The sequence below is a fragment of the Panthera tigris genome, chromosome D1, assembly GCF_018350195.1.
Source record: "Panthera tigris isolate Pti1 chromosome D1, P.tigris_Pti1_mat1.1, whole genome shotgun sequence".
NCBI classification, from domain to species: Eukaryota; Metazoa; Chordata; class Mammalia; order Carnivora; family Felidae; genus Panthera; species Panthera tigris.
The window spans coordinates 107398425-107527156 of record NC_056669.1 but is presented as its reverse complement, the minus strand read 5'-3'; the positions used below and the strand labels follow the sequence as shown (position 1 = coordinate 107527156).

Genomic DNA, 128732 nt, shown 5'->3' with positions numbered 1-128732 from the left:
ATGAACTGACCACCCCCCCCAAAACTTCATCACTGTAACCCTTACTAAATCCTTCTGAGACCAGCTGCTGTCTATGAGAGGCAGGTGGTTATGCTGGCAACAGCCCTGGCTGGGGAACCAGGAGACCTGTCTAGGATTATATGACAATGGACCTCGGGTTGCCCTTGAGTGAGGGCTTTCTAAAGAGAGAAATGGTCCTGGGACCTGGGAACCCATGACAACGGTAGCACTATTTAAGATATTTTCGAGGGTGTTTTCTTTTGTTATCTTCTCTTGAGCAGAACTGCTCTGGAAATTTCCATCTAGAAGGAGTAGGAAATGACCCAGTAAAGTCATATTCTTCAAACATTCATTACCTTGTTCATTAAAAGTAATCAGCACCCATTAGGAAAGGTGCCCCCTTGCAAATGAAGGAGACTTGACGCCCCGGGCTTCTTGAGCCATTGGACTCCAAAACCCATTGCGTGCTTGAAGACAGCTGGAGAGGGTGTATCTGGAGGAGTGCAATGGCAGAAATGTTCTAGATCTGTGCTCTCCTATACAGTAGCCACATATGGCTACTAAGCACTTGGATTGTGGCTAGTGAAACCGAGGGACTGAATTTTGTTTTATTTATTTATTTTTAAAGTTTATTTATTTATTTGTTTTTATTTTTTAAATAATTAAAAAATGTTTTTTACCCTTTATTTATTTTTGAGACAGAGAGAGACAGAGCCTGAACGGGCGAGGGTCAGAGAGAGGGAGACACAGAATCTGAAACAGGCTCCAGGCTCTGAGCTGTCAGCACAGAGCCTGACGCGGGGCTCCAACTCACGGACTGCGAGATCACGACCCGAGCCGAAGTTGGACGCTTAACCGACTAAGCCACCCAGGTGCCCCTAAATAATGTTTTTAATGGTTATTTTTGAAAGAGAGAGAGGCATAGGGAGAGTGGGGGAGGGGCAGAGAGAGAGGGAGATAGAGAATCCCAAGCAGGCTCCATGCTGCCAGCGCAGAGCCCAACACGGGACTTGAACTCGTGAAACCGGGAGGTCATGACCTGAGTGGAAACCAAGAGTCAGCCGCTTAACTGACTGAGCCACCCAGGAGCCCCTCATCCTTTCCTGATTATGCTGTTAGGCTGTGTTGTAGAAACAACCCTAAGACAGGGTGATGACGGTACCGTGGCCCGTGTTATCCACCAAGAGGTCAGCAAGGACAGTGGCCCTTTTGAAATGGCAAAGTGGGGACCTCCACGAATCTCCCCCCTCACCGAAAAACAATGTGAGTACTTACAAGAAGATATCAAAATCACCTTTTTCAGGGGCGCCTGGGTGGCGCAGTCGGTTAAGCGTCCGGCTTCAGCCAGGTCACGATCTCACGGTCCGTGAGTTTGAGCCCCGCGTCGGGCTCTGGGCTGATGGCTCGGAGCCTGGAGCCTGTTTCCGATTCTGTGTCTCCCTCTCTCTCTGTGCCTCCCCCGTTCATGCTCTGTCTCTCTCTGTCCCAAAAATAAAATAAATGTTGAAAAAAAAAAAATTTAAAAATCACCTTTTTCAGAACTCTGAAAATTAATCACAATTAATCAGAGGCTTGCAAGAGAGGTTCAACAGATCAGTCATTTGGGAAATGCAAATCGAAACCACAGTGAGATGCCACGTTACACCCACTGGGTTGACTATAATCAAAAAAATAATAATAATAACAGGTATTGACAAGGACATGGAGAAATTCGAAGGCTCATCCATCACCCTGCCGGCGGGAATGTAAAACGGTGCCATCTCTGTGGAAAACAGCCTGGCGAGTCCTCACAAAGTTACCCTATGCCCCAATAGTTGCCCTAGCGGCCGTACAACCAAAGGAATTGAAAGCAGGTATTCAGACCAATACTTGTACACCAACGTTCATAGGAACCAACTCACAATAGCCCCAAAGTGGAAACAACGCAAATGACCCGAGAGTTGATGAATGGAGAAATAGGGTCGTAGATGTACACTATGGAGTATTATTTGGGCGTAAAAAAGGAATGAAGCACGGATAATGCTACAGTGTGGGCGACTCTTGAAAGCATGACGCGAAGTGCAGGAAGCCAGACGCAAAAGACCACATATTGTAAGGGTTAAAGTGTAGTGTAGGGCTAATGCTTAGCTTGAAAAATAACAGCTTTGTGTTGACATTGAAGGTTAAGAGATAACAGCCTTGCTTTACTCTTATAAATTACGCCTCATACTCTTGTAAATTAGGCTTCACCAATTAAGGAAACAAAAGTTCAAAGAAAAGAGCATCAGAGGCAGGGTCAAGGAGATCCACTGGTTGCAACTTAGAGGCAGAAAGTCTAAAGTAAACACCTCATTAGGCAACTGTTTCTAACTCATCTGGAAACTGTTTCTTTGTTCTATTCCCAGGTGATGATAAAACGATGTGATCGGTTATAAAAACTCTGTACCCCGGCTGTTCGAGGCCGCACTCTTATCAAGAGTGTTGGTCCCGATCGGTCGGCCTTGCCTCTCATTGTAATAAACTTTGTTGTGACTGTCACTGGTGCCCGTAGCATTCTGTTTCAGGAGTCGTGTGGATGCAACAATATTACATGATTTCCTTTACGTGAAATATCCGAAATGGGCAACTCTGTGGAGGCAGAGAGTAGACCTGTGAATGCCACGTGTTGGGGGGAAGGGAGGAAAGGAGAAGGACTGCTGATGGCTACTGAGCTTCTTTTTGGGGTGATGAATATGTTCTCCAATTACACAGCGGGGATGGTTGCACAAGGCTGTGAATATACCAAACTCCACAGAATTGTGAACGTTAGAAGGTTACATTTTATGGTATGTGCATTACATCTCAAAAAAGGTGTTAGGAAAAACAACCACATAAAGCTACCGATTAAAAAAAAACAACACTTTGTTGCATCCACACGACTCCTGAAACAGAATGCTACGGTCACCAGTGACAGTCACAACAAAGTTTATTGCAAGGAGAAGCAAGGCCGACCGATTGCGGCCCCGAAACAGCAGAGGTGCAGAGTTTTTAAAGCCGATCACATCGTTTTATCATTACCTGGGAACAGAACGGAGAAACAGTTCCCAGATGAGTTAGAAACAGTTCCCAGATGAATTAGAAACAGTTGCTGAATGAGGTGATTATTTTAGACTTTCTGCCGCTAAGTTGCAACCAGTGGATCTCCTTGACCCTGCCTCTGATGCTCTTTTCTTTGAGCGTTTGTTTCCTTCATTGGCGAAGCCTGATTTACAAGAGTAGGAAGCGTAATTTACAAGAGTAAAGCAAGGCTGTTATCTCTTGACCTTCAGTGTGGGAACAAAGCTGTTATTTTTCAAGCTACAATTAGCCCTACACTATAATTTAACCCTTACATTTCCCCCTTTTCTTGTCAGTGAATCGATCCCTTGATTCATCGTTAGGAACTAAGGGGACATAGTTGGACCTAATCATCATTATTTTTGTTTCACCAACTCGCCTCTTGACCTACTGTACTAACCAATTGATAATGCGCGGGCCGATAGTTAACCCGAGAAGTAACAACAGCAGTGGCCCAGCTACGGCGGTGAGCAGTGATGTGAGCCAGGGGGACCAAGAGAATAAACTCTGATACCAATTATCGCTGGCCTCCAAGGCACGTTCCCTGGTCCTAAGATTATCCCTGACCAAACTGAGAGTGTCTCGGATTACTCCGGAATTGTTGGCATGAAAACACACATTTCCCCGAGGGCCACGCAGAGGCCCCCTGCCTTCATGAAGAGTAGATCAAGTCCTCTTCTGTTTTGTAATACAACCTCGGCTAAAGAGTCTAGTTGGTGTTCCGGCCGAGAAATTGAAGTTTCCAAGTAGCCTAGGTCTCGGTCTACTTGCTCGCTTACAGTTTTGAAATTTTCATCCCCCACAATGAGTCTAGCAGCTCCAATAGCTGTGGATCCCACAATTCCCAGTCCCACGAGGACTGGAATAATATTCTTGGGACACTATGCACCAACCCTGTCCTTGGAGGTCTCCTGGGGTTAAAATTGGTTGTGAACCCCAAGGACACAATGACATGCTTGGATTTAGCAATTTGATGACATGCTTTTCTACGTCTTGTCTAACGCTGGCATTTGTAGCCATTCCCACAGAATATGGGGGGTTAGGGTTTAAACACAGCCAGCAACCTCGTACAATCTCGGTGTGAGATGAATTTAGCCAAGCACACATAGAATCTGCTACGTTTAGCCAATGCGTCTCAGGGGAGAATGGGTTCTGGATATGACCCGTAGTTGGTAATTCTGACTTTGTGGGGGCATCCGAGCGCAGGGTAGGTTGGGAAGGGACACTCGGAAAGAGCGGGGGCGGGGGGGGGTGTAAAATCATGTCCTTGTTTGGCTCTACCAGATCGGGTGGAGTTTTTTTTTTTAACCCGTTGTATAGTAAAGGAAATGCCTTTGTCAACCCTTGGAACGGACATCCTGAGACCCCCAAGCGTATCCAGTGTCCCAGGAAGAGGAAAAGGTACGGGAACTAGAAACCTTTTTTAAACATATTTTTGTTGGGTTGCCTTTTCCTTGGGTCTTACATTTGGGATCTGGAGTTCTAAGGAGGATGATTAAGGGGTCATGGCCCTGTCCCGCCAGCCAGGGAGCCAGCGTTTCATGACCCCATTTTGCACAATGGTATTGGCCTTTTCCTTCACATTCGACCTTTCTATTTGCAGGGCAACTGTATAACCCTGGTATGTCAGTCAATTTTTGTTCTTGATCCCTGTGTCCACATCCATACGTAACCATATAGGGGTTTTTGGGGGACCGGAGGAGCAAAGCCCCTTGGCTGTTTATAATTAGTAATTAAAGCCCCCCATCAAGTCGCATAAATCAAACAAAAAACAAGGCACAGTGGAAGAGGTATTAGATGCTATCACCTACCCTGTGACAGTGTCCCTGAGTTCCCATTGGTATGGCCAAAAAGATAGGGGATGCAATTCTGTACAGTCCCCCACACTTACCATTATACAAACCCAGACAATTATTATTATGCCCACATCAGTCTTAGCTTTAAAGGATCCTCTGGGTGCCTTCGGACCTTCCATTGTGTTCGTTATCTGGTTCCGTATCAGTCTGGGGTGTTCCCGCCTTCACGCGGTTTTTCTTGACCCGAGAGTGATGCATCCAGGTTCGGACACCGTCTATCTTCACGGCCGCGGGTGTAGTCAGGATCACGGTGTGCGGTCCTTTCCGGCGTGGCTCCGGGGTTTTAGGCTCGTGCCTCTTGACCCAGACTAAGTCTCCTGGTTGAAAGGGGTGGGGAAGAACAGGAGGATGAGCGAAGGCTTCTCTCAAGGCCCTGGTTATTTCCTTCTGTACATGTTGCAGGGCCATGAGCGAAGCCAGCAAATGGTCCCGTTCCAACTGTTCCATTACGTCGTCTCCTAGCCTCGGCAGGATAGGTGGAGGTCTGCCCAATAAAATTTCATAAGGGGAAAATCCCTTGACAAATGGAGTAAAACACGCTCGCAAAAGGGCAAAAGGCAGGACATCGACCCAATTTTTTGCCCATCTCAAGGGACAATTTGGTTAAGGTCTCTTTTAGGGTCCGATTCATCCTTTCTACCTGACCCGAGCTCTGGGGTCTATATGCACAATGTAATTTCCAATCTACTCCCAATGCCCGGGCTAGACCCTGGGACACCTGCGCCGTGAAGGCCGGGCCATTGTCCGATCCTATGCTCAGAGGCAGCCCGAATCCAGGAATTATCTCATTTAAGAATTTCTTAACTGTCGCCTGAGCCGTTTCTGATTTAGTGACGAAAGGCTCGACCCACCCGGAGAAGGTGTCCACAAAAACAAGCAGGTGTTTGCATCCGTGTTCCCCTGGTTTAATTTCAGTAAAATCTACTTCCCAAAACCGGCCCGGCTCAGTTCCTCTATCTCTTTTAGCTTCCAAAAGCTTCTTATTTGCACCCTGGTTTACTTGGGCGCAACTTACACATCTTTCAACCACCTCTTCAATCTCTTTTCCCAGCCCTTGCGCCCTGAACTTTTTCCGCACTAATCCCGCCATCCTCGTTTTCCCCAGATGAGTCCCTTGGTGAAGCTGACCCACCATGCGCCGCCCGAGTGCCGCGGGTAGGAGTATCTTACCTTCAGGATCCTGAAACCACTTTTGTCCCGGCATCTTACTTCCCCGCTTTCTGGAAACCCACTCCAGATCTTTAGGAGTGCAACCGGGCTCGATCGGTAGCCCCAAGGCACTTTCACTTTTAGTTAGGGCAGCTTCTCGGGCTGCTGCATCAGCCAGGCGGTTTCCGACTGCCTCTAGGGAGTCGCCTTTTTGATGTCCCCGGCAGTGAATGATCGCCAGTGTTGCAGGTTCCCAGATGGCCGCCAGAAGGTCTAAAATTTTAGCTTTGTTTTTGACGGCCTTGCCTTCCATCATGAGGAGGCTGCGCTCTTGATAAATGGATCCGTGCACATGGGCGGGGGCAAATGCATAGCGGCGGTCCGTATAAATATTAAGTGCCTTGTTTCTTTCGAGTTTTAGGGCTTTCGTTAGCGCGATGAGCTCTGCGCGCTGGGCTGAAGTTCCGGGGGGGGGGGGGGAAGGGTCTGTTGCCATAGAACCTCGCGGTCTGTCATCGCTGCAGCGCGGGCACGCCTTTGCCCTTGAAACACAAAACCACTGCCGCCTGAAAACATGCTGATATCAGGGTCCTGTTGATATCAGGGTCCTGTAAGGGAACGTCCGTAAGATCGGAGCGGAGGGACGAGATCGTCGCCAAGGTTTCTGGGCAAGAGTGCAGAGGGGGACCTTGTCCTTCGGGCAGCAAAGTGGCTGGGTTTAAGGCCGCGGGGGCACAAAGACGTATTTGGGGCCGGTCGAGTAGCAATGCCTGATATTGGGTAATCCGAGCATTTGACAGCTATCGCTCTGGGGGAGCCCGCAGTAAAGCCTCCGCTTCATGGGGCCCCGTGACAGACAATGCCTGCCCCAAGGTTAGTTTGTCGGCGGCTTTAACTGGGAGCGCGGTGGCGGCAATTTGTCGAATGCGTGGGGGCCACCCGGAAGCAACTGGGTCCAGCCGTTTGGATAAATAGGCCACCGGTTGGTGCCAAGTTCCCAGGTGCTGAGTCAGAACTCCCTTGACTACCCACCCCCCCTTTTTTGGCTACAAACAAATGGAATGGCTTGGTGGGATCTGGCAGGGCCCAGGCCGGTGGGGTCGTGAGAGCATCTCGTAAGGCCTGGAAGGCTTTAGTTTGAGTCTCCCCCCATGTGAAGGACTCCGGAGACCCCTTGAGAGCGGCACACAAAGGGGCTGCCTGTTCAGCAAAGCCAGGTATCCATAGTCTGCAGTGGCCTGCCGCCCCAAGGAACTCGCGGACTTGTTTGCGAGTTCTAGGCTGAGGAATATCGAGTACAGCCCGAATTCTTTGTTCACCGAGATAGCGCTTACCTTGCTTAAGGTTGTGTCACCTAAATAGGTCACCGCGGCACGACAGATCTGCGCTCTTCTGGCTGACACTCGGTACCCCAGTTTTTGCAGAAGACTCAAGAGTCCTTTGGTGGCACTCAGGCATCCTAAATGAGAGGGGGCCGCCGACAAGATCTCATCAACATATTGCAATAGAGTTACCTGCGGTTGGAGATTCGAAATGGCTCTAAATCCTGGTGCAGGGCCTCATTAAAAAGAGTAGGAGAATTTTTAAATCCCTGGGGGAGTCGCGGCCAGGTGAGCTGTCCGGCTTTTCCCTCTTCAGGATCAGTCCATCCAAATGCAAACAGTGGCTGGCTTTGTGGGGCCAGCGGGATGGCAAAAAAGGCATCTTTTAAGTCCAGAACTGTATATAATACACCTGAGAAGGGGGAAGCAAACTAAGGAGAGTATGAGGGTTGGGTACAGTGGGATGAACGTCCATTACCCTGGCGTTTACTGCTCTTAGGTCCTGAACTGGCCGGAAATCGGATGAGTGAGGCTTCCGGACAGGGAGAAGCGGAGTGTTCCGTGGCGACTTGCATGGGATCAAAATGCCAGAGTCGCGCAAACACATGATGTGAACGGCGATTCCCCGCCTAGCCTCCCGGGACGTGGGATATTAGTCTTACCCGAAGCGCGGATGCCTTAAGTTCCACTATTATCGGAGCTTGATGAATCGCCAGCCCCGGTGGATTGGTCTCAGCTCATACCTGGGGGAAGCCCGCCTGGAGGCTTTTAAGGAGGGGATCGAATGCATGGACACTTTCATTAGGCACCGGAGTGAGCAGGTCCTCTTCCCCAAATGGCACAGTCACCATTACGGTTGTTGGGCCATCCTGGCCGACTTTATTCATTTATTTTTTTTTATTTTTATTTTTTGACATTTATTTATTTTTGAGACAGAGAGAGACAGAGCATGAACGGGGGAGGGTCAGAGAGAGGGAGACACAGAATCCGAAACGGGCCCCAGGCTCTGAGCTTTCAGCACAGAGCCCGACGCGGGGCTCGAACTCACGGACCGAGAGATCATGACCTGAGCCTAAGTCGGCGCTCAACCGACCGAGCCACCCAGGCGCCCCCCTGGCCGACTTTAATATGCATACCCCCCTTTAGTGAATTTCAAAGAAGCCGTTAGTTAATGTAGTAGGTCTCTACCTAGTAATCCAGGGCAGGGGCATTCAGGCATGATTAGGAAAGAATGTGTGACAGTTTTACGGCCGAAATCTACTTGTCGTTCAGTGGTCCGTTTACAAGTCTGGGACCCAGTCGCTCCTTGCACCAGGGTTGCTCCTCGCCTGGTGGGGCCAGGATCTTGTTTTAGAACTGAAAAGGCTGCCCCAATGTCCACCAAGAAAGTCTTAGTCTGGCCCCCTATATTAACAGTAACCAAAGGCTCAGAAGGGGCCACCGAGCCGTGGTCCCGTCAGTCGGAATCAACTTTCATTATCGACGCCTGGGGTGGCCGAGTTTTGCGTTGGGCTAAGTTGGGGCGATCCTTCTTCCAGTGTCCCTCTTGTTTGCAATATGCACATTGGTTTTTTCCTAGTGGCGCTCTAACCCTTTGTCTGTCTTTTTTCTTTTGCCCAGACCAGAATTCTTTGGGCGTTTGGGGTCCTCTTCCCTCGCGGGCATCCAGGATGGGCGTTACCACCCTAGTCAATTTTTGTGTCTGTCTTTCTTCCTGAGAATCCCTATTGTTAAAAACTTTTTGGGTTATTTCAACTAACTCAGATAATTTTTTTCCTTTCAACCCATCTAAGTTTTGTAACTTTTTCCGAATGTCTGGGGCTGCCTGTGAGACAAAGGCCAGATTTAATGCCCTTCTGTTTTCAGGTGCCTCAGGGCCTACAGGGGTAATGGTGCCATACGCCTCCATGAGCCTTTCTAAGAAGGCCGAGGGGCTTTCCTCGGTCCCCTGAATGACTTCTGTTACCTTAGACATGTTTGTGGGCCGGCGGGCGGCCGCTCGGAGACCTCCCAGTAGAGTCTGGCGAAATAGGGTCAATGATCGCCTACCGTGAGGAGTGTTTGGGTCCCACTTTTCAGGATGCGAGGAAGGAAAGACTTCCTCGACTACAGCGGGATCCTCGGTGGGTTGCCCGTTTGGCCCCATCACTAATTTCTGGGCCTCGTGATGGATCTTATCTCGCTCCTCAGTGGTGAAGAGAATTTGCAACAGCTGCTGGCAGTCAACCCAGGTTGGCTGATGGGTCACAAATAGAGTTTCAAGGAGAGAAATTAATGCTTGGGGTTTCTCTGAGAACGAGGGGTTTCGAAGCTTCCAATTGTAAAGGTCGCTAGTGGAGAAGGGTACATAAGTCATAAAGGGTCGGACATCACCCTGCAGGGGTGGCCTTGGACGAAGGGGTCGGGCAGTGGGAGGGGGATGGAAGGGAGTCCCTGACCAGGTGTGAGACGGGCTCAGGGGAGTGTCCCGACTCGGGCTTGCCTCCTGATCTGAAGCATCTTGACCCATATTCTTTGGGCGAGAACTATAGGGCGGCGGGTGGTGAGTTTCTTTTTCTTCCTCCGGTGCAGGTGATAGAGGGGGTGGCCGCTTAGTCCCGTCAAGATTCTTTTTCTGAGCTCCAAATGGGTGGCCTTTGAGCAGCAAAGCCTGTACTTTAGGGAGGCGAGGGGGAAGGGGAAGGAGAAGTTTTAACCAATCTGGAGGGTTTTCAATGAGGGTTCTCCACGCTCCAATGTATGGGATTTGGTCTTCGTGCCTAGAAAAGACAATATCATGAACCTTATATACCAAAGTAAGGTCAAAGTTCCCCTGTGGAGGCCATTCGACCTGAAAGCTGGTCCATTCCACCTCGCAGAGAGTTCGGAGGACTGGCTTCTTAACGTGGAGGCCAAAAACTGAGGCAGCTCTTTTATAGTCCTGGAAATGGGTTAGTATGAGACTCAGAGGGGTGGGGGTACTCTGATTTTGACCCATGACAAAGATAGGCAGAACTGACAAGGACGCACAGACAGTCAACAGGAAGAAGACAAGACACGAAGAAAACACATGTTCGAGATCTCAAGGCCAGTAGGCCGTGGCAGCCACCTGAAAATAGGATCCTTCTGGACAAAAACCAAACCAAATGGGGTCCACCGGCGTCCCGGTAGGATCCCTGACTCTGGGTCTATAGCCGCGTCCAGCAGACCCTCCTGAGTCATTCAAATGGCGCACTCCAAGAATTCCTTACCTCTCCCAATCCCAAGCCTCCTCCCAGGGGTCGGCGGAGCAGTCCGAGGAAAGGGCCCTGTTTCAGACCTTTAAATTTCCCGGCCAATGCACCGAATGTTGCATCCACACGACTCGTGAAACAGAATGCTACGGGCACCAGTGACAGTCACAACAAAGTTTATTGCAATGAGAGGCAAGGCCGACCGATCGGGACCAACACTCTTGATCAGAGTGTGGCCTCGAACAGCCGGGGTACAGAGTTTTTATGGCCGATCACATCGTTTTATCATCACCTGGGAACAGAACAGAGAAACAGTTCCCAGATGAGTTAGAAACAGTTGCCGAATGAGGTGTTTATTTTAGACTTTCTGCCGCTAAGTTGCAACCAGTGGATCTCCTTGACCTTGCCTCTGATGCTCTTTTCTTTCCACTTTTGTTTCCTTAGTTGGTGAAGCCTGATTTACAAGAGTAGGAAGCGTAATGTACAAGAGTGAAGCAAGACTGTTATCTCTTGACCTTCAGTGTCAGAACAAAGCTGTCATTTTTCAAGCTACGCGTTAGCCCTATACTACAATTTAACCCTTACAGTTGGACCAGGTGTGGGAAAGGAGATGAGGCAATCAGACACGTCTGAACGTCTTACACACTTAGAAAACTGTTTGGCAGAATCTGGGGCCGCTCTATGATCCTACACGCCCACCCCTGGGCATACACCCAGCACAAATGAGTGGCTGGGTCCACCCAAATACTTGTACAAGAATGTTCATGACCATGATGTTCATAATAGCCCCAACCTGGAGACAGCACAGATGTATTTCAGGAGGAGAATGGATATGTACACTGTGGCACATTCGTACAATGGAATGCTTTGCAGCACTGAGAAAGAACCAACTCCCAAAGCATATATCACCACGGATGACTCCTAAAAACCTGTAATGAGTGCAAAAAAATCCCAACACACGAAAGAGCGCAGACCGTGCGATTCCACTGGCGTGAAATTCAAACATAAGCAGAGCCAACTGATGATGATAGAGGTCTGAACGGCGGTTATAGCGGGGATCCAGTAATGACGTAGAGGGCTGCGAGGGAGACTGCTGGGGTCCCGGAAATCATCTGTATCTTGATCTGGTGTTTACGTGTGTAAAACTTACCCAGCTGCACACTTACATTTTGAGCATTTAATGGAGTTAAGTTATATCTTGATTAAAGTAAAACAAACCAACAACAAAAAAATCACCGGAAGGCTCAGCACTTGGCTCTGGCTTTGCCTCCCCTCAGAAACGATCGACGAGTCAACACTCTACTCGTACACCCACCCATCCAGGCAGGGCTCGGGCTCGGTGTCCGGACTCAAGGAGGAGTCACTGAGGTTTACGATCTGCCAGGGGGGCTCGGAGGACCTCAGGCATCGCTCAGGCTTCTGGTCCTTGTCCAGCGGGATGAAGACGCTCAGCCGGTCCCTGTCCCCTTTGAACTTTTGTTTCCTGAGTTGGTGAAGCCTGATTTACAAGAGTATGAAGCGTAATGTACAAGACTAAAGCAAGACTGTTATCTCTTGACCTTCAGTGTCAGAACAAAGCTGTTATTTTTCAAGCTACAGTGTCAACACAAAGCTGTCCCATCCGAGACAGGGGACCCATTGGTCCAGTTGGCTGGCCAGCGGGGATGCTCTGGGGTCATGGCTGTGAAGGTCTTCAGGAGGTTGTTACAGGAGGCCAGGATGGCAGGGAAGAGTATAAGCATGGTTCGGACAACTTGGAATTTCCCCATGTCCCCCAGCAGCGTGGAGAAGTTCCGGGAAACCCATCGCGTCTCTCTCCGCTGCAGGTGTTCACAGAACACACGCTCATGGCCTATTTTATACACTCTCTTTACTCCTTCTTCTAGTGGGTTCTCGGGGAAGAGCTTCCGGGCATTGGTCCAGCGCCATGATACAATCACATCGTATTTGCTCTCATTCAGGAAATAAGGTGTTTCTACATAAGAGTATTTCTTCAGGGAATAAACTTTTCATGTGACCATTTAAATGGAAGCCTTCCCGATAAGTCCCCTGAATCTTTTTTTTTTTTTAATGTTTATTCATTTTTGAGAGAAAGAGAGAGAGTGTGAACAGGGGAGGGGCAGAGAGAGAGGGAGACACAGACTCCGAAGCAGGCTTCAGGCTCCGAGCTGTCAGCACAGAGCCTGACGCGGGGCTCGAACTCATAAGCCGAGAGATCGTGACCTGAGCTGAAGTCAGACGCTTAACCGACTGAGCCACCCAGGCGCCCCTAAGTTCCCTGAATCTTAATTGTGTAAGTCAGTTGTCGATATCTATCAAAGACCTGCAGGACCCGTCACCCCTCCGGGCTCAGGGGTTTCATTTCCGCTGTGTGGGATGACAAAAAGTGACGAATTCTCTGAGACAGCCTTGGTTAAAGTGAGAGGTGAAACGGTAGGCCACGGTCAACCTTGCCCGGGAGACAGTGCCAGGCCAAGGTCAAGCCTGACTGATGTAGCTGCTACAGACACAACGAGCCCCGTTAGATGTAAGGGTGATTACTCACATAGACAGTGAGAAGGGGAATCCGTCGAAGGTGCCAGTTTCCTGGGGTCCCGGTCGCACGTACCAAAAAGGACGACCTCGAAACCGAAGGGGCCAATGGGCCGCAAGGTGAGTTGCGGGCTGCCTGACAGGCGAGAAGCCCGCGCCAGCCCCTGGCTGTTTTATATCCGGCAGCTCTCCTGAGGAGGCAGGTTGGAGGCTTTGGGCCACATCAGAGCATGAAAGTGACAAGCAAGTCTCATGGTGCCTCAGGGTCGGTAAGTGAGCGAATGACAGATGACCTCGTTGAGGCTCCCATAGTCCTCCCACCCTCTGGTGGCTCGGGGGACCACAGCTTCCTGCCCAGACTTGGAGGAGCTGTGGTTCAAGCCTCTGCCTGCATGGCCCGTGGGGACATGTGCAGTGTCACCAGGGCGCCATGGGGGAACACCTGCCCCTAAAACTCTGCCCCCGATCTTTCACCTGCAGCTAAGGCCGCCCCATCAGATACCGACATTAATCGTACGGATAGGGAGGGGCTTGAACTAAGTATTCTTTCAATGTTTAAAATTGTGATTTCAAAAAAATTGTGGTAAAATTGTTTTTTTAATTAAAAAAAATTTTTTTAGTGTTTATTTTTGAGAGAGAGACAGAGAGAGTGCGAACAGGGGAGAGGCAGAGAGCGGGTGGGGGAGACACAGAATCCGCAGCAGGCTCCAGGCTCTGAGCTGTCAGCATAGAGCCCAACCCGGGGCTTGAACCCACGCACCGCGAGATCATGACCGAAGCCGAAGTCGAATGCTTAACCAACGGAGCCAGCCAGCCGCCCCTTGTCTCTATGATTTTGACTGCTCTAAGCACCTCATATAAATGGAGTAATACAGGCTTATTTTTTATTTTATTGTGTCAGGCTTATTTCACTTAGCATAATGTCCTGTGGTTCGTCCATGCTGCAGCCCGTTCAGAATTTCCTTCCTTTTAAGGTTGACTAATATGCCATTGGATGCATATACCACATTTTGTTTATCCAGTCATCAACCAACGGACACGTGGTTTCCTTCCACGTTTTAGCTCTTCTGGATAATGCTGCCCATATCCAGCTCTTCTGGATAATGCTGCCGTGCACAGATGTACACGTATCTCTTGGATTTCCTGCGTTCAGTGCTTTGGGGGTACGTACCCCAAAGTGGAACTGTGGGATCATTAGGTAATTCTATTTTGGTTTTTCAGAGGAGCCGCCATGCCGGAAGCCAAGCTATCCAACCAGCCTGATGTCAGGGCCCAGGCAGGGAACGGATCGGCACCGCATGGTGGCCCACCGACAGTGAAGCTTCTTGTACTCCTGCTGTCATGTAATTTGGCCTTGGCGTTGGTCGGGGCGGCCCCCCTACCAGTGAAAGTACCTGGGGATTTGCCAGTTGGAGAATTGCCCACGACAGGCACCCCCCCGGGAAAAGAACCACTGGGGAAAGAAATAAGATGCCTCAGGGAAATTGTGCGGCCCTATATCCAGCCCTTGCCACCCCCTATAAAGACTCCTCTACCTAAAGGAAGGACGGGGCCCATATATTTCCCAGCCAAGGAGGGGGACAAACGGGTTCGAAATCCCCACTCCGGCAACAAAGGAATGTATCTATGGATACAAGTTACTCCAACCCCTAGGCCCCCTTGGCCCCCAGGAGGCATTCCAGATGATAACCGGACCTGGTGGGTTAAGGTACAGAATGGTTCATTAGTTCCTAAGTATACATTGTCTCTCTGGGAGCGTCTAAGGCGTGGGTTCCCAGGACCCTCTGGGCTCCCTCCCAGCACCCCAGACCAAAGCGAATACTTTTGTTCCTGGTACCGCCAATGGCACAAAGGAACAACTAAGAAGTCATGTCCTTGTAAACATTCCACTTGAGGTGTTGAGAGCTTGATGACCTTGAAAGGGCAGGAGGGAATGTTCTAAGAAAATAACTATGTTGTTCCTTTATGGGTGATCACACAAAGGAACTTTTTTAGAATCAGGCAATGCCGAGAAGCATAGAGAACGCCCGCTGCAAGGAATTTGCTAACAAATATAACGCCACGCCCGCCACAATAAGACGGCCAGTCTAACCCTCTGCTGTTGTCTGTGTCCGTCTGTCATTTTCGCCGACACCGTTCATCCTTCGGGAACCCCTGGACCTGCTGGGGCTGGACCTCGGCAAGTGGCGCCCGAACAGGGACCTGAAGGTAAGCAACTAAGAAATGTAAGCAATTGAGAGTATTCGGGACGGCTAGGACTCCCCCTGGGGTGCTGCAGACCCCCCTGCGGAAGATAAGCAGGTAAGCGAAGGGTGGACAGTTCAGAACAGAAGTTGAGAAGTCACGGGCCCTATTGAGTCTAAAGAGAGAAGACTCTTTATTGAAGTGCCATTGCGCATGCTAGGAAAAAGAAGAATTGAAGTCGCCAACAGCCGGTTGGCTAGATTCCTGCATTTTGTTCGGGAATGTTGTCCGTGGTTTCCTGAGGAAGGTACGGTAAATTTGCAGACATGGAATAGAGTGGGAGATCAGCTTAGAGAACATTATACTCTCCATGGACCAGAAAAGGTACCTGTCGATGCCTTTGCTCTTTTTTGGAATCTAACCAAAGATGCTTTAGAACCCCAACAAGAGGTGGGAAAACTTCCCCAGCGGGAGAATTTTTCTTTAGGGGAAGGCACTCCTTGGCTTTCTCCTGCTAAGTCTCGGGCGATGCTGGCTTCGGCCCCGCCTGATGACGATAAGCTTACACCCGAGGAGGAACAGAATTTGGAGGATGCTGCAGCCAAGTATCGTGATGAGGGAAGCCCTATAGGGGTTTGTGCAGCTCAGCTAAACAATAAAGAGCCTGCGAAGCCTTTTCGGGCTCCCCCTGGTCCTTTACACCGTGATAAATTGTTTAGACGTCTGCCAGCTCGTCCCCCTCCTCCAGTGACCTGGGCACAACAAAAGGCCCATGGATCCTCAGGTTTTTCAGCTGCGTTAAGACAGGCAGAACTTGCAGGGGATGTTGAGTTTGCTCACTGTTTTCCTGTCATGTATGGAGGAGAATTTGATGAGGCGGTCACTTGGGAACGTCTGCCATATAAAATACTCAAGGAACGAAAAGGCTGCACGTCAGGACTATGGTCCTGTTGCTCCCGATACGTTGACTCTTTCGGACACACTGCTTAACCGATGGATGACACCTTATGATTGGGTGCAAGTGGCCAAGGCCTGCTGGTCTGGTGGCAATCATCTACCGTGGAAGGCGGAATATGAAGAATTGGCCAAAAAGCGGGCTTCCATAAAAAGAAAGCCTAACGATGCTCCTATGACTATAGCAATGTTGTTAGGGAAAGGAGAATATGATACTGCCCGGAGTCAGATGTCATTTAGACAAGGATGTCCTTGCAGAAGTAAATTCCTGTGCAGTCAGTGTTCGGAAGTCCTTGCCGGTCACCACTGGAAAAGCAACAGCACTAGCAAGTGTTAGACAAAAGGCAGACGAGCCTTTTGAGGATTTTGTCTCTCGCCTCATGGTGGCAGCGAAGAGTCAACAGATGAGGACACAGCCAATACCTGCCTACCCTTCAAAAGGTTTTAAGCAATTGTGTAACACCTTCAACATTAAACATGCTACAGGAATTCCTTATAATCCTCAGGGACAAGCTATTGTAGAGAGAGCACATCAGAGCATCAGATTACCAAATTGCAAGAAGGAGAGCTCAAATATAGTTCCCCTCGTCATATTTTAAGTCATGCCATGTTTGTTATTAACGATCTCAATATGGATACTGCGGGCATGTCTGCCATGCAGCGTCACCGGAACCCTGATCTTGAGGCTCCTAAACCATTGGTACAATGGAAGGATCTTCTTACAGGAACGTGGAAAGGGCCTGATGTCTTATTGACCTGTGGGAGAGGATACGCTCGTGTTCTTCCACAGGATTCAGATCTACCTTTGTGGATTCCGGACAGACTCACCGGACTTGTCCCACCCACCGCCTCCTCTGCCTCGCCACTTGCTGACTCAAACAAGAGACGTCTTCCGGAGGAGAACCTAAGAGAACCCCTGACACATCCCATGAGAAAGCTTCGCCTTCAGGACAACTGGCAGCCGCTGAGACCGACACGGGCGACCCAGACGACTCGAGAAAGCAGTCCACGAACTTGGGGCCAACTGAAGAAGCTGCCCAAAGAAGCCGAAGGTGTGGTTCTCAACCAAGGAGTTCAGTGTCTGCTTCTACTCTCTTTGTTGCTATGCTTGCTATCTCGGCGTGTCAGGTAAACGGTGTTGAACCGGTTACTTCGTATTGGCCTTATTTACCTAACCCTCCTCCTTTTCAACCGGTAACTTGGGAAAATGAGGTTATCCCAGTTTACACGGACATTCCTCTTTGGATGGGGGGAACTCAGTCTCCTGTTCAATTGGGACAGGCCGTTAATACAAAGAACTTCTCCTTTTATGGAGTCTCAAGTTCTGTTCCTGTCTGCTTTCTTATCCCCAATTCTACGGAGGATGAGCCTCCCTCCATTGATGGTTGTGCTTCAACTTCTTATAAAGGGTTGTTGACAGGTTCTCCTAACGATGCAGAGGTAAACAAAAGGCTCCTATGGTCTCTAATCTTGCTTCTACCTGGAGACCCTTCTCCTAGAATGTCTACTCCTGAAGATCACTCTAAAGCCTTTCCTGTTTGTGCCACTTCTCCTCCAGAGAGGGATGATGCTACTGAGGAATGGGTCTTTGTGAGCCCCAAGCTAGGCTTCCCAAAGTGGAGGCACTGTGCTTATAAAAATGAGACTCATATTGCTATTCCTGGAACAAATTTGACCTTAACTGATAAAAGGTGTGCAGATCCTTCTGTAGATTATAGACTTTTCTTAGGATCAGCTCATGTTAGATACTCTTGGAAAAATGAATATATCCCCCGCCCCGTGGACAAAAAAGGCAGGGTATTTTCAATCTGGAATATGGCGTGCAATTGCTGTCGAAAACCGGTAACGCTGCCCAGGCCGGAAAATCAGGGCAAATATCAGGTACGAGCTTGCTTGCAACCTCCATAGGCATGTTTAACCTCAAGAGATTATAATTCCTCAAAGACCTCTAGGTATGCTAACAAATATCATGTATCCTGTACCCGCTGTAATCTTTCAAATTGTATCTCCCCCTTAACAAACGTAAAGACAACGATTGTTCGGCGACCCCCATATTGAATGCCTCCTGTCACTTTAAATACTACACAGCTTGGTATGGTTTGCAAACTTTGCACCACGTAACTGCACTTCTCGTTCGCGGTCATCGCTTTGTGGCTTCCCTTCTCGAAACGACAGCATTTATGACTTTCGCAACCGAGTGGAGGCTGCTTCCTCCTGGATTCAGTAGCTGCTGGCAGGCGTGGGATTAAGACTCTTTCTTCGTTAGTGGTCAAGTTGAGGGTGGCCGTGGACACCTGGGTGAAACTGGCCAGACGTCCTGTGCACAAGAGCTAGAGAAAGAGATTGGTGTCCCCGTCTGTGCCTTGACCTCCCGACTCGAAGCTGGTCCCTTCCTTCCACAGCCCTACGACCCCCATGCCTGGTCCCTGCGACGATCACATCCTTTTCCAGTCTTTACCCACACCATTTGCCCAGGCTGGTCCCCCGGGGGCTCAGCAGTTTCTTCTGTATGTCCCTTGTAGCATCCTAAGTCATCTCCCACCGCCTGCCTTGGGGGGCCACGCCAGGACACCTCGGGAGTCATCACCTTTTGTTCTCGGTCATTAGCATCAATATCAACACTACTGATTGCCCAAACCAGCGCCCATAGTGGCTGCAAAAGAAGTACCAGGTTCGAGTCCCCCACCCCCACCCGCTTTTTTGCTACTTGCAAATTCTAGTGACCTGGTTGTCCAGGGGTAGGCATGGGAAGGGAAAAAGAGAGGGTGACGGGTTAGTTATGTGGTCGGGCCTCTTAGAGCCAGTCTGGACCTCCTCACCCCTCCCTAGCTTCATAATCAAGCACTCTATTAAAGCTACGGAACTCTTTAGGGCTTGGAATTTTACGGAATTCTTTCCGTAAAATTCTTTACGGAATTTAGGGCTTGGATTGCCAGTGTGTGTGCTGAGCCCTGGACGTCCAGTTGACTTTTTCAGTTTCGCCTTTTAGGGGCTCCTGGGCGGCTCGGTTAGGCGCCCGACTCTTGATTTCGACCCAAGTCGTGATCCCACGGTTCGTGAGTTCGAGCCCCACATCAGGCTCTGTGCTGATATGATAGCAAGGAGCCTGCTTGGGATTCCCTCTCTCCCTGTATCTCTGCCCCTCCCCTTCTTGTGTGCACGTGTGTTCTCTCTCTCTCTCTCTCTCTCTCAAGATAAATACACATTTTTTAAAAATTAAAAAATATAAGGGTGGCTCAGTCGGTTGAGCATCCGACTTCAGCTCAGGTCACGGTCTCACGGCTTGTGGGTTCGAGCCCCACATCCGGCTGTGTGCTGACAGCTCGGAGCCTGGAGCCTGCTTCGGATTCTGGGTCTCCCTCTCTCTCTGCCCTCCCCAGCTCATGCTCTGTCTCTCTGTCTCTGTCTGTCTCTTCCTTTCAAAAATAAATAAACACTAAAAAACTTAAATAAATAAATAGATAAATAAAGTCTACCCTTTGGTGGCTCCTGCCATCCAGCAGCGGAGGCTGGATCAACCTGTAGATCCCATTCATGTTGCGTCTGGGTCACGGAGAGGGGGTCGTGGGCCTGGTGACATCTTCCTGTCCTCCCGCTGCCAGGCACCAGGCCACCCTGCCTGTGGGTCAGCGAAGATGTACGCAGGTGCATTGTGGGGGCTGCTTTCCGGGGTGAGCACCATTGCCCCCAAATCTGCCCAGTGAGCTGAGTTTCCTCTTCCACGTACAGTTCTCAGCAGCCGGGATACCACCAGCCCTTATCTCAGCTGACCTTTCTCGGTCTCGCCTGGTGCAGGCATTCCTTGATCTTCGGACCCTGGGCACCTCGGAGAGCCATCTCTCCGGAGCCACAGCGGGAGACGTCCAGAACGTTGTCAAGGGCTCCTAGAAACGAGTGCCCCAGCTGGTTAGTGCCTGGGGGAGTAAAAGATAAAAAAAAGTCTGGAGGCCGTCTGCCAGTCACCATGAAAATGATTCTAGGGGACAGCAGGCAGGGGGAGTTCTGTTGAAACAGTTCGCGCTCGTATCGTGATCAAGAGCTTGCCTTCCCTTAGTTTCCGGCCAGTATTTTTGGTGCGTGGTTTTATCCCGTAGACTGTGACCTATAACCTCAAGATTATCCTCGTTTTTCATCGGAAACTTCCTTGTCAGGATGTTTGTTGGAGACAATCAGGTTTGTTCACTTAGAGATATGTATACCCTTTGTCCTGACAAATCACATAACCTCATGGCAACTACTCCACTAACCAGGTATTCGGAGAGTATTGCCATAATAACCCTATCAACTAGGTTAAGTTGTGTGCGTTTTCTTGCTGGTTAGGAAAACTATGTCCAGATCAATGTTTCTCAACCCCAAATAATGACACGAGGGTCCCTGGGAGTGGGCCCTTCCTAGCACTGGTATTTTTCAAAAGTTTGCAAGTGATTCCAGGATTGGGAATCACTATTTTAAACTTTCTTCAAAAATAAAAGCTAAAGAATACCAGGAAACCAAGACTTAATAGCCAACCTAATTGCAGGTTTAGCCTCTCATACGAGTGGAATTTTAAACCAATCAATGTAGCACCTCCTGGTAACACTAGTGATTTCCTGGTAACACTACCCGCTGGATAGACCTCTGCCCTTCCCCGCCAAAAGGAAAGTGACTGAAATAATCATTTCTTTGGTCTGTGAATTCCATGCTGCTGCCCCCTTTTGCCTATAAAAAGCTTTTTAGTCGGTACAGCTCCTCAGAGCTCCTTTCTGTTTGCTAGGCGGGATGCTGCCCGCTTCATGAATCATGGAATACAGCCACTTAGATCTTCAAATTTACTCTTTCAACTTTGTTTGTTTTTTGTTTTTGTTTTTGTTTTTGTTTTTAACAAATTTGGCAGCAGGGATAGGATCCAAAGCCCAATTTTCGAGGGCATTTGGGGACCACGAGAAACATAGGTTGTGGCACCCTGAAGCTTTTGAGTTCTCTGTCTTTCTTGCTGTTTCTGAAGCCACGGGCAAGTGCCTCTCAGTTCTGAGCTCTGCTTCCTTTGCGTCCAGCTCCTGGTCTCACTGGCCTCTGCTACACGGCAGGTCAGCTTGAACCGGCAGACAACTCTGCCCAGAGCCCATCTGAGCTGGCAGGTGGTTCTGCCCAAGCCAAGCGTCTGGCCTCTTCCACTGCACTTCCCTGATTTTTGAGCGGACAACACCCACGTGGGAACCTTTAGTGGCAGTCCCCAGTCCCCACCTGTTGAGATCTGCTGGTTCAATTCTTTCCCCAGTCCAAAGTTCAAGGGCATTGGTGGTGGTGCCCACAGGTCATTCGCTTGGCTGGGGTCATTCGCTTGACATCTCTCGGTTACTGTTGGTTTGTCTTGTCCCATAGAGATAAAGGCTAGTTGCTAATGAGAAATCAAAAAAGTCCACAAAAATTGGTGGGCATTTAAAGCAATTAAGAGCTGGGGCGCCTGGGTGGCTCAGTCCTTTAAGCAACCGACTTCAGCTCAGATCGTGACCTCATGGCTCATGAGTTCGAGCCCCGTGTTGTGCTCTGTGCCGACAGCTCCGAGGCCGGAGCCTGTTTCAGATTCTGTGTCTCCCTCTCTCTCTGCCCCTCCCTTGCCTACACTGTGTCTCTCTCGCTCTCTCAAAAATAATAAACATTAAAAAAAAAATTTTTTTTTAAGTAAAGCATTTAAAAGCTGTTAGAACACCAGCCACCTAACCCAAAGAGTCTGTATTAGGGCACTTTGGTCATGGAACAGGTCAGATTGATATTAGATCACCTACCAACCTCAAGAAAACTGTGCAACAAGGTATGCTGTAAAACATCACACAATTCCCAACCCAGTAGCACATCCTTTTTGGGTGTTAGTTTGGCTCCAAGATACCCTAAGCCTTAGCTAAAAAAAAAAAAAAGTAATAATAATAAAATTGAATCTTTGAATTCCATAGAGTTGAGCGTACCCCCTTTCTGGCATTTTAATATCTAAGAACTGTGGTCCCTGAAACTTCAGACAGCTACACAACATTACAAAATCTTACTAAAAACAACCCGAGGTGGCTCAGGTGGTTAAGCACCTGACTCTTGATTTCGACTCAGGTCACGGTCTCACGGTTCGTGGGTTCAAGCCCCACGTTGGGCTCTGCGCTGACAATGGCGAGGCTGCTTGGGATTCTCTTTCTCCCTCACTCTCTGCCCCTCCCCTACTTGCGCGCGTGCTCTCTCTCTCTCAAAATAAGTACAGAAAAATAAAACAAAAATAAATAAATGAAAGCAACGTATGGTTAGACTATTCATTTAAAGAACACAACCGAGGGACGCCTGGGTGGCTCAGTTGGTTAAGCATCCGACTCTTGAGTTCCGTTCAGGTCACCGCCTCACGGGGGTGAGATCCCACCCTGTGTTGGGCTCCGAGCTGGATGTGTGGGTGTGGTGCCTGCTTCAGAGTCTGCCTCCCACTCTGTCCCTCCTTCGCTCTCTCTCTCTCCAAAAAAAATATATATATAAATAAATAAATAATAAAGAAAATAAAAAGTGCATTTGAAAGTAGAGGTTTTCAAATTAAACACAAAGAACGGGCATACCTATTTTAGGTGGCATGCAGGGGCCTCCAAAAGTTTTCAAAACTACAAAATAGCTTCATTGAAAGATTCATGGCAAAAAGCTAATGAAAGATCAAAGATATAAAAGGTACCTAAGACAAAAGACTGTACCAATCCTGCCTGAACTGCCTTTTCCACTATGGAGGGACTGTTAAACAGTTAACTTGTTAAAAACTGTTTATTTATTTTCGACAGAGAGAGAGAGAGCACAACCGGGGCAGGGGCAGAGAGAGAGAGAGAGGGAGACAGAGGATCCAAAGCAGGCTCTGCTCTGACATCATCGAGCCCGATGCGGGAGACCATGACTTGAGCGGAACCAAGAACCGGGAGACCATGACTTGAGCAGAAGTCAGCTGCCAACGGACTGAGCCACCCAGGTGCCCCTAATGTGTTTTTCATTTTTGAGAGACAGAGAGAGACAGAGCTCCGGCAGGGGAGGGGAAGTGAGAGGGGGAGACACAGAATCGGAAGCAGGCTCCAGGCTCTGAGCTGTCGGCACAGAGCCCGACGCGGGGCTTGAACCCGAGATCATGACCTGAGCCGAAGTCGGATTTAACGGACTGAGCCACCCAGGGGGTCCTCATGGTTAAAATTTTAGAGCGGAAGCTGTGAGGTCCCCGTTCGTGTCTGTCTGTTGTGTCTGTATGTTCACGTGTGTCTATATATGTGTGTGTTGTTAGATACGTGGTATTTTCTACCTCCAGATGGTGTTGCCAAAATAATTTTGTAAAAGAGCTCCCTTTAATTGGCTTAAAGAAAATTAAATGCTTATATAAGTGAAATTCTCAGAGATAGAATAGAAGCTTAATCCAGATAAAGTTCAGGCTCATGTGATGCGGGAAAATATTTGGTATTAAAGCCAGTTTTTAAGTCTGTTGATTTAATTAAGACAGGCATGTCTTTAGAGTTATCAGCATTCAATATGGTATTTTTATCCCACCTGGGCTTACTAAAAGCCCACTCAGTTCATATTATTGCTTACAAAATTCATCAGCAGGAAAGATATCTTGTGGTGATGGCTGACTTTGTCGAAGGTTAAATGTGTTCGTTATCTTGCCAATCTATAAAATGCTGGAGGAACATTTCACAATTGTTCGCTTCCTTTTCACTAGAAATTCAGATTTTTAAGGGTTAAAAGGGCTTTCCTTTACTTTTTTTTTAAAGTGTATTTCTTGAAGTAATCTCTACACCCAATGTGGGGCTCAAACTCATGACCCCAAGATCAAGAGTCGCATGCTCTCCCAACTGAGCCAGCCCAGCACCCCGGGCTTTCTTTACCTTTGATATTTTTTATCAAAACTATTTCCAGGGCGCCCGGGTGGCTCAGTCGTTAAGCATCTGACTTTGGCTCAGGTCATGATCTCATGGTTCGTGAGTTTGAGTCCCACATCGGGTGAACATGAGCCCCACTTGGGGTAGAAACATGAGCCCTGCTTCAGGTGAGCCCTACTTCTCTCTCTCTTTCCCTCTGCCCCTCCTGGGATATTCTCTCTCTCTCTCTCTCTCTCTCTCTCTCTCTCTCCCTCTGTCCTTCGCCACTAGCATCCTGTTTCTCAAAAACCAACCAACAAACAAAAACCCGAAAAAACACCTATTTCCTGTGTTTGCTGTCTTCATCTGGTCTTTGCCTACTTAGATCTAATACTCTCAACATTAGCAGAGCTAAGTTTTTCTTAAAATTACGTAACCATCTAGCTGTGGCTGTGATGTCTTTAATTGTCACTTTGCTTTAATAGATAATGGAGTAATGTTTCAGGTAACTGAGCACTGTTTCATAGTGACCCATGATCCCATTTGACCAAAGGTTAAAAACTTTTGGTATTTTTGACAAACTTCTCAAAACTCAAATTCTTTTTTGTTGTTTTTATTGATTTATTTTAAGAGAGAGAGGTAGGGAGAGAGAGGGAGACAGAGAATCCCAAGCAGGCTCCATGCTGTCAGTGCAGAGCCTGAAGAGGGGCTTGAACTCCCAAACTGTGAGATCATGACCTGAGCCGAAATCAAGAGTCAGACACTTAACCGATTGAGCCACTCAAGTGCCCCTCAAAAATCAAAAAAATTTTAAATGTTTATTTTTATTTATTTTTGAGAGAGAGAGAGAGACAGAGTGCGAGTGGGGGGAGGGGGGGACAGAGAGAGAGGAAGACACAGAATCCCAAGCAGGCTCCAGGCTCTGAGCTGTCAGCACAGAGCCCGACCCAGGACTCGAACTCAAGAACCGCGAGATCATGACCTGAGCTGAAGTCGGATGCTTAACCGACTGAGCCACCCAGGCGCCCCAAAAATCAAATTCTTAAATAAAGTCTGTTTGACCTTGAACTCACTTTGGGATTTTTCAGAGGTCCTTGGAACGTCTCAAAAGGTTTGTTCTCTCTTCATAAGAAGGGAGATGTGAAACTAATTAGGCTAATTGGATATGTTAAATTACATGGGAAACACTGTCAAATAAGATGTAATACTAATTCTCCAAGTTGTATTTTACAGGTCCATGTGGTAAGTGTCCCAGAAATTGTGTGAAACTCTTAAAGTGGTATGTCCTGGTATAATGTTAACATCATAACTCCAGTTATTATTTAAAATATTGAGGGGCGCCTGGGTGGCTCAGTCGGTTAAGTGGCCGACTTCAGCTCAGGTCATGATCTCATGGTCCGTGAGTTCGAGCCCTGCATCGGGCTCTGTGCTGACGGCTCAGAGCCTGCAGCCTGTTTCAGATTCTGTGTCTCCCTCCCTCTCTCTGACCCTCCCCCCATTCATGCTCTGTCTTTCTCTGTCTCAAAAATAAATAAACGTTAAAAAATAAAATAAAATAAAATAAAATATTGAGTGTCACAGAAATAGCCAAACTTTCTTGCCAATTCCATTTTCATGAACTCTCATCATATCTTTAAGAATGGATATTTAAACGTCTTTGTCACTTACAGAATTATTATATTACTCTGATGCTTTGATGAAAGTCTTCCCGCAAACTGCTTCCATTTCAAGGAAATTCACGGAAAGTGCTCCAGAATACAGGGTTTTTGGTTGTTGTCTTCTTTTAATCTTTAAGGTCATAAAACTGAACTGGGTAAGAACTTCCAGAACTAATGGAAACATTGGATTCCAGCAGAACAAGAATTCATAACATGGGAAAGAGTGAACTCATCAGGGATGATTATAGTTTTTAGGACTTTTTGTTTGAAACGTTGCTGGCTCCTTAACTTTTTGCCTTTCCAGATTTAAGAAAACTTTTTTCTCTTTTCTCTTATATGGCTTATAGCAGTTTGGTAAAGTATACCTTTGTAAACGAAGAGGAAACATTTTCTCTCCCTACCCGATCCCTCCAGAAACTCTTGGGTATTCTTGTCATGGCCATATAGTTATGTGCGTAAGTTCGATAAGACTCGGTTCTCTCCTTATAACAGGACACATTTAAAGACAGTGGCTATATTACCAAAACTTTGGAATATCATATTTGAGAGAGATATGTAAAACTCAGACGTGACGAGACAGCTTTAAGGAACTGCTTTAACCTTGGCTTTGCTTCCTGGCCTCAGGCTTTTAAGAGTTTAATCTGAGATTTCTTATAAAAATTTCCAGCAAAACAATCTTGAAAAGAGCTTATATAGGGGCGCCTGGTCTCTGCTATCCTGGGCTCGTGCTCTGTCTCTCTGTCTTGCTCTCTCTCAAAAATAAACATTAAAAAAAATAGCTGCCCAACAAAAATCCTTAGACTCTCTGGCCAAAGTTTGTTCTTGATGATAGGATAACCCTTTATGATCTTTTAGCTGAGCAAGGTGTCTGTGCTGTGGCCAGCCTGCTATACCTGCAGGGGTGTAGTTGAAACTCAATTACATAAACTCAGCTATACCCCATTATGTCCAATTACATAATTACACTGAGCAAGCTGCTAGGCTTAAAAAGGTGACTCCTTCCAAAGGGTCTTTGACTCATTTGATTTTGACTGGATTAGGTACTGGGGACCGTGGCTCTGAAGTGTGCTCCAGACTTTGGGAATTATCCGGTTTATAATGACCATAGGAATCTGCCTGGCATGTTGTATTCTCTCAAGAGGTTTAAATGCGTGTTGGCAACGGCTAACCATCAGGTAAATGATCCCCCCAAGACTGGAACATCAGAGAAGGAACAAAGACTAAAAAATTGTAAACCTGAAGTCATGACCTGTGAATACCAGAGAGGTTCAGCAAAAGAACCTTGCAAAAACCGTCATGACCTGTGACCTCTGTGTCACCCAGAGGATCAGTAAAGGCTGGAGAACTACAGAGTGGTAGCTGAAAATGGCACTCATGCCTAGAATTTTGATCACATCTCTCAGGCTGACAGTCTAATCAAAAGAGGGGAATCGTGGGGCGCTTGGGTGGCTCAGTTCTTAAGCATCTGACTTCGGCTCAGGCCACGATCTCACGGTTGGTGAGTTCAAGTCCCACATCAGGCGAGCTCAAACCCTGCTTTTCTCTCTCTAAAAAAAAAAATGGGGGCGGGGGGTGGGTAGGTGGGGAGAATCGTTAAAAAAAAAAAAAAAACAGGCCAAAATAGAGTCACTAAGCCTTACACCAACAAGCCAAGACTTAACCTAATTGCAGTTTTAGCCTTTCCCAGGATTGGAATTTTAAACCAATCAGTCTAGAATTTCCTGATCAACACTAGTGAGGTCATCTGCTTGATAGACCCCCCTGTCCTTCCCCCAAAGGAAGGTGGCCTTGCCTGAAATAATTTTTGGACGCTTAACTGATTGAGCCGCCTGGGGGCCTTGGCCGGTTAAGCGTCCGACTTCAGCCCAGATCGTGATCTCACCATTCGTGGGTTCGATCCCCACATTGGGCTCTGTGCTGACAGCTTAGAGCCTGGACCCTGCTTCAGATTCTGTGTCTCCCTCTCTCTCTCTGCCCCTCCCCTGCTCGTACTGTCTCTCAAAAATAAATAAATGTTAAAACAATTAAAAAAAATATGACCTAACTCTGTCTTCAAGGAGCCACTGAGTAAGTACGGAATGGATCCATTACAACACAGTAGGGAGAATGTGAGGAGAGAATCATGGGAGCCCAGAGGCAGGCAGGGGAGGTCAGGGAGTGCTGCCTGGAGGAGATGACTCCCAAGGTGAATCTTAAAGTATGATCAGGCACAGAAACTTTCCACCTTTCAAATTTACTGAGCTGTTGAGGGCTGTGGGTTGAGAAGAACTCAAACAGGAAAACCCACATAGAGGATCGTTGAATGAGAGGTTCACTCTATGGGAGGGACTGAGGAGTCGGTACCTCGAGGCTGATACCTTGGGACAGCTTTTTGGATTCTCATTCAAGCTCCCTCCCAAGGGCTAAGCTGCTGAAAGATGACCTTGGCAAAATGGCAGGTTGCAGTGGTTCCTGCCCACACTGTGATATTCTTACTTTTCCCCCCAGATTGTGCTTTTTCCTGGGCTTTAGGGGATGGGACACTGATCTCGTCGATTCCCTGGCCGCTCCAGGAAGAAGGGATTAGACAAGGAAATTTGCCCAAGACTACGAAATGAGCCAGGACTTGAATCCCTGGTGTAAATCTAATCTGAATTCCAGTGAAGGTCAAGGTCAGGGAGGCAGGCACAAGGTCAGAGGGATGCCGTCCCACACCAGGGATTTGTCTCTCTGCAAGACTTGTGGAGAAGCAAACCACATCCCATTTCTGCAAGGTGGTGCTGCGAGGAATGCAGCTGAGGGCTAGAGGTCTCTCCGTCTCCCAAGTCTGGTTTCACCGCTTATTCACCAACTGCTTATTAAGCACGTAAAGCACGTGCCACGTGCAAGTCCCACATTTGCTAGTTGAGAAGGTAAGTCACAGACACAGGGGAAGAGAGCTTTAATTGCATATGCGGCCAGAAAGAGGAAAGGCCCCATGAGTGGAGCAGAATGGGTTCTCAAGAACAAGCCGGGTGGGGCTGTTCCAGGGACAACCAGGGGTAGCAATGTCAGCCACCCTAACGCTGCCAAGACGGTGTTTTGAGGTGGGATAAGAATGAACAGAGGTCTTAAGGGGGCGGATTCAAGGACGGAAGGGAAAACAGTTCCTCCTTTGGTGCCTGGGCATATTTCTCTTGACTTTCTGCATGTTTGGGACGCCAGTTGGCTGCCGCTGGTCGGTTTTCTTCCAGTCGCCACAGCTCTGGTTTGTAGGCAGCTCTTTGGCACGGACTCGCCGGGCCACCACGGTCCTTGGCCAACCTCACCCCTGATCATTGTCAGGAAAAGCCCCAGCGGTGTCTAAACACCGAAGAAGGTGCGGCCAGCAAGCTCCAGGCTCTTGGCAGCTTAGATGGTTTCTTTGAGGGGAGAAGCTCCCAGCTGCTGGAGAGAAATTTCTTCCGTCTTCTCTTCTGCATCCTCCTTGCGAAGACCTTGTCGGACTCTGTTGAAATGAAAAGGCAAATGGAAAAATGAGACGGAGAGGCAGAAAAGAAGGGGTGAGAAGCAGACGGTGTGTGCGCAGCATTCATGGGTGTGTTTGTGCTACGTGCAAGGCATGCGTCGCTGCTGTCCCCAGGAAGGTGGGGGCCGCAGCAGCCCTCCCTCTAGTTCTCACGGGGCACCTCAGGGAAAGAGCGCAAGGTCAAAGAGTTTTCCAGTGAGGACGTGCCAAGGTCACCCAACTGGTGAATGGGGCACGAGGCTCAACGAACTTGCAGGTGCCGGGCTCGGCTCCCTGCGGACCAGGCGCTCCGGCAGAGACCCTGGGGGAGTGGGCACTACCAAGGTCCTTCTCCCCCAACCCAGGTAGAGAGTCAGCCATCCCTGGAAGCGGGGAGAAGAGTGAGGGGATGGGAGATGGCAGGGAGGTCACCAGGAAAGCCTCCAAGTCCGAGAGCTGTCCCTTGGGGCTTTCTGCTTGACCGGCTGCGGTTTTGCCCTTTTCTCTTTTATCCGTGTTTCTTTGAAAGGATCTGTGTCTGGGGCGCCTAGGTGGCTCCGTCGGTTACGTGTCCGACTTTGGTTCAGGTCATGATCTCACGGCTGGTGAGTTCGAGCCCCGTGTCTGGCTCTGGGCTGACAGCTGGGAGCCTGGAGCCCACTCTGGATTCTCTGTCTCCCTCTCTCTCTGCCCCTCCCCTGCTCATGCTTTCTCTCTCTCTCTCTTTCTCTCTCTCTGAAAAGAAATAAACATGAAAAAAAATGTTTCATCAGTGTTTTTATCCTTACCTTGTAACTCTTTTATTTCTAATCTCTTAGTTCAATCGTTTAAGCCATTTTTGTGTGTGATTATTGCTTCGATAATCACAAAGAAACACTTTTCTTCTCGCTTTGCTGTCCTCCATGTGTCTTTTCTGGACTTGAAGCCTTTCCTGACTCTGCCCCTTCGGTCCATCCAGCTTATCTGTTGTATCTGTTGTGTGCCTGCGGGGGCTGACGGACGGCCCTTATGTCCCGCCTGCCAGTTTCTCCCCAGTTCTGGCGATAGATTCCCCATCTCTTTCAAAGATAATTCCGAAAAACCCAGAGGCACACATTCTCCAGATCCAACTGCTACAATGGTTAGGCTTGCTCAATATCACTTTTAAAAGTCATCTTATGAGCAAGATGACCAGAGGCAGCCTGTTGTGTGACCCGAAGTCCATGGTCTTCTTTCTTTTTTTAATGTCTGAAATATAATATAGTCAGCGTTAAAAACATGCCGGGGTCAGCCATGCAACTGGTGTTCACCATGGAGGAGAGGGCGGCAGGAGGTCCCAGTTAACCAATGGCCTGGGCTTTGGCCTTGGTGGAGCGCCAGACCTCTTGCTGCAAGGCTGAGAGCCCATCCCCCATCCCTCCCCTCTCTAAGCTCCCAGTACCAGTGGGAGAAGCTCCATGGAAGGTCACTGATTGGATCCTTGGGACTTTGTCTAGGCCCTGCTGCCTCTCATCTGGGTCTTTCCAAGATCATGGCAGGCTTTAAGAAGCGTCAGACCCTTCCCTAGCTTCTAGGCCCCCAGAGGGGCTACCCTGTGTCTGGGAAACGACTTAACTGAAGGCTTATAAATGCTTTCCTTGTGTGCCTCTCCCCCTTAATTACCAAAGAAAACCTGCTCAATATAGACAACTTGAAGATAATTTTTATGTTGAAAAAATTTGTTTAAGTTTTATTTAAGTAGTCTCTGCACTCAACTTGGGGCTCAAACTCAGTCCCCCGAGACTGAGTCGCATGCTTTTCTGACTGAGCCAACCAGACACCTGGAGATAATTTTTAAAATGTAAACCAGCTAGGAAAAAAAATTAAACGTCACTCATACTTTGAGGCAACCACTGTCACCATTTTAACCTATTTCTTTCTCTCTTTTGAGCCCCTATTTTTTTGTTGTTGTTTTGTTTCTTTTTTGTTGTTTAGTTTTGTTTATTTATTTAAGTCATCTCCACACCCAGCATGGGGCTCAAACTCATGACCTTGAGATCAAGAGTCACATGCTCTACCAACTGGGCCAGCCAGGCACCCCTCGAGTCTCTATTTCCGGACATAATTAAAAAACTATCGGGGCACCTGGGTGGCGCAGTCGGTTAAGCGTCTGACTTGAGCCAGGTGACGATCTCGCGGTCCGTGAGTTCGAGCCCCGCGTCAGGCTCTGGGCTGATGGCTCGAAGCCTGGAGCCTGTTTCCGATTCTGTGTCTCCCTCTCTCTCTGCCCCTCCCCCGTTCATGCTCTGTCTCTCTCTGTCCCAAAAATAAATAAAAAACGTTGAAAAAAAAAAGAAACTATCATAATTATTTTAATATACTATTTAACCGTATATTGTAAATATTCCCATGCCCTCAAAAACTCTTCGCCAACATAACTTTTAATTATTGCACAATATATCATAATCTATTTAAATTGTTGGAGATCTGGAGAGTTGACATGTTTTTCCTGATACCTCAAGCATGGTGATGAATAGCCTTGTAAATAAACATTTATGTCACATACAATGGCCACATTTCAGCTTATTTCCTTAGGGCAGAATCCTGGAAATGTCATTGCTGCTTAGAAGAATATGAAAAATTTTCCATCTCGTGAACAGCAATGCCAAAGAAACTTCCAGAAAAGTTGCAGGACTTTCCTCCTTCCTGTCCCTACATCTTAATTGACTACTACTATGTTTCCTTTTTTTTTTTTTTTTTCCCTTATTGGGTATTTTAAAATGACCTCTCCCCTGTTTTAATTTGCATTTCTCTCATTATGACTGACCTCACTACCTCTCTTCTGTTTATTTTCGATCAGCATTTCCTTCTTTGTGAATGTGATAGTCTTACTTAAAAGGGTTTTTTGAACAGGGTTATTAGTCAACTGTTCCCTTGCTATGTCGCCCTAAAAATCTGGGGCATAAGTCCAACTGGGTCACAGAGGTTGACCCAACCCCACACCAGGCATTTAGGCCATTCTGAAGAAACACTATCTATCTAGTCTTGTGATTCATGAAGGATCTGGCAACTTAACATAGAAATAATTTATTTACAAATGGGTTTTCGTCAGCCTGTGAAGTGGAGGAAGTTCCCTTCCATCGTTACTCCGGGAACCAGCATTAGAAGGTATGTTACAGGGAATCCCTCTCAGCTTGCGGCCATCTTGGAGATGGGTAACTTGAACCTTGGACGAGCCATTTTCTTCTCTTAATCCTCGACACCCAAGGCCTGTGACCAGCACTCGTAATTAGTTGATGAGATTAGAAATTGAGGAAAACGAAATTGGCTGAGGAGTTCTTGAATTCTTATTGTCTCAAATATCAAAAACTCCGCTCGACTGACTCATGAGAGAGGCTATCTCTTGTCTCTGGTTCCCCAGCATCACTATTTCCTACCAAACCAGAACAAGCTGAGTCGTTTCTGTCTCATATTTGGTTGGAAGGGAATTGCCAAGAAGAGCTCCTTACAGGTTCCGGAAGAAGCCCATGGACCAGAACACTTGGGAACCTTGCAGGGACATACTGAATGTGGATCTAATTATAAGCCCCTCAGAGGTTCTAAAAATCTTAACTACAAGGAGTCCTACGGCTGACGGAACAGGTATCATTGTCTATGAATCTTCTCGGGGGAGATATTGCCCCCAGGGGGCAACAAGTGGTTCTTGGTACAGGGGAGGGGACAAAAAATCTGAGATATTACAATGGCTTGTGGTCTTCCAAAGGGTCACGGTTCGTGAATAGATACACAGTATATCTGTGGCATTAAAATGTTATTGGGAGGGAGGGGGTGTGATTAGGGAAAAAAATGTGTATGCAAAAAGGTCTCTGCAGTGGGGGTGGGGGTGATAATGTAGAAAGGTCTAAATTCCTAAACCCAAGGCCCCATTTAGGCTGAGATTTACTAATGCAAAGGAGACAGAAAGGGTTTTTAAAAATCAGATCACATCAATCCCTTCCTCCAAGTCCTGCGGTCGTTTCTCTACTGATTTAAAAGCCTAAATTCTCAGTCGTCTCTAGGGCTGCCCCTGCCCCTCTCCAGGCTGGCCTTTCAGGTTCATCACTCAGCTCCTCCCAGCTCTCTGGGACTTCAAGGGGCTTTCACTGGGTGTTCCCTTGTCCAGGAACACACGCCTGCCCTTCTCAGCCTGGCTCATTCCATCTCTCTCAAGTCTAGGGGCATCCCCAACCACTCAATTATTCTCTCTTTAAAAAAATTTTTTTTCTTTAACATTTATGTTATTTTTGAGACAGAGAGACAGAGTGTGAGTGGGGGAGGGGCAGAGAGAGGGGGAGACACAGAATCCGAAGCGGGCTCCAGGCTCTGAGCTGTCAGCACAGAGCCCGACGCGGCGCTTGAACCCACAAACTGATCGTGACCTGGGCCGAAATCGACACTTGACCGACTGAGCCACCACCCAGGCGCCCCTCGATTATTCTCTCTTAATTACATATTTATTTTTGTGTATTTGCTCTCTACGTGCCTCTCTTAACTCTGTAACCTCCAAGAGGTCAAGGATCACATCTTTTCTGTTCACTCTACACCGACACTGAGCACTGTGTCTGGCACACAGTAGGAACTCAGTGAATAATAATTTAATACATAGATCAGATGTCAAAAAGCCTAAATTACACACCAGCTCAAATCTTTGACCTCCAGAACTCTCCAAATCTCCCTGTGTCCTGCACTCTTCTTGGCTCACTTACGGCAGGGCTCCATCTGGACGTGCCCTTGCTTGGTGCCTACTCGAAAGCAGGCTTTGTTGCCCCAGATCTGGCTGTTTCCTCCTTAATAAGTCACAGGCTTCAATTTTGTGTGCAAAAGTTTATGTGAAATGCAAATAGACTTTGAGTGCAGCTAGTCTGCCTTTTGGCATGGTTACACTCGCTCAAGGGGAAGCATAGATGTGAGGATATGAGGTTGGAGGTCTATTGAGGAGAACAACAACCTGTGCCATCGAGAATATATGGAAACCTTTTTTCCCTTCCCCTCCTGAACAATTCAGTCTTCAAGCCATTATGGGGGAAGGGAGTTCAATATGAGAAGGCAGAAACTGGCGGTGGGGCGTGTCAGATTGAGGTTGGAGGTAATGGTGTGAGCTCATCGTTTTCAGTATGATCTCTGGATATGGAAAAACAGATACACAGGTGTGTGATCTATATGTATATTCATATATTCGCCGCTTCTGTTCCCTGAGAGGGCTTGAGAGTAGAAAACCCCCAGTAACGGTGAGCCCCTCTCACCTGGATCTTGGCTTCTAAATACGATTCTCTATTAAATGAACCAGGACGCTCAGAGAAATGGCCGCTCCCGGGACAGCCGCAGGGAAGCGATGAGCCTAGACTGTCTGGTTGTGCCAGAAAAGAGGGACGTGCTTAAAGAATTTTAAGGGAACACAGAAGTCAAAAGGGTCCTACTGGTCAAATTTGGAACAAATTGAGCAATCAAAATAATCAGGGTATAGGGGCCCCTGGCTGGCTCAGTCGGTTAAGCATCTGACTTCGGCTCAGGTCATGATCTCGCGGTTCGTGGGTTCGAGCCCCACGTTGGGTTCTGTGCTGATAGCTCAGAGACTGGAGCCTGCTTCAGATCCTGTCTCCCTCTCTCTCTGTCCGTTCCCCACCTCAGCTTTGTCTCTCTCTCTCTCTCAAAAATAAATAAATGTTAAAAAAAATAAAAAAGAAGTCCAGAGTCGGACACTTAACTGACTGAGCCACCCAGGCGCCCCGAGAACATCCTTGTTCTAAGGAAATACACACGCGAGGCTTTGGGAGAGATGTCTCAATGACTTTCTCTCCTGTGATTTGGACAAAAAGTTCCTTGTCTAGCACAGCAACATTTGTTGAGCTTAAGAGAGCTCCCTGCCTTTTTGGAGCTCACTTAGTTTTCCACACTCCTGGCAGGACCAGCTAGGTCAGATCCAGTCAGCAAATTGTTGTGGGAAAAATGGCCTTGTTATCAACTTTTATAAAAATTAAAATTATTTTTAGTAGATGGCCTCCATCATTTTTTAGTTGTTGGTTCATATCCATAACAACCTACGGTAGTTTTAGAATAAATGTTCCTGGCAGGATCAAAGGAAGCGGTGTTACCCCAGCTAGAATTTCATTTGGCATTGGTGGGATTTCTCTATAGCCAGGGAAAGCAAAATGTGATCTTAAACATGGCCGGGATCAGAACCATCGCAGTAACATCAGGGGAGGGCACTTCTCCGGCTGCATTTTCATGTACTTGGGTCCCTCAGGCAACATCTCGGAACACCTGCAAACAGGCTCTGGCTTGGGTTCCTGACGAATATTTGCCCAGCATCTGGGGCGTCTGGACCTATATCTGTAGTGTGGGTGGGAATTAAACAGGTAGTATGGGGAGGAACGTTCCAGACAGAGAGAACAGCCTCGGTGGCGTCAGGGGCCAGATCCTGGGAGCCTTGTAAGAGGTCAGATTTTTTTTTTTTTTTTAAGATTTCAGATTTTTAAAAAATGTTTTTATTATTTATTTCTGAGAGCGAGAGAGCTCTGGTGGGAGAGGAGCGGGGGTGGTGGGGGGTGGGGTGGGGACAGAGGATCCAAAGCGGGCTCCGTGCTAACAGCAGCCAGCCTGATATGGGGCTTGAACCCACAAAGCATGAGATCATGACCTGAGCCAAAGTCGGACCCTCAACCAACCGGGCCACCCAGGTACCCCGAGATTTCAGATTTTACCTTTAATGTAAAAAGGTGCCAGTGAAGGGTTCCAAGGAGGAATGGTGTGTTTCTTTACATGGCAAGCCTTTTGCACTAGTTGCTATATAAAGAATAAAGTGGAGGGGCACCTGGGTGGCTCAGTTGGTTAAGCGTCTGACTCTTGGTTTCGGCTCAGGTCATGATCTCACGGTTTCGTAGATTTGAGCCCCTCGTGGGGCCCTGCACTGACAGCACAGAGTCTGCTTGGGATTCTCTCTCTCTCTGTCTCTCTCTCTGTCTCTCTCTCCCTCTCTCTCTACCTTGCTCATGCTGTCTCTGTCTCTCTCAAAATAAGCTTAAAAAAAAAAAAAAAAGAATAAAGTGGAAGGGACAGGGGAGGCTATGAGGCTTGTATAGTTATCTAGACCAGGAGGGGGATGGTCACAGGGGTGACAGAGATGGACAGGTTCTAAAGACATTTTGGAGGCAGAATTGGCAGGACTTGCCAAAGCATATGTCCTTGTCCTTGATCTATGTGAGTCCAGCCCTAGGCCATGGCTCAGGTTAGATGTAGGATGCTCACGGGGGATTATTTTTATGTTTTTTTTTTATGTTTATTTATTTTTGAGAATGAGAGACACAGAGTGGGAGCGGGAGAAGGTCAGAGAGAGACGGAGACACAGAATCCGAAGCAGCCTCCAGGCTCTGAGCTGTCAGCACAGAGCCTGATGTGGGGCTCGAACTCACGGACCGCGAGATCATGACCCGAGCCGAAGTTGGAGGCTTAACCGACTGAGCCACCCAGGTGCCCCCACCCTGGCACTTTTAGAAACATTGCCAAAGACATTGTCACCTTACTCGGTGACCTCTCTAAGGAGATCATTAGAGACATTTCATCTGGTGCCAACTGTTGAGAAAAGTTTCACTTTCCCCAGAGAACTGGTATCACTTTTTCTCTCTGACAGTAGGACAAAAGTCATTAACGGGCTCTCCCTTTCTGTTGCCAGGAATCTCTGAGCCAAATTTGAAGGCCACCACGGCAGCCACACGGGCCTGTCTTTGTGTCAGGATGTGATACCTCCCCTCCCCACAAACTGCCATCCCTGCTTCTCTGCCCCGCTTTACTTCAGCTCACATTCCTGCTTTGCCTGGTCCACGGTTTATTCTGGGCTCTGTTTTGACACTGGTTGCCGGCTCTGTCCTTGTTGAACGCTAAGCCGAGATCCCAGACACAAGCGCAGGCGTGGCCTACGCGAGTCTCCCAGTACGGCCCCACTCGCCATGACATTGTAGCAGCCGCAGGAGGACACTCGTTGCCCCGGGTTGTGTCACGGGGGACCTGGGCCTGTCTGGCCACCCCCACCCCACTGTCCCCAGAGGCTCCTCACCTCCTCTCCATGGCCTCGATGGTCTCCACCAGGGGCGCGTTGCGGGTCTCAGCCAGGAAGCAGACAGCCAGGCCGGCCAGGATCGAGGTGGCCCCGAAGCCCAAGGGCGGCAGGACGGTGATGAACTCCCCAAGCGTGGTGACCAGGGGTGCAGTCAGACCCCCAAAGCGGGCACTGACCGAAGCAAAGCCCATCCCCATCTGCCTAGAAAGTGTGGACCGGTCAGTGGCCATGGCCCAGACCTCCCAGAGGGCTGGGAGTGCCAGGGCCTGGGTGCCAGGGGGCAGAGCAGAGAGGAGAGGGGGTCCTGCTTCAGCAAGCCCAGCAGGTGTCGACCTGGAGCTCCCGGGCCTTCCAGGTCGGGGCAGGCGCTGCTCGGCTTCTCCCCATGCACCCACCTGATCTCTGTGGGGTACAGCTCGCCCGTGAACAGGTACACACAGATGAAGGAACTGGCCAGGCAGCCTTTGCCGAGTGCCGCCTGGGCCATGCGCAAGGCCTGCATGTCTGTAGAGGGGGGAGGCAGAGCAGAGGGTCGGGGGTGCTCGGAGCTCCAGAAGGGATCAGGGAGGCAGAGGGGGTAGTGGAGGGAGCAGGGCGCTCAGGAGGGGCTGGGGCATGGAGAGGAGGCAGAGGGTGAGGCTTGGAGCCTGGAAAGGGGGGAGGGAGGCCGGGAAGGTGAGGGATGGCTCACCTTCTGGCACAAACATGTTTGCGATCACCATGAACCCCGCCAGGAGGAGGAAGGAAGCCACTGTGGCCCGGCGGCCCACGTAAATCATGGTGGTGGTGGCTACCAGCATGGCCGGGATGTCTATGACCCCAAACAGGACCTGGACCAGGTATATGCTGAGTCCAAACTTCTGCAGGTCTATGGCCAGCCCGTAGTAAGCCAGGGAGTTGGAGAACCTGGAAGAAGCAGCAGAATGGTCCTGCTCCAGCCCGGGGTTCACTGTTCTGGACCCGGGGGGACAGCACACGGGATGAAAGACACAGGACTCCTCTCTCGGGGGAATATCACCCGACTTCCCGTTCCCCGCCACCAAATCCAAGTCTCTGACTTGAGTCTTAGAGCCCTGGTCCCTCCCCCCGCTTGCCTGCCCAGCCACCTGCTCCCCCAAGCCCGTGGGTTCTGGAATGTGAGTGTTCTCCCCTGTCCCCTCCACCTCCAGCCCTCAGTGGCTGATCTGAGCTTCACGTCTAAGAGCTGGAGGGAGAAAACGAGAGCCTTCCAACAAGGCAAAGACTCCACGGGACCCCCACCGCGTCTCCCAGCGTTTACCGAGAAATCGGCACCTGAAGATGGGCTGCTTCTGGCAAGGGGGTTTACGGCCAATCTGACAGCAAAGGGGGGTAGAGTTCCCACACCCGGTGGGGGTGGGGGTGGGGGTGGGGGGGGGGTCTCCGCGGAAATTTACGACATCCCTGTGGCAGTGTCTCAAAGAGACATTTGTACATACACGTGCATAGCCGCGTTATTCACAACAGCCGAAAGGCAGAAGCAACCCAACTGTCCATCAACAGATGAGTTGAGACACAGCGAGTGGCGTATGAGGCCAATTACTCAGCCTTAAAAAGGCAGAAATTCTGGCACGCCCTGGGTGGCTGCTTCGGTGAAGCGTCTGACTCTTGCTTTCGGCTCAGGTCATGACCCCAGGGTCGTGGGATCGCGCCCCGCATCAGGCTCTTCACTGAACATGGAGCCTGCTTCAGATTCTCTCCCTTTCTCTCTCTCTCTCTCTCTCTCTCATCTCTCTCCCCGCCCCCCACTGTGCCTCTCTCCCCCACTTGTGCACTCTCTCTCTCACAAAAAATAAAAAGGGAGTAAATTCTGACACGTGCTCCGACATGGATGAAGCTTGAGGTGAAATTAACCAGTCACAAAAAGATAAATACTGTATGTTTCCGCTTCCCCGAGGTCCCCAAAGCAGACAAAAGTAGAGACAGCCTGAAGTAGAGACGGAAAGGAGAACGGCGGTTGCCAGGGGCCGGGTGGAGGGAGAATGAGCGCTTGTTTAATGGGTTAAAACAGAGTTTCAGTGTTGCAAGGTGAGGAGGGTTCTGGAACACAGCAATACTGAACTGCACACCCACAAACGGCCAAGATGCTAAATTTTGTTACGTGTATTTTACCACACTTACGAAAAGCGAAACAAAACGAGGTCCAGAGGAAGGGGGCTTGGGGTTGACGACCCTCATGAAGCCCTGTGGGTCGGCCTGGTTTTGCTGCCGACGGACCACATGCTGACCACATGGCCTCAGGAGCGTATGGGGAGGGGAGGTGGGAAAACAGAATCCGGCGGTGGGCTCTCCCCAAGCGGGCCTGGCATCTGCCCCCTTCCCCCGACAGAGAAACGCCTACCATCCCTCCCACCCACCCCAGCCACAGGAGTCAGGGGAGATGGAGAAAAAGCAAAGACGCTTCTGGAAAGGTGACACGGTAATTCTTGTTGGGAAGGTCTGAGGGAGTCCACGGGAAATCCGGGTCTGATTTCTCCTCCCAGGTGGAGCTGAGAGGCAAGGCCGCCAACATACTATTTTGAACACTCTGGAAAGCAAACAAACCCAGGATAAAACACCCTGTGGCTCTTAATACTGAGGGGAAGGCAGCGTGATGTAGGCTTTGTTTGCTATGCTTTATGATTTATTTATTTGTTTATTTATTTTTTTTAACGTTTATTCATTTTTGAGAGACAGAACAGAGCGTGAGCGGGGGAGGGACAGAGAGAGAGGGAGACAGAATCCAAAGCAGGCTCTGGGCTCTGAGCTGTCAGCACAGAGCCCGAAGCGGGGCTCGAACTCACTGACCACGAGATCATGACCTGAGCCGAAGTCGGACACTTAACCGACTGGGTCACCCAGGCGTCCCTGTTGGCTTTAGCGTAGATACTTTGACCTTGGGAAGACCAATTCTGCCTCATCAGTCTCCTTACCTGCCTGGACATCAGGGGCATTGCTCGGACCCCCTCTCGATGTCCTTCTGTCCCCACCCCGTCCTCCGCCGACCCTTCCCTTCTGGTGGGCTCCTTTTGCCTCGGCTTCCCGGACGCTGAGCCCTCATGCTCTCCTTCCCCCTCTGTCTGCTATTTCTCTGTCTTCTTCCCCCTTCCTCGTTCTCTCGGGTGTACACGTTCCTGCCTTTCTTGCTTCACACCATGGAAATAAATGTTCCACCACGTCCGGGCACACGGCCGTGAACAAGGTGGACGTGGCCTGCCCTCCTGGGACTTCCGGTCTGGTGGGGAGACAGGCATTCTGGGAAGGAAACCGCGCTCCTCTCCCCATCGTGGAAACAACTTTGTCACGTTATCCAAACACAACACAATTATCCTTCGTGTTTCCCTGCCTTGCCGTCTCCTGAGCGAACACTGGGGCTCCCTTCCTAGTAAGGCCTCCAGAGCCCCTGGCCTCCTTTCTGGCATGGTTTTGGCAGGAATGTGGGGCAACCTGGACCCCAAGGACAGCAGGGAAGGGCTCAGATGAGGACAAAGACTCTCATGGAAAAAGCCCTGGACTCTCACTTTCCACCCCTCTCCTCATCTCCCCTCCTCTGCCCAGGGGTCTGCTGCAAGGCCATACCCCTCCCCCATGGCATTTCGGAAAGGCTCTCGTATTTCAGGGAGGGGTCATGGATGGAGCCTGGCTGTCTAGCAGCTTTTTTTTTTTTTTTTTAAGTTTATTTATTTGGAGAGAGAGAGAGCAGGGGAGGGGCAGAGAGAGAGAGAGAATCCCAAGCAGGCTCCGCGCTGTCAGTGCAGAGCCCGATGCGGGGCGCGAACTCACACACTGTGAGATCACGATCTGAACTGAAATCAAGAGTCGGACGCATAACCGGCTGAGTCGCCCAGGAGCCCCGATCTAGCAGCTCAGTATCTCTGTCCCCCTCCAACCAAAACAGTTTGCTCTTTATCATGTGCCCTATTTTCATCTTGGGGTAAGAATGACTTTCCAAGGGTGGGGAAGACAAAGGTCTCATCCCTGCTCCCTTATGTGAAACCGGTCTAGAGTCCGACAACCCCAAATGATATTTTTCTCCTCGTGGCCCCTGCAACCACCACATCCTGTGTCATCAAAGATGGTGAACCTAGAAAACTCTTGACTGGGTCACATGAGGCTGTGACGTCAACAGGAAGAGGAGGGGCCCAAAACAAAGACAAAATTCGTACATGCCTCCTAGTCATCTTATCACTTAAGAAATGATGAGGGGTTGGGGCGCCTGGGTGGCTCAGTGGTTTGAGTGGCCGACTTCAGCTCAGGTCATGATCTCGCGGTCAGTGAGTTCGAGCCCCGCGTCGGGCTCTGTGCTGACAGCTCAGAGCCTGGAGCCTGTTTCGGATTCTGAGTCTCCCTCTCTCTGACCCTCCCCCGTTCATGCTCTGTCTCAAAAATAAATAAACGTAAAAAAAAAAAAAAAAAAAAAGAAATGATGAGGGGTTTAGGGGTTCTGTGGGAGGAACTGGGGGCAGAAACCAATTTATACACTTTCTCTTATCTCGTATCACGTAAGGTAACAGTCACAGTCTCCTGGGATTAGGACAGGGATCGATACTACTCATCAGTTAACTATATACAGAGAGAACATATGATTAAATAAATATAAATATATATTTGTATTCTGGGTAGAGTTTTTGTCGGATGTTGGTTTTTCTTTTTACATTTTGGAAAAAGTTTATATTCACAGAAACTTTGAAAAGTTAGATTAGACGCCTTTGGGGGGGGTCGTTATTCAGCCCCCCACAAATAGTATATTCATACAGTGGAATGTTACACAAGGAATATAACTAAGTTATATCCTGCAACCTGGAGGTGCCTCACAAACATGATCTTGAACAAGAGAAACTAGTTGCAAAAGAGTACACGCTGGGGGCGTCTGGGTGGCTCAGTCGGTTACGCATCTGACTTTGGCTCAGGTCATGATCTCACAGTTTGTGAGTTCGAGCCCCGCGTCGGGCTGTGCGCTGACAGCTCGGAGCCTGGAGCCTGCTTCGGATTCTGTGTCTCCCTCTCTCTGCCCCTCCCCTGCTCGTGCACACGCTCTCTCAAAGATAAAGAAATCAACATTAAAAGAGAGAGAGAGAGACCAAAAGAGACTCTTAACAATAGAGAACAAACTGAGGGTTGATGGAGGGAGGTGGGTGGGGGATGGGCTAGATGGGTGATGGGCATTAAGGAGGCCACTTGTTATGATGAGCACTGGGTATTGTATGTAAGTAATGAATCACCAAATTCTACCTCGGAAACCAATATTGCGCTGTATGTGAACTAACTAGAATTTAAGTAAAAATTCACAAAAAGTATTGCAAAGCTGCTATGTGCCATGAGCTGGATTCACACAACACTGTACAGATATTTACATATGTGATTAAGTTATTAAAAGTAAGCAGCACGGGTGCCTGGGTGGCTCAGTCGGTTAAGCATCTGACTTCAGCTCGGGTCACGATCTCACATTTAGTGGGTTCAAGCCTCGCGTCGGGCTCTGTGCTGACGGCTCGGAGCCTGGAGCCTGCTTCTGATTCTGTGTCTCCCTCTCTCTCTCTCTGCCCCCTCCCCCTCTCATGCTCTCTCTCTCTCTCTCGAAAGTAAATAAAACACCTTAAATTTTTTTTTTAAATTCTAATCTTCACAAGCAACTTATGTGGTAGGTACTTTTATGACATCAATGTTACATATGGGGAAACTGAGGCACAGAGAGGCTAAGTAACTCGCCCGAGATCACACAGACAGTAAGTGGCAAGAGTTGAGATTCTAATCCAAGCGATCGGGTTCCAAGTCCCGCCTCTTTTGTTTTTGTTTTATTTATTTATTTATTTTTTAAATTAAAAAAAATTTTTTTTAACATTTATTTATTTTTGAGACAGAGAGAGACAGAGCATGAATGGGGGAGGGGCAGAGAGAGAGGGAGACACAGAACCGGAAGCAGGCTCCAGGCTCCGGGCCATCAGCCCAGAGCCCGACGCGGGGCTCGAACTCACGGACCGTGAGATCGTGACCTGAGCTGAAGTCGGACACTTAACCGACTGAGCCACCCAGGCGCCCCTTGTTTTATTTTTTTAATCGAAGTACAGTTGAGTCCTGCCTCTTAACCAACACACTGTGCTGCCTGTATGTTTCTGAGCTGTTTGAAAAGAAAATATTTTTCTCAATGAGTACGCCGTACGTTTTATCTAGGAAAAAAGCCAGCGAAGAAAGAGAAATGCAAGTTAACAGAAAGCATTTACAACAGAAGTTTGTGAAAGTCTACCAGTTCCTCCCCACCCGCTGAAAACCGTCTGGGCGGCCCAGTCACTAGCTGTCCAAGTTCCTCCCTTTTAACAGAAATGGGCCTTAGCTTATTCTTCCCAGAGGGATCCAAGAGGGGACTTTCAACCCTGGAACTTTTTGGTTTCTTTGTTTTTTTGGTTTTTTAAGTAGGCTTCACACCCAGAGTGGAGCCCCACGTGGGACTTGAACTCACGACCCTGAGATCAAGACCTGAGATCAAGAGCTGGACGCTTAACTGACTGAGCCACCCAGGCACGCCCACCCTGGAATTTTTAATTTATGATGTTTCTTCCCAGTGGGAAGAAGACAGGAAAGTTGGAAGCTCGCAGGCCAGGGGAAAGCCTGGGTCAGCTGGGTGACCGCGGTAGGGCGTCCCTTCCCTGACTTGGGTTCCGAGGAGTTCTCTGGCTGCCCAGAGCCAGAACTGCCCCACGGGCAACACTGTTGGGGCAGAAGCCCTCTCAAGGTCCAGAGTGGTGGACCATTCCACATTTCCACTGCACAGCAGATACAGTTCCAGACTTAAATCAGAGAATAGAATCTACCTGAGCACTTAAACCCCAGCCAGGTGTGGGGTTATGTGTCCAAAAGTTTTGTTCTCTCTCTCATTCTCTCTTTTATTTTTAAACACTTATTTAGTTTTGGGAGAGCGCAAGCAGGGAAGGGGCAGAGAGAGGGGGACGGAGGATCCAAAGCGGGCTCTGTGCCGACAGGCTGACGGCAGCGAGCCTGATGCGGGGCTTGAACTCGTGAACCGCGAGATCGTGACCTGAGCTGAAGTCAGACGCTCAGCTGACTGAACCACCCAGGCACCCCCAAACGTTTAGTGCTCAAAAGGACCTTAGGGGTAGGTATCTAAGTAGAAAATTGCGGCACCAGGAGGCTGGCTGGCTTGTTCAAGGTCACCCAGGGAGTCTGTCTTCTATCACTGCCTGGCTGGTTCCCACTAAACCCGAGGGCTGGGTCTGCTCCAGAGAACAGGTCATTCATAGCCTGTGTTCCCTACTTCACAAATATCCCTATTTCACACTTACTATTATTCTGTCAAGTGAAATGACAATGGTCCCCTCCCATTTTTTAAATCAGCTCCTTATCTGAGGATTTGCCAGCTTCCAGTCTGTGCCAAGGGGAACGGATCGCTTTTGTATTTTTACCCATTAAAAGAAACTTTTTTTTAATGTTAATTCATTTTTGAGAGAGAGAGAGAGAGAGACAAAGCATGAGCAGGGGAGGGGAAGAGAGAAAGGGAGACACAGAGTCTGAGGCTGGCTCCAGGCTCTGAGCCGGCAGCACAGAGCCCAATGCGGGGCTTGAACTCGTCAACCGTGAGATCACGACCTGAGCCAAAGTCAGATGCTTAACCGACTGAGCCACCCAGGCGTCCCTGTATTTTTATCCCTTTTACATCTTCAGGCCCATCTACACAGCTGCTGTGAATTTCTTCCTGCTCACGTGGCAAACTCCACAGCCATTTTGTAAAATCCCCCTAAATGCCATTTCCTGCATGAAGCACTCAGCATCCCCAGCCAAGAGAACTGCCATAAGGACACTTGTCATACCTCATAGACATTACCGTTTCCCTGTCTGTCCCCTTCTGGACCCCCAAGTGTTTTTCTAGAGTGGGACACTTCCCAGAATCTCCTGGAGAGCCCCAAGGGCATATCAGGATGGGACAAGGTGCATTTGGGAAAAGCTGTGTGGGTGATTTCAACAGGTGGCCCTCCACCAAGGTGAGACCCACTGCCCAGATTTGGGGTCCCTAGGTCAGCCCAGATGTCTCATCTATGACCACATATCAGCGCCCAGCAGAGGGTCAGAGGACCCTAGAGAAAGAGTATGAAACAAGATTGAATTCACAAGGCTCACCTGCCTGTTACGTTAAGAGTATTTAAGAACAGACTTTGGAAGTGGGGATGAAAGGCATGTCCCGGCCTCAGGTCAAAGACTTGGGCTTGAGCACATCACCTACCAGACCACCATGAGACAGCACGTGATCTTTCGGATGGCCGGGGTTCGGAAGAGGTCCAAGACTGAGTTGGAAGGGCAGACGCTTGCTATTTCACTCTGGATGTAGGAGGTCACCACCTGGGCAAGGAAAGGTTGATCAGCAGAAGGGAAGGATCTGGGATCCTATCTTCCTGCCAGGAGTCCCTTCATCTGTGGAGAGGAAGGTCAAGGTTGAGTTCTCTGGCAAGATGGCTGTTTCTAGTCTCCTCTCTGTCCTGAGACCAACGGCCCTCGACAGATTGTGTCCCGAGCTTTAGAATGAAGCAGAGGCTCTCATGCGAGTTCCAAGACTCCTGAGCTGCCTGCTGCTTAGGCTGAAATAGCCACCTGTGGTTCAAGAGAGACCCTCATGCCTCACTTCTGGTAGAGGATCTGAGATTGGCTTGGCCAGTGGTCAGGGGTAGGGGTTTCACGTGGTTCTGCCACTCCCCACCGTGTGTTCTTAGGCAAATGACGTGATGCATTCAAACTTCAGTTTCCTTATCTGCTACAGTGACAATTAAATGAGATAATGGGGGCACCTGGGTGGCTCATTTGGTTGAGTGTCAGACTCTTGATCAGGTCACGGTCAAAGGAGGGTGGATCAAGCCTGCTTAAGATTCTCTCTCTCTCCCTCTGCCTCTTTCCCCCACTCGTGTGCTCTCTCTCTCTCTCAGATTAAATAAATAAATAAATAAACAAACAAATAAATAAATAAATAAAACTATGTACCTTACATGGTGCCTAACACGGGGCTCGATAAATGGTACTTAATTTATAATAACTGGTGACTGTCTTATAAATGGTAATTATCTTATGAGGGTATTTATAATACATGGTACTTTTATTATTGATTCTTTGATAATTTCACCTTATGATTTCTATGTTAATGTTTTCATTTTATTTTGTTATTGTATTTAAGTCTCAGCAAGGCGTCGATGGGAATGCGGTCCCCCCCCCCCCCCCGCCCCTCCATGGCATAGATGGATGGCCTGATCAACAAAGCAGTTAAATTATTTATCTCAGATCACACAGCCGTTCGATGGCGAACGTTTTGGCCAGACCGGAACTCATCCTACTCTGCTTATTCCGCCGCCTCTCCACCTGGATGGTGGACGAGTCCTGGGAAGCTACTAAATCCTGGTACATCTTGAGGCCGGCCACCAGCAAGATTAGAAATGGTTCCTACTCTGGGGCGCCTGGGTGGCGCAGTCGGTTAAGCGTCCGACTTCAGCCAGGTCACGATCTCGCGGTCCGTGAGTTCGAGCCCCGCGTCAGGCTCTGGACTGATGGCTCGGAGCCTGGAGCCTGTTTCCGATTCTGTGTCTCCCTCTCTCTCTGCCCCTCCCCCATTCATGCTCTGTCTCTCTCTGTCCCAAAAATAAATAAAAAAAAAAACGTTGAAAAAAAAAATTAAAAAAAAAAAAAAAAAGAAATGGTTCCTACTCTTCCTTGCACCCTTGCTGCCCACCTCTTTGGTCAGCCTTTCCCCTTCCTCCATTCTCCCATTCATAACAGCCACCTTCCGAAGGTTCTCCACAGCTAGCTGGGACTTGCCATGGAGCAGGAGCCATCGGGATGACTCTGGCAGCCACCTGTGACAAAAAGAAGGACGAAGAATGGCAGCGTTGAGCGGAACCCACTCTCCAGACCCAAGTACACCTTCGTTCCCCTTCCTTCGGACCCTGAAAGGTGACCTCTCCCGCTGCCTGCTGAATCCGGATGACTGGGACATGCCAGCTTGCCTTTTTCAGCGCGCACCAGACAGGGAATCCCTGAAGGGCATCTAGTAACTTCCACACATCCAGTTTTGAATCTGGTTGTGACGCTGGTGTGTAGCTTAAATGAGGCACGGGCCCTCCCTGGGCTGTGCCTCGGTTCCCCACTGGTTGTGAGTTGCAAAGGAACTGATGAGGCAAAACCGCTGTAATATTCTGGAGCCCCACGCTAGTGTAAGGGATTTTATTGGAGCTTCCCGATAAGCCACGGGCCGTACCTGTGAGCCCATGGCCTCCACAGGCATCGACCCTCTTTCGTGGGTCACTGCATACCCCAAACTTGTCATCCGCCCCACGCCCCACGCCCCTCTCTGTCAGGACATACCAAGAATAGAGGAAGAAGATGAGGAAAGGAACAGAGACAGCAAACTGTAGCCACCGCCAGGGGCGGATCACGTATGCCACTCCGGCCAGGATGAGCTGACCCAAGGTAAAGGAGTATCCCAGCAAGACCCCCGCCACGGTCCGGCCCCGGGTGGGCATCCACTCCACGACTGCAGAGAAAAGCAGGACAGGATCAGTGGGACTCATAGCCCACGGGGTTGTCTCATTCACCTGTGCCCTTTATAGGGACTCTGTGGACACCTGAAATTTTTCCCGAGATCTGCTGAGACACAGGGAGCATCAAAGAATCAGACATAACCAATAAAACCACAAGGATGTTAGGAAAAATCACGGCAGATTTTTTTTTTTTTTCAATCCTAGAGTCAGGAAAAGCTTTTCTAAGAAAGTCACAAAACCCAGAAGCAACCAAAGGGAAGATCAACAAAACTTGACTCTATAAACACAGGAACGTCTGAATATAAACAAACACAAACAAACACCATGAGCCAGGTCACAAGGTCAGCAAACACAAGCAAAGGAACAAAAAATTTGCAACTCAAATTACAGATAGAGGGTGAATTTCCCTAACATTGGACCGGTTCCTACAAATCAATAGGAAGAAAAGGCAAAACAAACGAACAAAAAACAGGCAAAAGATGTAGATGGTTGGTAGGAAAGGAAATAGAATGGCTCTTAATTACATGATTGTTTTGTAAACAGCAAAACTTGGGAACAACCTACAAGCCCATCTATGGGGGACTGGTTGAATCATGCACGCTCTTAGGAGGCAACCACAACAGATTAACGAGGACACGTCTTCCCCATGAGCAGCCAGCTCCTGTGTCCATCGTGTGTCCAGGCCATCAGCAAATCCTGTTGCTTCCACGGGCAGAATCTAGCAGAGCCCCTCCTGCTTCCTCCTGCTACCCCCTGGCCCAAGCCCGTCTGCAGCCTGCTGACCGGCACGGGAGCCCCGGAACTGGCCCCCACGGGGATCCTGGCAAATGCTAAGCCAGATCCTCTCCGCAGCTCGGGATCCTCGAGTGGCCCCCGTCTTGCTCAGAGTGAAAGCCAAAGTCTTGTAAATGGCCACAGGGCCTAAAGGTCTGCCCCCCAACTCCCTGACCTCATCCATCACCACTCCCCTGCCCCCTCCCCACCCCGTGCTCTGCTCCAGCCACAAGGACCCCCTCCTCTGGAGCCCACTAGAAACACACACCCCTGGGGGTCTTTGCCTGGAATGTCCTTCCCCCCAGATAGCGGCAGATGCCCTCCCTCCCTCCTGCAAGCTTTACTCAGTGACCCCTCTCAGTGAGGACTTTCCCTGGCCACTGCCCCCTCCCTCTGCCCCCCACCCCAAGCTTATTTCCTTTGCGGGCTTTAATTTTCTCCTGTAGCACTTATCACTTTCCAACATACTATATAATCTACTTATTTGTGTTACTATCTTTCTTCCTGCACAAGAGCACGGGCTCCACGGGAGCAGAGATCTGCCTTGTTCGTTGCTCTGTCTCTGGTGCTTAGAGGAGCATCAGGTACACGGCGGTGCATGGATGTGTGTGGGGAGGGGTGTGTGTATATGGGTGCATGTGTATGTAGGGGTGTGTGTGTGTCATAGAGGCGATTCTAGCATGAGATGGGCCATGCATGTCCATTCCTGCCTTCAGATCCCACGGGCTGTGGCTTGACACCCCATCCCGAAGGCTGAGGCGAGTGGGCTGGGATTTGCTGGGATCCTGAGTGAGCTCGTGCAACCTTCGATGTCCTGATTCAGGGAGGGGGGCTGTCAGGTGCGCCGGCCTGGCACCTCCCGGTTCTCCAGCCCCAAGATCTCCCCCACCCCTGAAACGAAAGATCCATTCCGTCTTTGGCAGCCGTCTGGATCCCTCAGAACCTCCCTGAGCCTGTCCCGGGAGCAAACTAAGTCATCAGCAAACGCAGGTGGCTAGCCTGCATCCACCGTGGGTTTCCTGCTGCCTGACAGTGCGCCAGGCCAGAGCCACCGGGAGCTGCCTGAAACCAGCCTGGAGTGAGGACGGACCCTGTTACTTCGGCCTGGGGCGGGGGTGCTGGGTGGACGTTCCCACTTGGCTTCCAGGGCACAAGGTCTCCACCATGGCGCTATGGAGTCACCACCTTTGCGGCCTGGGTGAACCCTGCCCCTTTTGGAGCCACATAAGCCCCACAGCCTTGGGGGCCACTGTATCTCACCTCCCTTCTGGGTCCCCGCCCTGAGCCCACAACGAGTCTGGCATACAGTAGGCGCTTACTAAGTGGTTATCGTTGACTTATTCACACAGGAAATAACTCAACCCTCTCAGCATACAGGTGGGCAAATCGAAACCCAGGGTCCACAGCTCACTGCTGACAGGGCCATGGTTGAGAGCCCAGGTCACCCAAGAACCCCAGGCTGGGGGTTCTGAGTGGAGGTTACCGGGTGACACTCCCAACACAACACAACAGGAAAGACTGCACTAATAGGGCGGCCATTCCCCCTTCCACGAGCCCCCCTCCCCGCCAGGCCCCTCCTCGGCCGGACTCACCCAGGGAGAGGGAGTTGAGGATGATGCCGGAGAAGGTCATGCCCATCAGGAACCGGAAGACACAGTAGGCACCGAAGGAACCGAAGTATGCCGTGGCGGCCCCCGAAACTGCCAGCTGCAGGTAGGACCAGACCAAGGGGCCCTTGCGGCCCAGCCTGAGCCAGGCGCCGGGCACGAGGTTAGGGTCGGAGGTGGCAGCAGCAGGGAGGGCAAGAGGAAGTGCCCCCCAGGCCCCTCCCTCATAACAGAACATCCGCTGGGCCCCAGGCCCTGGAGGCAGAGGTTGGTCAGGGAGGGAGAAGCGTGGTGTGGAAGAAAATTGAAGACGCAGGGATGTATTTCCTCTTTGGCCCCTTCACTCGAGGAGTATCTCTGCCCCCCCACCCCTCACCTCCTAATCTTCAGGCTTAGGGAAAGGCAGGGATTCTGCCAAGGTCCAGAGGCAGGCGCAGCAGGTGAGGAGAGGGTCCCCTGTGCGAACTTCTGGCTGGCTGGAGGCCTCACCCCGGAAGTCACGGGCCACTGGGAGCAGGACCCCCGGGTCAACTCTTCATGGAAACTGGTCATGTTGGGAAGGCCAGGGTGGGTTGGGGCCTTGTCACACCACAAAGGGGTCAAAGGTCAGGGTTCAGGGTAGCAGGGTTATCCCAGTCTGGTTCTGACACTGCCCCGTTTTTTCAGTGAGGGTCCAGGGCCAGAGTTTTCTAGCTGGGCTGGGAGGGCCGCAGGCTATCAAGGGGGCGGGCAACATTTCTTCTCCACACACCCCATGATACACTCACTCATTCAGTCATTCATTCTTTTTGTGGGGGAGGGGGAGAGAGAGAGGGCGGGGGGGGGGGAGGGGCAGAGTGAGAGGAAGACACAGACTCCCGAAGCAGGCTCCAGGCTCCGAGCCGTCAGCACAGAGCCCGACGCGGGGCTTGAACCCACAGACCGCGAGATCATGACCCGAGCTGAAGTCGGACGCTTAACCGACTGAGCCACGAACGCGCCCCGGGGAGGGGTCTCTCTAATGGAATACGCAGAGGCCTCGAAGTGAAGAAAAAGCCGGTCACAGAAGCATGCGTGGGGTGGGCCAGCATTTGTATAATGAAGGTGGGACAGAGCAGGTGCCCACGTGTCCATGTTGGCTTGGACTGCATAAAGTCATAAACCATCGCCGGTAGGATGCACAGAAACCAGGCTGCCCTCTAGAAATTACTGGACGGCGGGGCAGGAGTGGGAAAGGGACAGGTCCCTGCATGCTCTCTCCTACCTTCTGGAATTTTGAACCGTGTGAATGTGTTATGTATACACAAACAAGCCTCAATAAAGGAACGTTAGGGGCGCCTGGGTGGCTCAGTCGGTTAAGCATCCGACTTCAGCTCCAGCTCAAGGTCTCACAATTCGTGGGTTCAAGCCCCACGTCGGGCTCCGTGCTGACAGCTCGGAGCCTGGAGCCTGCTTCGGACTCTGTGTCTCTCTCTGCCCCTCCTCCACTCGTGCCCGGCCTCTCACTCAAAAATAAATAAACATTAAGAACTATTTTTTTTAAATTACAGAAAAAAGAAAAATTAACGAAGAGGCTCAGGTGGCTGGGACCCTCCTCCCTAAAGGCTCACCTGTCCGCGAGGCCACCAAACACGATGGCGCCCACCAGCACGCCGGCCATGTAGATGGACTGAGCGAGGTCGCGGAGGGGGCGGGCCTCACACACCAGATCCCACTGCAGGGGAGAGAGGGACGCTCCAGCCTCGGCCTCGGGCAGCAGCCCCCCACCCCGCCCCCGGCCCCCGCTGACCTCCACCACGATAGTGGACGGGAAAACGCTGCGGTCATAGACCCAGCCGTCCCTGCAGCCCTCTGTGGCCGCCCCGCGGACAGACGTGTTGGGGCTCAGGAGGGCCCACTGAGGCTCCTTGAAGCGCCGGCATGGCTCGGGGTCCCCCAGGCGGTCCAGGGGTACGACGGCCCTGAGCCAGGCCCCCGAGTCGTTGGTGGCGGCCGCAGTGTGGTTGGCGGGGCCTTGGCAATGGTGGCGAGGCACGGCAGCCGTGAAGTTCTGCAGGAAGTTGTGACAGGCCAGCAGGCTGCAGGGCAGCAGCAGCAGGCCCGTGTAGATGACCTGGAAGCGACCCACTCCGCCTAGGCGGTCCAGCAGGTCTGTGAAGGCCATGGCCGCGGGCCTGGCCTACGGCCCAGCCTGCCGGGGCCTTATGTAAAGGACGGGGCCCTGGGAGGTGGAGGAACAGGCCCGGGGTCAGGACCGCAGATGCCCCGTGTCTGGCAGGTCGGAGGGATCCAATTACACCTCACAGGAGGCCTCGAGTGTCCCCAGGTCTGCAGGCCCCCGCCCCCCGGCCCTTTGTCCTCATTTCTCTTAATCTCACTTCCCAGTTTGAAGACCAGGGGTCCCAGGGCGCCACCTCACAGCGCACTGCCCACCGCTCAGGTCTGCAGGCCCAGCCACCGGACCCCTGCCTTCGCCAGGAGGACCCCAGCAGTAAATGGGGCACCATCACCACGCTCCCCTTTATTCTGGAGGCCTTTGTGAGGCATCCTCAAGAACCCGATTCCAGCCTCGGCACATGGGATCCAGTCCCTGTCCCCCAACCCTCAAGAAGTCAGGGGCTGGCTGCACAGGAGAGCCTGAGGTGGGGGGCCGGGGGAGAAGTCCTTTACAAATGCTCATACAGGGCAGGGGCGCCTGCGTGGCTCAGTTGGTTAAGTGTCCAACTTCGGCTCAGGTCATGATCTCGTGGTTGGTGAGTTCGAGCCCCGCATCGGATTGAGCATCGAAGCACAGAGCCCGCTTCAGATCCTTTGTCCCCACCTCTCTCTGCCCCTCCCCAGCTCATGCTCTCTCTCTCTCTCAAAAATAAATACAAATTGAAAAAAGAAAAAAAGCATTGAAAATGCTCAAACAAGGCAGCCAAGGGGAAACCCTGATCTCCCTGCCTCCACCCCAGGCACTCAGCCCCAGCGTGGGGGTTCGTGAGGGGTTAGGGCCTCCAGATCATCCAGACCCTTAGCATTCCAACCGTCTCATCAGACAAAACCCAATACAGAGAACTAAGAGGGCGGGGCCCAGTGCACCTGCCCTCCCAGCCCTCGACCTGGCCCTCTCCCAAACCAGCCCGGGCTCCCAGGAAGTGATGGCCACTCCCCTTACAGACAGGACGCCAAGGCCCAGGACCTGGTCTAGGACTCCCAAGGACAACACACAGGCCCAGGACAGTGGGTCCGGGCCCTGTGCCAGCCTGTGGCAAGCAGTGTCCCAAAAGTCTGCACTTGGGGCTCCACCTGGGGCTCTGAGGGCAGCTCCCACCTCCGACCCAGGCTCTGTCAGCCTCTGCCCTGAAGATGCTATCCTAGTTATCCTAGTTTGTGGCTTACCCCTGGTCCCCCCCCACCCCTACCCCCCCCCCCACCCCCCACTCTGTCTCGTCTTCCACCCTCACTGCAACCCACCCTTATCTATGGGAAGAAAAGCCAGGACCCCAGAGGGGCTGGGGCGGCTTACATAAGCTGCAGGTGTCTAGGTGAAGGAGGCTCTTGTGCGCTGGGAGCTTCCTGGGAGGTCAGGTTTGTGCTCAGCGGGAGTCTGGGTGTCAGCCAGAGCCTCACAGGCTGGAGTATACAGGGAGGGCAGGGACCGGGCTGTGAGGAGGGCACAGAGGATCAGCAGAGTCACATGGGACCTCAGCAGTCTGGCCCCGTCCCTGCAGCTGGGGCCCCATCCCCCCCCCCAACGTCCTAGATACCCAGTACTCGGGCAGGGGTGCGAGCCCCCAGGGTACTGGGGAAGGAGACAGCGGGCAGGCAGGGGTGGTGTGAGGTCCCGGGCTGTCCCTGAAGGTCAAGGCTTGCTGATGCCTTCCTGGGCAGCAGGTTTGGACAGAAGCACACTCCAGAGACAGATGTGGGGCCTTTTCCTTTATTGTTTGGGGTCTCTCTGCATGGAAACCCGAGACCCCACCCCCACCCCACACCCAGGTGCCTCTGGCACCCCCGTTACTGGTACACCGGTCCCTGAAGAGTCCCCTTTAAAATCACCGATATAAAAAAGGAGGGAGCGAGGGAGGGAGCGCCTGACCACCCCTCAGTCCAGGTGACTCCTGGTTGGCAGGTGGGGCAGGGCTGGGGGGCAGGCCACGGAGGTGAGGGGCACTGGCTTCTGCACGGGGGAGAACAGGCATTCCCAGCCCCAGGAAGAGGCCTCGGCTGGGAAGGGCTTCTGCACATCTAGACGGCAGACGGTGCAGAGTTAGTGGTTATGGTGTAAAGTCTGCAGGTGAGGCCGCTGGGTAGGCTGGGTGGGTGCCCTCTGGCTGCAGCGAGGGGAGAGGACACGTCAGGATGCTCGGAGGCCGGGGGGCCGTCAGCTCCCCTGGCAGCCTCATCCTGAGGCAGGAACAAGCGAAAGTGGCCTTCCTCGTTTGGCGACGGGAGGAGCGGGGGGAGTCCATCTGAGCCCATGACTGGCGAAGGCAGGGAAGGCCACACGGCTCTGCGCAGAGCAGAGGGACCGTGGCAGCTGGGAGGTGATGGAACAGGAGGACAAGGCCGCCTCCTGCTCCAAGGAAGGCACTTGCAGCTGGTGTGGCCCGGTGCGGCATGGCGGGAAGGCATGGCTTGGCAGACGAGGGAGAGGAGCACGGCAAGGGGACCGGAGCCCCTGCCTCATGCAAACATGGTCAGCTGTAACCACTGCCGGCAGAGGAGGGCAGAGAGAGAGGTCAGCCAGGGACGGCAGAAACGCCCAGTCCAGCCTCCTAGCCCAGGGGCCACCGTCTCTGGGGAGGGGCACTTTCTTACCTCCTCTACCCCTGGGAGACCAGGGCACAGGCACCCACGAAGACCTCCAGGAGCATGCCCCCCACCTCCCTTCCCAAGACCCAGACACCCCCACCCCATCCCATCCTTCCATCCTTCCAGAGGCCTGCCCTTTGGGTCTGGTTCTGAGGCCACAAGTTCCTGCCCCAGGTGGGTAGAAAGCATCACCACCCGAATACCCTCCCCCGCCACGGCCAAGGGAAGCTCCCACCTTAAACAAGTCAAAGGTCACCACCCCGTCCAGATCTGTGTCCAGAGTTTTGAAAAACCCTACGTTCAAAAGAAGACGTTTTGGCATTAGAAATCAGTGGGACATTCACGCAGGACCACCCTGCCGCCTGCCCCTCCCCCCCACATCCCCAAGGCACCCCAAGCCCTCACCTGTCACACTGGGAAGCAGCTCTCTCTGCTATCCTCCCCCTCCCCTACTGCCTTCCCCCCTCCCCCAGTCTCCCGACTCGGCCTTCAGGTTCCCAGGTACTTCGCCTCTCTGGGACACGCCATGGCACATAGGTCCCATCTGTAGCTGTCATTCCCATCAACTTATGGGAGACAGAACCAGAGGCAGGAGCCAGATGAAGACACTCACGGAACATGGTCTCCAGCCGCACCAGGCAGCACACGAAGTTGTCAAAGTCCACGGCCAGGTCGGGCTCCGAGTAGCGGGTGATAATGAGTTCATACAGCTTCTTGTTGAGCTTGAAGCCTGGCCCAGGACAGTGCGTGAAGGCCAGGGAAGCGGGGCCAGGGAGGGGGGCTGGGGCCTGGGCAGGGTGAGCCCCACCTGAGTAGGGCCAGGAGCTGGGTGCGGGGGGCGGGGGGTGCTGGGCAAGCAAGTGCCAGCCCGAGGGAGCGGGAGCCCAGACCGCCCCAGGGAATCAGCGGCCAAGGAGGGCCCGGGGGTCCAGTTTTATTTGTGCCGAGTGCCCTGGCCTCATCCTGACACGGGACTGTGAAGATGAGGCCCGCACCTCTCTCACTGGAGGCTCTGGAGCCCAGCTCCACCTCTCCCTGGCTGTGTGGCCGCAGGCCGGTCACTGCCCCCAATCGTGCTTTTCTCCGGGCGCGATGGAGACAGTAACGGCCTTATCCCCGTTAGGCCACAGTGAGGACACAAGGAAGCACTGATAAAGCACTTAGCTCAGTAATTCAGTAAGAAGGCAGGAGATGGCTGTTACCGCCACACCATCACCATCTCCACCCCGGGGACAGGGCCGGTGCCGCGGGCCGCCACTCTGGGTAGCCGCCGACAGGCAATCAGCCTGGGGCCGTCTGCCTGGGGACAGGCCTTACCCGCAGACTCGATGGCCATCCGCATCTCGTAGGCACTCATGCTGCCCGACTTGTCCAAGTCAAACTTCCGGAAGATGGACTAGAGTGGGGAACAGAGGGTGAGGGCCAGGCCGAGGGAGGCACCCAGCCCTTCTGGCCCACCCCAGGGTGGGGGGCTGCTGCGGGTGGAGGGCAAAGACCCGAAAGGTGGGCCGGGGGCTGGGGTCTGGAGCGGCAGACCCAGGGCGGAGGGCCTAGACCACGCAGCCCGTCTGGGAGCCCGCAGCAGACCCCTCCTGGGACGGAGGCCGCACGGGAGGGAGGGACCACCTACCAGGTAATTCCGGATGCGGTTCCACAGGATGTTGAACTCCACCAGGCCCAGCTTCCCGTTGCCGTCCCGCTGGGGGGCTACCGTTAGGAAGCTTAAACCCGCACAGGGTGAGGGAACAATGGGGAGAAGGGGAGACTGACAGCAAGACGAGGGGAGGGGGAAGGGCAGGCGCCCACAGGGCCAGGTGGGTTGGACAAGGAGGGGTGCCAACAGCACCAGCCTTAAGGTGACTCAAGGACCCAGGCCCTCCTCTACCTCTCACTCAACACAAAGCCTGTGCCTCAGTTGCCCCTCCCCCCTGTCCCCCCCCCCCCCCCCCCAATCATGGGGAAATGGCCTGGGAAAAGGACTGGTCCCTCTACACTCCACAGAGCTTTGTCCCTTTCTCTGCACCGTTCCGGGAAAGGTCACAGGGCGTCCTTCCCCACCACGTCCCCCACACCAAAGCAGCCTCAGGAAGCAAAAGCAAAAGATACGTCCATGAGGTTCACCATGCTGCGGCACGACTCCAGGCTGAAGCCCTTTGTCCGCAGGTCCTTGTCTGCAAGAAAATCGGTTCCAACACCTCAAGCAGCAGGCTTCCGGGGCCTGCCCCCGGGGCACTGGGCGGGATGGGGACCAGGGAAGTTCGATTCCTGGCACCTGGTGTGCAAAGCCTAGCAGAGTGGGTGCGTCAGGTCACTTTTATCGGCACAGGGTCAAGTACTTTAGCAACCGAGCCGGTGTCTACACCGCAAAGAACCAAGAATGAAAGGAGATCAGTGCTACACCAAAGTGGGAGAAACGCAGTAGAAATGTGAGGCCAAGGCGGCCAGGGCGGGGGTGAGGTTGGCCGCAGGCCCCGAAGGGGGACAAGAGGAGAGGGGTCTGGGCTGAGGGAACAGCATGGATGGAGGTCAGAGGCAGGGGCAAAGGGAAGGTTGGGGGGCGGGGCTGCCTAGAGCTGTGCACGCGGGGGAGTGAAGCCAGCCCCGTTCTGCAGGCAGCCCCTCGGCCTGGCCCTGGGGCGTATCTTCCAGAGGAAGGGGAGGCCTGTTCCTTGCTCCTACGGTGCTGTCACCAGCTCGGCTTCTAACGACACCAGGTCACGGCACTTGGGCATGGAGAACGGGGTCCGGCAAGATGGTGCAAGGAGTTTGGGAGGAAAATGGGGGTGAGCAGGGCTCAGAAAGGCAGTGGGGGCTTCCCCTGCCCATGAAGACCAAGGGCTTGGGTTGGGCTCAGTGTGAGAGCAGAAGCCTCGATTCTGGAGTCTGGAGGAGGGGGGGTGCCGACTACAGAGTGGAGAGCTGCTGTCCTGGGACACTCACGTTTGCTGATGATCCTGTTGAGGATGGTCCGCAGTTCCTTGACGCTGATCTCCATGTCCTGGGGGAAGAGGGAGGAGGCACCCGCCCTGGAGAAACGCTGCGCCCCTGCGCCCCCCTCCCCGCCCTCCGCTCCACCACACCCTGCCTACCTCCCCTGCCAGCTGCCTGAAGAGGGCCTTGAAGTTCTCATCAATCTCCTCTTCTGAGAGCACTTGCTAGATGGAGAAGGGGGAGAGCAGGTGAGGGGCGCTCCGGCCAGGCCCCCGCATGGGCAGCAGCTGGGGCGAGGCCGGGACCACTCATCACCACACGCCTGCCTCCTCGTGTCTCTGAGCCTCCCTCTTGTCACCAGTAAAGTGGGAATCGCTCTCCCCCTGCCCGGGGCTCTGCGGCCTGAGGAGAGTGCAGTTCAGCTCCGTGATGGCGGGGGGAGGCTTTGGGCAAGTTCCTTAACCTCCCCGAACTTGACTTTCTCGCTGAAAGGGGAGACGGTGGCCTCACCCGGACAGGGTTGTTGTGGAGGCAACGGGGTAAAGAGCTCAGCACAGAGCCGGCAGAGACCAGCGAGAGCTCAGGGACCTCGCATCACTATTATCACCAAGCCCTCTGCAAAACCGTAAAGTGCTGGGCAGATGAGGGATTGGTGTTACCCCTAAGGCTTCTGCCGGGGGGGCTCCCAGGAGCCAGGACACCCAGGTCCCCGTGATACGCCCAGGGTGAAGGGGTGAGGCAGAGGAGAAAGGCACCTGGGCGGTGGAGGGACGGCGGGCAGGGCACGTACCTCATCAGGGAGATTGGCCTGGATCTGGTCGTCCAGCTCCCTGCAGAGGTGGAAGGACAGAGAGGCCAGTCAGGGTGGGGGTGCAGGGGGGCCCGGGGAGTGGGCACCGGGGAGGGGCCTTCTACTCACTCGGTCCCGGCCTTCTTCTCCGAGAAGAAGCGTAGCACGAAGTCGCCCTCCTTGTTGGGCTCGAAGGTGGAGGGCACCACCACGTACTCCCCGGGCGGCAAGCGGAAGCGGGTGCTGACCTCCCGCAGGTTGATGAACTGCTCTGAGCGCGCCCGCGACGAGTTGGCCAGGAAGAAGTCGCGCTTCAGGTGCACGGCCGGCTGGCCCACCAGCTGGCGGGAGGGGAGGAGGGGGTGGGGGCTGCAGCCGGCCGCTCAGCCCGCCCTCGGGGAGCTGCCCGCACACCCGGGCCGCAGGCCCCGGGGCCCAGCCGAGCGGCTGGCAGGCTGGTCTCGGCCCCGCCAGATCATCTTGTCTCAGTTTCCCCGTCCGCAAGACGGAGGGGACAACGCTGCCTACCGCACAGGGTGGAGGTGAGGACGTACTCTGGAGGTGAACGTGAACACTAGGACTCCGGCGAAATAACATTCCCGCTATTGTTACCCAGAGCATCCCCCGAGTCAGACCCCCTGGGACAGCAACATCTGCCCCCTCCGGGCGGGGGTGGGAAGACCGTTCGCGAACAGTAAAACGAGGTGACTTCTTAACTCTCTACGTGTGGGCTTGCTGCCATCTTGCTCCCCTCTGGGCACCAACAGGCCTTGTGTGTTCAGGGGTATGTAAATCCAGGTGTCAGAGGTCACCTACCTCCGGAGGAACCTGCCAGAGAGATGGAAGAAGTTAGAGATGTGTGCTTGGCCTACAGGCACAGCGTGTGCTGGACAGAGGCCCTCAGTTCTTAAGAATCACGGGACCTGAGGAGACCGGGAGGCAGGGCTCGGGGCCACTGGCCGCCCAGACCTGTCTTCACGCCAGAGAGGTACCTCAGGACCTCAGGAAAGGGCCCCGGGCAAGGTCCTCTTCACCCCTGGAACACCCTGGGCCTTGGCTCTGAGTCGGACCCAGCACAGCCCCCAGAGCGGCCAACTGCAATGTCCTACAGCCCAGGGACATCAGAGTCCCCACCAGTTTGCTGTCGGGAGCTCCGGGCCTGGGCCGAGACTGCAGCGGTTCTCTTGCCCTGCCAGGAAGGTCCAGAAGTTTCTGTGTTGGACACAGTGAGTGAAGCAGGGCCCTCCCAGGCCAGTCTCTGCTTATATACTTCTAAGACAGGGAGCTCACTACTCCTCCAGGGCCGCCCACTTGCCCACTTCTTTCTGAGGCCGAGCCAAAGTCTGTCCCCCAGAAGCTACCTCACAGTCGTCAGCTAAGCCAGAACCCTTGGCCCAAGAGCGGCCACGGCAGGCGCCTCCGGGGGACAGTGGCCAGGGCCACCTGCCTCAGGACTGTGGCGGCGGTGTCCTCTGGCGCCCCCTGGTGGGGCTCGCCCACGGTGCACCGGGAGGCCGGCTCTCGACGCCGGTTCGGCGTGATCGTGTGATCGGCTCACCTCGTAGACGGCGAAGCCGATGGTCTCCATGTCGCGGCCAAAGCGGCGCTCACGGCGGCGGTGCTTCTGCATGAGGGCTAGCACGAAGCTGCAGCCTGATTCTCGACCCCCGTAGTAGTCGTCGTCCGCGTCGTCCGTCTCCTCCAGTCGGATCTTGAACTGGGGATTGACCCAGAAGGTGGCTGTAGGAGGTGGGGGTTGGCGGGAGGGGTCAGGGGAGGCGCAGAGCAGAGTGGTCCCCGCCTCCGGGCTTCCCCTCCCCCACGTGTCCCTTCGTTCATTCGTCCAACAGGTATTATTACTAAGTGTCCGCCGTGTGACAGACGGGCAGTGGGGGGCACACGCAGTCCCTGCCCTCGTGAGCTCACATTCCAGGAGGGGAGGCCAAGTCTGAGCAAGTCGGGGCACTTATCAGAACAATTACAAAGAGTAAGCAAGCTGGAGCTGGGAGCCGGTCAGGGAAGGCGTCTTTGAGGAGGTGACATTTGAGTGAGATCTGAAGGAGAAGCCCTGGGAAGCAGGAGGGAGAAACAAGGACCCACACGAGGAGACAGCCGGTGTCTAATGCAGCATCCAGCTCCGGCCAGCACGGGAAATGCGGACAGTGGCAAAGGTTGGTGGCAGCCGGGTGGGCAGTGAGGAGGGTGGTTTGGATCAAAGGGCAAAAGGCCCTTCCCACGCCCCAACAGGCTTGCACCAGGAGCGGCATGAACGGATTCGGATTTGCAAAGGTAGCTGGAGCTGCTGTGTGGACGATGACTTAGGAGAGAAAAAGAGAAGGCAGGGTCTGATAGGAGGCCACACGGCTGCAAAGGGTGACAGAGACTTGCGTCTCTGGCAGTGTGGTGACTCAGTTGCCCACGACCCCCTAAAACAACCAGGTGCTGGACACAGTAAGCAAAGCTGCTTTTTAGAGGCACTAATAAGCCACAGCAGTCCCCTCCCCCTCCCCCCCACCCACAAGTTGACATTAACCAAAATGACAGATATCAAGTGTCAGCCGGGAATGTGGAGAAATCAGAACTTCACACACTGCTGGTGGGAATGTAACACGGGGCCGCCGCTTCGGAAAACAGTCTGGCAGTTCCTTAAATGGTTACACACAGAATTATCCTATGACCCTGCAAGGATACTCAAAACTGCGATGTACGAAAACGTACATCCACACGAAAACGTGGATGTAAATGTTCACAGTGGCATTATTTGTAATACCCGAATGGTAGAAGTGACCCAAACCGTCCATCAGCGGAGAAATGGATTTTTGAAAACGTGGTATAACCAAACAATGGAATATTATTCGGCAACACAAAGAGAGTACCGATATGGGCTCTAACACAGATAAGCATACGAACAGGCAGATCCACAGACGCAGACAGGAGGCTGGCGGTTACCTGGGAGTGAGGCGGAGGGGTCAGGAGTGACAGCTGTAGGGTGGACGGTTTCTTTTTGGGGTAATAAAAATGCTCTAGAATTGATGTGCTGATAGACGCACAACTTTGTGAATATATGAAAACCACACTGAATTTGCCACTTCAAGTTGGTGAACTGGACCGTATGCGAGTGATAGCTCAATAAAGCCTTTTTTAAAACATGGCCACTAGGAGCCCCACGAGGTAAATAATGCCGAAGGACTCCCGCAGACTCCTGGAGACCCTGAGCCCTGGGTACAGGGACAGGAGACAAAATCTAGCAGGAGATCTTTGCAATAAAACTGGGACCCTTATGAGGAATGCCAACAGCGTACGTAGGAAAGAAAAATAAACCCCACTGGGAGGAAGGAAAAAAAAAAATTCTCCCCAAGAATTTATTTTTTTTAATTTTTTTTTTCAACTTTTTTTTTTTTATTTTTTTTAATTTTTGGGACAGAGAGAGACAGAGCATGAACGGGGGAGGGGCAGAGACAGAGGGAGACACAGAATCGGAAACAGGCTCCAGGCTCCGAGCCATCAGCCCAGAGCCCGACGCGGGGCTCGAACTCACAGACCGCGAGATCGTGACCTGGCTGAAGTCGGACGCTTAACCGACTGCGCCACCCAGGCGCCCCTCCCCAAGAATTTATAACCACAAGCCTTCACGTGATCTTGCAGTTTCAATTTGTTCCTTCTTTTCTTTAATTAAAAAAAAAAATTTTTTTAATGTTTATTTTTGAGAGACAGACAGACAGAGCACAAGCGGGAGAGGGGCAGAGAGAGACACACAGAATCCAAAGCAGGCTTCCAGGCTCTGAGCTATCATCACAGAGCCCGATGCGGGGCTCGAACCCACGAACTGTGTGGGATCATGACCTGAGCTGAAGTCGGATGCTTAACCGACTGAGCCACCCAGGCGCCCCTTTTTTAAATCTTTCAAAAATGTTTATTTAGTTTTGAAGGAGACACAGAGCGTGAGTAGGGGAGGAGCAGAGAGCGAGGGAGACACAGAATCCAAAGCAGGCTCCAGGTTTCAAGTCGTCAGCACACAGCCCAACGCGGGGCTCGAACTCGCGAGCCAGAACATCATGACCTGAGCTGAAGTTGGGACGCTTAACCGACTGAGCCACCCACGCGCCCCCAGTTTCAATTCGTTTTGCCTATGAAGTCAAGGAAACCTTCAGGAGATAATTTATTTTTAAAAGTGTCCTGGGATTCAAAGAGTCATCCCAGGTGACTGATAGAAATACCAGAAGAACCTAACTTCACCCAAGGACTCAAAGAACTCCCACAGATGAACTTCTAGGCCAAAGGAGACAAAAATCTCACAAGGAAAGAAGGCATGAGTAAGTGAGAACCAGCAGCCACAATGGACCAAAACACCAACCCTCTGAGACTTAAAATATTGAAATAATCAGATGCCAGAATATAAAAGACTGGGTTTATTATATTTAAAGAAATAAATGAGAAGCTTGGGAATATGAGCAAGAATAAACAGATTTGAAAACGAGCCACTGGAACTTCTACACATTAATTTTTTTAATAAAAGTAAGTACTTGTTAGAAGGATTAACCACCAGATTTGACAAAAAAGACCACTCGTGAAATGAGAATGGATCGGAAGGAACTACCCAGAAGCAGAAGGCAATGCAAGGAAATTAGGAGATGGCAAATTTGAGCAATGATAAAGAGACTAGATGATTGAGCAAGGAGTTCCAGCTTACGTTTGATTAGAATTCTAAAAGGAAAAAATGAAGAGTCTAAGAAGGAGCTGTTATTCTAAAAGACCATGGCTAAGAATTTTCTAGAACTGTTGAAATACATCAACCTGCAGGCCCAGGGAGCCCAGTGAATCCAAAGCAGAATAAAAAGAAATCCACACCTCAATACATCTTGGTGAAATTACGGAATACCAAAGATGAACAATCTTTTTAAAAAAAAAAATTTTTTTTTTTTACATTTATTTATTTTTGAGAGACAGAGTCAGACAGAACGTGTGCAGGGGAGGGGCAGAGAGAGAAGGAGACACAGAATCCAAAGCAGACTTCAGGCTCTGAGCTGTCAGCACGGAGCCCGACACGGGGCTCGAACCCAAGAACCGTGAGATCATGACCTGAGCTGAAGTCGGACGCTTAACCGACTGAGCCACCCAGGTGCCCCTCAAAGATGAACAATCTTAAAACAGAAAAGACAAAGCATCACAGAAGGCGTGGGAGACAGAGTCTCGGCTCACAGAGCAACCAGAGAAGCAGAGTGAAGAGTAACGGTACCTCCGATGGGCTAAAAGGAATGCGATCCAGAATTTTGTGTTCAGAGAATTGTCAAGAACGAGCACGCTGCAGAGGTATTTTCAGAAGAGTGGAGAAAGTTTATAGAAGGCAAAGAGGGGGAAGGAGGTGGAGGGGAAGGAGAAGGAGGAATACGAAGGCTTATGTTTTAGGCAGATGGGAAAATGAGCTCAGATAAAAGTTGTGGAAATGGTGAGCAATAAACACTGTTCTTCTATGGGTGAGCCAGTGAATATGGGCTGTATCGAATAATGATACGGAGCAAACACCTCGGTCCTCCAAACCCAGAGACGGGAAAACTAGTCGAGAGAAAAGGAAGAGAACTCAATCCAAAATAAGGCATAGCGGGAGGGACAAACAGAAAACGCACAGGAAGTCTGCTGAAATAAATACAAAGTCATCAGCAATCACCATGAATGTCAATGGACTAAACTTTCCAATCCAAGGGTAAAATGTTTCAAACCGGATGATCAAAAAGCCAGTGGCGTGCTGTTTACAAGAGATAACCACCAAAACGCTGAGCTATAGAAAGATTAGACGTCAAACAGTATAACAAAATATACCACAAAAATACTAGCGGAAAGAAAATTGGAACAGCTATAGTGACAGTGACTGAGAGGGACTAGAAAGTTAAAGAATTACACCCGGAGAAGGCAGCCATTAAATAACAACAACAAAACAGGTCTGACTCACTAGGAACTTACAACAAGTCTTAAGCTTGATGCAGCTAATGTCATAACGCAAAATCCGTAAAGCAAAATAACAGATATAAAGGGAGGAACTAGCAAAAACATCAGGATGGTGTATGACTTTATCTTCCCTCTTCCAGTAACTGACAGACTAAGCCGACCAAATATTAAGTGTGATCTGACGGGCAATTATAAAACATTCCCCCTAACACTCAGAATTGCGTGCCACTCGGATTGTTCGAGAGAACAGACTGTAGGGCTGCGATGCCTCTGTTCAAATCCCAGCTCCGCCACTTATCAGTGCCTCACTTTCTTTACCTGTAAAACAGGAATCATAATAGTGCCAGCCTCACAGGGTCAGTGTGAAAGTTAAACAAGTTATCATACTTAAAATATTTAGGGGAGTGCTTGGCATATAAGACACACACACAAAAGCGTGAACCAGTCTTCTGAGAACATGTGAACACGTGCTGGGCCGCGGCACCAGCTTCTATTGATTTCAAAGCTGCGATCTCATCAGACCGTGTTTTCTGACTACAAGGAAATCAAGTTAGAAACCAACAATAAAACGGTAACTAGCAGGTTATAACTGGGACGTTTGGTTATTAATTCACTCTTAATTGTTACAGGTCTATCCAGATTTTTTCTTTTTCTTAAGTTGGTCCTGTTTCTTTCCAGGAATTTGTCCGTTTCACCTAGGTTAGCTCATTGGTTGGCACACAGTTGTTCACAGTACTTCCTTATAATCCATTTATTTTTGTTGGTTTGATAATGATGGTCTCTCTTTAAGTCCTGATTTTAGTAATCTGAGTCTTCTTTTTTTCTTGTTTACTTTGGTTAAAGATTTTACAATTTTGCTGAGCTCTTCTAAGACTGACTGTTGGTCTCGTTGATTTTCTCCATTGTTTCTCCATTCTCTGTTTCATTTATGTGTACTTTAATCTTTATTATTTCCATTCTTCTGTTTGCTTTGGGTTTAGTTTGACCCTTTACTACATTCTTAAGGTAGAAGATCAGGTTGTTGATTTGAGATCTTTCTTTTCTAACATAGGTACGCATTGTTTTAATTACCATTCTGTGTGATTTCTCATATTTTTGCATTTTTTTAATGTTTCTTTAGTTTTTGAGAGAGAGAGAGAGAGAGAGCATGAGCAGGGGAGGGGCAGGGAGAGAGGGAGGCACAGAATCTGAAGCAGGCCCCAGGCTCCGAGCTGTCAGCACAGAGCCTGACGCGGGGCTCAAACCCACAAAGCATGAGCCAAAGTCGGCCACCCAACCGACTGAGCCACCCAGGCACCCCTGATTTCTCATTTACATTATCATTGCTTTTTGACAAGCTAACTCATTCTATGAAGCCAACACTATCTTGATACCAAAGCCCACCAAATAAAGACATCACAAGAAAATTACAGGACGATATCACTTATAAATATCAACATAAAAATCCTCAACAAAATACTAGCAAATCAAATCCAACAGTATATTAAAAGGACGAGATGCAACAAAATAGGATTTATCCCAGGAATGAAGGATAGTTCAACATAAAGTCAATCAATGTAATAAGCCACATTAATAGAACAAAGGGGAAAAACCTACATGATCATGTTTGTTTTTTTTTTAATATATTTTAAAGTTTATTTATTTTGAGAGAAAGAGAAAGAGAAAGAGAGAGAGAGAGAGAGAGAGAGAGAGAGACAGAGCACACACAGGGGTGAGGCAGAGAGAGGGATTAAGAGAATCCCAAGCAGGTTCCTCACTGTCCACACCAAACCCGAAGCAGGGCTTGAACCCACGAATTGTGAGATCATGACCTGAGCCTAAATCAAGAGCTTAACCAACTAAGCCACTCAGGTACCCCGTGATCATCTTAATTGATGCAGAAAGGCATTTCACAAAGTCCAACACATATTCATGATAAAAACATTCAGAAAACTAAGAATAAAAGGGAATGTCCTCAATATGACAAAGAGTGTTTACGGAAAAACCAGCTAATATCATACTCAGTGCCGAAAGACTGAAGCTTTCACCCTAAGATCAGGAACAAGATGCTTGCTTACATCGTTGCTAAACAACCACTGTATGGGAAGTTCTAGCTAGATGAATTAGTCAAGGAAAAGAAAAAAGGTATTCAAGTTGGAAAGGAAAAAGAAAACTATCTCTAACTGCAAACGACATGATCCTGTATGTAGAAAAACACGGAGTCCACAAAAAAGTTACTAGAACTAGTCACAAATACAGCAAAGTTGCAGGTTACAAGACCAAGACACAAAAATCAGTTGTTTTTCCAAATACCAGCAATGAACAACTGAAAAAGTAAATTACGGAAACAATTCCTTTACAATAGTATCCAAAAAAATAAAATATCTAGGTATAAATTTAATAAAGAGCTGAAAGACTGAACACTGAAAACTGCAAAATGTTGCTGAAAGAAATTAAAGACATGAAAAAATAAAAAATAAAAAAAGACATGAAAAAAAATTAAAAAAAAAAAAAGACATGAAAAAAGACATCCCATGTTCATGGATCGGAAAACTTAGTAGTATTATGATGTCAACATTACCTGAAGTGATCTGCAGATTCAATGCCATCTTTATTAAAATTCCAGCAGCCTTTTCACAGAGGTGGAAAGCATATCCTCAGATTCATATGGAATTATAAGGGTCCCAGAAGCCAAAAGATTATGAAAAAAACCCAAAAGTTGGAAGACTCGCACTTTCTGATTTCAAACCTTACTGCAAAGCTACAGTAATTACAACACTGTGGTACTCGCATAAAAATAGACATACAGACTAAAAGAACTGAGAGTCCAAAAATAAACCCAGACATCAATGGCCAACTGATTTTTGACATGGGTGCCAAGACCATTCGATGGGGAAAGAATAGTCTTTTCAACTGATGATCCTGAAACAATGAATTTCCACATGCAAAAGAATGAAGTTGGGCACCTATCTCACACCAGTGATCTTTTACATCGCTGCTGTGCTTGTCTGGGGGCACCAAAAATCACACCCACGTAAGACAGCAAACTTAGAAAACTGCTGTGTGCATTCTGACTGTTCCACCCACCAGCCAGCCATTCCCCCATCTTTCTCCTTCTTCTGGAGCCTCCCTATTCCTGGAGATACAAAAATCTTGGAACGAGGCCAATTAATAACCCTACAAAGGTCTCTGAGTGTCACAATGAAAGAGTCCTGTCTTTCACTTTCAAATCAAAAGCTAGAAATGATGAGGCTTATCAAAAGTCAAGATAAGCAGAAGCCTAGGCCTCTCACATCAAACTGCAAGCTGTGAGTGCAAAGGAAAAAAAATCTTGAAGGAAACTGAAAACGTTACTCCCGTGAACACACATGATAAGAAAGTGAGACAGCTTTACTGCTGATATGGAAAAGTTTTAGTGGTCTGGATGAAAGATCACACCAGCCCCAACACTCCCGAAGCAAAAGCCTAATCCAGTGCAAAGCCCTCATTGCCTCCAATTCCATGAAGGCCGCGTGAGGTGAGGAAGCTGCAGAATTAACGTGTGAAGGTAGCAGAGGCCGGGTGGTGAAGTTTAAGGAAAGGAGCCAACTCCGTAACATGAAAGTGCAGGGGGAAGCAGCAAGTCCTGTGCAGAAGCTGCAGCAAATCACCAAAAGAGCTCGCTAAGGTAATTAGGGAAGGCGGCTGCCCTAAACAGCCTTGTATCAGAAGAAGCAGACGAAGCAGCCGAAGAAGCAGAAGAAGCAGACGAAGCAGCCTTGTATCAGAAGATGCCGTCCAGAACTTTCATCGCTAGAGAGAACCCAATGCCTGGTTTCAAAGCTTCAAAGGACAGGCTGACTCTCGCTAATCAGGGGCTAGTGTAGCTGGTAACTTTAGGTGGAAGGCAATGCTCATTTACCATTCCAAAAATCCCAGGGCTATTTAGAATTTTGCCAAATCTACTCTGCCTGTGCTCTTCAGGGAACAACAAAGCCTACACGACAGCACACCTGTTTACAACATGGTTTACTGGGCATTTTAAGACCACTGTTGAGACCCACTGCTTAGAAAAAGATTCCTTTCAAAATATGACCTGCTCACTGACAATGCACCTGGTAACCCAAGAGCTCCGATGGAGACATAGAACAAGATTAATGTTGTTTTCATGCCTGTTAACATAGCACCCGCCCTGCATCCCCTGGATCAAGGAATACTTGCAACTTTCAAGTCTTACCACTTAAGAAATACATCTTGGGGCGCCTGGGTGGCTCAGTTGGTTAAGTGACCGACTTCAGCCCAGGTCATGACCTCGCAGTTTGTGAGTTCGAGCCCCGCGTCAGGCTCTGTGCTGACAGCTCAGAGCCTGGAGCCTACTTCAGATTCTATGTCTCCCCCTCTCTCTACCCCTCCCCTGCTCACGCTCTGTGTCTCTCTGTCTCTCAATAATAAACGTTGAAAAATTCGTAAAAAAGAAAAAAACAAATACATCTTGTGAGGAAGATAATGATTCCTCCAATGGATCCTGGCAAAATTAACTGAAAACCTTCTGGAAAGGATTCGCCATTCTAGATGCCATTAAGAACATTTGTGATTTAGGGGCGCCTGGGTGGCTCAGTCAGTTAAGCATCCAACTCTTGGTTTCAGCTCAGATCATGATCTCATGGCTTTGTGGGTTTGAGCTTTGCATCGGCACCCCACCAATAAAGTATTTTTAAATCAAGGATGTATACAATTTTTTTAAGACGTTATAATGCTACTGCACACTTAATAGAATACAGTATAGCATACATATAATATATGCACTGGGAAACCAAAATATTCACTTAACTCACTTTATTGTGGTATTTACTTTACTGCGGTGGTCTGGAAATGAACCCACAGTATTTATCTCTGAGGTATGCCTATATAAAAATTAACTTGAAACAGATGAACAATCTAAATATGAGAGCTAACACTAACACTCTCAGAAGAAAACAAGGATAAATCTTCATGGTCTTGGGTTTGACAATAGATTCTCAGATATGACACCAAAACCATGAGCAACAAAAGAAAAAATTGAAAATTGGGCATCATCACCATTAAAAATTTCCATGCTTCAAAGGACATTATCAAGAAAATGAAGACATCCACAGAATGGAAGAAATTATACGCAAATCATCAATCTCATAAAGTCATATCCAGAATGTATAAAAAACACAACTCGGTGTGCCTGGTGGCTCAGTCGGTTAAGTGTCCAATTCTTCGTTTCAGCTCAGGTCATGACCTCTAAGTTCGTGGGATAGAACCCCACATAGAGTTCTGCCCTGACAGCACAGAGCCTGCTTGGGATCCTCTCTCTCTCCCTGTCTCTCTGCCCCTACCCCGTAATCTCTCTTTCTTGCTCTCTTTCTCTCTCTCAAAATGAACTTAAAAAAAAAAAAAAAAAAAAAAAAGACAACCCAATCTAAAAATGGGCAAACTACTGGAATAGAAACTCTGAAATATATATGTAAGTGCCCAATAATTACATAAAAAGATATTCTTATCAACATCATTCGTCATTAGGGAAACGCACATCATCAATGAGATACCATTTCATACCCACCAGGATGGCTAAAAACCATGGACAACAGCAAGTGTAGACAAGGATGCGGAGAAGTTGGAACTCACACGTTGCTAGTGGAAACGTAAAATGGTGCTGTCACTTTGGAAAACAGTTGGTAGTTCCTCAGAAAGTTAAAGATGGGAGTTACCATGGATCCCAACAATTTTGCTCCTACTTAGAGACCCAAGAGAACTTTTGCTCACACAAATACAGGTATATGAATGTTCACAGCATTCCTACTCATAATACCCCAAAACTAGAAACAATCTAAATGTCCGTCAACTGATGAATGCATAAGCAAAATGGGGTATCTCCAAATCGTGGAATATTATTCAGCCCTAAAATTAAAATCAAGTCCTGACACACATTACAAGATGGACAGATTTTGAAAACATTACAATAAAGAAAGAAGCACAAAAGGCCACACATCTTGTATGATCCCATTTATAAGAAAAATCTAGGAGAGGCAAATCTAGAGATAAAAAAAAAAAATTTAGATTAGTGTTTGCCAGCAAACAAAGTCATATGAAAATGATACTATGGGGGCACCTGGGTAGCTCAGCCCATTAAGTGTTTGACCCTTGATTTCAGCTCAGGTCCTGATCTCACAGGTTCCTGAGTTCCAGCCGTGCATCAGGCTCTATGCTGACAGGGCAGAGCCTGCTTGGGATTCTCTCTCTCTCACTCTCTGCCCCTTCCCTGATCGCAATCACCCCCCACCAAAATAAATAAACATAAAAAAAAGAAAATAATACTATACAAAAATCAACAGGCAAAAGTCATTTCTTTAAGCATAATACCAACAAACCTCTCACAGAATTAATAAAGATGAAAGAAAGTGCAGGGGCGCCTGGGTGGCTCAGTCGGTTAAGCGACCGACTCAGGCTCAGGTCATGATCTCGCAGTCCGTGAGTTCAAGCCCCCCATCAGACTCTATGCTGACAGCTCAGAGCCTGGTGCCTGCTTCAGATTCTGTCTCTCCCTCTCTCTCTGTCCCCTACCCTGCTTGCATTCTGTCTCTCTGCCTCTCTCAAAAATAAACGTTAAAAAAATATATTAAAACAAAAGGGAAGTGCAAAAAATAATACTATAAATGAGAGGACATCATTACAGAAGAGGTATCAGAATATATTAATACCTTTATGCTAATAATTTTGAAAACAGAGGCAAAGGATAAATAAACTCCTAGAAAACACAACTTGGTCAAAATAGGCTCAAGAAGAAGAAATAAAGGACCTGAATAATCCTATAACCATTAAAGATCAGTATCAAAATGTTGATTTTCACGCCGAGAACAGAGCAGGGCTAATAGCTTTAAAGATCAAGTCTACCAAACATTTAAGCAACAAATCATCCCATCTTATGCAACTCTTCCAGAAAATAGAAGAAGACTTCCCAGTTCACCTTCTGAGCCAAATATAGCACCCATACCAAAACTAGACAAGGTCAGTATGAGAAAGGAAAATTACGGGCCAATCTCATTTGTGAACTTGGATGTAAAACTACAGTTGAAAAAACTATGTCATGACCGCGTTGTTGTTTTTTCACTCGGGAACGTAAGGCTGATTTAATATTAGAAAAGTGATTAACGTAATTTACCGTTTTAAGAGGTAAGAAGCATATTATAATAATAAATACACCTAAAAGCATTTAATAACATTAAACCCCATTAATATGATAAAGGCATCTACAAAAAAAACTAGAACAGAAAAAACTTTAGGGATAAAATCTGTAGTAAACATCCAGTAGTAAAAAGTTGTCCTTTGTGAAAGGGCTAAGGGGTAGGGGTGGGGGTGGGGGGGAGGGGGCGCCTGGCTGGCTCAGTAAAATGGGAGTGTGCGAGTTACAAGAATTGGAAACGAACAAATTTATCATTATTTGCAATTAGAAAATCAAAAAGGATCTATAGATAAATCAGTAAAATTAATTATAGTTTAACAAGTTTGCTGGATACAAAATACATTTAAAAGGTCAACTGCATGTTACTGTTTATCAGCCACTATTACATGGGAGATGTAATTTTAAAAAGAGATACTGGGGCGCCTAGGTGACTCAGTCTTAAGGTTAAGCATCCAACTTCAGCTCAGGTCATGATCTCACAGCTCATGGGTTCGAGCCCCACGTTGGGCTCTGTGCTGACAGCTCAGAGCCTGGAGCCTGCTTTGGATTCTGTGTCTCCCTCTCGCTCTGCCCCTCACCTGCTTGTGCTCTCTCTCTCTCTCTCTCAAAAATAAATAAACACTGGGGTGCCTGGGTGGCTCAGTTGGTTAAGTGTCTGACTTCAGTTCATGATCTCACGGTTCGTGGGTTCAAGCCCCGTGTCAAACTCTGTGCTGACAGGTGGGAGCCTGGAGCCTGCTTCGGATTCTGTGTCTCCCGCTTTCTCTGCCCCTCCCCCACTCTCTCTCTTTCTCTCTCTCTCTCTCTCAAAAAATAAACATTATATTTTTTAATATTATTAATATAATAGCAACAAAATGATACAATATCTAGTAATACATCTCAAAACCTTTAAATAGAAATTATAAAACGTTATTGAGAGACATTGAAGACCAAAATAAAGAAAGAGATATACCACATTCTTAGATAAGAAGACTCAAAACCAGAAAGATGTCCTTTCTCCCCAAATCGATCTATAGATTCAGGGCAATTCAAATTAAAGTCTCAAAAAGGGTTCTTTGTACAACCTGGTTAGCTGATTCTAAAATTCACACAGGAAAACAAAGGGCGAGAATAGCTAAGAGACTCTTGAAGGCATTCACCCTGCCCAAAAGCTATAAATCTGTAGCAATGAAACCAACGTGCTATCAGCTGGAGGGACAGACCGAGGGATGGAATGGTGAGCCCGGAAACAGAGCCACACATACACGGGAGCTACAGGACACGGCTGTCACTCCAGGACAGCGAGGAAAGGACAGATTTCGCACTAAATGATGCAGGGAACGGTGGTCTTCTAGTTGAGGAAAAGCTGAAATTGGATCCCCATGAGGGAGAAGAAGACCAAAACGGGGCTGTGAGCCATGCTGGGAAGGTGGAGAACGCGGGACATGAGAACAGAGCGGAGGTGGGTTTGGCAAAGACAAAGGCTCCGGTGGCCTCCAAACCAGCAGTGACAGTAGCGTGGTGAGGACGGAAGCTGGACGGGCGTGGGTTACAACGTGAGCTGGGAGTGGGAAAGGAAACGCAGGAGGGTGGCAAGCTGGACATTTTTGCCTCGAAGGGGAGCCCAGAAATGGGTAGGAAAGTGGGGTCAAAAAGAGGACTGCTCTAAGCCAGGAGATTCTCCATAATGACCCAGGAGCAAGAAGTGAAGGATGAAGGAGCCAAAGGCTTCCAGACACATGGGAGAACACGAGCGAGAGCAGGGCTGGGCGTGGTCCCCACGAGCATGGACAGTTCTGCCACTGTCACAGTCGGGAAGGCAGTAATGACAGGCACAGGCTGAGACAGGCGGGGCGAATCCAGGAGGCGCCCTGCGTGAAGACAGCTATCTTCCAGTGAAGTACAAGGCCGAGTCCACAGATGGGAGGAACCACGGAGGCCAGTTTGAGGGCACGGGAACGTTACTAATCAGCAGTGGACTTGTTGGGGACCACGAAAGGTGGTCATCTGGGATTTGTGGCCGTGAATTCACAGGGCAGGTGCAGCCCCGGGTGTGTGATTTTCTCTGCAGCCACACTCGGTGGTCCTGAAGCTGATGAAGGGGGCTCAGCTAGGACGCTGGTTGTGCCGGGGGAGGAGCAGAGGGAGCCACAAGGCAGGAGCCAGAGTGTTTGCAGGGACAAGATTACAACAACGACGCTAACCTGATGAGAAGACAAGACGGGAGACAAAGGACACCACAACAGTGGCTTTAACGGACCAGATAGTAAGACGCCGCTGAGGGCTGCAGGATAAGGGAACTGAACGGGTGAAGGCAGAGGTCAGACCGGAAGGTGTGGCTGGGCTCCCGGGTGTCTCAGGGGGTGGCTGAACTAAGGTGGAAGAAAAAAGGCCACTGCAGGTCAAGACGGGGAAGAATAGAGAGGCCAGGCCGTGGACCAAGTCACCCACATAGATTCAGAAGCCCAGGCAAAGGTGATGGAGGCCCAGGGAGGAAGACAGTGGGCCAGGAGAGAAGGTTCCAGAATGAGGAGTGACAGAAAAGTGGCTGGATGGCCACAGAGTCTTCTCCACTTGTTAACTCCCTGGGCTCAGGCCCTAGGATGGTGAATCCGGCACGGCTCTTCAGAATTTACAAGTACATTCAACACTGTAGGTCTCAAAGCAAATCCCAGAGCTCAGCACAACCATGCTATCTTACAAACGAGGAAACTGAGGCCCAGCCAGGGGACCTGCGGGGGGCGAGGCCCTCGAGCCGGGAGGCAGCAGGGCCCGACGGCCACCCCGTGCTCCCTGCCCCTGTGCGCCCTGCTGGCCGCGAGGTCAGATCACCTGGGTAGTTCCGGCAGCCCCCCGCGGTGCTCCCCCGCCGCCAGGTGCCCTCGTAGAGCGTGGTGTTCCATTTGCGGATGGACCGGCTCTTGAGCGCGTCGGGCGTCAGGTTGCAGATCTCCAGGCGGGAGAACTCACGCAAGAAGTCTCGGAAGGACATCCTGGGGTCACGGTGCAGGGATGAGCCATGGTCCCCAGTCAGGGCACCCAGGGAGGAGGCACATGCGGACTTTGTGCAGCTTGGGAGCTGGGGCGCCAGGCCCCGAGAGGGACCAGACTAAGGAGGGGGGGCGCTCACCAGAACTCTCCATCCTCCATCTTGATCCGGAGCTGCTCCCGCTCGTAAGGGTCCACGTTGTTCCACTCCGAGGAGCTGGCGGGGAGAAGGGTGCTGCCAGGGGCTGGTGGGAACTGACCCGCCGGCCTCTGTTCCTGGGGCCTGTGCCCTCAGCCCAGGTCAGAAGACCTCCGCATGGTCAAGCCCGAGATCCCATCCCAGGGGTTGTCTTGTCATGGCCAGCTCTGAGGATGCTCACAGGCTGGGTGCGGTGGCCGGTTGGGCCTGAGCTTTGTCGGGACAGCCCCCCGGACCCGGTAACACGGAGATGCCACCCCTCCCCACCCCCCCCCCACCCCCCGTTCAATCCCGAGCAGAGCCCCAGCAGAAATGCCAGTGGCACTGACCAGCCCTCCCCAGCCTCCCCGGCCAGCGTCCTCTGCCCCTCACCCGTCGCTCCAGGCTCCCGTCCACTCCACCTCGCCCCAGGGATTCCGCATCCGGATCAGGCTCACCATCTGGCCCTGGTAGTTCACCTGTGCCCCAGAGCTCCCGTCAGCACCTGCTTCTGGCACGCACCTTAAACACCCCTGCCCGCCACCTCACCCTCAGGAGCCCCGCTCGGTACCCAGCACCACGCCAGGGGAAGTACAGCCCCTTCTCTAGGAACTTACCATGGAGGGAGGCAGCTACGCACAAGACTACAGAAAATCAGGGCAGGGTAAGATAAACATCTCGGGACGAGTGGCCCCAAGAGACAAATAAGATGCTGCAGGAGGTCAGAGGAAGAGCCAGCCCCTCCCACAGCCCTGGTCACAGGCCAGACAGGCAAAGGCAAGCAAGGGGGCAGGAACCACCCTGCAGGGACAGCCCCCACGTGCGGTGGTACCTGCTTGGCCCCCGTCACAGAGTAGGCATGGCCCTTCACCAGCTTCTTGAAGGTGATGGCCTCCATGTCCAGGACACTGGAGATCTGTAGAGACACACGTGCTGTGGTCAGGGGCCCGGTTCCGGGGACCAGGCCGGCGTCCCCATCCCCAGTCAGGAGGTGAGTGCCAAACACTCACGGGTCTTGAACGTTCCCCACGCACGTACGACAGCTATTGGGAGTGGCAGGCGGGGACCCTGACTCCGCCTAATAGCCCCTCACACGGTGCCCCTAGAAGAGGGGCCGTCTGGCCACTCCGTCAACACTACCGCCGGTAGGGGACCCGGGCCGCCCACTGACACTGCTTTGGCCAGAGCTGACCGGACTCCGTGCAAACACGCGTGTCCACACACGTAGTTGCACGTAGCTCCCCCAGGCCCCCAAGGCCCTCGCGAGGAGGGATGCAGTGAGGTGGAGGAGGGGGTGAGGACAGGCTAGAGGCGGCCGGGACTGGGGAAAGGTGGAACGTGGGAACGGGGTTAGAGTCGAGGATGCAGTGATGTAGGGGGGGAGGCTGAGATCAAGGGTGAGTCGTGGGAACAGAACAGCAGCGAAGAGGGTGAAGGAGGCTGGGCGGGAGCGGAGGCTAGGAAAGAGCTGAAGTCGGAGGCTGGTGAGCTGGACGGCGGATGGGCACGGCATTAGATGACAGGAACAAGCAGCGGGAGGGCGGGAAGGCAAGCTGGGGTCTGAGGTTTGCGGGGCAGGGATGACGCCAGACACAACGGAGGCAGATGGGACCGGAGGGATGGATAAGGCCGGGGGAGCATCCAGAGACGGTGTGGGGTGAAGGACAGGGTCTGGAGCCAAGCCCGGGACAAGGGATGAGGCCGGGCTGCAAGAGGAGACTGGTCACAGGTCGGGGCGCGAGGGGCAGGGCTGGGTGCACTCACGTCGATGGAGCAGCCCAGGAGGGAACCTCGCTCGAGCGCCTTGAGGATGATCTGGTAGAGGTCGCTGGGTGCCTTGCGCAGCTCATACCACTCGGTGACTCCGCCTGTGAAGTCCTCAAAGCCCTCCGAAGTGCTGCCCCCGGAGAGGGCCTCGTAGCTGCCATTCACCCTGCGGGCAGCCCCAGGTCAGCACTCTGACATCAAACGAGACCCTAGATCCCAGGGGTGCCTGGAGCCCTGCCCCGGGCCCCCACTCACTTGGCATAGGCCTTCTCGAGCAGGGCGCTCCAGAACTCATTGCCTTGGGCGGAGTGCACAAACACCAGCTTCCCGTCCTTGATGGGCAGTAGGTCATCCACGACCACATCTACCCATTCCCCAAACTGCCACAGCTGGAGGAGGAGAGAGCACAGTGAACACCTGCTTTGGGATCTCCCAGGCCGCGGCTCAAGTCTCAACTCTGCCGTTTACTAGAGACCTGACCGTCTCTAGATCCAGGATCCTGAACAAGTTATTCTCTCTGAGCCTCAGTTTCCCTATCCATAAAAGGGAACAGCAGGGGGGCGCCTGGGTGGCTCCGTCGGTTGAGCGTCCGACTTGGGCTCTGGTCATGATCTCCCGGTCTGTGAGTTCGAGCCCGCGTCGGGCTCTGTGCTGACAGCTGGGAGCCTGGAGCCTGCTTTGGATTCTGTGTCTCCCTCTCTCTTTGCCCCTCCCCGCTCATGCTCTGTCTCTCTCTGTCAAAAATAAATAAACACTAAAAAGAAAAAATAATAATTTTTTTTAAAAGGAACAGCAGGGCCGTCCTCAAGGGAACACTAAACGCGATCACAAAGGTAAAGCTTTTAGGGCAGCGCTACTGATATTTTTGAAACAGACCAAGGTGCTTTGTCAGGTATGGAGAGGTTGGAAAGCCCTGGGGACCTGGCTTCCATGGAACCAGCCCCCTATCTCTCCTCTCCCCAAGCTAGGTCCGGACGTGTGTGTGTGTGTGTGTGTGTGTGTGTGTGTATGGGGGGCGGGGGCGAACGTGTAAATTAAGTGTAGATCAAACATGTGGCGTCTAGACCACAAGATGGATGACGTTCCCCGCAATCATGAGTTTGCTTCAGGGATGGCCAGAGAGACGGGTTTCCCAGGGCCCAGAGGAGTCAGGACCCTGGGGCAGAAGCGGCCAAGGGCTAGGGAGGCGGGAAGGAGGGCAGAACAATGGGACAAAGAGAGGAGGTGGACCCCAGTAGTGAGGGTTGTAGGGGGGGAGTGTTGAACGGGCCAATCAAGAGGTTGAGGAGGAGCCGATTAGAGGAGTGAGGGAAGGGGGCGGAGGAAGGGGCAGCGAGGCCACACCCCTGCATACCAGCTAGGGGAGCAGGTGCAGCACTTGGCCTAAGTAGATGGATGGCACCGTGGGTCCTGTAGGCTGGTCTGCTCGGAATAGGGTAAGGGACTCCCTGACTAGGTGTAAGGGGAGGGCACCCAGGAGTCCTGAGGGCAGGGCTGGGGCCACCAGGGCCAGAGGGTCTAATCCAGGATTCCCGGAGGTGTGTGTCTCCCACCATCAGCTGACTGAGAATTCCTTAGTGTCACTTGAAAAATGGGTCCTGTGTGCAAAAAAGGAATAACTGGTTTAAACAGACTTAAATCCTGTCTTTCTTTTCTGCAGGGCTCTGTCAGAGGCTGGAGACTGCCAAAGTCACAAGAGGAGGTGGGGGTGGGTGGGTGCAGACATTTACGTCTTGGGTGGGACGGCCACATGTGCTGTTCCGTTTCTCCCCGTGGAACGTCATTTATTTTTCAGATGGGGAAACTGAGGCCCTGTGGCGGAAAAGGATTTGTCCCACAGGATATGACACAGAGATCTCTCTATCCCTCCCAGCACTTTCTCCCTGTGAGACGCACAGGGAAACTGCCAGCTGAAATACCTGCCCTGCCCAATCGTTTCACACATGACAGATCTGAGATAGTATCAGGAGGTCAAATTCTTTCTAGAGGAAGGACTGGCCCCCACAGGGTGTGGACTTAAGCCACCTAACTGCAGACTGCTGTGCGTCACCGGTCCTCACCTCCTCCGGTGCCTGCTACCCCTCCTTCCCCACGCCCTGGTCCCCGGTGGATTCGGGGCTCCTCACCTGGAAATGAAAGATGCCGGCATAGCCATTCTGGAAGCTTTGGCCATGTGGAACCACTCGATGCAGAAGCGTGTCATTAAGGGTGAGGGAGGCAATGGCAGCCAGGAGCCAACAGTCGCCTGGGATGGGAGGGATCCACATCAGACCTGCTCTGCCAATCTGCTCCCAGTGATGCACGAGGGCCCATGCTGGGGAGAAACTGGGATTCCCTGGGTGCCGGGTCCCTCGACTTACAGAAGAGACCCAGGAATCTAGGCAAACCAGCCCAGCACTGATAGCCAGAGCCTGTCTGAGCTTGCAGGAGGGAGGGGTTAGGGCAGAGCTGGAAGGAGCAGGCATGGGGAACTATTATGGAAAAAACACCCAGAAACACCCCCCCCCCCCGGCCTACCCAGTGCTCCCTGGCAGATGTCTGTGCGTGTGGCTCCATCCACAATGAACTGGGGGTTTGAGAGCAGCTCCTGCAAGAGACCCAGAGTCCTGTCTCTGGGCCAGCCCTCCTAGACACTGGAACCCAGCCACCCCAGACCCCACTCCCCACCAAGGACCTGGAGTCCTGTTCCCACTCCTCACCCAGGATGGGGGTAAACTGAGTCCCACCCAGGGTGGTGGTCCCTCTCACCGTGGGACGCTTCCACTTGATGCCATAGGTTTTGGAGGAGTTGGGGCCCAGGTCCTTGTAGCCCAGGCTCTGGGGCACCGGGGGGAAGGCCTCATCACGAAAGAGGACCCCACTCTGCAGACAGTGAGCCCGCAGCTGCTCATAATCCTGGCCCATGTACTTGATGGCATTTTCATGGCGGCCAAGGCCCAGCTCCTTGGCCCGCTGCTTCTGCACTTGTGCAGACACCCCCGTGCAGTACACCGGGGTGATGATTTCCTCGGCCATCCTGCAGGACAGACCACCCTGCTCAGAACCCAGGCCTTCCCAGGGCTAGAACTGGGGCTCCTGCCTGTGGCCCGCCGCCCACCCTTCCTTTCCAAACCTGGGGTTTCCCCACCTCTCTATGCTCCCAGCATCCAGGAGAGGGGCTTCTCTGCCCCTAGGTATGCTGGCCACCACCTCCCTACCCCCCCCCCCCCCACAAGGCTACCACCTCTCCCTTCCCAGACTCCCATTGTCCTGGGCCTGCAGTGCTGTGGCCAGCCAGCCAGGTGGGGCAGGGCAGAGCCTGGAGATAATAACACGGTAACCCCTTCCCCAAACAGCCAAGCTCCTAGGCGCTGGCCCCTTTCCCTGGCTTGGAGGCTGAGAACCTCGGGCAGCCAGGGACCCCGTCCCCAGACCCCTGAGGCAGGCTGGGTGCCCAGGGCTGTTGGACCCCTTCCCCTCTGGCCTTCCCTCAGCCCAGACCCTGGAGAGAGTGATGAGCGCAGGCTGGGCCGGTGGCCCGGGCTGTGCGGCTTTCCCCAGCCCCCGCCCCTGTCCTAGGCACGCAGAAGGCCCCGGGGTAGGGGCAGCCCCTCGGCCGGCAGCAGTGGCCAAGGGTCGGGGAATCCCGGCCCGGCCATGCAGCTCCTTACCTGGGGGAGCAGTGTTTGGGGGATCGCAGCGGTCCCCGCGGCTGCCTTCCCGGGTGGCGGCTCAGGGCAGGGCCCAACCAGGAAGAGCGCTCCTCCCCGCCCTCCTCCCGCTGCTCCTACCGCCCTCCTCTCCCCCTCCCTCCTCCTCCTTCTCCTTCCCCTCCCGGGCTCCGACCCCCGCTTCCTCTCCGCTCTCCCTTACCTCTCCGCCACCTTCTGCGACTATCTCTCTAGCGGCGTCTCCCCGCCCCTCCCTCGGCGGCCAGCTCCGCGAGAGGACAAATTAGTAAAAGGCGGAGTTGTCCCCCGGGAGGGGCCGCCGGCGCCCAGACGGAAGGGCACTGCGGGGGAGGGGGAGGGGTGCGGGGAGGGCAGGGCCGGGGGTATTTTTAACCCGGGGCAGCGGCTCGAGTTGCAGGGCCGGGCGGCCCCACCCCACGCGGCGCCCCCGGAGGGCATTCCCTGCCCCTCGGGCCTCCCCGGGCCGCCTCCGCCCCCGCCCGGGCCCCCGGCCCCCAGCGCCCAGCCGAGATTACCCCGGGCGGCGGCAGCAGCCGCTCCGAGCAGGGGCCGGGCAGGGCGCTCGCCTGCGGGGGGACGCTCGGCCGGCGGCGGCCGTGCCCCCCCACCCCGGCTCCCCGCCCCCACCCCACCCCCGCCGCGCGACCCTGGGCGAGTCCTTGCCCCTCTCGGCCTCGGTTTCCCGTTTGCGCCGCGAAGGGCACGGAGGTGAGCCGCTGCGGGCACCCGTCTCTCTCGCGCGCTCTGGGGTCTCTGGAGCCCGGACCCTGCGAGGGGTGGGCGTCCCTGCCCTCGCCCCCAGGCCCTCGGCCCACCCACCTGGGAGCGCCCTTGTGCCGCCTCCCCCAGGAGGGGGCGGCAGAGGCTGCGAGCCGATCGCCAGGCCCACCCAAGGCCGGGAGATCCCGCCTCCCGCCCGCAGAGCTACGCCGGGAGAAGTTGGAGAAGCCAGAAGACCGAGGGAGGGAGGAGGACTAGCGGCGTTCCCCCAGCCCCGGGCTTCGCACTGACCTCTCTTGCCCCCTCCGTCCCACTCCCTTGCAGCCTCCTTCTTTTGTACAGATCTGAGCAGTCTTCCACCCCAAGTGGAGTGGAATGGAAACGCCCATGGTTCACCTAGCCCTGCCCTAACGCTCTGCTCAAGCAACACTAGGCTTATCTGTAGTTTTAGGGTTTATATTTAGGTGTATAATCCGGGCTGATTTAGACTTTGATATGATGTATCCTAAATAGTTATCAGATCCGTCTACTTCTCTCTTGAACCTACGATTCATTCCCTAGTTCGAGCCACCGGCCCCCTGATGTGTTTTGTTTTGTTTTGTTGTTTTGTTTTGTTTTAATCTGCATGCGCCGTTTCCTCTCTTGCCTCCTCCAACCCTGATCTCTGCTCAGGTCATGATCTCACAGTTTGGGGGAAGGAGGCCCACCTGGGGCTCTGAGCTGACAGCACAGAGCCTGATGGGGATATTCTCTGTCTCTCTCTCTCTCTCTCTCTCTTTCTCTCTCTCTCTCTCTCTCTCTCTCTCTCTCTGTCCCTCCCTCATTCAAGTGCACCTGCTCCCATCTCTCTCTCTCTCTGCCCCTCCCCCATTCGAGTGCACCTGCTTCCATCTCTCTCTCTCTCTCCCCCTCCCCCTCTCTCAAAAGGAATAAATAAACTTTAAAGAAATGCCTATTGCTCAGTAAAAGAACAGGGCATCAGGGTGGCTTAGTCAGCTGAGTGTCTGACTCTTAATCTCATGGGTTCCTGAGTCTGAGCCCCACATGGGGCTCTGTGCTGACAGGGCAGAGCCTGCTTGGGATTCTCTCTCTCCTTCTCTCTCTGCCCTCCCCAAAAAAATAAACTTGTAAAAAAAAAAAAAAAAGAAGCCATTAAAAAACTATGTAGCGTAGGATTCCAACTATGTAACATTCTGTAAAAGACAAAACTGGAGATAGTTAAAAAAAAGATCAGTGGTTGCCAAGAGTTTGGTGGAGGTGGGGAGGGATAATAGATGAAACTGGGGGCATCTTGAGGGCCTGAAACTTCTGTATGATACTACAATGATAGTTACATGACATTATACCACACAAATGTAAGATATTAACAAGAGAAACAATGTGAGGGAGAAAGAGGGGGGTATGTGCCCAATTCTCGGTATTTAAGGAGCCGTTTTTCTGTAAACCAAAAACTGCTCTAAAAAATAGTCTATCTTAAAAAAAAGAAAAAAGTTAAAACATACACCTACCATATATGACCCGTTATTCCACTCCTAGGCTTTTACCCAAGAGAAATAAAAGCGTATGTCCAAAGACTTGTGTATGAATATTCATAGCTTTGGTAGGGACGGTCATCAAACGATCTTTCCTTGAAATCTTTTCCTTTGTAGCTGGGCATCCCACTGCACCACTGCTGACATCTATGGTGTCGTGAGGGTGACAGCCATCAACACTGCAGCCCACAGACGGGGCAATCCCCATGATCTCTTTAGTGGGTTCCAAGTGCTCTAGTTAAAGGTGGGTGCGGTATCTGTCCAGTAACTTGACAATATTATCCAAAGTGACGTTCCCACCGTGCTTCATGTTTTCCTGCTTCTGTCTCTGGGTGGTTTCTTGAGGGGTTTGATGATCAGGGGAGAGGCAGAAGGCACCGCCCATATGGCGTCCTATCTGTTCACTGTCATCCCCAGCCCTTGCGATCACCAGTTTCTTTTGGCAATGTCGTTACCAATCTTCTTGAGGGACAGACCCTAAGGGGCCCATCTTGGGGGCCCAGGCAGACACGGCAGCGGCCTCCCTGCCAGTGCACTTTAGGTATACCGTTTTGATCTCCTGGGGCTCGAATGTAAGCGGCGTGGTGGAGGTGGCTAGTGCCGGATGATTTCGGGACTAGCGACGAAAGTTGCACTGGGGCCTCCTCAGAGCAAGAGAGCTGAAAGCTATTCATAGAAATTTTAATTGTGGCAGCCCAAACTAGAACCAATCAAATGTTCATCCATGCATTGTGAATGCATAAGCAAATTGTGGTATGCTTGTACAACAGGACAGTACCCAGCAGTAAAGACGAACAAGAGGTGAATCTCACAATTACAACCAATGTAAGAAGCCAGGCAGGAGTTCATCCTGTGTAATTCCACTTATATGAAAATTCCAGAGAAAGGATGCCAATTGAGTGCCAGAAAGCAGATCAGTGGTTACCTGGAGGCGAGAGTGGGGGCCGGCAGGTAGGAAAGGGTGCGAGGGAAGGATGGACAAGGGGTTCGAAGAAACTTTTTGGGGTGATGGTTGTGTTCACTATCTCGATTATGGTGATATGGGTGTATACATGTCAAAACAAAATGTACATTTTAAGTATACGTGGTTTATTGTATGTCAACTAGACCTCAATAAGCTGTTAAAAACACCACCAGGACTTGGAGTGCCTGGCTGGCTCAGTTGGTAGAGGATGTGACTCTTGACCTTGGGGTTGTAAGTTTGAACCCCACGTTGGGTGTAGAGATTACTCAGAAAATAAAAATCTTAAAAAAAAATTAGTCTTAAAAACACACACACACACCAATAGGACCTAATTACTGATTAGATCTGGCTCTTGGAACACCAGGAGGGATCAAAGATAACACTGAACCCTTGATGTGGCTTGACCACTTAAGTGGATTAATGAGGCAGGGGGACTCACCAAGCTGGGGAGACAGTGGAAGACCTTTGGGAACAATCCCTCCAAGCAGAGATGCTTGAGGAGGGAACAGCTCTCAGAAGTACAAATTGGGGAGCCACTGGCCACTGGTGCCATCTGAAAGAAGAAGTCAGGGGACAGACGCTTTATTCTGGATACTAAGATACTTCACAAAGATGTCAGTTCTCCTTAAAGTCATCTACAGATTTATCACAATTAATATTCTGATTGGGAGGTGGTTAGAAAAGCTGATTTGAAGGTCACAGGGAGGGGCACCTAGGTGGCTCAGCTGGTTAAGCCTCTGACTCTTGATTTCGGCTCAGGTCATGATCTCCTAGTTCACGGGTTCGAGCCCTGTGTTGGGCTTTGCGCTGCTGGCACAGAGCCTGCTTGGGATTCTCTCTCTCCCTCTCTCTCTGCCTCAAAAATAAATTTAAAAACCTTAAAAAAATAAAGTTCATAGGGAAATGAAATAAGAGTAACCAGGAGATTTCCGAAAACAAAGAAAAATCAGGGGAGACTAACTCTACCAGATATTAAAACACAACAAATCCATGATAATTTAATGTAATTAAAGAGGGGTATCAACACGCATAGATCATTGGAAGATAGAAAAATCTAGAAATAGATCCAAATGCACACAGGAATTTAGTATATAATAAAAGTAACATTTCAAATCTGTTGAGAAAAGTTGAGTTTTTTAATAAAAGGCATTAGGAATATAGGAAGGAATTTTGTATATGATAAATTCCAGATGAACCCAAGATTTAAAAGGAAAAAATGAAAACAAAAATGTAGCCAAGAGCTAAGGGAGAAGATTCTTTAGTCATGTCAGTGTGGAAAAGGTCTTTTCAACTATGACACAAACCCCAAAAGCCCCCAAAAACTTATTTTACTACATTAAAAAATCTGCACAGCAAAGTCAGTAATGAACTGAAGAAAATACTTACAATTTACATCTTGAAGGGCTATTTTTCCCGCAAAGCCTTTTATGTCAATCAGAAATCGAAAACAGGAGAAATGGGCAAACAACAGCGTAGTTCACAGGAAAAAAAGACAAATCGCTCTTTTTTTAAAGATTTTTAAATTTTTATTTTTTAATTAAAAACATTTTTTTAATGTTTATTTTTGAGAAAGAGACAGGCAGAGCACAAGCAGGGCAGGGGTGGGTGAGGGCAGAGAGAGAGGGAGACACAGAATCCGAAGCAGGCTCCAGGCTCCAAGACATCAGCACAGAGCCCGACACGGGGCTTGAACTCACGAACTGTGAGATCATGACCCGAGCTGAAGTCAGCCGCTTAACCGACTGAGCCACCCAGGTGCCCCAGGAGATAAACAGTTCTTAAAGGGATGACTCTGAATTCACTCAAAAGAAAAATAAATGCAAATTTGAACTTCACCAAGGGATCATTTCCCAAAGAGAAAAAGATCTGGTAGGTTACTGACCCGTGAATATTCTGGAAAAGAGCGTTCACGCGTACTGCTGGAAGCGGGGGTCGATATGGGTACAGCCTCTATAGAGGGACCTCTGGCAAAAATTGTAATGACTCTTTTGATGTAGCCTTCGAGCAGTTCTAGGAATCCAGAGTACAGATATCTTTTCCCTTTTGAATAATGATATCCTTACCCAGTCTTAGTGACTCTGTAGTACTGTTGGGAATAGCAGAACTCTGGAAACAACTTCAATGTCAATCAATAAGGAACAAGTTACATTTTGGTCCATCCATGAAGAGGAATACTATAGAGCTGTCAAAAGGAACACGGATAAGGAACCGTCTTCAAAATATGTGGATAAGCACACACCAGGATGCATGGAATTCTTCCCTTTGAGTTTTTAAAAGGGAGGGGGGCATATATATATAAAATTTGGTGTGGTGTCTTTCTTCTGACACCGCTTCTCACATCAAATGTGTTTCTTCCCAGATACCAAATACATGTGACTTTTCCACACCAATTCTCCAACTCCCCAACGCCAACTAGGTGCTTACAGTTCCGTTCAGTTCTGACATAAATTCCCAGTTAGTACAGACCCTGTAGGTTAAGGGCTCAGTCCCACAAGATGCCAGCCACAAATGGGATGCCCAGGTGACCCACACACCTGTCTGGCTGACTACAAATCTGGGGTGCCCACCACCCCCTCCTCAGCTTTGCTGATTTGGTAGAACACTCACAGACCTCAACAAAGTGCTTTGTGTACGAGTTGTTTAAAGGATACAACTCTAGGGGTGCCTGGGTGGCTCAGTCAGTTAAGCATCCGGCTTCAGGTCAGGTCATGATCTCACAGCTTGTGGGTTCGAGCCCCGCATCAGGCTCTGTGCTGACAACTCAGAGCCTGGAAACCTGCTTCGGATTCTGTCTCCCTCTTTCTCTGCCCCTCCCCCGCTCACGCTGTGTCTGTCTGTCTCTCTCAAAACTAAAATAAACATTAGAAAATTAAAAAAAAATAAAGGATACAACCCTGAAGCAGCCAGATAGAAGAGGTGTGTAGGGCAAGGTATGGTGGAGAGGGGGAAAGAGCTTCCTTGGCCTTTCTAGGTGGCACCCCCCCCACCCCCCATGTCCCCCGGCCCGGGTACAGTCTCTGTTCATCAACCCAGAAATGTTCCGATTTCCAGTCCTCTCCTCTCCTCCACTTCCCACTCTTGACCTGTCTTTCGGATGACCAGCCCCCACTCTGAAGTTAAGTGGGGGCCCCACCCTGAGTTGCCTCATTAACACAAATTCAGGTGTGGCCCAAAGGGGCTCACCGTGAATAACAGAAGTCACTCCTATGACTCAGAACATTGTAAGGGTTTTAGTAACTCTGTACCGGGAACCAGGGACTAAGACCAAATATATATACATATTTTTTTATTACACCACATTTGGTTATGGATGTTTATATTCTTTCTGTGGAAGGACACAAACGACAAGTTTTATAGCTTCCAGGGAGAGGAGCCAGGGGTAGGAGGTGACTCTTGGTTAAGAATTTAAAAGGTACAGGTGAATATATTACTTATTTGAAAAACAAATTAGGGGCGCCTGGGTGGCGCAGTCGGTTAAGCGTCCGACTTCAGCCAGGTCACGATCTCGCGGTCCGTGAGTTCGAGCCCCGCGTCGGGCTCTGGGCTGACGGCTCGGAGCCTGGAGCCTGTTTCCGATTCTGTGTCTCCCTCTCTCTCTGCCCCTCCCCCGTTCATGCTCTGTCTCTCTCTGTCCCAAAAATAAATAAAAAACGTTGAAAAAAAAATTAAAAAAAAAAAAAGAAAAACAAATTAAAAATACTTTGTAGCCCTCGTCTTGGCTTCTAATGGGCTCAGTCTCCAGGCCTTCTTACTTCTACACTTTTCGGGAGCCACTCGTAGAGCACGCAAGGTAATGGTGTCCGGACTCCCCTGTTTGACCATGTGGACTTTTCCAGCTTCACCTCCAGCCATTCCCCAAACACACCCTCCCCTCCAGACTTTCCCTAGGCGTTCCCTCCACTAGTAACACCTGGGGCTTCCATCTGAGCTCTGTTCCTCTTTTTTTTTTTTTTTTTTTTTTTTTTTTGAGTAGGCTTCCGGCCCCGCACGAAGCCCAACTCAGGTTTGAACTCACAATCCTGAGAGCCTCTGGGATCGAGACCTGAGCCAAGATGGAGTCTGGCCGCTTAACGGACTGAGGCACCCAGGCGCCCCTGGGCTCTGTTCCCGAGACAGCTTGAAACCCTCTGGGATTGATGCAGTTCAAACCTCACACAACACCCATCCTAGAGTAATACCCATTTTGCGGAGGAGGCAATGGAAATCAAGTAACATGCCAAGGTCACACAGGAACCTGGGATTTGGATTTAAGCTGTCTGACATCAGAGACCAAGTGCTCGTCTCGACTCTAGACTATCCAAGAATATCCTACCTCCCAATCTCTGTCCCTTCATGGGCAAACTTGACATTGTTCAAGGCCCAGTTCAAACGCCACCTTCTCTGGAAAGCCTTCTCTGCTCTCTCATTAACAATTTGACTTTTGGGGATGGGGGGGGTAGATGTATTATAAGAATTACCTTATATGTGACTGCAGCCCAGGGCAGTCACCAAGTGTCATTCCTAAACAGACCAGGCCCTGCAGCCCTGTCTGAGCTAACCACAGAGTACTTCTCCATTTAAGCTTTCTTTTGTCCTATAGGTTCCGGGGCCTTGTAAGGACTGCGTGTATTTTCATCTCATTCAACCCCAGCTACGCCGTGTGTACGGTTCATCACGCATAGGTGATGTTACAGAGGGGAAACTGAGGCTCAGGATGACCGATCATCCATGGAAAGGAAAACTGTTATTACAGAGCCTCTGCTCGTGAGTCTCAATCACCGATACCTAGAGCTGGCAGACCCCCCCCTCCCCCTCCTCCAATTCCCTCCCTACCCCTACCCTGCGTCAAGGAGCCAGGCCAGGGCCTAAGCACAGTCGGTGTCCTGTAGACACGAGTTTATTAGAGGGGCCAGGGTCAGAGTGGGTACAGTTGGGAGGAGGGGACTGGGGGGCCTGGGCAGCACTGCCAGCCTGTGGCCAATAAGACAGAAGGCCGGGGCGGGGCGGGGGGGCCCACGGCCGGTAGGGCTTGGGTCAGCAGACAAGCAGGCGGGCTGCTCTTCACCCTGCAAATATCAGCGCCTAGGGCACGGTGGAGGCTTCGGGAGGACTGGGGAGAAAGGTCAGGGAGAGGCTGAGAGAGGAAACCCACCAAGCGCCCTCGGTTAGGAGGTGGCAGAGCTGGGACGTGCGCCCAGGCCTGCTGGACCCCAGGCCCTGTGCCCCTACTTCCCATTCTGTTGGGCCCCACATCTGCCTCCCAAGCTCCCAAGCCCACCCCCCGCTCCTGTCCCCAACTCACTGTGGAGAGTGTAGGTGCCCGGCTCCAGCTGCAGTTGGGGGGGCAGGATGATGAGGAAGCCCCCCACCAAGGGGTCTTCGGCCACTGAGAGACAAGCTTGGGAGGGAGGGCAATGGCACTCAGGGTTTGGGGAAGGGCACTTGGATAAGACAGGCAAGGGGCGGGGCTGGTGGCTGCAGAGGCCGGGGGCAGGGAGCAAGCCACAGAGGGAACAGTGAGGAGGCGAGAGGCCGGGGCCTCCAGGCAGGGGCACCCGGGCCTTTGGGCAGCCCCTCTGAGCTCCACCGTGGTGGGGACGCCGCTCTCGAGTCCAGGCCCAATGGGACGGCTCCTTGGCCATGACCTGGCATGAGGAGAGCGGGTAGTCAATGGGGGTGGGAGGTCCGGCCTTGTTCCCCCACCCCAGGATGGCGGCGGGGCCTCACCTCCTCACAGCACTGGCGGCTCACCATGGCCCGGAAGCCCATCCGGGCCCACAGCTTATCCCTCTGGTGCAGGAAGTCTGCCACCTGACGACGCCAATCTTTTCCCAGGGCCCACAGAAAAATCACACATTTAGGGTCCTCCAGATCCTCCTCCATGTCATTTGCAAGAAACCTGGCCTCGGAGGCAGGGGGCGGAAAGCAGAAGTAAGCATCTGCCCTGGCCCCTCCCACAACTCCTAGCAAGGGTCCCCCGCTCCTGCCCTGGGCACTCACAGCGCCAAGAACAAGTTGCTGTGGGTGTACTCGCTGAGCTTCAGGTTGGCACGCCGGAAGTAGACCAGCACCATGGCCAGGAGATACTGCAGACACAGAGGGGGGCAGAGGTGACAGTTAGGCACCGGGAGAGGGGGCCGTGAGGGGCCATTTGCACCCAAGGAAGCCGTGGTGCAGGTTAGAGAACCCAGGGGAAGTAGTGGGGTGAAAACAAGGATTTGGGGGCGCCCGGGGGGCTCCGCCGGTTAAGCATCTGACTCTTGATTTCAGCTCAGGGCACGATCTCACGGTCTCCTGGGTTCAAGCCCCGCGTCAGGCTCTGGGCTGACGGTGCGGAGCCTGCTTGGGATTCTCTCTCTCCCTCTCTCTCTCTGCCCCTCCCCTGCTCACGCTGTCTCTGTCTCTCTCAAAAATAAATAGACTTAAAAACAATTTTAAAAAACAAAACAAAACAAGGATTTAAAAGGGAGGTGCTCCCTCCATCAGACCGGGAGACTCAATAGCAGCATTCAAGCCTCTTGTGACTGGGCTTCTACTCCGTGTCACCTCACCTTATCTGAAATCTGGAAACAGGGATCTCTGGAAAGGAATTCCTGCAGGAAACTATGCTCTGGAGTAGAGAAGAGACATGATGGACTGGGGTTACCACCCCCCCACACAAGCCAAGAGTGGCACCCCAGAGCCCAAGCCTCCACCCAACCCACTTGCTGACATGCCCCATCCCCCCTTCTCCCTGGGGTCACCTGGGAAGGGAAGGGACAGAGATTTCAGATGCCTGCCCTGGGCAGGTCCCACCTCTCACACTGGCTCACACTGGGTCCCCCCAAGTCCCCCAGCAACCCCCCCCCCACCACCCGGGGGGCACTCCCACCCCCGGGGAACTCACCCAGAAGGCTGAGGAAGGCCTGGAGCTCCTGATGCGGGCGCGGGCAGAGAGACACGCTGCCCCCACCCTGACGGCTCCAGCCCCCCAGCTTCACCTGGGTGGCAACCACGGGGAAAGTGGCAAAGTCTTGAGTGTCGCTCATTTCATGGGGGTGGGGGCGGGTAGGGCGCGGTGGGGCAGGATGGCCTGTGGAGAAAGTAGCCTCGGGACTCGGCCCCGACCCCCTTGCCCCCCACCCGTCGAGAGGGTCGAGGGTGGCCAGACAGGGGGCCTCCAGAAGATGGAGAGTCGGGCGTGGAGATGGGGGTGGGGGCGGCGCTCGGAGGCAGAAACTGGGGTACGCGTGGGCTGGGGAGGCCAGAAACGCAGCCGACTTGCTGCAGCTCTCGCACCGCGTCCTAGCCACCCCCCCCCCCACCCAAGGCCAGGCCGGAGAGCAAGAATGGGAGCGACAGGCACCTCTGGCGCCGCTGAGCGCTAAACCCCAGAAGATGGGTACACCCCAATACCCCTTTTGCAAACACAGGAGCCGAAGCGGGCAAGACTCGCGGCTACTTAACTGTGGGGCCTGTCTGACCCCCCCCAAAGCCTAAGAGCTTAATTGCTCCCCAACTCCCAACTACCCCTTCACCCCACACCAAAGTGGCATACCTGGAAGGACCACCAACCCCTTTCTTCGTGGAGAGGAAACTGAGGCTCGGGAGTGGGGGGGTGGGGGGGCGGGGTGCCTTCAGAGCAAGTTGAGCGGGGGGCACCTCAAACGTTTCAAGCTACGGGGAGAGACGCCAACTACGGGGTTCAGAAGGTGCGGCCCGGCACCCCGTGGCCAACCCGGGGGCCTCCACCTAGGCTCCCCACAAGCAGCCCAGCCTCCTCCAAAAAGCCTTACCTGAGCTAGGGCATTACCTACAGCATAACTCCCGGCGCAGAGCGGCTGTATTTATAGAGCCCCGGCGCTGCCCCGCCCTCGCAGCCCTCCGCCAATCAGGCCCCTTCCTGGGGAGGGGGCGGGGCTTCGGGCCATCACCGCTCACCTCTGCCTGGAGTCAGCTCGGTCTCCACATTCGCCTCCCAGCTGCGGCTCCCCGGGTAAGGGCTTCTCCAAAGCTGCACCACCTTCAAGAGGGGTAAAGGCAGGCCGGCGGGACCCCAGGGCCTGCATGGCGACACGGCCCCCTCCCCACCTCTTTATAAAGGTGGAGCCAAGGTGCAGGGCCCGGAAATGAGGCCTGGGCCCCGTTCACTGATTGCGCCTTGCTGGGGCAGGGTCGCTGGCTGTGTCTGTGTTTGTTTCAGATCCAGGAATCTCAAAAACCTCGGAGCTAGAGAAGAGAGTGTCCTGGCACGAGAATTCCCGGAGTCCACATCCCCTTCCCAAGATCCTTTAGCGGCTGGGGGAGCCGGGCCTGTGGCTCCAAGCCTGGAGAGGAGGCCTTTGCCAAAGACAGTCAAGCCCTCTCCTCGCCCCTAGCTGCCTTAAGATTTTCGTCTTCACCGCTTCATTTACTCCCTCTCCAACCCTATGGGACAGTCAGCACCTGCATTACTTTCCACATTTGACGGGTGACGCTTTGTTTCCCAATTTTTTTTTTTTATTGTGGTAAAATATACATAATGTAAAATTGCCTCCTTAGCCATGTTTAAGTTCAGCAGTTTAAAAAAATTTTTTTTTAATCTTTATTTATTTTTGAGAGAGAGGGAGAGACAGAGTGCAAGCGGGGGAGGAACAGAGAGAGAGGGAGACACAGAATCCGAAGCAGGCTCCAGGCTCCGAGCTGTCAGCACAGAGCCCGACGCGGGGCTCAAACTCACCAACTGCGAGATCATGACCTGAGCGGAAGTCGGACGCTCAACCGACTGAGCCGCCCCAGCGCCCCTTAAGTTCAGTAGTTTTAAGTACATTCATAGCGTGCAACCATCACCACCATCCATTTGCAAAACTGGACGCCTTTACCTGTTAAACAGTAACTCCCTGTTTCCCTTCCATGGTCCGTGGCAACCACCATTTTACTTCTGCGTCTGTGAAGTCAACTACTCTAGGGGCCTCATGCAGCTGGAATCACACAGGGGTTGGCTTTTTTTGTGATGCCCTTACTTCACTTAGCATGTCTGCAAGGTTCATCCACGCCCTACCATGTGTCAGGATGTCCTTCCTTTTTACGGCTGAATAATATTCCATTCTGTGTATAGACCACAGTGTGCTCATCCCTTTATCCATCGATGGATCAAGGCCCGCCTCAAGCTCTGTGCTGACAGCACGTAGCCTACTTGGGATTCTCTCTCTCCCTCTCTTTCTGCCCCTCCTCTGCTTCTCCCCCTCTCAAAATAAACAAATAAACCTTAAAAAAAATAGAATAAAAAATAAAATACATATTTTAATAGAAATGGAGGCCAGAAAGAAGCTGAATCGTTTATGCTCCAAGTCCCAAGTGGGCTCAAGTCACGGGACCAACACACCTGCCCCTGGGAAGTAGGTCTTGTGGTTCCCGTTGCCATTTCTCAGATGGTAAACTGAGGCTCAGGGCCTCAACCTCTGACATTTAAATGAAAGATGAAGGGAATGTGGCTGGGCCACATGGGTGGTGAGTACTGGACCAGGTTTGGAGCTCAGGTCCCGGGACCCCAGATGCAGGCTCCTTCCTGTGACCCAGATGCTCGTCACTGGTTGGACACCCAGCAGTCGTCTCTGCTTTTGCTCCCAGGCTCAGGCTTCGGCCCCGGCTGCCAGTGTGAATTTTCATTCCTTGGGACTGCCCCTCCCGCTCTGTGTCCCCCAGGCTCTGTTGGTTTCTGAGTCGCTTAATCTCTTGATCTCTCTGCTGTCTCTCAATCTCTCCGAGTTTCTGGGTATCTGGATGTTTTGGGGTCTCTTGGCCTCAGGCCCCACCTTGAAGCATAAGGCAGGGAGCCTGGCTGTCTGGTCTAGAGCCTGACATGGAGGAGGTGTTCAGAATGAATGAATGAATGAATGAATGAATGAATGACTCCCCCAGGCCAGCTGTAGTTTTGACCCCTCCCCCTCAGTAGGTTGGTAGAAAAAAGCTTGCGGGTGTGCTTCAGGCCCATCCCTTCGGTGACAGCCTTGGGCATCTGACACTCCACACTGGGGAGAATTTTTTTTTTTTTTCACTTTTTATGTTGAAAGAATTTAGACTCGCACAGATGTTGCTTAAGAGGTAAGGAAAGTGGAGTCTTTGTCTGGTTTTGGAATCAAGGTAATGCTGGCCTCAGAGAATGAGTTTGGAAGTTTTCCTTCCATTTCTATTTTTTGGAAGAGCTTCAAAAGAATGGGTGTTAACTCTTCTTCAAATGTTTGGTAGGTTTCCCCTGGAAGGCCATCCGATCCTGGACTCTTGTTTGTTGGGAGACTTTTTTTTTTTTTTTTTTAACGTTTATTCATTTTTGAGAGACAGAGCATGAGTGGGGAAGGAGCAGAGAGAGGGAGACACAGAATCTGAAACAGGCTCCAGGCTCTGAGCTGTCAGCACACAGCCCGACACGGGGCTCGAACTCACAAACTGTGATCCTGACCTGAGCCGAAGTCGGACGCTCAACCGACTAAGCCACCCAGGTGCCCCTGTTGGGAGACTTTTAATTACTGGTTCAATTTCTTTACTGGTTATGGGTCTGTTCAATTTTCCTATTTCTTCCTATTTCAGTTTTGGTAGTTTATATGTTTCTAGGCATTTGTCCATTTCTTCCAGATTTCCCATTTTATTGGCACATCATTGCTCCTAATGTTCTCTTATTATTGTTTTTATTTCTGCTGTGTTGTTGTGATCTCTCCTCTTTCATTCGTTTTTGTGCCCCCTTCACCCAGCTTCCCCCAAGGGTAACAACATCTTGCATAACCAGAGAGCAGTTAGAACCAGGAAACTGACGTTGGCACAACAAAACTCTACATATCATTCGGATTTCATCAGTTTTTACAAACGCTCACTTTTTGATTTTTTTTTTTTTTTTTTTTTTTTTGGTGCTTGAGACCCATCCAGGTTGTTGCATGTATCAACGGTTCCTTCCTTTTTATTCCCAAACGTTTCTATTACCATCTAGTATTCCACTGTATGGAATGGGTGATCTCCAGTATGGGCCATTACAAATGAAGCTGCTATGAACATCGATAGGGATTTATGTACGGGATTTTACACGGACACAGGTTTTTATTTCTGTAGGGTAAACACCTAGGAGGAGTCCTGTGCTAAATTTATGTTTAACTTTATGAGAGACTGCCAAGCTGTTTTTCAGAGTGGCCGTTTTTCAGAGAGTTTTGGAATTACCAATCTTCTTTTTTAGTCCTATGTTGTTGTTGTTGTTGTTGTTGGCACCCCTTCTACCCTTCTAGTTATTTCCACCTGTAAATGAATATGCACCTTCTTCACCATTTTTTTAGTACTCGGACGTCATCCACATATAAACTTTTGATCGCTGGGTTTCGAGGCGACAAATTTTAATTAAACAATCTTCACTGGAACTCTTTGTATAATGTGTTACATACTTCTGCATCTTTCTTACTCGGTTTCCTTAGTTGCGTGGTTGTGATTCGCATTTCCCTGATGGCTGATGATATTGAACATCTTCTCATGCGCTTATTTTCTGTCGTGGACTGAATTGCTGACCCCAAAAGATGTGTTGAGGTCACCCCCCTCCCCGCCACCACCGTTTCCTGTGAATGGGATGTAATTTGGAAATAGGGTCTCTGCAGATGTAATCAAGTTAAGATGAGGTCATAGGTGATTAGGGTATGTCCTAGTCCAGTATGACTGGTGTCCTTGGAAGAAGAGAAAGAGACACAGACGGGCACACAGAGGAGCACATCAGGTGAAGACCGACACTCAGAGGGCAGACAGCCAGGTCACAACAGGGGCAGAGATTGTTGTGGTGGCAGGCCAGAGAACACCAGAGATGGCCTGCACCCACCAGAGAGGCAGCATGGCCCCTCAACACCTTGACTTTGGGCTTCTAGCCTCCAGCACTGGGAGAGATGAGATGTATCTTCGAAGCCCCCCGGGTTGTGGTACTTTGTTACACGGCAGCCCCGGGACACTTTTGCATCCATGCGTCTTCTCGGGCGAAGTGTCTGTTCCAGTCTGTTGCCTGTTTGTTAATTGGATGGTTTGTTTTCTTACTGTCGAGTTTATTTTTATTTAATGTTTATTTATTGATTGGGGGGCGGGGTGCACGAGTATGGGAAAGGCAGGGAGGGAAGGAGAGAGAGAATCCCAAACAGGATCCACACTGTCACGTAGATCCCAACACGGGGCTTGAACTCATGAACCCATGAGATCGTGACCTGAGCCAAAGTCAAGAGCTGGACGCTTAACCAACTGAGCTACCCAGGCACCCCTCTTACTGTCGAGTTTAGAGAGTTCTTTACATATTCTAGATCCAAGCTTTGGTCAGATATATGATTTGGAAATATTCTCTCCCAAACTATAGCTCATCTTTTCCCCTCTCTGGACATTATCTTTCACAGAGGAAATTTTTCATTGTGATGATGTTCAATTATCGATTTTTAAAAAATAGATTGTGGGATTTCAAAGGTAGGGATTCTCCCATTCAAGGGCCTCAAGAAGCCCCAGAGAGAGACAAAAAAAAAAAAAGCCAAAGAGGAGAGGCAGCCAAGGGTAGACCCCTGGAGAAGAAAGAGCCAGAGGCTGGGGGCTGAAGCTGCCCTGGGTAGACCTGTAGGGGGCTGGCTTGGATGGAGACACAGGCCTGGGGGGCAGGGGCGGGCAGGGATAGGAGGAGGGGGGAGCTGGACATGAGCCCCGAGTGCGCATGCCCAGAGGGTTACCGTGGATCCAAGAGGCAGAGGACAGCCAAACTTCCGGGCCTGGTTCTGGGCCCCTTGCCTTGGCACCTGCTTCCCGATTTGCTCCCTGAATTGCTTTATTTATTCCACCAGCTGTAAATCCTTCCAGAGGCTCCAAAGATTCTTCCCAGCCCTGACACTCCTCCAAATCCACACTTGTACCCCTGGCTGCCTGTCGGACATCTCTGCTTGTTTTCTCCTCATCTGCCCCCATGAACCTGTCCCTTCCTCCGTTTCCCCATCTACTTACCAATAGCTGTTTAAAATTAACACAGCAACAGGGGCGTTGGGGTGGCTCCGTTGGCAAAGCATCTGACTCTTGCTGTCCACTCGCGTCGTGATTTCACACTTTGTGAATTCAAGCCCCACACTGGGCTCAGCCCCGATGGTGCGGAGCCTGCTTGGGATTCTGTCTCTCCTTCTCTCCGCCCCTCCCTCGCTTGTGCGTGCTCTCTCTCTCCCTCTCCCTCAAAATCAATAAATAAACTTTAAAATTAAATTCAATTAACAGAGCAACAACAAAAAACTGGAGGTCATTGCTTTTCATTTTCTTATGCTTTCTTTATTCTTTCTATTTATTTATGTAATATTTTATCGCAGCACAGCAGCCGCATAGAAAAGTGCACAGAACAGAAACGAGTAGCTGGGTGAATTTTCAGAACACGCCGGTGTAGCCAGCGGCCCCACGTGCCCTGCTCGGTCTCTGGTGTCCCCTCCCTCTCTGTTTCCCCCAGGACGAATCACCATTCTGGAGTCTATCCTCATAGGTTAGTTTTTAGTCTCACCTGCTTTTAACTTTATGTAAATGGGAAGCGCACAGTAGGTCTACTTTGGGGTAAGGACCCCCCCCCCCCCAAGCTGCTTCTTCATTCCCCTTGCTGGGCAGTGTTCTCTCGGGTGAGAATTTAGAAGGACTTCTACTTTCTTTCTCACCCCCAACATCCACTTCATCACTGTATCTTATGGATTCTAGCTCAAAAATCTCTCCCTAATTCACGCCCACCTCTCCTCCCCACCGCCTCCCTGGGCACCAGCTCCGGCATGACTACGCCAGTGGTCCGCTGGACAGTCTCTGACGTCCTGTGCTTTGGACCCTCTCTACAGCTGCAATGATCTTTTAAAAATAGTCCTTTTGGGGCGGCTGGGTGGGATGGCTCAGTCAGTCAGGCGTCTGACTTCAGCTCAGGTCATGATCTCACGGTTTGTGGTTCGAGCCCCGCACTGGGCTCTGTGCTGACGGCTCGGAGCCTGGAGCCTGCTTCGGATTCTGTGTCTCCCTCTCTCTCTGCCCCTCCCCCTCTCACATTCTGTCTGTCTGTCTGTCTCTCTCTCTCTCTCTCTCAAAAATAAACATTTAAAAAATTGAAAAGAAAATATTCGTTTTAACAAAATACAAACTCCTTAACTGTGGTACTTATAGGATCACTGTCTGCAATCATCTCGCTTCCTTGTTACTTCTCACTGGGTCAGTGCCTTCAGATCAGGGACCCTGTCGGCCTCGTCTGTCCCCGGACTTCCAGCTCTGACTCAGAGCCTACGGTGTAAGCACTCTGTTCATATTCACTGGATGCATAGATGGCTTACCAGGCCCTGCCACCCTGCACGTCTGGCCTTGCTCCTCTCTCCAACCAATCCCTGGCCCTGCCCCTCCAAGCGCCCTCCAGGGAGACCAGCTTCTGTCAATTCTCCGGTCAACCCTGTCCCTCCACTGCTTGCCCCAGGGCCTTTATACATGCATGCTAGTCCCTCCCAATAAGACAGGCGTCCTTCCTCTGGGACAATTCTACTCCCTACCCCATCTGATACTTACCCAGGTTGCTTGCTTCAACTAATGGGATTTGAACAGAGATGGCTTGTGCCACATCTGAGCGGAAGCTGTAAGAGCCCCAGGATGAGTCTGCCCTTGCTCTCTTACTGGGCAGCCTCTCCAGCCCGGAGTCGGGAATGAAGACGACACGAAATGGATCCAAAGTCAAACGCACAAAGGGCACGCAATTTACGCGAGAGATAAACTTTTGTTTTTGAAAGCCACCGAGATTTTCGGAGTTGCATTGGATCTCTCTTTGCGGCTGTGACGAACTGCCACAAACTTAGCGGCTTAAAGCAATACAAATCTATTACCTTACGGTTCTGGAGGTCAGAAGCCCAAAGTGCGTCTCGCTGTGCTAAAGTCAAGGTGTCAGGAAGGTCCCATGCCTTGTGCAGGTGGCCGGCGTTCCTTGATGCTCAGCCTCCCTCTTCCACCTTCGAAGACAGCAGCAGAGAGAACATCTCTAACTCTGACTCCACTTCTACTTTTAAGGACCCTTATGATTACATCGGGCCCACGTGGTTAATCCAGAATAGTCTCTCCAGCTCAAGATCCCAGACTTAATCCCATCTGCAAAGTACCTTTTTTTTTTCCTAAGTTTTTATTTATGGGGCGCCGGGGTGGCTCCGTGGGTTAAGCATCTGACTTTGGCTCAGGTCATGATCTTGCGGTTCGTGAGTTCAAGCCCTGCATCGAGCTGTCTGCTGTCAGCACAGAGCCTGCTTCGGACCTTCCACCTCTCTCTCTCTCTCTCTCTCTGCCCCTCCCCAGCTTGCATACGCTCTCTCTCTCTCTCTCTCTCAAAAATAAAAATTTTAAAAATTTTAAGAAGTAATAAAATTTTTATTTATTTGTAGAGAGAGAGAAAGTAGGGGAGGAGCAGAGAGAGAGGGAGAGAGAACCCCAAGCAGGCTCTGCACGCTGTTAGCACAGAGCCTGACTCTGGGCTTCAAACTCAAACTGTGAGATCATGACCTGAGCCAAAGTCAGACGCTTCACCACCCAGGCGCCCCTGCAAAGTACCTTTTGTCACGTAAGGAAAATGGTGACAGTTGCCAGGAATTGGGATGTGGACATCTTTGAGAGGGCATTATTCTGCCTACCGCACTTATCACAGCGTAATTTACACTATGCTAACTAATCTACTATTTCTAAAATAGTATATCAGCACTGCATGCTATTTATACAAGATACACATAAAACAGAAGAATATAAAGGGTTTGGAAGCACAAGGATAGGGGAAAAAATCAAGCAAATGCTAAAAGAAAGCTAGAATAGCTACATTAGTATCAGAAAAAAAATAAATTTCAGGTTAAAAGCATTACTTGACGGAAAGAGGGTGCTTGCATCATGATTTTCAAAATATGTAGCAATTTTAAGTTTATTTACTCTTAAAAATAAAGTCCACAAGCCATAAAGATATGTAAGTATATACATAGTAGATAGAACCACAAGGGAAAACAAATAGCAATAAAGCAATAAAAGTATGTAAATTTATATATATAACATATACACATAACATACATATATCAATGGATAGAACCACAAGGAAAAACAGACAAATCACAGTTGTAGATTTGATGGCGTGTGCAGGCAAAAAATTTAGCAAAGCTATAAAAGATATGAAGAAAGTGGTTAATGAACTTGACCTAGTGGACAAATAGGGAGCGGTGCACCTAAATGCAGAAAAGCATACGCAGAACATTTTCCAATAAATTAATTGATTGAATTCTAGACCAGAAGGCACCTCAACTAATTTCAAAGTACTCAAATCATTGTGGTTTTTGGCCACAGTGCCATTAAGTTAAACATCACCAATAAACAGATAAATAGAAAAAAAAAAATTGGACACTAAGAAACGTTTTATGACATTTCCGGGCTAAGGGAAAAACACACACACACAACAAAAGTTAGAAAATAGGTAATAGATTTGTGTTGTTTTAGACTGCAATCATAATGAAAAGATCACGTATCAAAGTTGGGTGACACAACTAATAATTCTAAGAGAGGAAGTTATGACCTCAAACGCAGATATTGGAACATAAGAAAGGGTGAAAGCTAATGAACAAAACTCTGTCTTAAAAAGTCACAAAACAAAAGGGGGGGAAATTCGGGGTAGCTGAGGACCACAGCAGCTGCCTGGATCCCCATTTCTCGGTGTTTCCTCCCCAAACAAATCAGAATAACAAGAGTGGGGATTAAAACTCTGCTGAAACCACAGCCTCAACATAACTTGAAAGTAGAGAGTGTCCAAACTTGAAAATAACTGTAAATAATAAGAAAGCCCGCCCAATCACAGCGCGGACCCCACTCCGCTGGCCACCAGGCTTCGCGCGCAGAGAAACCAGGGACAAGGGGTTGGCAACAGGACCCAAGGTTGATCCAGAAACTCCGCCGCTAAGACTGTTCTGCCACAGTCTGAAAATGCTGGGAGAATATCCTGGGAGGTCAGAGCTTACACTACGGGGAAGGAATTTAAAAAGTGGGTGGGATTTTGGGGGGGGGGTCAGTCTTTAAAACGCATAGGTTCTGGGGCGCCCCACTGGCTCAGTTGATGGAACCGGACCCTATCTGTGGGTCATCAGCTCAAGCGCCACGTTGAGCATAAAACTTACTTAAAAAAATAAAAAAGGGGGCGTCTGGCTGGCTCAGTTGGGTAAGCCTCCCACTTCAGCTCAGGTCATGATCTCCCCGTTGGGGAGTTCGGGCCCCATGACGGCTCTGCACCGACACCTCGGAGCCCGGAGCCTGCTTCGGATTCTGTGTCTCCCTCTCTCTCTGCCCCACCCCCACTCACGCTCTGTCTGTCTCTCTCTCAAAAATAAATAAAATAAGATAAAATAAAATAAAATAGGTTCTGGGAGAAGGAAAAAAAGGCGAAAATGAGCAAGGGGTGTCCTTGAGCAACTGGGTGGTGGAGGGGGTAAAAAACAAAAGGGGAAAATTCAGGGTCTTACAATGCAAAAAGGGAGAAGTTGGAGGCCACAAGCCCCTCCCCCCACCAAACAAATGAAAATCCACTTAACTGTGGACTTTGCTATATTGACAGGAGAGAGTGCTGTTGAACTAGGAATCTTGTAAAACACTCAATACCACAAAAATGAAAAGGAAGATCATTAACAGATCTGTATGGAGCTATTATTAAAAACCAAAACAAGGTGGGGGGCACCTGGCCGACTCGGGAGAGCACGGGACTCTTGATCTCAGGGTCACGAGTTCAAGCCCCACATTGGGTGCAGAGCCTACTTAAATAGGGGCACCTAAGTAGCTCAGTTGGTTAAGCGGTGGACTTCTGCTAAGTCATGATCTCACTGTTCGTGAGTTCAAGCCCCACATCGGGCTCGCTGCTGTCATCGCAGAGCCCGCTTCTGATCCTCCATACCCACCTCCCTCTCTCTCTGCCCCTCCCCCGCTCATTCACACTCTCTCTCTCTCTCTCTCTCTCTCTCTCTCTCAAAATAAATAAACTTTTTAATTCATTAATTAAAAGAACCCCAAATCAGAAAATGAAACACATCAACTGAGGAAACTCCCCCCCCAAGAAAAAACAACCATGAATCCAAAGAAACAAAATATTCAAAACAACAACAAACAAACCCTAATCACGCCGTGAGGGTGAAGAGCTCCAGGGGTGCATGGGTGGCTCAGTTGGGTGAGCTTCAGACTCTTGATTTCGGCTCAAGGTCGTGGGATTGAGCCCTGGGTGGGGCTCTGTGCTGAGTGTGGAGACCGCTTAAGATTCTCTCTCTTTCTCTCTCTCTCTGTGCCTCTCCTCCATTTGCTATTTCTCTCTCTAAAATAAAAAATAAAATAGGGGGCGCCTGCGTGGCTAAGTCGGTTCAGCGTCTGACTTCAGCTCAGGTCATGATCTCACGGTTCATGGGTTCGAGCCCCTGGTCGGGCTCTGTGCTGACAGCTCGGAACCTGGAGCCTGCTTCGGATTCTGCCTCTCCCTCTCCCTGCCCCTCCCCTCCTCCCACTCTGTCTCTCTCTCTCCCTCTCCCTCAAAAAATAAAATAAACATTAAAAATTTAAAAAAATAATAAAATAAAATCACATGTAGATACAGAAAAAGCATTCAACGACATCCAACACCCATTCGCGATAAAAACTCTCAGTAAACTAGGCGTAGTGAGAAACTTCCCTAATTTCATAAAGAGTATCTACAAAAACCCCACAGATAACATCGCACTTAATGGTGAGAAACTCAAAGCTGTGCAAATAAGATCAAGAACAAGGCAAGGATGTGCCCTGTCATCACTGTTTTTCAACATTGCACTGGAAGTATTAGCTAATGCAATTAGACAAGAAAAGGAAATAAAAGGGGTACAGATTGGGAAGGAAGAAATAAACCTGATTCTTGTTTGTAGATGGTATGATCATTGATGTAGAAAATCTGAAAGGATCAACAATAAATTCCTAGAATGAATAAGTGATTATAGCCAGTTTACAGAATACAAGGCTAATATACAAAAGTCCATTTCTTTCTGGGGTGCCTGGCTGGCTCAATTGGAGCATGTGACTGTTGATCTCATGGTTGTGAGTTCGAGCCCCACGTTAGGTGTAGAGATTACTTAAAAATAAAATCTTAAAAATAAAAAAAAGTCCATCTCTTCCCTATACACAAGCAATGGACAAGTCGAATTTGAAATTAAAAACACAAAACCATTTCCATTAGCATCCCCCGAAAATGAAATACTGAGGTATAAATCTACAACGTATACAAAATCTATATGAGGAAAACTGCAAAACTCGGATGAAAGAGATCAAAGAAAGACTAAATAAATGGAACGATATTCCATATTCATAGCTAGGAAGGCTCAACTTTGCCAAGATATCGATTCTTCCCAACTTGATGTATGGATCCAGTGCAATCCTAACAAAAATTCCAGCGAGTAATTTTGTGGATATCAACAAACGGATTCTAAAGTTTACCTGGAGAGGCAGAAGACCGGAAGAGCCAACTCAATATCGAAGGGCAGAAGGACTACACTACCTGATTTCAAGACTTACTGAAAAGTTACAGTTATCAAGACAGTGTGGTGTGGGGGGCGGGGGAGGGGGGGGGAGTAGACATATAGATCGATGGAACAGAATAGAGAGCCCAGAAATAGAGCCACATAAATATAAACAACTGATCTTCGACAAAGGAACAAAGGCAATACAGTGGAGAAAATACAGTCTTTTCAACATTGGTCTGGAACAACTTGATATGTACACGCAAAAAAAACGAATCTAGACACAGACATTACACCCTTCACAAGAATTCACTCAACATGGATCATATGCCTCAATATGAAATATAAAACTATAAAACTCCTAGAATATAACATTGGAGAAAATCTAGCCGACGTTGGGTCTGGCCATGACTCCCCTGCCCCCAGTCCTTTTGAGGTATAATTGACATAGAACACGACATTGAAGGTGTAAGATCATGACTTTTAAGATACGACACCAAAGGCATGATTCACGAGAGAAAGAAATGATAAGCTGGACTTCCTTAAAATGAAAAACTTCTGTTCTGCAAAAGATAATGTCAAGGAAAAAAAAAAGATAATGTCAAGAGAATGAGAAGACAAGCCACAGACAGGGAGAAAGTATTTACACAAGACACATCGGGTAGGGGACTGTTGTCCAAAATATACAAAGAACCCTTAAAACTCAACAATAAGAAAACAAACCGATTTAAAATGACATTACTATCATCAGGCTGTGTTCCTGGACAGCTTCTCGGGCTGGGAAGGCAAGCAGAACACACATTCCGAGGATGGGGGAGAGGGTGAGGAGCCCCCAGTTGCCTGGGTCCAGCTGGCGGGGCGACTGGCAGTCACGTCCTCTGGATGACCTCCTCCAACACACGACCAAGTGGGCTTTGTTCCAGAAATTCAAGATGGGCTCAATGTTAAGAGGCCCATTAATATTACACAGCATATTCATAGATTTAAGGGGAAATTTGTATGATTATATTCTTTAAAAAAAAATGTTAATGTTTATTTATTTTTGAGAGAGAGAGACAGAGTGTGAGTGGGGGAGGGGCAGAGAGCGAGGGAGAAACAGAATCCAAAGCAGGCTCCAGGCTCTGAGCTGGCAGCACAGAGCCTGACGCGGGGCTCGAACTCACCAACTGTGAGAGCCAGAGTCGGATGCCCAACTGACTGAGCCACCCAGACGCCCCGTATGATTTTATTCTTAATGATGAAAAAAACCTTCCACAAAATTCAACACCCTGTTTTCACAAAAACATTGGAGAACATAGAAATTGAGAGATATTTTATATATGCATATATACAGTATATATGTATATACATTAATATATGGATGTATAGATGTATGATATGTACATAATGCCACATATTATTAAGTATAACAGCAATTGTATAATCTTAAAATATGATATATTAATATTACATGCCTTATTTATTTATTTATTTATTTTGAGACAGAGAGACAGAGACAGAGAGACAGAGAGAGACAGAGCATGTGTGTGAACAGGGTAGGGGCAGAGAGAGAGGGAGGGAGAGAATCCCAAGCAGGCTTCTTGCTGTCAGTGTGGAGTCCAAGTGAGGCTCGATCTCACAAACCTCAATGACCCAAGCCAAAATCAAGAGTTAGATGCTTAGGGGCGCCTGGGTGGCTCAGTCAGTTAAGCGGCCGACTTCGGCTCAGGTCATGATCTTGCGGTCCGTGAGTTCTAGCCCCGCGTCGGGCTCTGTGCCGACAGCTCAGAGCCTGGAGCCTGCTTCAGATTCTGTGTCTCCCTCTCTCTGACCCTCCCCTGTTCATGCTGTGTCTCTCCCTGTCTCAAAAATAAATAAACATTAAAAAAAAATTAAAAAAAAAAAGAGTTAGATGCTTAACTAACTGAGCCATCCGGGCACTCCACTAATATTATATATCTTAATTCTGATGCCAGTATCTAACTAAAAGTGAAAACACTAGAAACATTTCACGAAGTTCAGGAACAAAGACAGGAATGCCCACTTTCTCTGCTACTCAACACTTTACTACAGGTATTAGCCATTTGTGGGAGACAAGAAAAATAATTTAGAAGCATAAAAAATGATAAAGAAGGACATAAAAGTGTGCCTATTTGGAGATAATGACAGTATACCTATAAAACCCAAGGAAATCGATGATAAAACTAACTCAGACTATAAAATATTTCAAATAAGTTGACTGGATAGAAAATTAACACACAGAAAGCAATAGTCTTTATATACACTAAACAATAATGAGAAGATGTAATGGCAGAGAAATTTATTTACAACAGCAACAAAGAAGATTGATTCCCTAGGAAGAAACTTAACAAGAGATCTGTAAAGCCTAAATGAGGAAAACTTTAAAATATTGCAAAAAAAATAAAAATAAAAGTAAAATATTGCTGAAAGACACAGCAGTAGGTGTGAACAAATGGGAAAACATCTTTGTTCTTGGAATGGGGGTTCCATCAACTTTATAAAGATGTCAGTTATTCTTAAGTTAATTTTTTTTTTTATTTGAGAGAGAGAAAATGCGAGTGGGGGAGAGGGGCAGAGGAAGAGAGAATCCCAAGCAGGCTCCACACTCAGTGCAGAGTACAACTTGGGGCTCGATCCCACAACTCCAGGATCTCGACCTGAGCCACAACCAAGAGTCAGACACTCAACTGACTAAGCCACCCAGGCACCCCAAGTTAATTTATTATTTTAACGCAACCCCAATAGAAATAGCCAGCAACTTAGACAACTTGGTGCTAAAGCTCATGCTGAAAAAGTAGTCAGGAAAATACTGGGAACAACAACAGCTAGGAAGAAAGATTTGGCAGCCGTCCTCCAAGGTGTCCCCCAGTGACGTCACTTCCTTTTGTAATCCCTTCCTACACTGTTCCTGGGTTGAACCAATAAAATGCAACAGAGGTGATAATATGTCAGTTCTGAGACTAGGCTATAAAAAACCGAGGTTTCCATATTGGGCCTCTCTTCCTTTCTCCCTCTTGGATCAGTTATTCTGAGGGAAACCATGCCGTGAGCAGTCCCATGGAGAGGCTCATGCCGGAAGGAACTGAGGTCTCCAGATAGGGAGGAACTGAGGCCAACCCACAACCACATGGGTGAGCTTAGAAGGTGACTCTTCAGGCTTCAGCCTCCGTGGAGCCTTGAGTTGACTGTGGACTTGCCTAACAGCTAGATTAGCCAGAGTCCTCAACCCTACACTGTTCCCAGATTCCTGGCACACCCAGAAGCTGCTAAAACACAGTAGATCGAGAGCTATCACATGACAGATCGCTATACAGAGGACTAACAGCCTCTAAAACATACTATAAAGCCTCTGTAATTAACACAGCATAGTAGTGCTGGATGGATAGACAAACCAATGGGACAGAGTACCGTGGAAATTTGGTATAGGAAAGGAGGCACAAAGGCATCTCAACTGACTAGAGAAAAGATGGCCTTTATAATAAATGGTGTGGGGCAACTGACTAACCGTATGGACAAAGACAAAAAATAGACCCATTCCTTACCCTATACATGAGTCGTTGGCTCAGGAATCTAAACGTAAAATACAAAACCACAAAAGCACTAGAAGAAAATATGGGTGCATTTCTCTTTAACCTCTGAGTAGAAAAGGGCTTTCTAATTCTGATTCAAAATCCAGAGACAATAAAAGAGAAGATTAGTAAGTTTGACTACCTCACACGAAGATCTTTGCACAGCAAAAATGCCATAAACAAGGGGCACCTGGGTGGCTCAGTCGGTTAAGCTTCCGACTTCAGCTCAGGTCATGATCTCACAGTTCGTGAGTTTGAGCCCCGACTCGGGCTCTGGGCTGTCAGCGCAGAGCCCACGTCAGATCCTCTGTCTCCCTTGCTCTCTGCCCCTCCCCCGCTTGCACGGTCTTGCTCTTTCTCTCTAAAAAATAAATGAAACATTATTAAAAATGCCATAAACAAGCTGTGACCGCCATCGTAGGACCACCAGAGGACACATCGGGAGACAAAAATCATTACGCTGAGGATGTCAGAATAGAAACATAAGAAAATGCTAGATCTCTGATGACATCATCGAGCCACTTAATTATCAGAGGAATTTACCACCTACTCGGACTTCTTGTTATACGAAATAATAAATGTCCTTTATTTTAAAGCCTTTAAAGAGGAGCCTTTTACTTGCTGTTGAAATTATCTCGTGTTAACACTTGATCCCCATAAAACATTCCAGCCATAGAAACATTGTATATAAAATAGAAAACAAAAGCCTCTCACAGTTTCCAAAGACACCTGACAAATGAAGAGAAAATTTGTCGACCTATATCCTTAATATAGAAAGAACTATTACAACTTGAGAGACAAAAAGACCAAAACCCTGATTTTATTTTTTTATAAAAAAAAATTTTTTTTAACCCTGATTTTTAAAAAGGAAAAAAGATCTGAACGGAAAATTCACAGAATAAAAGACATAAAAATCCTTTTCAGGGGCACCTGGGTGACTCAGTCGGTTGAGTGTCTCACTCTTGATGTTGGCTCAGGTCATGACCCCAGGGTGGTGGGATCAAGCCCTGGCCTCTGTGCTGAGCGTGGAGCCTGCTTGAGATTCTCTCTCTCTCTCTCTCTCTCTCTCTCTCTCTCTCTCTCTCTCTCCCCCTGCCCCTCTCCCCCATTCTTGCTGTTACAGGTTATGGTCGCATACGAACTCCAAAACAGCAAGAGCGATCGCACAAAACCAAGTTTATGACGGCCGGGCCAGACGGGGAGTAACAGTTCCCAAAAGTCTGGCCCCCAACTAGGTTTGAAGATTTCTTACAAAGGCTGCACAAACCAATCAGGTTACGAAAGGTGGTAGTTGAAATAGGCGGGCCCCGGGGCGCCTGGGTGGCTCGGTCGGTTAAGCGTCCGACTTCGGCTCAGGTCATGATCTCACTGTCAGTGAGTTCGAGCCCCGCGTCGGGCTCTGTGCTGACAGCTCAGAGCCTGGAGCTGTTTCAGATTCTGTGTCTCCCTCTCTCTCTGCTCCTCCCCTGTTCATGCTCTGTCTCTCTCTGTCTCAAAAATGAATAAACGTTAAAAAAAAATTTTTTTTTTTTAAATAAAAAGAAATAGGCGGGCCCCAATCACATTGCCTTAGAGTTATTTGAAACATAACTTGCTGACTCCAGCTAGTTGAATGCTGAATCATGTTGTTCGTAATGTTAGTTTGTTTTTTTTTAATTTTTTTTTTAATGTTTATTTATTTTTGAGACAGAGAGAGAGACAGAGCATGAACGGGGGAGGGACAGAGAAAGAGGGAGACACAGAATCAGAAGCAGGCTCCAGGCTCTGAGCCATCAGCCCAGAGCCCGACGTGGGGCTCGAACTCACGGACTGCAAGATCGTGACCCGAGCTGAAGTCGGAAGCTTAACCGACTGAGCCACCCACGCGCCCCCATAATGTTAGTTTTTAATCTAGTTAGAGCAGGATGGGGTGACCGAGTACGGGGAAGTATGATTACGCCAAGCAGTTTACGGAAGCCAAGCAAGCCATTAAGAGGAAGCTTTAATTTTCAGTAACTCAGCAATGTGGATTTAAGCAGAACTAATATCCGGGGAATAGGAACGCAGCATTTTAGCGACGATATCTTATTTCTGTGAAAGCCCAACGTAAACATTGGCTCGGTATCCCAGGTCCTAAGGTCCTCTTAGGTTCACATATAGTTTATTCTTGGACGCTGGGATGTTAACTATGTTTTATTCTTCAACATTCCCCACTTCTTTTGGTTTATACCCGATTCCTTGGGTATCAGTTAACTGTCCTGGGGCGTCAAGGGTACATAATGCCCTCGGAGTACCATGAGTTTAATGGATCCGAGTCTTTGATTTATGAATTGTAGGAGTACTTTTACGGGGCAGGGCCCAATAAGGAGAATAAGAACAACCAAGATTAGTGGCCCGGCCAAGGCACTAAAGTAAGGTAGTTAACCAGGGAGACCAAGAGAAGAGAGACTCATACCAATTTTGATTAGCGTGCCTTTGTTTTTCCCTTTTTTCTAATCTCTGCCTGATGTGGGCCAGGCTTTGTTTAATAAGACCTGACTTGGTCACAGAGAAGCGACACTGTTCCCCTAAGGCTAAACAGAGCCCTCCTTGTTGTAAAAACAGGAGGTCCAGGCCTCTGCGATTTTGAACTATTACCTCTGCTAGTGAGTCTATAGATTTTGTTCATTTGTCCATATTTTTTTTTTTAAATCCGAAAGGTCTTGGTTAATTTGTTTGCTAAGCAGTTTGAAATTTTGGTCCCCTGTAATGAAAGGAGCCCTGCTCACCCCTAGGGACCCTGCAACTCCTAATCCTACAATAAGGGCACCAGAATGATAGAGATGGGTTTTCTTACCCACCTAGACTGTGGAATGAAGCCTGAGTGTTCCCGGCCACCTTCCCCCGAGGAATAAAAAACCTGGGGAAGTAGATGAACTAGGATACAAAAATCAGAGCATTTTTTCATGTGATATAAGTTTAAACACGGGGTTAATCCTGAGGAGTATGCAAACCAAGTCCCGGTGGGGGGTACTGAGAAGCGGAGGGTGTCTCCAAGGTGGGGGGTCTTAGGAATGGGAATGGTGCTATTACAGTAGCTTAAATATCGGGATTGATTAACTTGATAATTTCCTGCATAGAAACAGGTTCCCTGACCTTTTAGATCACCTAAGGTAAGACTGGGGTGTTGTCCCCGTTGGCCCTTATTTTGTAATTGATTGTGGCTCATATTCTGGATACGATTATCTCCTGTTCCCAGGGGTATTGGTGTTCCTATTCCAATATAATAGGCGGGGGGAGGAGTGGTTCTAGGATCCAGGCATAGCCAACAGTCTCGGGTGATGTTAGGGTTAGTAGAGTTTAAAAACTTAAAAGTATAACATAAGGCCTTAAAGATGTCTGTCTCCTCACTATGTGTCTCTTTGTCGGGGAAGTGTTTGTCAGCAAGGTTGCCTTCGTGGCAGCCAAGGTGGGTGATCTTTCAGGATCGGGTAGAGGGTTAATAATGGGGTTTGGTCCGACGGGGGCCCTTGGGGTAACCCGGACCTTGAATCTCTGTATGGTGATTTTAACACCTGGATCACTTCCAGTCACATACAGTCTGAGTCCCCAAGTTTTTCCTGAGTTCCATCGGGGGTCTCATCCATCTTTAATTTTTAGGGATATCAGGTGTTGGGTTTTAGAATTAGAAAATGTAGTTATAGAGGATAGAAATGGGTCTTTATGAGTCCGGTCTGCAACTGTCTCACAGCCCCAAGAGGCACAGTGGAATTGCCCATGGCCTTGACAATCTGGAGGCCCATCCGAGGGGCAAGCATAAAGCTGCACCTTTTTAAGGTGTTGACATTCTGGTCCCTTGGGATGGGGGCTGGCTCCAATGAAGCCCATTTTGGCTCCAGTGGGTGATAGTATGGGCTTTCCTCTTTGTTTGAAAAGAACAGGGTTTGTCCAACTTAGGAAATGGCTACAAAGGTAAAAAATGAGCGAAGGGGAGGCATAGGAAGTGGAGTTGGCTGAGACCAATCCGTTGACATCGGATTGGGGCGTGTTTACACAGTGCCTGTCTAGTTATAGAAATTACAAAAAGCATCCAATACTTATAAAACATTCTATCCCTGATAAAAAAGCGAACACGAATAGCCCTTTTTCAGAGGTTGTCCAATCCGTGGGTGTGACAGCAACCAATCTGATAGCTAATGGTTCAGTTTCAGAGGGGAGGGGTTCCTTCCAGCTCTCCTTGATCAGGTTATGGATGGCTGGTAGCATAATTTGCAGGGCCTGTAAAGCCTTAAGGAGATGGTGGTCGGAAATTTCAGCCCAGTGTTCGTCTCCTGATGTGGGGAGTAAAGGAGGCGGTCTCCCGAACAGAATCTCAAAAGGGGTGATACCCTTGACATAAGTGCAACGTATACTCTGAGTAGAGCAAAAGGAAGGAGGCCTACCCAGTTTTCGCCAGTTTCTGTAATTAATTTAGTCAAGGCTTCTTTTAGAGTTCTATTCATTCTTTCTACCGGCCCTGAACTCTGGGGGTGGTAAGCACAATGCAATTTCCAATTTATTTGTCAGCTTTTGGCCAACATCTTAGATATCTGGGCGATGAAAGCTGGGCCATTACCCGACCCCAGGCCAATAGGGATGCCAAATCGGGGAACCAATTCATCGAGTAATTTCTCAGCCGCTACCTGGGTTGACTCTGTTCTAGTGGGGAAAACCTCCACCCACCCAGAGAAAGTGTCTACAAGTACAAGGCGATAATGACAGCCATAGAGTCCATGTTTCATCTCAGTGAAGTCAAGTTCCCATATTTCTCCAGGCATCTGTCCGCGGAGTCTCTGTCCTGCCAAATCAAACTTAGGAGAAGGATTAGTTTCAGCACGAGCTTTACATCTGCTAACCAGATCCTTTAAGTCTGCCCTCAGTCCCGTAAGGGTACTCACTGCTTCCAGGCAATCATGGAGCAGGGTCCCCGCTTCGCTATCAGGCAACGACGTAGCTGGGTTTAAGGCCTCCGTCTTCGGGAAGGTGACTTGTGGAGCAGCACCTGATACTGGACGATTCGCGCGTTGGAAATCCACCCGTCCGGCGGGGAGTGTAACAAGGCAGCCGCTGCATGAGGTCCTATAATCTGGAGGTCTTGCCCAAGTGTCAATTTGGAGGCCTCTTTAACCACTATGGCGGTCACAGCAACCGCTCTAAGGCAGCTGGGCCATCCAGCGGCGACTGAATCTAGCCACTTAGATAAACAGGCTACGGGTTGTTTTCAGAGGCCCAAAGTCTGGGTGAGGACTCCCTTCGCAATTCCCCGGGGCCTCGTGTACAAACAGTTGGAAAGGCTTGGTAAGGTCCGGTAAGGCTAGGGCTGGAGCCTGGGTAAGAGCGCTTTTGATTTGCTAAAAAGCCCTATCTTCTTGTTCTCCCCGGACCATCTCAGTTCCTTCACCCCCAGTGGCAGAGTACAGGGGTTTTGCCATTTCAGCGAAACCCGCTATCCAGAGGCGGCAATACCCGGCGGCCCCTAGGAACTCCCTGATCTCCCTTTTAGTCGTGGGTTTAGGATTGTTGAGGATAGCTTGGATTCTTTCCGGCCCCAGCGATCGCTTGCCTGCATGCAGTTGGTAGCCCAAGTATATGACAGAGTCCAGGCAAATTTGCGCCTTCTTTGCGGAAACTTTATATCCCAGGACATCTAATTCCCTTAGCAGGTCCTCTGTAGCCTTTGTACAATTTTCTAAGGAGTCAGCGGCCAGGAGCAAGTCATCTACGTATTGTAACAGTGTAACATCTGGGTGGCTCTCCCGGTAGGGGACCAAATCCCTTTGAGAGCTTCATCAAAAAGAGTGGGGGAGTTTTTAAATCCCTGGGGCAGTGGAGTCCAGGTTTATTGCCCATTGAAAGTTCCATCTGGGTTAGTCCATTCAAAGGCAAAAATGGGCTGGCTAACTTTGACTATCGGTAAAGCAAAGAATGCATCTTTTAAGTCCAAGGCTGAATATAGACAGTGATTAGGTGAGAGTTCACTTAGGAGGGTATAAGGGTTGGGGACTGTAGGATGAATTGTCTCCACCCTTTTGTTAACTTCTCTGAGGTCACGTACTGGCCTATATTCTGAGGTCCCAGGTTTGGGGACAGGACGCAAGGGAGTATTCCAGGGGGAATGACAGGGCATTAGGATCCCAGCTTCTCGTAAGCGATTGATGTGTTTGGCAAGTCCCTCCCTTGCTTGCCGGCTGATGGGATATTGTCTCACCCGGATGGGGGTGGCTGTGGCAGCTAGCTGGATCACTAGAGGCGCTTGTTGAATGGCAGTCCAGGGGGATTAGTTTCAGCCCAAACTGTAGGAATTATCTCCTTCCATTTTTCTATTAATGGAGAGGGCTTCGGCTCTGGTTTTTCTAGGAGCAGATATTCTTCTGATATAGGACAGGTGACTAGAATGGCAGGTGGCGGTAGGCTTAAGTCTATAGGATTTCCAGTAAAGGAAATTTGGGCCTTAAGCTTGTGCAATAGATCTCTCCCCGGAAGGGAATATGGGCAATCAGGTACGAGCACAAAGCAATGAGTAATAGTCCCTTGAGCTAGGTCAGTAATTCGGACATGAGTCCACGGGTAGCCTTGTGTTCGTCCTGTGGCTCCCTGAATATATACCTTTTCTTTAGTCACGGGTCCCAAGGGTTCCTTAAGAGCAGAATACGTAGCCCCAGTGTCAACCAGGAATCTGGTTTCTTTCCCTTCTATGTTGAGGGTAACCACAGGCTCCTGGGGACTCAGGGAAAGAGGGGAGCTGTGGGGACGTCATTGTTCCTGGGCGACCAAAACGGTAGGCGGGCTGGGAGGTTTTGGCTTTTTCTTGGGGCACTCATCTTTCCAGTGTCCCTCTTTTTCGCAATATGCAAACATTGATTTTTCCCTAAAGTCGAGCGGGGTCTCTTCTGCTGGGGTTGAGGTTTCCCCATCCCCTTATTGTGGTTGGGAGGCCTTCCCCATGCGGCCACAAGCACCTTTGCTATTTCCTTTCCTTGTATAACGGCTGGACTATCTCCACTCTGGAAAAGTCGTTGAGCTATCTCTACCAGCTTAGAGATCACCTTTCCTTCCAATCCCTCTAATTCTTGGAGCTTTTTACGGATGTCTGGGGCCGACTGAGAAACGAAAGCCATGTTAATGGTTTTCCGGTTCTCTGTTGCCTCGGGGTCAACAGGAGAGTATAAGCGGTAAGCCTGGTAAAGCCTTTCTAGGACATTCATTCGGTCCCTGGACCGTGTCATTGAATTTTTGTCAGGTCGGTGGGCTTTCGCGCCGCTGCGCGAAGCCCCTGTAACAGAATCTGGCGATACTGGAGTAGACGCTCCCTACCGTTATCCATGTTAGGGTCGCACTGGGGCGGCGCAGGAGGGAAAACGTGCTCAACTGGGTGAAGGTCTGTGGTAGGCATTCCATCTGGGCCGAGGACTGCTCTCGTGGCTTCCCGGAGCGCTCCGGCCCTTTCCTCCGAAGCCAGTAAGACCTGCAAGAGTTGGTGACAATCTTCCCAAGTAGGTAAGTGAGTGGTGAAAATGGAGCTCAAGAGGTCAATCAGGCCCCGGGGGTTTTCAGACAAAGGGGGATTTGGGGCCTTCCAGTTGTAAAGGTCAGTGGTAGAGAAAGGGGTATAAACTAGAGTAGACCTAGGTTGAGGCCCGTCTGGGCCAGGAATTGGGGCAGTCTGCCGAAGGGGGAGAATGGGGGCTGGGAGTTCGGGGGATTGGGGTCTAGTCCCATAAGGATGTCCCTGCCCTGGTATGGGGCGGGCTAGCCATCTTATCTTGAGCATTAACAGCGGAGGGGGGAGCTGAGGGGTGAGGGGGCGGCCGTTGCTCTCCAGAAGTGAAATCCCCTCCCTCTGGGTTTTCCTGCAATACAGGGTAGAGCCTCTTTGACGGTTGGGTAACAGGTAGAAGGGCTTCAGAGGATGTCGGGGGCGCAGGGGCAGAAGGAGGACCAGCGGGGTGTTTCCCTTGGCCTTTACAATATTTTAACCAGGACGGGGGGGTCTTCTAGAAGATCTACCCAGGTGATGGCATATGGCTCCCGGTTGGGATGAACATCACGACAGATCCTGCGGACGGCATAAGCAAGGTTGAGATTATAGGAGCCCTCTGGGGGCTCCAGTCAACCCCAGGGAATGTCAGCCAGTCCAGGTGGCAATATGTCCGCACCCAGGATGGCTTTAGGTTAAAGCCATAGTTTTTTCCTCTTTTCCTGAAACCAGAAAAGTTATTTAACGTACATTGGAGGGGGCATCGAGGCTCGGAAGAGGAAGATAGACCTATAACGAGGTTAAACAGTGGGTCACAACAGATAAACGACACTCTAAAGACGACTAAGAGATGGACAGTGGTGTAGGGGTGATCAGCCCCACCAAGAACCAGAACCAGGTGCAGGTGACCCAAGAATCGTCAAAACAAATTAAGAATCGGATGACGATTAGTGAGTCCCGGCGGCGTCTTAGGGACGTCTCCTCTAAGCACCCGCTGGGGGAACTTGAGCTGCGTCCAGCCTTCCTCTCCAGCAACAGATCTGGCCAGAAACAGCAACCTAAAGGAGAAGCCAAGTGTGGTTCCTAGCCTACCTGTAGCCAAGGAAAGCCGGGGCCGAGGACCGTCTCTCGGGAGCTCCCCCCTAGGGATTCCGTTCAGATGCTGACGAAACATTTTGGAGTCCGAGAAATAAAACGATGTCGGTGGAACCTCCAAATGTTATAGGTTATGGTCGCGTACGAACTCCAAAACAGCAAGAGCGATCGCACAAAACCAAGTTTATGACGGCCGGGCCAGACGGGGGGGTAACAGTTCCCAAAAGTCTGGCCCCGAACTAGGTTTGAAGATTTCTCATAAAGGCTGCACAAACCAATCAGGTTACGAAAGGTGGTAGTTGAAATAGGCGGGCCCCAGTCACATTGCCTTAGAGTTATTTGAAACATAACTTGCTGACTCCAGCTAGTTGAATGCTGAATCATGTTGTTCGTAATGTTAGTTTTTAATCTAGTTAGAGCAGGATGGGGTGACCGAGTACGGGGAAGTATGATTATGCCAAGCAGTTTACGGAAGCCAAGCAAGCCGTTAAGAGGAAGCTTTAATTTTCAGTAACTCAGCAATGTGGATTTAAGCAGAACTAATATTCAGGGAATAGGAACGCAGCATTTTAGCGACGATATCTTATTTCTGTGAAAGCCCAAAGTAAACATTGGCTCGGTATCCCAGGTCCTAAGGTCCTCTTAGGTTCACATATAGTTTATTCTTGGACGCTGGGATGTTAACTATGTTTTATTCTTCAACATTGCTCTCTCTCTCTAAAATAAAAATAAATTTGAAAACAAAAAGTAAGAATCTTTTTCAAACGCGCGAGAACATGTTCAAACTCACTTAAGTAAATCAAATTAAATCAACACCGAAACAACCATCAGATTGGTAAAAAAGTAAACAATACCAACATATTTTGTTGGTGAGGCTGTGGGGAGACAGACCTCATATGTCGCCAGGGGAAACGGGAACTGGTATAACAACCCTTCCCCAGGGAAATTTGGCAACTTCCAGCAAAGCTACATATGGACTTACTTTTTGGCCCAGCAATGCCACTTCTAGGAAATTCCCCTGAGAATACATCTCCAACAATACGAAAGCATACATGCAGATTTTTTTTTAATTTTTTTTTTTTAACATTTATTTGTTTTTGAGACAGAGAGAGACAGAGATTGAACAGGGGAGGGGCAGAGAGAGAGGGAGACACAGAATCTGAAACAGGCTCCAGGCTCTGAGCTGTCAGCACAGAGCCCAACGCGGGGCTCGAACTCATGGACCGTGAGATCATGACCTGAGCCGAAGTCGGACGCTTAACCGACCAAGCCACCCAGGTGCCCCATACATGCAGATTATTTACTGCAGCTTTGTCTGTCATTGCAAATAATTGAAACAAACTTTGCATACTATACCACATGTGGGAGGTGGGTGAATAGATTTGGTACATATAGACAATGCAGCTATAAAAAAAAAAATGAGAAAAATCTCTATGAACCACGAGGGAGTAATTTCCAGCAGCAGATAGGGTGCTACCCATACAGGGGAAGAGAATTTTAAGAAAATAGACATACATCTGTTCATTTGTGCAAAAAGAAAGACAAGAAAGATAAGCCAGAACGAATGACATTTATTACTTTTATGGAGTAGGTGGGAAACGGGTTAGAAAGAATCCAGGGGGCGCCTGGGTGGCTCCGTTGGTTGAGCCTCCGACCCTTGATTTCAGCTCAGGTCATGATCTCACGGTTCGTCGGTTCGAGCCCCACGTCGGGCTCTGTGCTGGCAGTGCAGAGCCTGCTTGGGATTCTCTCTCTCCCTCTCCCTCTCTGCCCCTCTCCCACTCTCTCTCTCTCTCTCTCTCTCTCTCTCTCAAAATAAATAAACATTAAAAAAGAAAGAAAGAAAGAAAGAATTCAGGAATGAAACCGGCACAGAAGGGGTAAGGGAAGAATCTGAGTACAATTTTTGTATAGTGCTGACTCTTAGGTCTGCCTGCTCCCCAAAACAAGAAATAAATAAAGTCAACCAGAATGTGGTGGGGGGGTACCTAATAAGGAAAATAAACAGTAAGGCATGAACTTAGCTGCATTAAAAACGAGTAACATAACCATACTGAAGGTCGCCTGGCAGTATTTTGATTACATACAGTAAAGCAAAAGACAAAGGCTGCACTTTAATTACATTATTTGTTTTTCAGAGCCGTATGGGTTAGAAATTCTGAAACTATCTAATATGTATATACTTGTATTGAGCAGGTAAGTAATACATTGTGGATGAAGAGAAACAGATTTGTCACTGTTGAAATAAGAAGTTACAAATAAGGAAAAGGGTAGTGTTGGATTGGAATCAAAGACATTAAATATAAACTTATGGGGGCGCCTGCGTGGCTCAGTCGGTTAAGCGTCCGACTTCGGCTCAGGTCATGATCTCACCGTTCGTAAGTTCAAGCCCCACGTCAGGCTCTGTGCTGACAGCTTAGGGCCTGGAGCCTGCTTCGAATTTCGTGTCTCCCTCTCTCTCTGCTCCTCCCCTGCTCATGCTCTGTCTCTCTCTCTCTCTCTCTCTCTCTCTCCTTCAAAAATAAATAAAAACATTAAAAAAAATTTTTTTTAAGTATAAACTTATCATCGGGGCGCCTGGGTGGCTCAGTCGGTTGGGCGTCCGACTTCGGCTCAGGTCATGACCTCGCAGTTCGTGAGTTTGAGCCCCAGGTCGGGCTCTGTGCTGATCAAGCTCAGAGCCTGGAGCCTGCTTTGCATTCTGTGTTTCCCTCTCTCTCTGCCGCTTCCCTACTTGCACTCTGTCTTTCTCAGAAATAAATAAACATTTAAAAATTAAAAAAAAAAAGCAGAAGAAGCGACAGCAGACGATGATGTCCAGCTCAAGCAGTCCGGCAAGGGGCAAATGCTTCCTTCCCCCACCTTTTGTTCTCTTCGGGCCCTCACTGGGCTGGATGATGCCCACCCCCTTTGGGAAGGACTAACTGCTTCCCTGAATTCACTGATTCATACGTTCATTCCATCCTGGAACACACTCCAGACACACCCCAAAATACGTAGCCAAATATCTGGGCACTTCGTGATCCAGTCAAGCCGACACGTAAAATGAACCATCGCAGATAGTAATCGATTATTACTTAAAAATAAAATAAATATGCATGAGCCTATACTCATATAAATAAATGGGGTAGAAGAAACAGCTCTTCTTTAAGTAGGATTCTAATAAATAAATAAATGGGGAAGGAATGATAGAAACAGAAAATCAGGAGGCACCTGGGTGGCCTAGTCGGTTAAGCGTCTGATTCTTGATTTCGGTTCGGGTCAGCATCTCATGGTTTGTGAGTTTGAGCCCCGCGTCAGGTTCTGCGCTGCCAGCCAGGAACAGGCTTGGGACTCTCTCTCTCCCTCTCTTTCTGCCCTTCCCCTGTTCTTTTGTACATGCGCGAGCTCCCTCTCTCTCTCTGTGTCTCAAAATAAATAAACATTTAAAAAATGAAAAGAAGTAGAAAATCATCATTAGGCAAACCCCACAGTAATAATTGTTGCATGAATCACTCATGGATGTTAAAATTAGTAAGTAAAGTATGATGAGAAACAAGATATTTACATCAATCCAAAGTATCTCCCCAGAGATGTTTGCTAATCACAAAGAGAAAAACCTGGAAGTCACCACCTTAACCAAGTGGTCAAAGTGTACGTGTCCAGTTATAAGACGTACCAACACCATGGTCTAAGATGCAGGACTTACAAGAGGACTTCACTTCTGGAGTATTCTTACCCAAAGCGAATCATCTCAAAGTACGCATCACAAAACATCAGAGAAATGCAAGTTGAGGGATATTCTAGAAAACAGCTGGCCAGTACGCTTTAAAAAAAACAAAAAGAGTGTCAGGTTCATGGAAGAAAGATAAAGCTGAGACATTGTTCCAGATTGGAGGAGACCAGGGAGGCCTGACGAGGGTGGTAACCAGCCTCCAAAACGGCCTGAGAGAGGCTGCTATTCATGGAACACGGCTGACCTGTGTACCAACAGGATATTGTGAAAACCACACAGCGTGATTTCTGAAGCTAGGTCATCAAGGACTTTGCGACTCCAGCTGTCCTTTCTCTGGGTGAAGCCAGAGGCCACTCCAGCAGCACCCTGGAGAGCCCCACGTGGTCGTGAACTAGAGCCTCCTGCAGTTACGTGAATAGGCCGCCTTGAAAGCGGATCCCCCAGTCCTAATCGAGACGTCAGATGACCACAGTCATCTGTTTATTTATATATAGATAAATATAAATATATATATAAATATATATAAATATATATATATAATATAAATATATATAAATACATTTATATTTATATTATATATATTATGTATATATATATATATTTGTTGTTTTAAGCTACTAAGTGTTAGGGTAATTGTCACATAACAATAAATAATACAGCAGTGATACGCAATTTGGAATCCTGGAATCCTGGACCAGGAAAAAGACATTAGTGGGACCATTGGCACAAATAAAACAAGGTCTATAGTTTAGCTAATAGTATTATGGCACTGTTAATTTCCTGGTTTCAAGAACAGTCCTGTGGTTGTGTGAGATGTTAGCATTAAGAAAAGTTTGGTGAAGGGTATACAGGAACTCTTTGCACCGTTTTTGCAATTTCTTGCAAGCCTAAAATTATTTCAAAATAAATAGCTTTAAAAAAAGAAGAGAAAAAACATTCCTAACAAAAGTAGAAGGAATAAACTTAACAAATATAAGAGTAGAAATGACTAAAATAGAAAAGGAATTTTGAAGTCAAAATTGGGTTCTTTGATAATACCAAGAAAATCGACAAACCTCTGGCAAGATTGATTCAGAATAATTATTTTTTATTATTTTTTTAAAAAATATTTATTTTTTATTTTGACAGAGAGAGAGAGAGAGAGAGAGAGAATGCGTCCAAGCAAAGTAAGGTCAGAGACAGTTACCATTTATTATAAATATGTATCATTTATCAAGTCCCATGCTAGGCACTAAAAAATGTGGAATCTGCTCAATGTGTCACTGAAAATGGGACATGGAGGGGCGCTTGGGTGGCTCAGTCGGTTGAGCCTCCCCCTCTTGTTTTCTGCTCAGGTAATGATCTCACAGTTGGTGGGATCGAGCCCTACGTTGGGCTCCGCGCTGACAGCTCAGAACCTGCTTGGAATTCTCTCTCTCCCTCTCTCTTTCTGCCCCCCACCCTCCCGCCACGTGTGTGCGCTCTTTCTCTCTGTCTCTCTCAAAGAAATAAACTTTAAAAAATAAAATAATATGGGGCACCTGGGGGGCTCAGTGGGTTAAGCGTCCAACTTTGGCTCAGGTCATGATCTCACGTTCGTGAGTTCAAGCCCCACGTCAGGCTCTGTGCTGACAGTGCGGAGCCTGGAGCCCTCTGCGAGTTCTGTGTCTCCCTCTCTCTCCGCCCTTCTCCCTCCCCTGCCCACCCTCTGTCTCTCGGTCTCTCTCTCTCAAAAATAAATAAACATTAAAAAAAATTTTTTTAAATAATAAATAATAAAAAAATAAAAAATACAATAATAAAAAGTAGGGGTGTGGAAGTCAGGGAGATGTGTTGGGAGGAGGCAATGGAGAAACAGACATGTTGCCAATGTTTTGTTTTTCAAATTTGGTGTTTATTATTTCACTCCATGGTTTATGTACATTTGACAACTATTTTGTACATATCAAGTATTTCACAATTTTAATTTTTTTAATGTTGATTTATTTTTGAGAAAGAGACAGAGACGGAGCTTGAGTGGGGGGAGAGGCAGAGAGGGAGGGAGACACAGAACTCAAAGCCGGCTCTGGGCTCCAGGCTCCGCACTGTCAGGACAGAGCCTGACGCGGGGCTTGAACTCACAAACTGTGAGATCGTGACCTGAGCCGAAGTCGGAGGCTTAACTGACTGAGCCATCCGGGCGCCCCTCTTTCGCTTCCCTTTTAAATGTCACTTCCTCATCCCATGTTTCGTTGTATTTTATTATTCACTACCAGGTGTGGCATTTAAATAGCTCCCTAACAATCTCCCTCACTTTCTATATCCCTGACTTCCGGCCAAATGCAGAGGGTCTCCAGGGCACTCCGTGGGCCCCCAGGTGATGGCAGAGCCACAAAGTGGAAGGAGCCTGGGTTCTTGCATAAACAGATGGGAGCCTGCCCTCCAATGGCCCCTCTGTCAAAGACACTTGGTGTATTAGTTACCTGTTGTTGTAGAAAAATTATCCCAGAGCTTTGTGGTTTCGATCAAAAAGCAATTTACTCCCTCTCTGTTCCATGGGTTAGGACTTCAGGAGCAACAGAGCTAAAAGTCCTGACTTGCCATCTCTCGTGAGGTTTGCAATCAAGATGTCAGCCGGAGCTTGGCACAAAACAGACACTCAGATCAATAGAACAGAATAGAGAACCCAGAAATGGACCCACAAACATATGGCCAACTAATCTTTGAAAAGAAGGAAAGAATATCCAATGGAATAAAGACAGTCTCTTCAGCAAGTGGTATTAGGAAAACTGGACAGCGACATGCAGAAAAATGAACCTGGACCCCTTTCTTACACCAGACACACACACAAAACTCAAAATGGATGAAAGATCTAAACATAAGACAGGAAGCCATCAAAATCCTCGAGGAGAAAGCAGGCAACAACTTCTTTGACCTTGGCCGCAGCAACTTCTTACTCGAAACATCTACGGAGGCAAGGGAAACAAAAGCAAAAATGATCTATTGGGACCTCATCAAAATAAAAACTTCTGCACAGCAAAGGAAACACTCAGCAAAACTAAAAGGCAACCGACAGAATTGGAGAAGATATTTGCAAGTGACATATCAGATAAAGGGTTAGTATCCAAAATCTATAAAGAACTTATCAAACTCAACACCCAAAAAATAAACAACCCAGTGAAGAAATGGGCAAAAGACATGAATAGACACTTCTCCAAAGAAGACATCCAGATGGCCAACCGACACATGAAAAAATGCTCCACATCACTCATCATCAGGGAAATACAAATCAAAACCACACTGAGATACCACCTCACGCCAGTCAGAATGGCTATCATTAACAACTCAGGCAACCACAGATTTGTCGAGGATGCGGAGAAAGAGGATCTCTTTTGCACTGCTGGTGGGAATGCAAACTGGTGCGGCCACTCTGGAAAACAGTGTGGAGGTTCCTCAAAAAACTAAAAATAGAACTACCCTACGACCCAGCAATGGCACTACTAGGCATTTATCCAAGGGGTACAGGTGTGCCGTTTCGAAGGGACACATGCACCCCCATGTTCATAGCAGCACTATCGACAACAGCCAAAGTATGGAAAGAGCCCAAATGTCCACCGATGGATGAATGGATAAAGAAGATGCGGTATATAGATACAATGGAGTATTACTCGGCAATCAAAAAGAATGACATCTTGCCATTTGCAACCACGTGGATGGAACTGGAGGGTATTATGCTAAGCGAAATTAGTCAGAGAAAGACAAAAATCCTATGACTTCACTCTTATGAGGACTTTAAGAGACAAAACAGATGAACATCAGGGAAGGGAAGCAAAAATAATATAAAAGCAGGGAGGGGGACAAAACAAAAGAGACTCTTCAATACGGAGACCAAACTGAGGGTTACGGGAGGGGTTGTGGGAGGGGGGATGGGCTAAATGGGTCAGGGGCACTAAGGAATCTACTCCTGAAATCATTGTTGCCCTATATGCTAACTAACTTGGATGGAGATTTTAAAAATAAATTAAATTTAAAAAAAGAGAGAGATGCCAATCAATCAATCAATCAATCAATCAAAAAGATGTCGGCCTGAGTTGCCATCATCTGAAGACTTGCTTGGAGGGTCCCCTTCCCTGGGGGCTCACTCTCATGGCTGTGGGCTGCAGGGCCTCAGCTCCGACCCTGTGGTCCTGCCTGCGTGTCTGCACGCCATGGCAAGTGGCTTCCCCCAGAGTGAGTGACCCAAGACAGAGGGCAAGCAGGAAGCCAAAGTGCCTCTTGTGACTGGATGTCACACTTTTCAGCCACCATTTACTCATTAGAAGTGAATGACCCAGCCCAGCGCCCACTCAAGGGGAGGAGAATTAGGGGCCGCCTCTTGCCTAGACGAGTGTCCAGAACGCATGGACACCTCCCAGGAGCACCACGCCCTGGCTGAACCCATTCACCCGCCTACGAGGTACCTGCACCTGAGGAGAAGCAAATATGATAAGCAGAAGGCTGCTTGACTGTGAACTTGGGCCACGGGAGTCTCTGGGCACACACCTCCTTACATTCTCCTGTGTTTGTCCGTGTGGATCCCATCCCTCTTTTTTTTTTTTTTTTTAATGTTTATTTATTTTTGAAAGAGAGAGAGAGAGAGAAAGAGAGAGAGAGAGAGTGGGGGAGGGTCAGAGAGAGAGAGGGAGACACAGAATCCAAAGCAGGCTTCAGGCTCTGAGCTGTCAGCACAGAGCCTGACATGGGGCTTGAACCCACAGACCACGAGATCACGACCGGAGCCAAAGTCGGAAGCTTAACCGACTGAGCCACCCAGGTGCCCCCCACCCCCGCTGTCCCTCTTTCTGAGATAACTGGTCGTGACTTCTCGAGCCTCCAACCTCCCACGCTCATTCCCTTGTCCTCCTGGATCTCCCGAGCCCACATCTCTGCGTACACCCTCTGCGGGGATAGAAGGACTGTCTCTCCTCCTTTCAGACCCTCTGGGTCCTCCTCATCTGCTCCCCCTCCCCTCCCCTCCTCATTTCCCAAAGTCAACACTTCTCTATGTGTTTCCTTGTTTCTTTGTTGCCTATCGGCCGGAAGCTCCACGAGGTGGGACCTTTATCTGTTTTGCTCACTAATGCGTTCTCCACACTTAGAACAAGGCCTGGCTCATGGTGGGCACTCAGTACATACTTGTTGGATAAAGAAACGACTGAATGAAGGGCAGGAGGGAAACCCCGTCCATTCTGATGGGAGAGCGGCAGAAGGAAAAGTGTGTGTCCCAAATTTCCTGCACCAGGCGAGAAGGCTCATGAGGGCAGGAAGTTTTTTTTGGTTCTCTACCAAGCCCCCAGCACAGAGCCCTGTGCCTGGCACCTAACAGGCCCTGTAAACGTGTGCTGATCGGCTGAGCGCTCGCTCATTGCCCAAGCCATCACCTTATTGCCCCCAATACCTTCCTTTTTTTTTTTAAAGTTTATTTTTTTTTAATGTTTATTTATTTTTGAGAGAGAAAGAGAAAGACAGAGCCCAAATGGCAGAGGGGCAGAGAGAGAAGGAGACACAGAATCTGAAGCAGGCTCCAGGCTCTGAGCTGTGAGCACAGAGCCCGATGCGGGGCTCGAACCCACAAACTGCGAGATCGTGACCTGAGCCGAAGTCCGACGCTCAACCGACTGAGCCACCCAGGCACCCCTATTTATTTATTTTTGAGAGAGAGAGAGAGAGAGAGCGAGCACAAACAGGGGAGGGGCAGAGAGAGAGGGAGAGAGAGAATCCCAAGCAGGCTCCATACTGTCAGCACAGAGCCTGATTCAGGGCTCAAACCCACAAACCATGAGATCATGACCTGAGCTGGATGCCTAACTGACTGAGCTGCCTAGGTGCCCCACCCCTAATACCTTTTTTGGTACATTTGTGTAAGAGGTGCTGTCCCTGGACCTGTCCTTAGCCCACCCCTGTATTCTACGTCCCTTTACAGTTGCCCTCAGGGCCTGCGTTCAGAGTTACGACGTGGCTCCCGGTCTCTGCTCTGCCCTCCGATGACACTCAGGCTGTCTAGCCTGGTGGTGACTGTTCCCTGGCTTTTCCCAGAGACTGTGGGGAAAGGCTTAGCCCAGACACTGCTTGGGTTAGGGGCGTAATTCACCACAGGCCCCGGGGGACCTGGGTCCGGACGGTGGGGCCTGTTGGCTCACAAGAAGTGCTAAGTTGTATTGGGGAACCAGACAGAGTCCCGGCTCGGCCAGGACTCAGAGACACCCAGCAGGGTGACTCTGGCTAAGTTCCCTAGCCTCTCTGAGCTTTTACTTTCTCAGCAATAAAATGGCAACTTGCGGGGCGCCTGGGCAGCTCAGTCAATTAAGCATCCAACTTTGGCTCAGGTCACGATCTCCCAGTTGGTGAGTTCAAGCCCCGCGTCAGGCTCTCTGCTGTCAGCACAGAGCCTGCTTTAGATCCTCTGTCCCCCTCTTTCTGCCCCTCCCCCACTTGTTCTTTCCTTCTCTCTCTTTCTCAAAATAAATAAATAAAAACTGAAAAATAATTTGATAAAAAAATGAATAAATAAATAAATACATAAAATGGCACCTCGGGGTGCCTGGCTGGCTCAGTCAGTAGAGCATGCGACTCTTGATCTTGGGGTCATGAGTTCAAACCCCACGTTCAGCTTAGAGTTTACTTTAAAAAACAAACAAATAGGGCGCCTGGGTGGCTCAGTCGGTTAAGCGTCCGACTTCAGCTCAGGTCACGATCTCGCGGTCTGTGAGTTCGAGCCCCGCGTCGGGCTCTGGGCTGATGGCTCGGAGCCTGGAGCCTGCTTCGGATTCTGTGTCTCCCTCTCTCTCTGCCCCTCCCCCGTTCATGCTCTGTCTCTCTCTGTCTCAAAAATAAATAAATGTTAAAAAAAATTAAAAAAAAATAAAATTAAATTAAAAAAATAAAATCAAACAAACAAAAAACGACGGCAGCTTGTCACAGGACGGGGATTGAGAAAATGGACAAGGTATAAAGTAAGAGGGGTGAGAACAGGGCTATGGGGCCACCCTGCCTGGGTTTCGGGACTGACTGTCTTTCCCTAGCAGCTCTGCAAAGCTCGGGCGAGTTGCTCAGTCTTTCTGTACCTCGGTCTCCTCGTCCACGAACCACGCGTGATCACAGAACCTGGCTCGTGGGACCGTTGTAAGAATTAAAACCACGCCCGGCATCCAGTCAGAGCTCAGCACACACGGGCTGTGTGATAATCCTTACGATTTGCAGCATCCACAAGGGAGCAGTTTTCACCATTCCAAACCCTGTGCCGACGGAGGCCACAGACGCGGGAACCATTACAATACGGGGTCATACGAGATTGTGTTCACACTGGCTCGGTGCCACGGGCGCCAAGAGGAGGGAGAGATTCACTTGGGTTTACAGCCGATGCTTGGCAGTGTCTCAGACGAGCCCTAGGGATTTTCCGGGCAAACGGGAGAAGAAAAGCATAGAGAAGAGACCTTTGCCAAAGAGACCAGCAGAGTGGGGTGGCACGAGGACAAAGTGGGCTTGACGACAACACAAAGGGGATGAGGAAGGGTGGGGGGGAGGCGGGCTGAAGCCGACCACGCGGGAATCCCAATGTCCGGTTGGGAAGGCCTTTGTCAGAGCAGGGAGTGGAAGCGGGTGTAGCCATCTGGCTCACGTGGCAGCTGTCCCAGGCTCCTTCCAGCTGCCTTCTTGGACTGCAGAGGTTGGAATGATAAAACGAAGCCAAACAGAGCAAAACAACAACAACAAAAAAAACCACATATGCTTCAGCTGTTCCGTGGCAACCATGGGAGACTTAACTCTGGAACCCAGTGAAATAGAGCCCCGCCCCTGCCCCCCCCCCCCCCCAGGTATTCCTTCTGTCCCTGTGCTTCCCAAACCGTGGCACCGCGGAGCCTTCCAGGCCCCTGGATGGCAGTGTCATCTCACTGGAACAGCCGGGTCCCCACTGCCTGTGGTATGCCACCTCAAGTGGCTCTGACTGGAACCCTGTGCAGGAGGAAATGATTTCAAACAATCGCAACAGGGACTGTCCCCTCGCTTCTCCACGAAGCTGCTGCCCTCTGTGTCCCTGATTCGGCCAGAACCGACCACTTCAGGGCCATCAGGCCCAAGACAATGCACGTATCCACCCATCTATTCATCTACCCAAACGTTTGCTTATTTCCTCCTTCAATATTCACTGAGCTCTTGTTTTGTACCAGGCCCTGGGCCTGGGGCTGGGAACGGGGAGACAAAACGGGTATGATGCCCACTGTTTGGGCCGTCTATCGCTGTGAAACAAACCACCCTAAAACCTAAAGGTTTGCACCAACAACCGCCGTTTCATTCCTTACAGTTTTGCAGTTTGGGCAAGGCTGAGTAGAGCGCACAACTCTTTTCTCCCCATGTGGCATCATCCGGCACAGCGAGCTGTTTTCCCAGCAAAGGATGGGCTTGCTCGGGAATCGCTGAGAATTTACAATCCGGGACGAGCAAGCTGCCGCGGTAAAACCGCAGGCAAGTCCCCGAACAAAGGAGATGGCCATTCTTTGATAGAGGCAAGTGGGGCGTCGGGAGTCATAAACGGGGAGCTTGACGTATGGTGGCTTCTCAGTGGCTGAGCTGCGACTGTCTGTCCTTGGCTGGGCTGTGGCTGGAGGAAGAAGAAATGTGCCTTCCTCCCGCTGGGATGGTCAGTAAAAGTAGGAACTATCGCTCGCGAGTTCCTTCCCTCCCCGTTGGCTCCGCGGTTGACAGCTAATGTTGGGCGTGAGAGCTCCCCCTGCTGGCCTCCTGGCTCCCGTCTAATGAGGTTGCCTTTCATTCCTTTTCACACGGGCAGGGGCTCCATAGAGAGAAGAAACAATTGAATAAATGCGTGTCAGATAAATGATGGGAGGAATTTCTGACGTGTGCCCCCTGGAGCCGATACCCAGCTGAGTTGAGGAGTGGGCATCGCTCGTCAAGGAGTGCCGAGAATTGTCTCCTTTTCGACGCCTGCCCCAGGGAAGGAAGCCAATGTCCAAGGAGCTGGGACAGGTAATGAGCAAGAGTGAACTTGGCCCTGGGGACGGGAAGCAGCTCTCACTGGGGAGGTGGGCCCCGTGAGGCTCCTGGAGAAGCCAGGAATCCTTACTTCTTGTGTGAAATCATGTATTTTAAGCAACGACGACTAATTTATAATAATTGTCAGTGCTGCGCAGGTCAAACAAAACTCGACCCAGGGTCGGATGTGCCTGTGGGCAGGCGGCTTGAGTCTCTGATTGTCCTCCAGATTGTCAATGGTGCCCTTCTCCACGAAGCTTCAGGCTCACCTGGCCACCCAGCTCCCAGCGACCTGGAATTGCTACTGCCTTTGTTTTTAAACCTTTATTTATTTTTCTGTGTATGAAAGGAATCCCCTTTCTTGGTGAAAAATTCAAACCTTACAGAAATGTCTGACCCATAAACACAGACACAATCCTATCGCTACCTTCCACCCACATCACCACCAGGACTAGTCGGTGAATATTCCTGCGGATATTTTAAGGGATTTTTTCCCCCTCGGTTCACAAAACTGAAATCTTACTGTATAACCATTATACAATCTCTTTTTTCCATAATAACATAGGGTGGACAACTTTTCATGGCAGTGACACTGAACTCAATTTATCCTTTTTTTTTTAAATGTTTATTTATTATTGAGAGACAGAGCATGAGCAGGGGAGGGGCAGAGAGGGGGAGACACAGAATCCGAAGCAGGCTCTGAGCTGTCAGCACAAAGCCCGACGCAGGGCTCGAACCCATGAACCGTGAGATCATGACCCGAGCCGCAGTCGGACGCTTAACCGACTGAGCCACCCCGGCACCCAGATTGTATATATACATTTTAAAAGAAACCCTTCAAT

The 128732-nt window shown here is 49.8% G+C and overlaps 3 protein-coding genes and 3 long non-coding RNA genes across 14 annotated transcripts; 1 reads left to right on the top strand and 5 right to left on the bottom strand.

Annotated features, from left to right (window-relative positions):
* Positions 1-28560: 28560 nt before the first annotated feature.
* Positions 28561-52337, bottom strand: LOC102954314 (solute carrier family 22 member 20). Its single transcript, XM_042957579.1, has 10 exons — positions 51963-52337; positions 51784-51887; positions 50180-50334; positions 47638-47806; positions 47006-47129; positions 45518-45633; positions 37982-38196; positions 37686-37794; positions 37288-37491; positions 28561-29240 (listed from the first exon to the last, which is right to left on the bottom strand). The coding sequence occupies exons 1-10, from the start codon at positions 52335-52337 to the stop codon at positions 29144-29146; spliced, it is 1668 nt and encodes a 555-aa protein (XP_042813513.1). The 3' UTR covers positions 28561-29143.
* A 1747-nt stretch (positions 52338-54084) lies between these two features.
* CAPN1 (calpain 1) lies at positions 54085-81450 on the bottom strand. 4 transcript variants are annotated; one of them, XM_042957578.1, is made up of 22 exons: positions 81400-81450; positions 79466-79733; positions 79235-79304; positions 78844-78962; positions 76973-77106; positions 76715-76883; positions 75783-75866; positions 75344-75429; positions 74915-74989; positions 74617-74777; positions 60253-60434; positions 59511-59522; positions 58824-59035; positions 58695-58734; positions 58063-58128; positions 57914-57971; positions 57080-57144; positions 56604-56672; positions 56291-56369; positions 55587-55703; positions 55209-55267; positions 54085-54871 (listed from the first exon to the last, which is right to left on the bottom strand). In XM_042957578.1, the coding sequence occupies exons 2-22, from the start codon at positions 79730-79732 to the stop codon at positions 54845-54847; spliced, it is 2151 nt and encodes a 716-aa protein (XP_042813512.1). In that variant the 5' UTR covers position 79733; positions 81400-81450; the 3' UTR covers positions 54085-54844. The 4 variants fall into 4 exon arrangements, with proteins under 4 accessions (XP_042813512.1, XP_042813511.1, XP_042813510.1 ...); XM_042957577.1 differs by lacking the exon at positions 81400-81450 and adding an exon at positions 81208-81288; XM_042957576.1 differs by lacking the exon at positions 81400-81450 and adding an exon at positions 80570-80675.
* A 3865-nt stretch (positions 81451-85315) lies between these two features.
* Positions 85316-96707, bottom strand: SPDYC (speedy/RINGO cell cycle regulator family member C). 6 transcript variants are annotated; one of them, XM_042957583.1, is made up of 8 exons: positions 96532-96707; positions 91504-91791; positions 90470-90655; positions 90135-90193; positions 89584-89669; positions 89311-89482; positions 88886-89228; positions 85316-85786 (listed from the first exon to the last, which is right to left on the bottom strand). In XM_042957583.1, exons 3-8 carry the CDS (start codon positions 90609-90611, stop codon positions 85779-85781), a joined length of 810 nt encoding a protein of 269 aa, XP_042813517.1. In that variant the 5' UTR covers positions 90612-90655; positions 91504-91791; positions 96532-96707; the 3' UTR covers positions 85316-85778. The 6 variants fall into 6 exon arrangements, with proteins under 6 accessions (XP_042813517.1, XP_042813518.1, XP_042813519.1 ...); XM_042957584.1 differs by lacking the exon at positions 85316-85786 and adding an exon at positions 88457-88717 and having other exon boundaries at positions 88886-88981; XM_042957585.1 differs by lacking the exon at positions 85316-85786 and adding an exon at positions 88457-88693 and having other exon boundaries at positions 88886-88981.
* On the bottom strand, positions 96708-101794 carry LOC122230982. The gene is made up of 3 exons (XR_006208049.1): positions 101689-101794; positions 98403-98525; positions 96708-96748 (listed from the first exon to the last, which is right to left on the bottom strand). It is a non-coding gene; the product is annotated as an uncharacterized LOC122230982 (long non-coding RNA).
* A 51-nt stretch (positions 101795-101845) lies between these two features.
* Positions 101846-114103, bottom strand: LOC122231377. Its single transcript, XR_006208590.1, has 3 exons — positions 111514-114103; positions 109438-111426; positions 101846-101884 (listed from the first exon to the last, which is right to left on the bottom strand). It is a non-coding gene; the product is annotated as an uncharacterized LOC122231377 (long non-coding RNA).
* A 12896-nt stretch (positions 114104-126999) lies between these two features.
* Positions 127000-128445, top strand: LOC122231316. The gene is made up of 3 exons (XR_006208506.1): positions 127000-127537; positions 127688-127884; positions 128039-128445. It is a non-coding gene; the product is annotated as an uncharacterized LOC122231316 (long non-coding RNA).
* Positions 128446-128732: the final 287 nt, after the last annotated feature.

Excerpts from the sequence above, each read along its gene's own strand:
- LOC102954314 (XM_042957579.1), bottom strand. The coding sequence starts at position 52,337 with ATGGCCTTCACAGACCTGCTGGACCGCCTAGGCGGAGTGGGTCGCTTC. Across the intron at positions 38,197-45,517 it reads TGCTGTCTCATGGTGGTCTG|GTTCTCCAACTCCCTGGCTT; the intron begins GTAGGTGATGTG and ends TGCTTCTTCCAG. Across the intron at positions 29,241-37,287 it reads ATCGAGGCCATGGAGAGGAG|AGTCCGACAAGGTCTTCGCA; the intron begins GTGAGGAGCCTC and ends TCATTTCAACAG.
- CAPN1 (XM_042957578.1), bottom strand. The coding sequence starts at position 79,732 with ATGGCCGAGGAAATCATCACCCCGGTGTACTGCACGGGGGTGTCTGCA. Across the intron at positions 78,963-79,234 it reads CATCTGCCAGGGAGCACTGG|GCGACTGTTGGCTCCTGGCT; the intron begins GTAGGCCGGGGG and ends CTCCCATCCCAG. Across the intron at positions 56,370-56,603 it reads ACCGCATCCGGAATTACCTG|TCCATCTTCCGGAAGTTTGA; the intron begins GTAGGTGGTCCC and ends TCCCCACTCTAG.
- SPDYC (XM_042957581.1), bottom strand. The coding sequence starts at position 90,611 with ATGAGCGACACTCAAGACTTTGCCACTTTCCCCGTGGTTGCCACCCAG. Across the intron at positions 89,483-89,583 it reads AGCAACTTGTTCTTGGCGCT|GTTTCTTGCAAATGACATGG; the intron begins GTGAGTGCCCAG and ends CTCCGAGGCCAG. Across the intron at positions 88,694-88,885 it reads GGGCACCTACACTCTCCACA|TCCTCCCGAAGCCTCCACCG; the intron begins GTGAGTTGGGGA and ends CTTTCTCCCCAG.